Source organism: Pangasianodon hypophthalmus, chromosome 29, assembly GCF_027358585.1.
Source record: "Pangasianodon hypophthalmus isolate fPanHyp1 chromosome 29, fPanHyp1.pri, whole genome shotgun sequence".
NCBI lineage: Eukaryota > Metazoa > Chordata > Actinopteri > Siluriformes > Pangasiidae > Pangasianodon > Pangasianodon hypophthalmus.
Window position 1 is genome coordinate 11,479,706 of NC_069738.1, and position 144,179 is coordinate 11,623,884.

The window sequence follows — 144,179 nt, forward strand, 5'->3', positions numbered from 1 at the left end:
CTGAGCAGCTTCTGCCATCTTGGAAGTACCACCCAAGATGGCAGCAGCATCTGTACTATACCACTACAGTATGACTAAGGACTACAACGGCATACTGAACATCTGTTCATGTCAAATAAATAAAAAAACAGTCTTCAGACTCACAACCCAGTGCTGTGTGACTCAGATGGCATGGCATGCTGAAACCTTCTGATGTTTTATGCCATTTCATCCAAAGCTACAAAAATGGAAGCTTGCCTATGTCTCTTGCCTATATCAAGTCACTCAGGGGAATTTTACTGTCAATTCTCATATACACTGAATATACTGAAATGAAATGTGCTTTCTTCAGGACCGTGGTGCAACACGCAACACACAACAATACAACAGCACAGTAAATAGACCTACAGTGCTTGCTAACTAGACAAGACAACAGAACAGTGTTGGATAAATGATACAGCATCTGAAAAAGTTTACCATAGATGCACCTTTTTATATTGATATAATTTTTATATTGATTATGTTGCATATGAGTAGAAACCAGTGCACACGATTGTATGTAACATGTACACTATCGAGCAGTTTAACTGGAAAAGCTGTCACATTTCACATGACAAATAAAGAACCTTGAACATGTATGTAACATAAAGCATATGGTAAATTGGCAAATGGAAGTTGTATTACGAAAACAGTGGCACGCTTTCTACTAGCCCGTAAGGAAATAATGCCCATGGCAAAAGATACACAGAGCACTTTGTGCTATGGGAGTTATGGTAAAAGAGTGTGGAAGATCACTGGGGATGTGAAATTCACATGAGGAGACAAGTTTGTTTGGCTCAAACGCCATTGTCGGAGCCTGGTAAAAACATGCCAAAAATATTGGCGCACAGGCCCAGGAGGCATTAACGGATCGCATCCTTCTGTCTGAGATCAGAGCAAAACGTGATGTAACAGATGACTATTAAAAAAAAAAGTCATCCCATTTGGGATATTTCTTAAAATTGTTAACATTGTTAAGAATGCTAATTAAACAGAAATTCTTGTATTGATTGTACAGTCCAAAAGTGATGCTTCTTGTGATCACCGTGAGAGTTTGTGACAGCACTGTGTGTAGTTAGAGGAGGGCCACAGGGCTTAAGGTACCATTTTGGACTGGATCCATATTGAATTAGGGGTCACTTTGAGACAATCAATGTCTTTAGAGCTCAAAGGGGCCTTGCTACCACTAGAGGGAGACAAATATCATTAAACAAGCTATTTCTTTCGGGGTCCACTTTATTAGGAACACCTTTATGCCCACTCATTCGTGCGGTTATCCTCATCAGCCAGCAGAGCAGTGCATAAAATCATGCCGATACAGGTCAAAAGCTTAAGTTAATACTCACGTCAAACATCAGAATGCTTGTGGAATGTGATGTGGTTCACCACTTTGATGTGTTGTGTGTTCTGAGATGCTTTCCTGCTCACCACGGCTGTAAAGAGTGGTTATTTGAGTTACCGTAGCCTTCCTGTCAGCTCGAATCAGTCTGGCCATTCTCCTCTGACCTCTCTCATCAAGAAGTCATGTCCAGCCACACAACCGTCCATCATAGGATGTTTTTCTTACCATTCTGTGCAAACTCTTCAGAAACTCCCAGATCAGCAGTTTCTGAAATACTCAAATCAGCACATCGGGCACCAACATCCACACCACAGTCAGTCACCAAGATCACATTGTTCCCATTCTGATATTTTATTTGAACATTAACTGAAGCTCTTGAGTTATATATGCATGGTTTTATGCCACTTTTATGCTTCTATCACATGAATGGCTGATTGGATAATTGCATGAATGAGGATTTGGACATGTTCCTAATAAAGAGGTTGGTGTGTATATGGAGGGGGAAAGGAAAAAAAGAGGAAAAAAAAAAAAAAAAAAAAAAGATTTGAATATTAAAAGCCGTTGAATTCCTAATAATGAAATTTAAACACCATGGAAATTCTAGCATTGAAATATTACTTTGAATTAACCTCTTTGAAATTCAAAGTAGTTTTATTTCAGTGTTCAGAGACTTAAAATTTTATTATAGTTAAATAAATTATTTCATATATTAGCATGAAAGAGTGCTAGTTTTAGATGATTGTCACAGTTGTGGTAATTACACAGTATTCCTGCAGCATTGCATTACTGCAAATGTGAATTTCATTTCTTTATTAATTCTATTTTCATTTTTACAACCCAGGCACCCAAGTAGCCAACCTGAAGCATTGACAAAATGACTGGCAATGTGTCCATTGTGGATCATCAAGACTTGTAATTACTTTGTCAAAATCCTCTACAATGAACACTGCAGCCTATAAATTAACATAAATTAACACAGGCTGTTTCAGTCCCTTTAGAAATCACACATCTAACTTTTAAAGGAGACAGAAAATATCAGCAATGTCAGTAAGTAAAATAATGCATTGAACCTAAATCCAAGTAATCAATTTGTACCATCCTAACACTGTTTAGGTCAGACCACAGGGTGTCAAAACTTCCATTCATTTCAGAGCAGTTAAGGGTTTGAAAGAATGAGTTACCATCACTACTTTAAACATCAATAAGCCCAGTACAAATGGTTTGGTCTTGGAATATTTTTTTTTATTTTTTCCACTAGAGTCAACATTGCCAAAAGGTATTGCTCTTTTGCATTCTACACATACAGAAGAGTCTTATCCCTCCAAGCCAAAATGGCTACCCTAGTGAAAATACAACAGTCCTGTGCATCAAAACTAACCCTTGGTCATCATTGCAGAAGGAAAGCAAAACTGGCTGCAAGACAGATGAAGTATTTATATATTTTTAAAAAAAAAAAAAGTTTAGGGTGGGGTTGCATTTACACAGCAATACTAACAGTTTCTCGAATAAAGCAAACCGTGCCAAACAGCAGTAACTGAGAACCCATAGATGCCCCTTAAAAAACACTCAAAAAAAAAGTTTTCCCCTTCCAATAAGTGCAAAAACAGATCGAACATACAAGCACAGAGATTTCAGGCTGCATTAACAGAAACTTTGAGGATCTTAATGTGTAACAGCAACATGCTTCCTTCAAAACGCTAAGACTACTGCCAATATCAAAAAGCGCATTAGAGAACAGCTAACAAAGCTCAGAGCCAACGACTGAAAGTCACATGTAAAAAAAAAAACCCACAGCAATGCACTCTAAAAGCTAAACACCGGCGAGTACAGGTGGAATGATTCACTGTTCCTATTTTTACACACACACAAAAAAAAAGCTGTGAACAAATACAGTAAAGGAGTGAAAAATCTTTGGATATGTTTTTTTTTTTTTTTTTTAAAAATTTCTTTAAATCCCCCTGGTTGAGCAGGTCAAATCACTGCCTCTTTGTTCTCCTTGTTTTTCCGGACCTCTTCCAGCTTCTTATCCTAGAACAGAAATAAAATAATTAGCCGAATAAAACAATCACGACTAATGCGAAAATAGAGAAACCACACGCTACCTTCTCTTTGAACTTCTCGTTCATGGCTGCCATTATTGCTGTACGGTTCTCTTTAGTGGCTTCCATTTTCTGATTAAGTTTCTCCTCCGCCATCTTGCTGAAATTGTTGTTCTCCTCCAGAGCTTTCTGCTGTACCTCCTTTTCATGCTCACGCTTCTCAGCCAAGTGCTTCAGAACTTCAGCTTCATGGGACTGCCAAGGAAGTAATCCAGTAATTAGGGATTAACTTCAGGATTCATACATACACTAGTGCCATTAGGAGGCAAGAACAGACCTAGAGGTGTTGTTAAGACATGTTCAGATGGGCAGTGTTCAGTTTTCTTCAAAGGAAGAGTCCAATAATAATAGGCTGGAAGTCAAAATGATTCAATAGGTCAGTGCTGCATCACAACTTGTGACATTTCTTGATATGGTGGAATCTATGGAAGTATATATATTGCCATTGGAGTCATGCTAGCAATGTACTTAAAAAAATAATAAAAATTTAATTAATTAATAGGCTTTCAGGTACAGTAGAAAGTCTGCCAAGTTGCATAATTGTATAGAATTCAATATATGTATCTTCTGGATACGTTTCCACCCAAAACATGCATCTGCCAGAAAATCCAACACAAACAGAGGTGCCAGCAAAAAGTCCTAGCAGAACTAGCATAACATTATCATACACAACATGGCCAAAAGTATGTGGACACCAGAGTACTGAACAGCCCATTCCAAAACCATGGCCATGAACGTGTCTGGGAAAGACCCTCATATGGGTGTTATGGTCAGGTGTCCATACTTTTAGCCATATAGTGTACATCAGCAGACAGGATGGCTCCAGGTTAGAAGCATGATAAATTGGATTAACTGTTAGGCAACTGCAAACTGCAGAAATGTTTGGGTTTAGAATTCATAAGCAACCACCCGAGTATGAGCTTGTTATACAACTGTGACAAAATTCATGGGCGTAGTCCAGTACATACCATGTTCCATAAGAAATCATAACTGTCATGAAGGATATCTTTACATATTACATTTACTTCTGAATACATCAATACAACCCAAACATGTCAGCCCAAATAGGAACACAATACTTAATATTAAAAAAATATATATTAGTCTACATAATGAAAGAAAATTAATGCACAGCACATCCTCCCTTGCAGTGATATTACTGATTCCCCTGTCCATACGGTTATATTTAAAAAAAAAAAAAAAAAAAAAAAAAAAAAAAAAAAAAAAAAAAAAAAAACTCAGATTTCTAAAATCAAAAGCACATTTCAAAAATTTTTTGCATACTGTTAACCCAATTTCTCCCACTTGGATACAACCAGACTTTTGGTAGTATGTAGACTAATTGATCAATAAATGTGATACCTTTGAGCTGTGTGAATCAAGAGACTGTTGGTTCTGGCAGGTGTGAACTAAAACAAGAGGAGTGCCAAGCAACAACATTAACTAACAGTAAGGAGCAGTAACTGGCCTTTTGCCTGAATATTTTTGTTCCTTTTTTTTTTTTTTTTTTTTTTTTTTTAAATAAACAGACCAGAGACTCCAGGCCCATCTTCTTGTTTTCTACTGGCTCACAAGCCTGGAGTTCATAAATTCACAGGTCAAAGTTGACAAAGATGGATCAAGTCAATGCAAAGTGCAAGTAACTGCTACAAGAAACAAATGCATCTTTGAGTCCCACGTCCTTTCCCCTTCAGTGAATTGGCCTTTGGCATGGAGAATGTGTGTTTAGTCTGATCACTGGCTTTAGCAGAGTAAGCAGAACAGCAGAGGAGTCTCGCATATCGCTGTAATCCCTCGATGCTGGTACCTCTAAACAAGCCTAACGGATGTGGGTGTTTGAGGCGTACCTTGCGCCTTTCCTCAGCTGCTTCCAGTTTCTTCTGGATTTCCTCCAGTGACCAATCCTTTTTCTTTTGAGGAGAGAGGGGGAAGTCTCCTTTCGCATCTGGGGCAGGAGTGCCCAGAATAACCTCAAAGGCCTGGCCTGAGGCCCGCTTGTCCAGCTCCTTCACTTTAATATCTAAAAGAATAGAATAAAATGAATGAAAAATGCTAAAACATCTTAAACAGTACAGAATGATAGTGTAAAGGTAAGTAAAGCACAGCCAAGATGGAAGGAAATTCATATGCTTACCACTAGAGGCCATTGTATCAGAAGATCTCTGAGATGAGTGGTACACCTGAAGGGAAAGGGGAAGGAGACAGCGACATCTCAGCAGGATCGCTTTTAGGTGTACAGCACTCACTGACTACGTTTACATGCACATCAAATTGCGTTTAAGGTCTATATTCGGATTGCAGCCATAGTCCGAATATGATGTTTATATGCGTACAGAATATTCCTGTATACATGGTTGCTGTAAGTTTGCAGATCTACACATGCTTTTCCTTTCCAGCTGTTATTTCCCAGGAGAGGAAAGATGCTGTCTTTGGTTATAGAGTGTGCTCAGTTTATAGTTTTCCACACTAATTTAATTACAACTCTAACACTTCTCACCATCAAAAATGCCCAACAACACCGCCTCACAAGGGTCAGGTAAGCATCTGTTAAGCTAAGCACCTGTTAGCACCCACAATTCCTTGCAGACTGAGCATGCGCATCTCTCCCCTTTCAGTGGATTTTCTGAATAAGGTGTAACAAATTGCAACAAACCTCCAATTAAAACAGGTATATTCCAGGGATGGGAATCAGAATCAGGCAACCAGATTGCGGTGTTTACGTGACTCAATACTAATTTGAATATTGCCAAATTCTGATTAATATCGGAACATTGATGTGCATGTAAATGTAGTCCGAGTGCCCTCCTGTGGCAACTTGAGAAAGGGATATAGACACTTTCTGAACAAATAAAACACAACCCATGTATTTGTTTGTGGGATACCTGCAAGTGCTAAGTTAATTCTAGCTTTTAACTTTTCCAAACTGAGGGCTTACAGGGGAAAAACTGAAACTGGTGGAAGATTAGCTTTAAACACCACACAGCAGTGTCCCAGAAAGAGAGAGAGAATAACAAAGAAAGAGAGACAGAAAGATGGTGAGAGAGAGAGACTTGACTTTGACTTTTACAGTCTTTTATTTTAACCACGTGATGTGTCAACCATTTTTACATCAAATAAATGGCAGGTTTAAATACCTACTTGAACAAATGAATAAACAGATTTTAACATAGTTGCTTGCATTAAATTAAAAAGATACATAAATACACAACATGTCATAATTAGACCACAATAATAATTTGGTTTAAAAAGTTAATTATAACATTATTTAAACCTTTTCATCCGAACTGCAATGCAAAGATGAGAGAGAGAGAGAGAGAGAGAGAGAAAGTGTAAGACAGAAACAGGGAGAGAGAGAGACATCGAGTGAGAGGGAGGGAGAGAGAAAGTGACAGAGATAAAGACAGACAGATTGAGTGGGAGGGAGAGAGAGAGAAAGAAAGACAGAAAGATGGAGGGAGGGAGAGAGAGAGTGTAAGACAGAAAGAGGGAGAGACAGATTTTGATAGAGAGGGAGAGAGAGAGAGAGAGACAGAAAGAGGGGGAAAGAGACAGACAGAGAGAAAGCAACAGAGAGAGAGAGAGAGAGAGAGAGAGAGAGAGAGACCGCCCTGACTGGAACTGCACTGAAATTTGGCGCGCATCGTGAGGTAAAGGAAAAAAAAAAAAAAAAAAAAAAGGTCGCACAGTCCTGGAGAGTGAAAAGGCGCGCTCGCGCACGCTTTCTTCCGCCCGAAAACGTCACACACATCAAAACAAAGTGAAGAAAATGAGAACACGCGCGCGCGCCATGCAGTGGAGGGGAAAAAACTAATCTTACACGCGCGCAAATTGTAAGCACCAAAATTCTCCTTCACTGGCGTGTTTTTTTTTTTTCTTTTCTTTTCTTTTTTAAAATCTAAAAGTCTGCAGTGCATTTAGTTGACAGTGCACAGTGTGAAGCACACAAACACCACCAGGAGAGAGCCACATGGAGAGCAGCTGCAAACAAACAAAAGAGAGACAGACAGACAGACAGACAGACAGACCGGCGGTGGCGCGTGCTCCAACTCCGCCTCACACACCCAAGCTCTCCTTATCAATCCCTGAGTGGGTCAAGTTCATCCTCAAAATAGCTTGTTGCATGGCCATGAATCCGAGTCTACACAAAGGAACAGCATCTGAACTGCAGGTCCAAGCAGGTGGCTTTGATATTTTGCATCGAAATGCATGAACGCGCGGAAGCAACCAAGCAAATGAGCACAGTAAAGCACTATTATGCACACTACAATGCATGAAAATTTATCAGCTAGACCAAGACCTGAAAGATGAAAGACTATTTCAATAAGACGGTTTGTGTGATCACAAATTGTCGGCTGAAGTTCCAGGCACGCAGAAACACACACACACACACACACACACACACACACACACACAGGTTTGATGAAAATAGAGCAACGTGCTGATGCTAAACAAGCAGATGGAAACAAGTGTTTCATGCATGGTGAGAAAGAGTCGGAGCTAGAACTCTCAGCATGACCTTTTCCTCTCCAAAACAGACCAACTTAAGCAGCACGAGCGCTAAACATTACTTTGTTTATTGATATATATGCCATCTACACAATCATGTAATAATCCACTGCATGCATCCTCCTATCAGCTTCTATTGCATAAAAACAAGCCTGGATGAGAGCTGGTGTTTTTAAAATGAAAACTGCACAACCTTTTGTTTGTTTTCCTAAACTTCCGCGTGAGCACCCACCTTCTCTGTCTCTCACACCGTCCCTTTCGCGCCGACTTCTTTCTCCACTTGAGGTTAGTTCGCGCATAAGAAGACCAAATCGAATGTCGTCATACCCACTCTCTTCTCCTATTGGCTAGTTCTGTTGACGCCCCGGGCTTTTGGGAAGTGTAGTTCTTTACAAGTCCAAACATGACCAAAGCAGCCACCAAAGACTTGACTTTGCAAGTGTTGCTGGCTCTGTTCAGGGGAAAGTAGCTAAATGCATGCTCAAAAATTCACTAGAAAGTCCTCAGGTGACGTCATGGACATATTTGTATATTCAGTGATTCGTCCTGCTCATTTGCACATGTGTGTGTGTGTGTGTGTGTGTGTATAGAAAGATTTTCTGAAGACACAGAATAGATTTTTTTTTTTTTTACAGTTTTAATAGTTTTTATAAGAATAGTTAAAGGCAACACACACTAACGATCCTTTCTACATACCAGGGGCCTATTTTGTGATTTGGGGGCCCTAGGCAAAATATAGGAATGGGGCCCTCATTTCAGTGTTTTAACATCAATATTTTACATTTCAGCATATGTTATTTAGCATTAATAATTACAAATATATATATATAAGTTGCATATATATATAAGGGGCCCTTGGCTTCTGAGGGCCCAAGGCGGTTGTCTATCTTTGCCTAGTGCTGCTATAGTCCACCCCTGCTATATACTGTATATTGTTAAAATGGAGATGGTGTTCGCTTCAGCATAGCTCACATGGTTAATTAACACAATTGTTCAAAAATGTCTTTCTCAGATATAGAAGATTTTCGGATTAATTGTGTCGATTGTAGCCATGTATTAAAAAAAAAAAAAAAAATAGTAATTTGTAAATTCAAGTAGTTTATAAACTCAAGAGTAATTAAGATTGTGTGCATGTGAAAAAAAAATCTTTAAATTATTGTTCAACTTTGAGTACAGTCGTGTTCTGGATAACACAGTGTGATAGGAGATAGACCCACACACACACACACACACACACACACACACACACACACACACACACACACACGCACACACAGTCCAGAGATAATGGCTCAGCCTTAGAGAATCTCACTAACAAGTTCCAACAGAGGAGACTTTCTGAGATCTTATATTTCAAGAATAGATGAATAGAAGAAGAGGTCAGTGAAGGCCCAGCAGGGTGTTATTCCTGTCTGTCACAGAAAAAAGAAGTGAAGTTAAAAGATTAACATCAGCTTTATGCTGGCTTATGAGTGTATAACGCAAATGTGCTTAAATCGGCGGTCTTGCTTTTATACTTTTCCCTGTTACGATTCTCAGAAGTGATGATACAGAGGCATTTGAAGGCATATTATTATATTTTTGATAAGATTTAACATGAAAAATTCCTTAAATATGATCATTATCTTGAAAACTTTGCATGGGTTTGTTCATAATAATCAACCTAAACCATAGATATGCATTTTTTTTATGTCTTCGCACATCATTATCTAGCCGTGCAGTTATTATACTTGTTTTAGTGACAGTAACACACACGGGCGGGTTTCTTTCAGTCCCATGGGGTACTATAGACAATGTAAACCCTATGCTTACTGAGAATGCACTGGTATTGATGTGACCTCTAGCTTCCTGATCTAATATCATTCTTGCCATGTCTCTCTTAACCGTCGCGAAGTCTTGACATCTTTGAGGTTTAAATAACAGCTAATTTGATTGTTCCTGATGTACTCTCAGGCTGTGAGAGCAAGCAGAACAATATAGGGTGGGATAGATGTGGGGGGATGGTTCGTCTACCACATGCTGAATCAGACTACGTTACCATCACATCATACCTCTGAGACCATGATGTCATCAGCAAGACGGTGGGGCGTTAAGAGGAAAACAAAAGGATGAATAAGAGGAGACTGCAGAAGAATGGATGGAGGAAATACAGTGCTCTAAATGCCTCAAATCAAGCTCCAGCAGTCCTGTTGACATAGAATTACAATAAAACTGATAAATATACCAGATATACAGCTTTGTACTGGCAAGAATCTAACTATATGACAGTTTAGAAATAAGAAATCATTTTTTTTTTTTGCAGTTAAAGGAGAGTTCCAGATGATGGGGTTTCTTTTTTATATGCTTGCCTGGAAATTTCACTTTCAATTTCAACACCTCTGAGCGTTAAAAGTGATGAATCATTACAAATAATCGATAAAGCATGAAAAGCATGAAATTGTGTGTTACATGGTCTGTGTGATGTCTCATTGAGACAGACAGTTAGATCACATTAAAATGCTGCTCCTTTTCTCCATCTGTCTAATGATATCTCTTATAGAAATAAATCACAGACTTCACATGTGATTATGTGAGTAATATGTCAAAACATGTGAAGGTGCATTTCAAATTACAGTAGACTGAAAATGTAAACATATGGGATATCATCTGAAAAAAAAGTGATCATATGGGGAAAAGAATTGGTTACACGAGAACATCATATCTGAAAAAATAAAACAAAAAATACATGTAAAAAAAAGTGAAAAAAAAAACTGGGAAAAAAGTGATCATATGTGAAAAAGAACTGATCACATGAGAACATCTCTTAACATATCTTAAAAAATAAAACAAAATAAAATAAATGAAAAAATGTAAATATGTAAATATAAAAAAATGTAAATATATATATATATATATATATATGTGTGTGTGTGTGTGTGTGTAAAAATAATGTAAAAATAAATGAATACATTACCATGATAAAATAAATGATCATGTGTAAAATCAAAGAATCCTGTAAAATCATGTGAACAAAAAATGAATCACATGTAACATCACATGAAAATAAATGAATCATGCAAAATCACATTAAAATAAATGAATCATGTAAAAAACATATGAAAATAAATTAATGCTGAAAAATTACATGTGAAAATAAATGACTCATGTGTAAATAATAACGTGAAAAAATGAATTGTGTAAAAATCATGTGGAAATATATTAATCGTGTAAATATCATAAACAATAAATGAATTGTGTAAAAATTACATGACAATAAATGAACCATGAAATGACATGCAGGGATGATCTCATGGGTAAAGTCTAAATGCCTCTTTGTATGTGGACGCTGTTTAGTAACTTCTTGTTTTGTTTTTTTTGCTCCAACTCTTTCACTCTTTCTCCTTTTCCCCTTCCATTCACTCTCCTTCTCCTGGGATAGTGTCTCACACTGAACTCCATGTGAATGCTCCAGGTTATCAGAACAGTAAAACAGTGTGCACAGATATATACATATACATTATATTCCCTCTTTGACTGTTTCAGCTGACAGGATCATTTCTAAGGAGTGTGTATTACCATGTTTGCAGCTTATCTCTTATTATTTACACTCTGTTGACCTCTCTGTCATCCCAACTTTCAGGATTTTTACTAGGGATATTCGTTTACTTAATACAAAGAAGTGTTGATGATTTTCCTGAATGGAGTCCAGATTGGAGCAGAAGAGTGTTTTGATAATCTGACATGTTACCTTGCGTCACACTACCTGTAACTGCTCTGTCTCTTGAGCATACTACACCACTTCTTCCCTCTTTGGCTTGCTTTTTTCTGCTTTCCTGCTTCATATGCCATGCTACATCACTGCTGGACTTCATATTTAATGGGATGAATTAAGTAATGGTTTCCATTATAAAGTCCAAGGAAGGGCTATAAACCTTGAACCACACATGTTAATGGAAAAATCCACCCTGAACAACTCGTGTATTAATCTTTATCATTAACACAGTCATTCACAACCAAAAAAACGTAAGCAACACTAACTTTGTTGCATTAAAAAGCATGACAAACCTTTTTTCCTGACATAACAGACAGTATAATTATTATCATACAGTAGTGTAACAGGGTTCATCTAAATGCCTGCAGCAAGAAAGTACAAAAGTACTTTCTTTTGTAGTTACTACATTCACCAAAATATCCTCCTTGAGCTTTAATGACAGCTTTGACATATATGACGCATCTCTTCGTGAAATTGCAGGAGGTGTGTTTGAGATTCCATGGGTTTATAAGTTATTATATAAGTCTTTACAAGTTCTTTTGACTAGTAGAATATGACTTTCTCACAAGTTCCTGCACTGCAATGACATCTTAGCAAGTAAAAATATATAATTATTCAACCTATTTCTAGACAAGATTGAAATAGTCGTGTTCCATTAGCAGATACATAATTTTGCTAATTGTAAACATTTGTCTAGAAAGAAGTGACAGTATTTGTCAATAGAATAAGAAAACCAAGAGCTTTAAATTACTAAAGATGTCTAGAAATAGGTTTAATAATCTTATATTTGGATTATAGTAATCTTGTAATAGGAAATACTAGATACATTTGACCATACTGAAGATATTTTAACTTAAGAGACACACTCACTGCTAGGGACAGACCATTCAGCTTTCATTAGATGTTGGTAGTTGGCAACTTTACTGTACAAATTCAAAGCACATACTATATTCCATCCTCAAAAAGATCATTTCCTCATAAATTTGAGTTATGTTGTTATGGTTACAATATAGCACACTGAAAATAATCCAAAACACAAGTCATTAGGGGGATTTTCTTCAAAAATAGTTCAGGTGTCTCTCTCTCTCTCTCTCTCTTACCGACATTAGCCAATCATGGGCGTCTGTATGCGGAAGAGGGCAGATAGCACTTTCCTGTGACGGTGTTACACTGAGGGGGTTTGAAAAGGTGTGGTTGGCTGGCTTCATATATTGGAGAAAGCACGTACTAGCTTTCAACCTCCCAGGCTGGTATTTGTTGTGTGATAGAAGAGAGCTGGCTAGTGGGTGGGACTTGGCAGGTGGCCAAATTGCAGGGCAAAATGGCAAAGAAAATGAAAAGGAATAAAAAATTGTACAATCGCACACATAATCTCTTTCCTTTTTTTTTTTGACGTAAACTATACTACTGTAGAAAGTCAAAGGTATGGAGGAACCTGCGCTTCATGATGACTATAAATGATAACAGTAGAACATATGACCTTTTTTTCTGCACATGTTCTTCAGAGTCTTTGTCTCTGCTTTTATCAAATGGTTTCTTCCAGTAAATATGTATGCTGAAAGGACAGGCCTCCATCTAGTGTTCAGAAAGGGGATATTCCTTGCAAACCATATTGTTTTTGCAAAACTATAATCAAAATGGTTATTTTAAAATAATGTCCCAGCACCCCTTCCCTGTAAACACTGGAATTAAATTCTTTATTCTAACACATGAATGTGCAGTTACAGTCATTTGCAGAGGTTCTTGCATTTCTACAATCACTTTGTGTCTTAAATATTAAATATTGAGCTATAAAGTGGATTATCAGCTGTAATGTGAGCTGTAGGGATGGGATTGTGCATCATTATAACAGTGCACTATTCATTTTGAAGACAGAATTAAGAAGACAAATTATTCAATCATAAAATTAATTTTACTATACAAATGTTCCGAAGGATTAAAATACCCTCTATTAAGCGATTCCAGTGCAGCTGCTTTTTGCTCCTTGCTTTTTTGTGCGGTTTGTCAGTGTTCTTTTGAGTATTTAACTCATTCTCATTCTGATGCAATGTTTAAGTCGTCTTTTGGTTCCCTTCAGGCCAATTCACACAGGGAATCTTTCTAAATATGTTTTTTTTTTCAATATACATCACATCACTTCATTTGAATAAACTTCAATCCACACCTTTTTTCACTCACATGCACAAGTAAACTCCATCCATCAAAATCACCTACTATATGGTTTGAGCTTTGGCTGTATAGCCAAAAAATTAATACAATCTAGATCAGGAATGGTCAAACGTTGTGTAGCCAGGGACATCTCAGACAGTAAAATACCCCCAGAGTACAGGTTTATTTCATGAACATCATTTGATTATTTGTGTAGAATAGTATTTAGTCTATTTATTAAAGTCATAGAGCTTTTTATTACTTAACATTCCACTGAGACTCAATGAAAACCTTTTTCATACAGTCATTTTAACAGCAATTAAACAAGAAGAGGCTAAGTTTACACAAGCCACGTTTGATTCAGGAGGCTCGTCTGTGATCGGAAGCACAGAAATTACAAGAAAAGAAGTGACACCATTTAAGGCACCTGAAGGGGCAAAGGACTTTCTGAGTAAGGTGTATTTTTGTATGATTAACTGATGAACCCATTTTTAAAATACTCAGATTATTTACATTCGTACGTTGGAAATTCAAGACTCTCTCTCTCTCTCTCTCTCTCTCTATATATATATATATATAGAGAGAGAGAGAGAGAGAAAGAGAGAAAGGTGAACGTACAACAACCAACACAATTTATAATATCCTGGCAAATCTTGTTTTCATACTCCTTTTCCAATTTAGTCAATACAATTTTCTATCCACTAGATGGTTCTCTCCAAGAGCTTCCAGATGAGGAAGGCTTTCTCTGAGGCATCCTCCTGCTCATAAGCATCTGAACACGCATGGAGGAGAGCACTATCTACCCTTTCCTTATAGACAAACTGGCAAACACCCATGATTGCCTACTTTCACACTGATCTACAGGGGAGTAAAGAAGGAATTGCACAAGGGTAAAATCAACACATTTAGCCATAATAATGCAAGGAACTATTTGACAGGCAAACAATTAGTTTGTAACAATTATTTTATTAACAGCACCAGTTTTCATTTGTATAAACAGTCCTGGTAACTGATTTGATTACAAAAGGATCATTTGTGATGAATATGAAGGAAACAAAATCAATTATACATTCTGTGCATTAATTATGGCTTCAGGCTACCAAATAGGCAGAATCAGATTCACCTACAGCAATAAAACACACACACACACACACACAGGCCTGTTCTTCATATGTGGATTACTCAGTTATCTATATCGGATTGTTCATTATTTGACACAATCCTGAATTCGTCAGTTCTGCAAAGCTGTTGTCGGACTTGTTACCAAGACAAGCAAGAAGTCCATAACTCAAACACAGAATACAGGAAATTGCATGATGCATTTCTAAATATATTTCAAAATTCAGTTTCACAGGTGAATTTAAAGATCAGAACTAGCCCGTTCGGAATTATCACAATTGGTAGATCTGGCATACTTCATTTTGTTAAACGATATATGAAGTACGGGGCCCAGAATACAGAAAACAGTCACTGGCACTCTAATCTAATTAGATTTAACTCTATATGAACTCGTTTAGTGAGGAATCACAATAAATAATTAAATTAAAAGTAAAATACATGAAGTCAGTGCTTTTGTGAAATTCAGACACATTACAGTATAATCCCAAATTTGGTAGATGCATTTTAACTGTTCATATATACGTTAATGTAAGTTAAAACATTTTGTGTCTGTATACAGCAATATACTTTACACATGGTGTCTGAAAACGCAGGAACCAATGAGAGTAAAACTACATATACGTACTTAATTCTGTATTTATTATTATAACATATGCTCTATATTTTCATCCTTATGTTCTACAGATTTTCTCAGCCACGTGTTTTTGTGGATTTTGCTCAACATATTTAGGGGGCCAAGCACCGAAGGTACATAGGCACCCTTTAGTGATTGTATGTTTTCTTCTTCTTCTTCTTTTTATTATTAATATTAATATTATTATTATTATACTTCCTATGGGTGTCTATGGTACGCTTTGTATTTATTACCTTAATATTACCTTCACAGCAGTTTTGGTGTACACCACTCAAGCCCTCTAGCGCCACCAATTGGGCAAAGTTGGACATATGTTTGCAGTAATAACTTCACAACGGAATGTCGTAGAAATTCCACTTTCCTCTGATTCTTTGATTTAAGCTGAGTTCAACGGGCACCATGATGTTAATTTCTGCCATTTTGAATATTTTTTAAAAAAGATTTTCATTCTACAAACTTTGTTCCATCATCACCAAATTTGAATCACAGCATCATGAGACTATTCTGGAAAAAGCTGCTTCTCAAAGTTTTGATATGATGGACAGTTATTCCATAACACTCTAACCGAATTTGACAGTGAAGTCGCCAAACAGGAAGTGAGAGCATATCTCATCAACAGTGTAAAGTATATTGACCAAACTTTGTAGATGAGTAAATGACCTTGTCCTAAGAGACTCTAAGAAGTTTTGTCTGGGGTCGCTATAAGTCACAAGTTAGTAAAACTGCTCATTAATTTTGACTTCCTCCATTGCTAAGGGGTGGGGATAGAATGTGCTTGGCCCCCTTAATTGCTGCTTGCAGTTATATTCGTTATTGTTTCCTGACTTTTCGGACTCTGTATGAAAGGTTTCTGTATAACATCACTATCATTTGAAGTCTGCTCTCATGTGTACTGAGGTGAGAATGACATGTTTGTGAAAGTGACACAATTTGCCCATCAGCCATACTATATACTTGTTATTATATGAGCTCAAACATGAATGCCAAGTTGGCTGAGAACTTTGCCCAAAAGTAAACTATTGTCACCAGATGGAAAGATAAATACTGCAGAGCAACATAAGAATAGGCTGCAAAATCAGGGAATGATCACATGCCTCATTAGCTCTTATCCATCTTTACACTGGGTAATATTCCATTTTTTAACATATTGAGGCAAATCTCCAAACAGCGGTGTCATAATCACAAAATTTAAGTGTTCAGATTAATGAGTTATTTTTAAATGATGTTAAAGTTAACATCTTCAGTGGGTAGTTTGTGTGAACAAGGCAACACTGGTGAGATTAGGAGTGTTCCTGCTTCAGATCCACTATTCTTAGGATTAGCTCTGGATTCATTGCAACCCTAACCAGGATAAACCATTTTAAAGAAGAATGAATACATGAAATACTACCATACAAAGAAAGAAATATAAATATACCACAAATATACAGGATTCACCATTATGACGTGTAGATTATGATTTGAAATAAAATTAACAGTGCATAGAAAGTGTGATGTAATTGCAAGTGAAACAAGTGCAGCGTGGTGCAACGTGAGTTTGACTTCCACTAATGTTGGGGGCGTTGGGGGAAAAAAACACTTTTTTGAGGCACATCAAAGTCAAGTCCATGTCACGTTGTTTTACGCATCATCTATGCTTTTTTTTTTTAACTGGCATAGCTAGCTCTTGCACTAGGCTAATTCCATTAATTATTAAACATTTTTAGTTATTAAAATTATTGAAAAGTTATTTTCTCTCTGAAAACAAAAGATATTATGTGTACTCATAAGTGATATTTGAATGCTGGAGTTCTTTAAATGCTGGAGAAAAGAGATCTTTCTCCTAGCAGTAACACATATGGAAATGAGGCTGAGACACATGACTGAGGACTGAGCTCATTACGCAACACATTCGGTATGAATATGGGAAAAGAGTGAGAGTAATATTACACAAGTGCTTCCAAATGACATTATGTGCTGTCCATGATGTGCTCGACCAAACAGTTACTTTAATGCTGTTCTTGTGGCCAGAGCCAAAACATTATAATGGCAACTCAAATATGAAAAATAACAAAGAAATATATTACAATGTACTTCGTTTAAATGCTCAACTGGAATCTAAAATTACTATGATGCCTTTCTTTCACATAATACACTAGACTCTTATAGAAACCATGTCTACATCATCCCCTCTAAAACAAATCATTCTGATTTGGCAGAGATAAAGGGACATAACTTTTACCAGTGTATTAGGGATACTGATCAGTATTCAAAAGATTTACAAGAAAACAGTCTCCAGTCACCATCTATTCATCTCATCTTAAAAGTCAATCTTATTACCTCATCATTTTTCCACCGAATGTCATATACACATATAAGACAACCCCATTCTCATACTGTCCTATAGATACCTCTGCTTTGGAACATCTTGAACTTTCTCAAATATTCTTCTTGCAGATACATGATGACACCCAGGCCCAATCCCAGTAGCACAGCTACTGATAAATCATATTGCACCTTCTCTATGTCTCCCATTTTCTGCCTGCCTCATTGTTCTTCTGTCTTTTCTTCTCCTAATCCTGTTACTCCTGTTACTGCAGGGCTTCTCATAGTGGAGACTGGGAGGTTTTTAGGATTCGTCCTTTCCCTCAGAGCTCTCAGCAGGCAGACAGGCCTCCTCTGACGTTGGGGACTGAACTCCACCTGGCCCATCTGCTGAAAGAGAGAGAGAGACAGAGAGAGAGAGACAGAGAGAACATTACATTATTATACATTACATTACATCATTGTTAGGGTTAGAGTTTACCATAAGTGGCAAAAATCCCTTAATTTTTCTCACCTGCAAATTACCACCAACCAGCCAGCTCTCCCCTATCATATGACAGCTAAACCTGTGGAGAGTGAAGATTACATAATGTGCTTCCTTCAAGGCATGTGATGCCTTGCGTTACCTACAAGTGAAAGTGGTATCTACCATCTATTGTATACATTAGCTCGCAGATGTCCACAATTGGCTAGTGTTGCTGTGATTGACAGGGGAGAGAGAGTATGCCATCCCTCCCATCCAGAGACCACAACCAATTTTTCTCCCTTGGCTCACGGCCACAGATGACTTCCTCGGGATTCAACCGCATGGTATTCCGATAATAGGGCAAATGCCCTACCCCCAGTATTTGAAATAGTCCAGACCATCTTAATGTTTATTGGATTAATGCCAGAAGAACTAACACTTAAATAACACACCAATCCGGTCATTTTTTTTATTCTGATTATCCAAAATCCATACTGGATCTAGTTTTAAAATGTCTAAAAGTGCAATAATATTCTCCAGAGGTAGGATGCCTAATTCCTTGAGCTAAGCCCTCAATAAAACCTACATACATTGTACAATCCTAAAGGAGAGAATATAAAAGAGGCTTTAGGTAGGAGTTGTTACATAGTAGGTAGGAGATGGGGATGTGGTGGGTGCAGAAACTCTCTCACAATTAATGAATAACATAGATTATAGGTGGAGGCAGGTCATTCTCCCAAATGTCGGTTGGTTCATAATTCATAATTCACTATTATATTTCACAATCCATACATCCATAGAAAGCACTTTGCATATGTCTGATGCACTGCAGGGACCATGATGCTAGTTCTTGGGTCCATGTGTCCCCTTTGAGGGAAGGGTCACTGCAAATCAATACAAATTCTTTAGACTGATCACACATCATGAGGGGTCACTCAATGGTCAGATGAATATGAAAATGTTGTAAATCATATTCTATGGCCTTTGTACTCACAAGAGCTCAACCCAGCTGAGCCCCTATGGAAGATTTTGAACTGATGTCTTAGGCAGCGCTCTACACCACCATCATCTGAACACCAATTAAGGGAATATCAGTACCAGTGATATTCCAGAGACTTGTAGTTGTTTATGCTATGGCACGCTGAAGCTGTTCTGGTTCCTGATGGTGGCCCAACACCCTACTACGACACTATGCTGGTGTTTTCCTTTAACTTGTTACCCATCTATATATGGCCTCTCTCATTCCAGTCAGTGATACACCCAGTACCATTGACAGACAACAAAGGCATATGTGCCTGGATGAAATCAGCCCAAGCACCCAACACTTTATGGTAGTGAATGCATCAAGCCTCTATCGACATCAAGTGGAAGGTAGCCTCAGCATAAAACACTACTTAAAGAAGACAATGCTGGTGAATGTTGAGGGAACCAGAGTGATCTTCTGTGCCTTAAAGGCTCACACTCTTAGTAATTTACAGAATGGCCAAGGATCTCTGCCTTCAAGCCCAGCACTGAGCCTCCAGCTGCTCCACACACTCCAGCTTCACTGCAATCAACATGCCGGCTTGGATCATGATTTGCACCTCTTCCTTCTTGGACCTACTTCCCTCTTTCCCTTCTCTACAACCATATGCTACTGTGCAGCGTGCTAATAAAGATGGAAGTCCATCTGCAAGTGCAGACCACACTGTTAACTAAATGTCCTAAGAGAGATTGTGGAACTGTAAAAAGTCGAGAGAACTCTGAAAACCTAGACTGGGCAGCTACTGCTTAATGCTAGATAGCCAGGCTCCCACTAAAGACTCTTAAGTAGGAGTCAGTGTATAGTATGGAAAAGGTAGGGAAGTGGTGGGTCCATTTTCAGAGTGAAGACCACAACCTCAACTAAATGACATGAAGAGCAAGGAGAGGAAAGGAGAGGGAAAAAAAACAGATTTCTGCAAGAGGTCCATCTGTTAGGTCCATGTGGGGAGCAAAAAGGACTGATGAAGTGGTTTTGAGGACAGGTGGGTCGACATGGCCACAGGAGCTGGAAAATGTACTTCTGTAATGGATTTGTGTCTGAGGGGGCCTAGAGGCAAGGACAAACTCCTCTGGACTGAGCTAGGAGGAAATAACCTTGGTAATAACCAAGGCTCAGCTGGGGGGAACCCATCCTACTTTGGCAAGCACTGGAAACTGTCTTAATAATTATTTTATGAGGAGTAAGTGTTTAGCAAGGATAACAGTATAGATTTATCTGCCAGTATGGCTCCTTTTGAGTGTGGGTAAAGAGGAAGGCTGGTCATGCTGGGTGGCTGATTGATGAAGATGAAACAGGAGCTTGATATCAAACTGAGAAATTGGTGAGTGATGATGGCTGGAAAGCTCTTCCTCTGAGGAGTTGATTTTTAGTACATACAAAAGTGTTTGCATTTGGGCCTGTCAGCACAAAGCCGCATCCCATCGCTGAGAGAATTAATTATGAATTAAGAAGAAGATGGAGCTTCAGGAGGGCTCTTTGGGGGAATAAAGTCTGCCAAATCATTGCAAATGTTAATTTGACAAACTGTACATCAGCCAAACACACACACACACACACTTCTCTTCAGACTCACCTGTGAGAGACAGCTCAGTCAATTTCAGGGGGAGGTCAGATGGGTTAACCCCTGCTGGTGAGCCTAAAATGTCAGGCAGAGCATTGCGTCGTCCAGACCTTCCTGACGAGGCAAAGTCCAACACCGGCTGCACCTCTGTCATCTCACGTCTGCCTGGACACAGAGAGAGAGAGAGAGAGAGAGAGAGAGAGAGAGAGAAAACAACAGCTCTTGAGTTATTTTTAGTATTAATGGATGTATTTACGTGTACATACGGTAATGATCTTGCTCTGTACAGACACATCAATATTACAGTTCAATCACTTTTATTGCCATAGACTAAACAGATGTTTTTAATCTCTGTCCAGTTAATATTAACATTAACATTATTTGTAAAGTGTTAGCTTTAACACTTTGTTTTTGGCCTATTTACAGTAATCTTTTTATGGGTCACAACTGATCAAAAAGTGCCATTTTTGGTGAACTCAAAACATTCTTTATTGACCTTTGCAGAAAGTGAGGATGCCGCGTCAGTACATCTTTCAAGCACCAAGAGCACGGGCAAAAACATTGTCAGTTAATATCAGAGAGTTCACAACACCTGTGCCAATGTTGATTAATTCATCTGCTTTTCTTATGAAAAGACATCTCTTATTTTAAAGTATTTTGGAGTATGTTCCAGTGTACGCCAGTGTTAAATGTGGAGCTCCTACACAAAACATGTAAAAGTTGGCAGGTCAGATTCAGGCTTTTGCATATTATTTTTTCGTATTTCCCATCTCACACCTCACGTGCACCCTCTATGTTAAGCTGATAGATGAAAGTCTCATAGGCTACGTTTATATGGACATCAATATTCTGATATTAATCAGAATTTGGCAATATTCTAGTTAGTATTGATGCACGTAAATGCTGCAATCTGATTGCCTAATTCAGATTAAGACAATATTCTGATTCAACAAATTCCGATTCCCACCTCTGGAATATGCCTGTTTTAATCGGAAATTTGTTGCATGTGAACACCTTATTCAGAAAATCCACTTAAAGGAGATATATGTGCAGGCTCAGTCCACAAGGAATTGTGGGCGCTAACAGATGCTCAGCTGTAGGCTAGGTATTGGCAACTCAGGCATGCTTACCACAACCATGTGTACAGCAATATTCCTATGCCTGTACGCATATAAACATCGTATTCGGAATATGATTGCAGCCCGAATATAGACCTTAAACGGAATTTGATGTGCACGTAAACGTAGCCATAGACAGTGCTAGTATATGGTGTGTTACAAATGCCTAAAGATTTCGACCTTTTCTGATTTGCTTAGATCTGGATTAATCCAAGGAAATAATTTCTAAATTTACTAAACATTTAATCTTAAAATGTCATGATTCACTTATAGCCTATTCCTTTGTTTGAGTTCAGAGTTTTATAGTATTGAAAGTGAGGTCATTTAAACAAAAATGCTAAAATAAGGTGCTTAAAAACAGTTCATGTTGTAAAGATAGATAGATAGACAGACAGATAGATAGATAGATAGATAGATAGATATAGATATGTATATATAATACACTGTATGTTATACAGCACTTGTGAAAACATGGACATGCCTGTATGAATTGTTTTTTCATCAGACATTTTGAATTAAATTTCATGCTTGTTTTTAGAACAAATAAAATACAGAAATTATAAACTTTAAACCTAAATAATTTGCTTTACATAATTTCATGACATCATATGGAAGCAATAGTTCATTACTGGATAAATAGCTAAATGTACTGTATATACAGTGTAATATAGTGGAAAAGTTTCCAAAGAGTTTTTTTTTTTACTTGTGTTTTCCATCCACCAGAGGGAGAGTGTGTGTGTGTGTGTGTGTGTGTGTGTGTGTGTGTGTGTGATAAAGCCAGAACACAGGTTCTCTTTAGGATTGTTTCATTCTTGTAAAGAATAGTGCGATGTGAAATTTCTTGCTCTTAAACACACATGCATTACGTCATCTGCTCCTGCCTGTTCTTATCAGTAGCACTTACTCCATCTCTAGTGTTCAGTTTATTGACTCTTTCTTTGTCTTTTAAATTAAATTTCTTTGTTTAGTTGAGAGTTTTTGTTTAGAGGCATGCTTTGTCATGTACTTGCGCAGGATATATTTCACTGTATGCTCATGTATAGCTTTGAGTCTGGATTGTTTTTCTGCTTTTTTACTAGTTTGGGATAAAAGTGCCAGATGAATCGTTGTAAATGGAAATGAGACATACTGTACATTACCTAAAGACACACACACACACACACACACACACACACACTACATGTTTAAACAAAGCATGGAATGACAGCTATTGTGAAAACAGTGTCTGTAGTCATGGAGACAGTGGATGCTGGGTATTAAGGCTTCAAATGGAATGACATGGAATGGAAGCATCAATATTCAAGCATCAATATTCATGAAAATAATAATATAAGATTACTGTGCCTAGTCATTATTATAATGATTTTGTGTATTTCAACTTTATTTACAAATCGTACTAACTACAGGTATTTGAAAACACTTTCACACATGAACAGAGACAAGAGAAAGTGAGATAAAGTCAGGGAGAACTGCTGTTTCTATGGTAACAGATAAAAAATAACTTATGGCACCACCCTATTCTTTCTCAGAATTCTCCCATGTGTAACAACAAATCCTTGTTTGAAGAAAAAAAAAGCACTTTAAAAACATAACTGACACATATCCTGAAAAACATTCACACCTATGTGAGACATTAGGAATTCATCCCTTTTTTTTTTAACTAAGCGCAACTCTGAATTTTTTTTTTCAGGTAAGATATTAATAGGGTTTTTTTTTTTTTCTTTTTTTTTTTTTTGCTCTACACTCTAAAAAATGGGGCTGATGTTTATAAAATGAAGCTCCTATCAATAAATAAGTTCGATCCTGGGCTTGGGTTATTGTCTGTGTATCTGTTCTACCTGTTCATCCTTTTTGCAACTAAAAACCTCCTTTTTTCTTTTTATCCCAGTCAATAAATATCGCAAGAGTTCAAGCCAAACTGCTCACTTGCAGACAGAAGAGCTGGCGTATGTGTTCGGTCTATTTTTAGGCAATTGCTTGGGGCGTTTCAGGAAGCACAGCTCAGCTCCGCATGTCAGATCTTCTCTTTGTCTCGCTGTCCAAGACAACAGACTGCAATTAGCATGCTGTTATTAGTCTAGCGCTGTTTGGGTGACAGATCAGGGCCAAGGCGAGCATTACACTGTATCTGATTGGGCTGTTTGTCTGTTCTGAACTGATCTGTCTATCTTCTACTTACAACATTTCAGTCTGTTGATAAGTCAGGCATTCAAGACAACTTTACATGATTTCTGGAACACAGACTCATTCAATTGTTATTTTGGAAAATGACTTTAAACTTTAAGCTACATTTTTGGGGCAATTTTTTTTATAAATTGGCTGAATGCTTAATTCTTTGTTACATGTACTTTATACAGTATATTTGAATTCCTTTTTTTTTAAACTTTAAGCAACATTTTTGGGGCAATTTTTTTATAAATTGCCTGAATGCTTAATTCTTTGTTACATGTACTTTATACAGTATATTTGAATTCCTTGAATTCTGATTGATCAGAAGGTGTTGATTAATTTTCTATAACAGCAGCTCTGACACTTTATTTTATAGTTTATATTAATGCAATTGTTCTAATACATTATTGTTCCTATAGTAACAGACAATTCACAGGAAATTGCATGGTAGACGCTCCACATAATTCAAGACTAATAATAAATGGATTTAAACTGTGCTGTTATTTAAGAAAGAAAACCATACAGTAGTTGATATGATGAAGCATTCTGTAAGGAGACGTTTATTTAACATTTATGGAAGGAGTCTCCAGTGTCAAAGCTTTGTAATGGTCAGGAGAGTCTTTAGAACAGCACTTTGCACTTTTCTGGTTTCTCTGTAATGTCTTATTAACAACAGTTTGCACAGAAATTGTATTGAAAAGTAAGAAATTAAAATGATATAAATGTTTGGAAACTGTTATTTTATTTTTTATTGTTATTTTAGCTGCCTACCACAGGATATTGGAGTGGAAATTAAATAATGAATGCATGTTCTTGTGGTGTTTTGTGCTCAGTTTTGTCTTCAGCAAGTGAAATGAAGCTTAGTTGGATTCAGGTCAGGTGACTGACTTAGCCGTTGCAGAACATTCCACTTTTTTGCCTTAAAAAAGTCTTGGGTTGCTTTCAAAGTGTGCTTTGGGTCATTGTCCATCTGCAGTGTGAAGCGCCATTCAATGAGTTCTGAAGCATTTGACTGAATCTGAGCAGATAATATAACCCTATACACTCCAGAATTCATTCTGCTGCTTTTGTCAGCAGTCACATCATCAATAAATACAAGGGAACCAGTTCCACTGGCAGCCATACACTCCCACGCCATAAGATAAAGTAGATTATGAGCAGTTCCTTTCTTCTTCATACTCTTCTCTTCCCATCATCCTGCTATAAGTTGATCTTTGTCTCATCTGTCTAAAAGATGCTGTTCCAGGATAAATACATATATAAATAATATGAATATATATATTTATATTATATATAATATAAATACTGTACAGGATTTTTTTTTTAGATATTTTCGGCAAATTGGGCTTTCTACTTTTGAGGCTTACCAATGGTTTATATCTTGTGGTAAACCCTCTTCATTAACTCTAGTGAAGTCTTCTTTTGATTGTTGACTTTGACACAGCTACACATACCTCCTGGAGGGTGTTCTTCCAACTGTTGTGAAGGGGTTTTTCTTCACCACATATAAAAAGTGCTGTAAGTCCTACACTGTTTACACAATTTGGATGTAAATACCCTCAAATTTAAGCTAATATACAATATACAATGGTAGACAGCTTAAAAAATCGTTATGTGAATGTCCAAACTATTCAGAAGTGAAGCACACTATATGCAGTAGAGTTTCTTAACCGGAGAGACAGTTTCAAGGTTACACTACTCCAATGAGTAACTGATTTGGCTCACTGAGGAACTGATCATTCGATGCAGAGCTGAAATCAGCGGGAGTAAGAAAACCTTGAAATTATTCAGAGTAGTAGGTGCTAAGAACTGGAGAGTTAAAACAAGGTCGTGATAATTGAGTAAAGATTTGAACTCCCCCCCCCCCCCCCCCCCCCAAAAAAAATTACATATAAGTAGACTCACTAATACAAACCTCAATTGATTGGCTTCAAATCGATATAATTGGTATCAGTTACTGTAAATTTATATACGGATTAAGTTGATCAGGTTTAAATAGTTTATTTATTTCAACTGCACACACGAATTTAGTCAATATTTCATGAAACTCGTCATTTCATATGAATGACTTGAAAGAAAGCAATCCAATACAAATCTATAAATAAAGACAAATAAGACATTTAATTAGGACAAAAGAAATGGCACCCTATAAAAGAGGCGCTCCTTTGTCATTTTCAGCTTTGTGAGCGTTGCCTTTTTTGAAGTTTTGTGGGCATTGTAAACCACTTGTGCTGTGAACACACTTGGTAATTTACGTGTTCAAGTGAGAGTAAAGGAAATCAGCACTACCGAAACATCTGTACATCTGGCAGGACAAACAAAATGCAAACATTTACACCCAACTTTACTAAAAGATTGACAAATCAAGCCCATTGCTTGCAAATCATTTCCAATAACCTTCTGTACTGACATTTGTAAAAACAATGAGACATTGGGTATATATATATATATACACACTCACATTCACACACATATACAAACAACACACATTACTGGGAGTCAAGTGCTTTCAATGTTACTATATAACTAAGTAAGTGTCAGGTAATAAAAAAGGTTATACACATTTAGACGTGTCCTTGAATGCAACCCTTAGCAGATTAGCATATTTACAGCAAGCAACAAAGGCCATCTGGTTCGGATTGCTGGCACGTCTCTTGGCATGACAGGGGCACAGAAAGCAGGGCAGCAGGCTTTACTTGCCCTGTGGCATGAACCACTTTCTTGTTACTGAATGAGAGCCGGAGAAGAGGGAACAGCAGGAATAAAAGAAAATGTGAGAGAGCCATAGAGTATTGGAGCACCCTGCAATCAGACAAAGGGCTCAAATCATTTCAAAACTCACGACACTGACATATAGAGGCACGCAATCCATGCAGTCATAATATTTTGACATCTGCATATGTCAGCGTAGGAAAGAAAGATTGCTCCATTGTCTCTCACATGCGCCTTGATCAGGGGTCATCAAATGGTGGACCACAGTCTGCAGAATATTTTCACTGAACAGCACTCTGAGCCCTCAAAAAGTTTAAAGATCTTATTTTTTTATTTATTACTGTCCTTCAGAAGCTACATATTACATTTACATGTTTCCCAGAAGACAAAATAATAACAAGCTATACTGATCATCCTGTTTACACCCCCTGGCTCTTAATGTAGTGTGTTGCCTTCTTGAGCATCAGTGAATGTTTGCACCTTTCGTAATAGTTGTGTTTGAGTCCCTCAATTGTCCTAACTGTGAAAAGATGGGTCTCACAATTATATAGCCGCCTTTGGAAAGGAGTCAAATATACAGAAGATACTGGAAAAGCAGAGAATGTGCAGGAGCTGGAGGATTTTTCTGAAGAACAGTAAGCAGTTTAACTGCTCTGGACAAACAAGGGCCTCATGAACAACTATCACAAAACATAAAAACAGTCGTTGATCATCCAGGTAACACACACAGTATTAAGAATCAAGCGTATGTAAACTTTTGAACTGGTTCATTTGTGTAAATTCAGTTATTATTTTCTCTTGTGGACTATATGTATATATCTGCTATGTGAAATAGCTTATTCAGGGCAGAACTAAATAAAAAACAATTTTTATGATCCTTCTTTTTTTATTATTAAAATTTTGCAGATTCTGCAAGGCATATGCAAACTTATGACCCCATCTGTAAACCATTGCAACTTCCTCTGGTGCAGCTTATTGCAACCAATCACTTTAACAATTTATATAAATTATTTAGCTAAAAGCAGCTCATCAAGAAAGGAACGTGTTCTTACAGTCTTTCATGGATTTTTTTATGTCATTTATCCACTCTGGTCTGATTACTGAAGTGAAGTGATGGGTGTCAACACACATCTCTCAGTCTAATATGGAAGAAAATAATTTGTTAGACCAGAGTCTTAAGAACAAAAGTGCCATTAGCACTATTTGGACAGGACTGATTAAATTCACACGAGGACCTCTTTGGTTATCAGATAATTGTAGTCCTGTCCAGATAGATATATCTGCGATTTTACAAGCTGATGTTGTCTCTTACATTGGAAAAAAAAGTGTCTGACTACTGCTACTTGTCTTATTTAGTCACTTAAATAAATATACGTGTGTATCCACTTTCCTAATCGAAAAAAAAGAAAGAACGAGAAAGAAAAAATCAGTCAGAAGAGCAAAATCCCAAAGGCTAATTAATGGGCTTGTTATAATGTCAGCTACAGGCATGAAGTTACTTTCTATTCACATAAGCCATACTATCATGCAATGTTTCGTTTTCTAGAAATAAATGAATGAGCGGCTGTATCACTGTAAGTTCCTTAACTGAGATGCTGCCAAATAAAGTACCATGATCACACAAAACAATGTGACAGAAACTCGCCGCCCCGCGTTAATTTGATTGCTGTCAGGACGTGAGGTTTTTTTTTTTTTTTTAATCACTGAGAAGACGTGTAAAATGTTATTACAGAAATCACTCAGTGAAACTAATCCCGTCTGGCTACTGACAGCACCAACAGACAAAGGACATCTACATCGAGAGACCTTAAGAGGCATGAACTAAAAAGTCATACCATGACATTATTTAGAAAACAGACTTGTGTAACAGTAAAGAGTGAAGGATAGTAGTGTGTACTACAGGAGGACACAAAATCAGTAATACAGTGGTTGTATTAGGTAGTAAGATGTTGAAAATACAGCCTTCCTGTGGCCCATAAGTTACAAAAACTACCCACTTCAAGAATAGACTATTTTTTTTCCAGGTTCTCTCTTTATGTGCGATGTTCATCCTCAGGTATAACAGTTTTTCACACAGTTTTCCAGTATTCTGGCAATTGTTAATTGCACACTTTTTGAATATACATCATACTCAGCCATCTGAAGTAATTCTAAGCTTGGAGATATTGGTTTATTTCCCCATTGTCGTGGCTTCAGCTGGGAAATTAGGAAAAGTAGGATGTACATATTAGTTGTGATGGATTAGACCAGTGAATAAGTACAGGGGGTCTGTGGGATTGTTTCTAAAAATACTTAAATTATATATAAGTGGTATTTTTGTTAAATATTTAATTCATTTTTAGGCCCATTAAATTTAAAGCCACAAACTCACTCACACTCACAACTCTCTCACTAACATGGCTTGGCTTGCTCATTCTGGAGCACCGTCGATCTATATTCACCTTGTCGTTATTAGCGCAAGGTTTGCATTGTGCCCAACATTGATAGGTTAAATAATCAAACGATAATTCAGAGTTATAATCAAATTAAATGTAACGTTAGCAATAAAATGTGCAAACATTTTACTGTTTACCCCCGGCTGCAAAAACATTAATTCCAAGTTTAATACTGATGGGTAAAATGAAATGTGTTTGTCAATGTGTAATGTGAATGTACAAAAATATCACTGTCGATGTTAAAGCAGTGTGAATAATTACAGTAATTTTGTCCATTTTATAGTGGTTCTACAGTCCTACTCTAACAGTTTCAGTAATTTTGCCCATTTATTAGTGGTTTTACAATTCTACTCCAACAATTACTATTATATTGCTAATATATATATAATATAACCCCTATTTGATAAGGGTTTTACAGTCCTACATCAACAATAATGGTCATTTTGCCAGTGGTTTTACAGTTACAGGTTTTACAGCTCGATTGGATTGAGATCTGGGGACTTTGGAGGCCAAGTCAACACCTTGAACTCTTTGTCTTGTCCTTCAAACCATTCCTGAGCAATTTTAGCAGTGTGACAGGGTGCATTATCCTGCTGAAAGAGGCCACTGCCATTAGGGAATACCGTTGCCATGAAGGGGTGTATTTGGTCTGCAGCAATGTTTAGGTAGGTGGTACGTGTCAAAGTAACATCCACATGAATGCCAAGACCCAAAGTTTCCCAGCAGAACGTTGCCCAGAGCATCACACTGCGTCCGCCGGCTTGCCTTCTTCCCATAGTGCATGCTGGTGCCATCTCTTCCCCAGGTAAGTGACACACACACACACACACACACACACACACACGGCCATCCACATGAAGTAAAAGAAAATGTGATACATCAGACTAGGCCACCTTCTTCCATTGCTCCATGGTCCAGTTCTGATGCTCGCGTGCCCATTGCAGGCCCTTTCAGCGGTGGACAGACGTCAGCATGGGCACTCTGATTGGTCTGCAGCTACACAGCCACATATGCAGCAAGCTGCGATGCAGTGTCTGTCCTGATACCTTTCTATTATAGCCAGCATTAACTTTTTCAGAAATTTGTGCTACAATAGCTCTTCTGTGGGATCGGAAAGACGGGCTAGCCTTCACTCCCCACGCACATCAATGACCCTTGGGCGCCCATGACCCTGTTGCCGGTTCACTAGTTGTCCTTCCTTGGACCACTTTTGGTAGGTACTAACCACTGCATACCGGGAACACCCCACAAGACCAGCTGTATTGGAGATGCTCTGACCCAGTCATCTAACCATCACAATTTGTCCCTTGTCAGAGTCACTCAGATCTTTACCCTTGCCCATTTTTCCTGCTTCCAACACATCAACTTCAAGAGCTGACTGTTCAGTTGCTGCCTAATATATCCCACCCCTTGACAGGTGACATACACACATACACACACATGTACACACACAGTGGGTCCACATTGAAAATCTATATATATATTTTTTTTTTTCATTTAAAATTGGAAATAAACAGAAGGTTTTAGAATTTTTAAATAATTAAAACAAAAAATTTATATACATACATACATACATACATATATATAAGATTCTGCACTATTTTTGGGTCACTATTTAAATGTAAGCAAGTTTGTGATATTGAGCATGTTAAAAGCTTTGTACAAAAGGTCAGATGTTCCTCGTGTCTAATCTCTTCTATTGAAGCGTGTGTTCAGACGACACTCCGTCAGAATATGCTAGGGGTCCAAGGCTGAAAAAAACTATTGAGAACCAGTGGTTTAGACAATAACTCTTACACTATACTCCAAATCAAGGAAACTAAGTTCATTTGAGTTGCATAAAAACCTAAATGAGCAATAAGGCTATAACCACTCATTCACAGCAATCAGATATACACTCCTGGGCAAAAAAAAAAAAGGGCCAATCCCAAAATGGCAAATATTAAGCTTTTAATGGTTTTAACAACAAATCATTGGTCAGGAAATTAGCAAGAATTAAATAGATGCACTCCTGAGAGCTCCTGTGCCACCATTTGGTGGTTTACTTTTGCTGCAGGGAACAAAATTTTCCAAAAATGTCTTCTGGGATGTTTTTATTATTATTATTATTATTTTCTTTAAAGTCATTACTTGGTTATGTGCCACACCTGATGCAGCCCATCAAGGGTCACAAGGCTTAAACATTTAAAGAAATCAAAGGGAAAAGCTATCCTACACCAAGTATCTTTATTTATTTGTTTAATTCTTGCTAATTTCCTGACCAATGATTGACAATTAAAATCAAGCCATTTTGGGTGGTTTTTTTTTTTTTTTTTTTTGCTCAGGAGTGTACCTCTGAGTAAAGGAAGTCCATTGCATTCAGCAGATTGATAGAAAATATATTAAACATATTTTTTTAATATATTAAAATTGATCAAAACTGCACGTGAAACACATGAGTCAGGGTTGTAATGTGTAACACTCATACACAAACACAGGCTAATTGAACTACACACTATTTAAATGCCCTGTGCGCGTGACAGCGCGCGTGACAGTGCGTGAATTACAGGTGATGGATAGTGTGCATGGTGTGTGATGTGTCAGATTTGCACTTACCCAAGCGGTGAGCTTTCAGTCCTCGTGCAAAGGAAAACGTCTCTGTTTGGCTTTTAATCAGTGATCATGTTCAGTGAGAAGCAAGAGCACAGTTCTGTGTGAAATGCCTGACTCTGACTCAAGCACAAGTGAATGCAGGGTTCAAAATCCAGTCCTCTTTTCACGCAATATGGCATATCACGCACAATTCGTAGGCATTCTCAGCCATCCCGGACTGCCATTTCTTCAGAAATGAAATGCTATAAAAATAAAATCCGAGCCAGGAATTTGCACACGCTGGACTAAAGTGAGAAAAAGCATGCAGTGTGTAATCCATGCTCAGTCTGTCAGGGTTCTGTGGCGAAATCATGACGCACGAGCCAAAAAAAAAAAAAAAAAGTGCACATCTTTCTATAACATTAAACCTTGGAAAACTGTGCAAGCTTACATGTCATATTTGGCACTCCATACTGTGCATCTGAGATTGAAATTTACATGCACTTATTAAAGATGTTAGCAAGTTCTTGGAAAGGAAAAGAAATTAATACTCACTTCTGAGTGATCAGAGTTTCAGGAGAAAGTACTTCATATTGAAACAGTCACTAGAAGTCCTCAGGTGACATCACAACCTAATTTGCATATTCATTGCATGGTTATAATCAGAAAAGAGTTCCATCCGAATAGAAAATAATAGATTATAACTATTTTTTATTACAAAGAAGTTGTGGCACCACGAACTATTTTCGTATTTATAACATAGAGTCAAACTAACTATTTACATATTTACAAAATCCTGTAGTGATTAGTCAGGAACTAGACATGAAGGAAATGGTTAGGGACGGAATAACTCGCTATTATTACTTATCCAAGAAGAGAGTTTAATATGAAGAACATATGCGTGGGTGCAAGCAATGGTGATCAGATCTAGGAACTTGGAACCTGGAAGTATGACATGTTTGACCCCCATGTTTTCGAGCTACAAAGTGGTAAAAAAAAACCCAAAACAAAACAAAAAAAAACATGACACCTCCATGCTTGTCTTTTGTTGAGACAAACTAGCCAGCTAACTGTGATGTTGTTGTTTCATCTGCTCCCATTAGGGGTCGTCACAGCAGATCTTTGGTCCACATATTTGATTTAGCACAATTTTTATGCCAGATGCACTTCCTGACACAACCCTCCCCAGTTTTATCCAGGCTTGGGACCAACACCTAGATTGCACTATCTTGTGGGGCTGGCTGGGAATCGAACCCCAGGCCATGGCAGTGAGAGCACTGAGGCCTAACCACTAGTCCTTCAGGGACCCCAGCCAGCTAACCGTGATGAGTGATGTATATTTATCTCTGTATAGTTAATATCCTAGATTTTACAAGCTAATATGTATGTATGTTGATTGATCTAAAGCAAATATGAATATATACTGTACAGTATAACTCATTTAAAGGTAAGAAGAGTTACTTTGTGTACTGTTTATGCTGTGAGCAGCCGAGTTGAGGTTTCTTTTCTTTCTTTTTTTTTTTTTTTTATTTTCAAGTTGAATGCAGCAATATACAGTCATGGTGAGTCGACCGAACCTGCTGTCTGAACTCTTATAACCAGCAGCTGTGATATGAACTCAAAAATTTGCTAGATTCTTTTTTAAAATAAAGTCACTAAAGGGGTTTTAAAAGGCAATAAATCTGCTAAATTGGCAACTCCGCCTTGCAGCAGGAGAACAACAAGGACCCAAATGACAACCCTTGTCAAACCCACTAGGACAACCTACACTCATCCTAAATTGCTAAAAACAAGGAACTTATTTTTCAGGAAGATTTCTACGCAGTCAACTACATACTATTGTATATAGCAGATGTACAAAAAAGTAAGAGAAGTAAAAATTCTGAAAAAAAAAAACAGGGTGGACAAGAAGTCCTTTATCAAATGTACAAGCAAAGAGCTTCTAAATCTGAAGGAGGAAACCAGGAGATATTTCAAATGGCTGATGATGCAGTAATGGTTGTCCAAATGAGACAAACAAGGGGTTCCAAAGATCAGAGATTGCAGCAAATTATAAAAAATATAATTATAGATATAAAATATACTGTATACATTTTCAATGTTGAGATGTTGTCTTATCACGACTGTTTCCCTTTCTTCTTCTTGCTTGATTTACATGTTGGGTCTCATGCATCAAGACTTTTCTCTGTTCCAGCACCAAGATGGTGGAATGAACTTCCCCTAGATGTCCGAACAGTTGAGTCACTGGCAGTCCTCAAACGACGTCTAAAGACTTACCTCTTCCTAAAGTACTTAAGTTAGCACATACAAAACCAAAAAAAAAAAATAATTGTCTGAGCGCTTGTCTATTACCTCCCCAACAGAGGTTTGGACTGATGGTATTCCTAGTTTGTGACCTAGTGAGCCAATATCAGAAAGTATTTTTGATAGACTTCAAAGCACTTTTGGAAGTCGCTCTGGATAAGATCGTCTGCCAAATGCCATAAATGTAAATGTACATCGTGGCGCTCCAGAATCTGCATGTTGGTTGGATACTGATGGTTTACCCATAAAGTTAGCTAGTTCAGTTAATAACAAGCTTTGGCACTGAGTGACTAACACACCATGCTGCGAGCCACCTTCTTGTGTAGCCACTTTGTGTTCGGTGTCTGGGCAGTGAGCAGGAACCATCTCAGGAAGCAGTATCTGGTTTGGTCATCCCAAACTGGCAGACCAAGACAGCTCGTAGCTGGTCAGACCAAGCTGGATTTTTTTTTTTAGTAGGGAAGAATTTTCGTGCATGTGTTTGTATTTTGAGGGATGGCGGGTCAAATTGAGCCACACTACACGCTCGATGGGAATGTGGTGCAGAGCAGGTGAATGGAGTTATGGAATACAGTGTAGGCCACATGATCCTGTCGCACACACCCAGAACACTATAATGGTTTGTGCCAGATCAGGGAGCGACCGTGCTTCCAGAAAGAGCACACTTCTCTGAGAGGGGCCGAAGAATCTCAGCATTGTACCTGAAAGCTCTGAAAAAAAGTCATAAGAGTAATTAAACTGTATGCAAACATTTTCAGACCATTTAGAAACAAAGTTTTCATAACCCACAATCCCATTCTGTAGGGAAAGATTCTTGAAATAAATTGTGTCAAATTGTGGCCCTGGCTAGGGATTGAGTTTATTCACTTATATTGAATTCAATTAGAGTTAGCATGTTAACTTGAGTTAACATTAGCTAGGACTGTATGACATCACTTTTGAGCACAGTCGGACATTCAGCTGCTTGAAAGCCAAGTTACAACTCTATAAAACTCTTCGCCTACTTATGCTATGCACTAAAAGTATGTACTCTTTTTGTGAAGAAAAAGTACATACTTTTACTTGTGTAGCAAAAGAGTACGCAAGTACTGGGACATACGAACTAACACGTCATGTGACGGAGGAGAACGTTGTTGCCTAGTTACGCACGCTGTCACCATAAACAAACTCCTCGCTGCATTTCAGCTTTTCTTCATTCATTATTCCTTATATCATTTATACTATATCATTTAATTTACCATTCCCTTGATTTATTTTTCTACATTTCATTTACACCTCTCTCTAAAATGCCTCCTTGAATTCGGCGAAGCAAACCATCACAACACTCCTCTTCCTTCGTGCAAGGAACTGTGGGTAATATTAGCTGGAAAATTGTCCACTGTCCCACACTTCGAAAATAATAGACCATCCGGGTACCTTTAGGATCCTCATTTCAACATACTACAATTTGGGACACACTCATTCTAATCTCGGACACTATTTAGGATGGATAGTAGGCGAATTGAGACGCAGCAATAATGATTTATGAGGCTGTGACGATGCATTGGGGGCGTGTCTATAAAATGATTGACAAGTGGCCAATCAAAATACAAACAAACCTTCCGAACCGGAAGTAAGATTTTTCTAAACTGTGTTTTTTTTTCCAGCTATGTGATAAACTTGTTCTGAGTCAATGGCCTAAACTATATATATAGATTATCATTTCTACATAATTTGTACTAGTAAGAAGTGAAAAATACTGACTAATGCACCTTATGAACCTTTCTGTATGCTTCAGTGTAAGCGCGTTAAGCTCTGATTGGTCCATTTTAAAGCGCTGAGTAATTCTGACCAATCACTGCCGCGCTGTTGAGTTTTACTTCATCTGTTGTTGAAACGAGAAAACTTCCGTACTTTATAGCTTTCCTGCTGTTTGACGCATTAAAAAAATGGGCGCTTGTATGGCTTTATGCTCTCTGGCGAGCTGCGTAAGTAGCTTTTAAAACACGTTTTTACCACTTTTGCTCGGTATACATACCCAGTGTCAGGTATTGTACCGTGTGAATAGTTATATTACTTTTAAGAAACTTTTCTGCGTTTGTTTTCTGTCACTAGCTCACTGTTTTTCCTTTAGCTTTAGTTACATGAACGAATTTACAGAGGCATTTTATATATATATATATATATATATATATATATATATATATATATATATAAATATATTTATAATAAAAATATAATATAGTCTAGGCCTGGGTCAAGTCAGAAAAGGTGAAAATGTTCAATGTTTGGATAATGCTACATCTGAATGTGGCTAAGTGATTAGCTTTCCTTGATTTATAGCTTGGCATATGACCATGACGTAGTTTCTCTGTAACTAACTTGTTTTTGTTCAACTCGAAATATCTTTATTTGCGACAGCAGAAATCTCAGTGAACCTCACATGGCATTTCACTTTTATAGGTTCCTGTAAACTTTTTTCATGTCACATGAGCTCTGTGTGTGAGAGATACTGACTTTAGAGCGAGACCATTTCCCATAGTACACTTAGGCTGGATGATAATAAACATATTGAGGCAAATGAATGAATAATCTGGTGATCTGGATCACTGTTGCTCCATTTCTCCTGTAGGCATCCTGTCTGTGTGGCTCTGCTCCATGCCTGTTAGCAGGATGTTGCCCCTCCGCTTTCAGCTCCACCATCACACGCCTGGCTTTCTCCTTCTTCCTGCTGCTCGGCACCCTCGTGTCCATCATCATGATCCTGCCGGGAATGGAGACTCACCTGGAACAGGTACACATCCCTGTTTCTTCCTAAGTAGACAGGGAGTTAAAGGGATTACCTGTTAAATGACTGAGGTGGATGGTGGGGGCTACTGGTGGGGGCTAGTAGATACTACTACTACTACTACTAATAATAATAATAATAATACACATTACTGACTAATTACTACATGCACCTTTTATATTTGCACTGAGCTGGTCTCTACTTTCTCTACCTCGTACCTTGCACATGTATATACGTTAATATATATATATATTTATAGACATATTGCTATTTGCACTTCTGGTTAGATGCTACACTGCATTTCGTTGGCTCTGTACTCGTACTCTGCACAATGACAATACAGTTGAATCTAATATAATCTAATAATAATAATAATAGTCATAATATTATTAACTCATTCATCTTCAGTAACCGCTCCATACTGGTCAGGACCAGAGTAGACCCCGACCCTATCCCAGGATCACTGGGTGTGATTGGATTGGATGCTAGTCCATCACAGGGCACCATGCACACGGGCATTCACACACTCATTAATGCCTAGGTGGGAGGAAACCTGAGAACCTGGAGGAAACCCACGGGGAGAACATGTACAGAAACTCAGTACAGACAGTAACAAACCAGAGTTTCAAGGATTGAGGATCAAACCAGGGACCATTGAGCTGTTGTTATTATTATTATTAAATAGTTAGCCGAGAGGTGTATGCTTATTGTTAAGTCTATAACAATTTTTTATTTATTTTTTATTGTTGAGAGGCTTTTAAAAGGAAACAAGTAGAACTCCAGTAGTCCAGTCTACTCCTACTTGTTACTAATTCGTATGCCTGAAATTCCTTAAAATATGTTTCAAACAAAAAGGAAACTATTGAAGAAAAAGCATTTCTGACATTTGACCTTGCTGGAACCTTAACATTGTTTGGATCAATTCCAAAACCTAATCAGTTCATCTGCTGTTCATCTACAGCAGACACATCAAACTGTCAAACACATCCGGCCCGTGATACAATTATATCCGGCCCCCGAGATAATTTCATATGTCTATTATTAATGGCCCGCTGGTAAATCGCACTCACACTACAAATCCCACAATGCACTGCAACATCTGCCACGCATCGAAGAGCTGTGAGCGTCAGCCGCTCCTCTCTGCTGCTTTAATGACACACTCATCAGTGGTCAGCGGTGAATGCATGGGTCAGCGCCTATACAGTGACATTTAAGCTAGCCACCGCCCCAAAAATGGCCAAATGAAAAGTGGACTTTGAAAACAGGGGCTTGCAAAACAAATGGGAGGCCTTGGAGTACCTGTTTGTTGACATTGAAGGTAAACCTGTGTGCCTTGTTTGCGGAGCTAATGTGGCTGTAATTAAAGAATATAACATAAGACGGCACTATGAGGCGAAACATCAGGACAAGTACAAAAACCTGGACACACAGCAGAAGCTACAGAAGGTAGAAGAGATTAAAAAGAGTCTGATGTCATGGCAGAATATGTTCACAAAAGCAAAATCACAAAGTGAAGCTGCTGTGAAAGCTAGTTTTATAGTGGCAGAAGAGATAGCCAAATCAGCCCGGCAATAATTATAGTGTGCGACGTCTTTATCATAGTCAGTTTTAAACTGTTGAATAAATGTTAATCCTGTTTGGCCTGAAGCTTAGGCCATGTTTTAAATTTTGGCCCCTTCTGTGATTGAGTTTGTCACCCTTGATCTACAGTGATAATTCCATATAAATCTTACAAGCACTCAACCATTCATTTTTGAGATGTCACACTAACTAATAATCTCGGATGGACAGACTGACACACGCATACATCGTGTGTATCGAAAACCTGAAAACATAAAACCATAATGCCTCTATAAAAAGCCTTCTGCTGTGTGCCTTTGTTTAATCCCGATCACCATTCATGCTCCACAGATACCTGGATTTTGTGAAAAAGGCATGTCCATACCTGGCTTTGAAGGAAAGGTAAATTGCGAGGTTATTGTTGGCTATAAGTCCGTGTACAGGATGTGTTTCGCTTTGGCCTGCTTTTTCCTCCTCTTCTCCATCATCATGATCCGAGTGCGCACCAGCAAGGACCCACGTGCCTCCATTCAGAACGGGTATGTTGCTCAATCTTAGTCTGGGTTCCACAATTACACAAATATTTCAACACTAATTCATAATCGGTGTTCATTTTGAGAAAACTAATACCAGGACTTGCAGTATAACTGGCACAGTAGTACAATATTTAAGTATTCCAATATATTATAGCGTGAATAATCTGCTGGACTCTAATGACTGCCCTCTAATCATTTTTATTTTTATTTATTTATTTTTTTTTAAGAAAAATCTATTTAGAAATGTATTTACATGCATTATTCCACTCCAGCTCACGTGTGTTTGTGTGTTGTGTGTCCTTCAGATTCTGGTTCTTTAAGTTTCTAATCCTGGTCGGAATAACTGTAGGAGCTTTCTACATCCCAGATGGCACATTTAACACAGGTGCAACTTTTTCAATTTTACAATTCAGATTTTTAACCAGTGCGTAAAAATGCATTCACACACGTAAGCAGCAGATTTTAACACAGTTGAGTGTGTTCTTTCAGTGTGGTACTATTTTGGTGCGGTTGGCTCCTTTATCTTCATCCTGATGCAGCTGATTTTGCTGGTGGATTTTGCTCACACATGGAACCAGAGTTGGTTGGAAAATGCCGAGAATGGCAACAGCAAGTGCTGGTATGCAGGTAAGATCACCCAGTGTACTGCCATGTCAGTCTGAAGTTGCTCTCAGGTCCTACTTACAAACAGTAGGCTGCTGTTGATGTCATACAGATGTGGATAATCGCATTTTACGTACTTGTTCTGTCCATTCTCGATCACCTCACTTATGCAGCTGATGCTCACCCAAGCTCCCATTGCCACACTGCTGTCCTAGAAAGAACAGCTTTCACTTTGTGCCAGGTCAAGGATCTCAGGAAAGCTCTTAGATGCCTGCATGTGCCACTGCCAGCCATTACCACAGATAATTGTCATCAAGATAGGCAGAGGAAAATGGCCATGAGGCCAGAGAGTTTTGTGAATGAGCTGTTGAAACATTATAAATTGGCGGAACATAACAGCAATTGTGCTGTCGTCAGGAGATCACGAGTTTGAACCCCGACCATGCCTCAGCCATCCATGGCTGGGACTCTAGAGAGCAGAATTGCTCTCTGGTTGAGAGGGATGACATTACTCTCTCACCCTCGTCAATCAAAGTGACATTAGCCAATCGTGGAATCTGCGAGCACATGTTTGCAGAAGAGGGCAAATAGCACTTTTCCTCCAAGTGCCCTGTGACAGAGCATGAGCAGCAGTTCACAAAGATGTGTTTGCTTCACGTGTCTTGGAGGAAGCTGTCGTGATTGCGGAGAGTTAGTGAGTGGGCGTGAATTGGGAAATTAAATTAGGGTGAAGTAAAACTTACTTCAGAAGTAAAGTAATATCTCCAAGCTTTTCAAATATTAGGGAAATAGTAAATAGATAAGAGTTATTTTAACTAAAATGTCTTAAACCTGGCTAATTAATACTGACTATGTTTAAGTAATCAAGTAATTTTAAACCATCTTGTTCATGATGGTTAGATACATTATTTTTTAAGTAAAAATCAAATATGATTAGTTTGTAACAAGCTTTTGTACAACTGATGCCTGAGAAATTGTTCCTCCTGATCTAACCATGCACTGAAAAGGCATAGGAGTACTCTGATGTGGACTCTGTCGCCCCCTTGCGTGCAGAGGTGTATAGCCACCGGAGTAACACTGTGACTGCAAGCTTGCAGAGATTGTCCTTTTCGTTTGTGTGGTTGTGTGAAGTATGCTTCCAGCCTTGGTCTCTACAGGGGACCAGAGTGAGTTTCCTGATCATATTTGACTTACCTCCAGTCCCAGCTCCTTCTTCGTTCTTCCTCCACAACAGCGACCACCTCTCTCCAGGATTTTAAGAGATTGAGGTGGTATATACAGAGTGCTTTGCCTATACCTGTTTGTCTTACCTCATATTCAACCTTAGAAGGCCTTTGTCACTAGAGCTTGATATGGGGCTTAAATAACTGCATTATGTGACCCAATGTGTGGAGTTTCGCTCTCACATTCAGAGCATATGACAATTTGTTTTGCTGTGTGTAGGTCCCTCTTGACACTGTTTTCAGAGGACATCCAAGATGCCCCAGGGCTTCCACCCCTACAGTAACTGAAACAGGGAAAACCCCATGGAGGCTCTGTACAACAAGAGCCGTATATAGTTATCCAAATTTCTTGTGTGCTTGCAAATAAACTTATAACTTACTGAATCCTATTTTTGAGGGCTTGACTAAATGGCTCGTCCCCACCTTCCATCTTTTGTGGATCAACCTAAAGCTCCATAATTTATTACAGTTTGTACAGTTTCCGTGACATGAATGCAGTGCCTTCTCAGTCAGAATCTGGCATTACGCCTTGCTTCCACAACACCGCGTGCTGACATTGCGTAGGTTGCGTAGCCCACTAGGACGCCTACAAAGGTGGGCTCTTGCATGCACCTTCCAGTTGTCCTGTGAGGTCCATACGAGGTCTTTCAAAGAGACTACTGTTATGGGAAGTGATGATTTTGGGTTGATCGAAGGGTTCACAAGTTGACGTTCACGGCATAACGCACACTTCCTGTGTACATCACTGTGAATGGCCTGCCAATAGAAACAGGCCATTAGATGATTCATTGACTTATCCTTCCCTAAATGTTCAGCCATGGGCTTATGATGAGTCACATGGTAAAGCATTTCTCAACTTGAACCAACAGTTGAGTGATTTCCTTTATTAAAACCTTCATCACACTGAGTAACAGAGTTCTTGTATTGTCAGATCTTATTGTTGTGCCACAGAGTTATAAAACGATGATGTTCCTGTGTTTTCTCTGCAGCTCTGTTGTCCTTTACTTTCATTCACTACGCATGTGCCTTTGCTGCGATGGTGCTGTTTTACGTGTACTACACACAGCCTGATGACTGCACTGAACACAAAGTTTTCATCAGCCTGAACTTTATCTTCTGCGTCATAGTGTCTGTCGTCTCGATTCTCCCTAAAGTACAGGTAGTACCCTCGCTCCTAACCTCTCTCATGAAAGGATTAAGAGCATTAGCATACTGTATAAATAAGTAAGTGATGAAACACAACGGGTCATGCTGCTGTAGGAAAATAAACAGTGATGGGGTGGTGTGATGTGGTCAGACATGAAGCAGAGTTCTCTCACCACCTCAAAGAGGATTATTTTCCAATAACAGCATAATAAAGCCTGTCCATAACAAAGCTTTTTAGATAGCAGTAGGTTAGTTCTCTCTAACTGTTGTGTTGGTTTTGAGGTACTAGCCATATATTTGAAATATTATTCATAATTCATCTGTTTTTCTGCTTGTGTGAACAGGAAGCTCAGCCTGCCTCAGGTCTGCTGCAGTCCTCTCTCATCTCTCTGTATACCATGTATCTCACCTGGTCTGCTATGAGCAACAACCCCAGTAAGTCACACTTGCATCCACTTGTAACTCCTTTGCTAGATATTGTATGGTATCTGCCTGAGGTATAAATACTGGACACTTTGACAATAAGATCACTTTAAGCCCTGGAGGGATTTTATTTACAAAGACGAATGGGATTGTAAAAAAGGGATAGCCTTGGGGTAGGGACGCAGGGGTTGGTGAAGAAGCTGGTATGGAGAGCGTGATTGTTTCGGAGCGTGGGTTGTTGGCACAGCGCTGGCTTTTATGTTAGGCAAGATGAATTTTAAGGTTCATAAATGAGCGTGCAGGTCAGTAATACGGGCTGCCATTCAGGAGTGCCTAAAGGTCATTAAGATCCTCAGATGCTCATGTATTTTATGTACTTGTTTTTTTGTGTTTAGAGCATTGGCTGTAACTCCCAAACCAAACTTTGTTAGACAGTTTTTGTTTTACAAAGTTTGTAAGTCACCACCAAGAGGATGGTGTCTAGATTTCCAATATGGTTTTGGGCGCTTTAAGTCGCTAGCCGTGGTGCTGAACCCACAGTCATGGCACTCCGTGTGTGATGGTACCCCTGCAGGAACCTACAGCATGTACTTCAAAGTTGTAGGACAAACCAATTTGTTTGTATTGAACTGACATCAGTAGAAATCCCTATTAACATTTGTCTAAGGGTTCTAATCAGCTGGTATGTAGAATGTTGTTTTGTGTTGAATACAAAATGCAATTTGTACCTTTATTACAAAGAAGCAAAGAAAATTAAATAACCATATTTGCCCGACAAATATAAGCAAGAATTCTCTTGGTACACATACTAATATCCGTTACTAAGCAGACAGTAATGGTTGCTGGGTTTAGAGCTATTTTGGATGTGCTGTAACTGGGCAGAGTAAATAAGAAGCTTCTTATTTGGGAATTGTTTAAACTTGGAGGCAGGTGCTGATATACAGGCATGCAGTTATTACATGAAAAAACAAAAACCAGGCATATGGAGAGACAGTGGGTTGCAAATGAAAATTGGTTTACTGATTTAATTATGGATGATTGTTTCAATTTCTCACAAAGCAATGTCCTGTGTTGCCTTGATTTAGACCGGAAATGTAACCCCAGCCTGCTACAGCTGGTTACCAACAACCCCACCACCACCGCTGCCCCGGCCCCCACCATCCCCCCTGGGCAAGTCCAGTGGTGGGATGCGCAAGGAATTGTGGGATTGGTCATCTTCCTGTTTTGCACACTCTATGCCAGGTGAGCATGTTTTACAAGCTCTAAATTTAAAGCAATAAAATTTGTGGGTAGTTAATATAAGTGTGTAATTGAGTGTAATTTCTGGCCATAAACCATTCATGATCCACTGCAAGCACAAAATGGCTGTGAGCAGGAAGCTGGTTTACAAATGTAAGATTTAAATGACTGTTTATTAAAATACAGCTAGTAACATAATAGATAGAGTGTTTTTTTAAATGTTATGTCTTCATGTTATTTGTTGTTTAACCATATGTTAGCAAGAACTCTTCTTTTAAACACTTGAGCTGGAGTTCTAGGTGCCTGTGTAGAGGTGTTACAGTCATTTAAATGTAGGGAGAAAACGGCTAGGTGGCGTGTGCAAAAACTTTGTCACAGGGAACAAAAGGGGGGATATATAAGTTAGCTAGAGGGAAGGTGGTCTTTTCTTTGCAGAATTCAGTTATTCTATGCAAGTACTTCATGGAAGGAAATAACGGTTAAAACAAAAGGTCAGTTTGGACCTGTTAAGAAAAAAACCCAGGAATGCATACCCAAGTGGTCTCATACATGAAGAGACTATGGTTTTAATTCGTAATGTTGTAATTACATCCTAATAGGTTGCATTACATTGTACACCTCCAGCTGGCAGCACTTTGTTAGAAACATTGTCAAAACTTTGTACAGACTTCAAAATAAAATCATTAGACCCGTGTCATGGTCCCCATGGTGACAATGTGCAGTGTGCTTGTGTTTATTTTGGTTTTTGATCTAGTCCCTATTTTGTTTTTTTTCACCTCTGCCCTGTCCTGTCATTGGTTTGTTTTCCTATGGTGTGCACCTGTTTTTTGTTAGTTCTAGATTAATTTGTCCTGCTGTTTCTTGGGAAGTTTGTTGGGAAGTCTTCTGTAATGTGCAGGTGAATGATGCGGGACACAAGTTTTAGTACTCTTGTGGGAAATCCAGGAATCGTAGTAAGTTTCTATAATGGGGTAAAAACACTGGTTAGACAGAGTTAAAACAGGGCAATCTATAATCAATATATGAGGTAAACAGGCGAAGGTCAAAACCCAGACGTACACAGAAGCAGGACTAGGAAGCCTAAAAGATACATATATATGCATGATAAAACTTCTGATGAACACCAGGAGAACAGCAGGGTATACATAGACAAACTAATCAAGATCTAACCCAAAACAGGTGCACACCATAACATAACAAACTAGTGACAGAAGAGGCACAGGACTAGAACAAAAACCAAATCAAACATGAGCACATGGTGAAAGGGGAATCTGTGACAACCATAAAACAAATACCTTTTAAAATCAGTCATCAGAAAATTAAAACTGGAGGTTAGTCAGTTAAGTGGGTTAGGACATTTCCACTTAAAATTAAATTCACATATTTATTATTTTACCCTTCAACATGTTTCCCGCAGCATCCGATCATCCAATAACTCTCAGGTGAATAAGTTGATGCAGACGGAGGAGAGGCAGGAGTTGGCGCTGGACAAGGACGCAGAAGTGGGGGAAGATGGAGTGAGACGTGCTGTGGATAATGAAGAGGATGGAGTGAGCTACAGTTACTCTTTCTTCCACTTCTGCCTCATCCTGGCTTCTCTTTACATCATGATGACCCTCACCAACTGGTATCAGTGAGTATCAAATCCAGAGCTGGTTTAAAGATGTTACTCTAGGTATGTAGCTAAGCATACAAAGCAACATACAGTATAGTAAAAAGGAAGAAATCTTTTCTATGAGCAGATGTACATAAACACTACAAGCCTTTGTATATAAACACTACAAAATGCATTAACACGATTGGAGCCATAACCGGGACAGCTGGAAATCTGTCCAGAATTGGACCCATAAACATATTACCACTCTGCACAGTAATAGTGAGGGAAGTGAAGAAGACCCCAGGGATGTAGTTAATTCTGTTTCTCAGAGCATATCACATAATGCTGCTTATAAGGCTAAGCATAACTGAAACTAGAACTAGAGTCCACAATCTTTTTTGTTTATTAACACCATCAGCAAGTTTAGAATATGTAATGTAGGTTACAGTGGTGAATCAGTGATATCCAGGGGGAAGAATGATGGGATTTTGCATTCCACTGTACAGTAGGTTATTTTAAGCTAAAACCTGCTTGCCTCTGCCAGGAAGTTAAGACTTGGGCATAAATAGAGGTTTCAACAAGACAGCTACATTCAGTTCTCTGGAAGCTTCACCAGTTAATAACTGTAGACAAAGCAATGATTTTGAAATCAGTGTTTTTTATGAAAATATGCCTTACTTTAAAAATATTTTCTTAGGGTTTAGTACTCTAGAAGTTAGTGGAAGAGTATGGGACAGGGCAGTACTGTTAGTCTGGAGTAAAAATCCTGTATTTACATGATCAGAAATGAACATTATCATAGCTTAGACAAGCAGACCAGCAAGTGCTTTTATAAACTGAATGACATGTAATTACTTCTTCATAAGGATGTACTTACAAGCATATATTTTTAAGGCCTGAGAGAGAGGTTACGCTAAAGATTTTAGCTTAGAAAAACTGTACAGCACAGAAACACTAATAAATCAAACAAAAAAATTGACCACACCACTTCAGGCTTCAACTACAACTCATAACTTGAAAGTTCTGACCCCTCAACCTGGAATTCCTACTCTGAAAGTTGGGAAGGTATCTTCAACCCCGAGTTCAGCCTATGACAGCATGTCAGCATGGCCGCTCACACCATCAACAATAAATAAAATAGCTTCACTTCTTCTTTAAATGAGTTTATGGTAGTCTTTAATTTAGATCAATCAACATGGCCACATTTGATGGTTAAATCTATAGCATTGACCATATTTACAATTTACTGTCTTGAGAAAATAAACTCATGAGCAATAATGTTAGTTGGCTAGCTGGTTGCTAAAAAAAGTCATGCTTTCATGAAGGTGTCCGTGTTTTTTTCTCCATGTGTTGAGCTTGACGATTATGTAATTCCGAGTTCAGACTTCCCAATTCCAAGTTGATGCAGCATAATTTGACTTGTACAACAAAGCAATGACACGCAAACACAGAACTAAGTAAGGAATGCTTACAAATAGATTGAAAATAGAAACTAAATTAAACTATTTAAAAAACAAAAAAAATTGCAACAAAGTTATGTAAAGGTATGATTTTAGCTATTTTTCTCATTTTCTCCTCTTTTTTTTGTCTCTCTTGTATTTCGCTTTCATTTTTTGTTTGTGAAAGGCCTGACACAGACTACAAGTCCATGAAGAGCACTATGCCTGCAGTGTGGGTGAAGATCAGCTCGAGCTGGCTGGCCTTGGCGCTATACCTCTGGACTCTTGTGGCTCCTCTGATCCTCACCAACCGAGACTTCAACTAGACAGCAAAGAAATCATTCCACCACCAGTTCTTGTCCGTTTGACCTCATCCATGTGGTATACTAAAACTTACACCTAGCATCTTTCTTTCTTTTGAAAAACATGTTTCCAGGAAGGAAATTCATAACTATACTATACCTGAATCAAACATGTAATCGGATCGAAACAACCCAGATTGTACACTACAGGCCTGCTTTTTGATGAGGAGAATCAGCTGGCAGGATAATTTGGCTCAATATCAGCCGTAATGTATGATAATCTAAGAGATTTTGTCTAGGACTGTGAGAAAATACATCCAAAGTAGAATCCAAAGAAGTCAAAATCAATAACCTGATTTTTCCATTGCCTCAAATGTGCTGTCTAATATTCACTTAACTCTAAGAGTCTTTTATTATTAAAAAGTGTATGAAGCTCTGAGAAGGACACTATGCTTGTTAATATACAAAAAAAAAAAAAAAATCACATGTAAGAGCTAAAACAATCATGCTGTACACAGGTTAAGTTTTCATTGTTTTCACTCTGATCAGTAATGTCAAATCACACCTGCTCTGTGGTGTTAGTAAAATGTTCCTTAAGAGATGTTTTTGTAGTACACTTTGACCAAAGAGAAAGCAAGTGCTTTTTATACTGAATTTTTTACTTTGAAGGAACAAAATTGTGGGTTTTACACTGATTTTACTTGTATTTTATTCTGCAGAAAATATTATTAAAGCTTTTCACTGTATATTTTTCTTGATTATTCATGTTAAGCTGCGTTGTTGTGTCTTTTTTTTTTTAGGGAAATACACTGGGTTTCCTATAGGTGGAGCTTTCTGTAGGTTCAATCCTACATATTAGGTCACCTGAACTCTGTGTGTGTGTGTGTCCGAGAGAGAGAGATGGTGAAACATTATATTGGCCCGAATCCTCATGAAGTCGTAGCCGAGTATGATTACGCTACAATAAGCTACACTATAGTAGCAGGGTGTTTCCTTTCCTCCCCCTTTCTTTGTCACATGACCATCGCAGCCCAGTCCATAATCACAGAAAATCCCTACTTACTCTCACTTACACGAAAACATGAACACCTTCTTGGCAAGAGCTGCTTTGGGGAATGTGATTTTCCCCCTCGTAAGATTGGCATGGGCTGGGGCGAACACAAGACCCACATTCATACCACTGTACTGCTGAGGAGAGAGATTAAGAGAGAGCAGGAAGACTGCTGATCCACAATCAGCCCTTCTGGTACATTTTTTTTTTTTAGTTCTGATTGTAGTAAAGACTTTTCAAACAGCTATTTTATAGGGTCATATGCAATACCATATTTCCGTGATTAAATTCAAACTGATTTGATACATACAGCCCTGTGTATGTCTGACTGAATGATAGAGTGACCATTCAGTATGTAGCTCAGATATGATTGAATGTTTTTTAGAGCTTGAATGATTAGTAAACATGATTGATTATGAAAATGTCAATTGTGAAAAATTATCAATGTGGATTGTTACATTTGACGCATTATTTACTGAAGATCCTAGACCTACGATTAAAGAAAATTACTACCATACTGGGTCCACAGCATTGCAGCACAGGTTTGTAGCTCTATGACTGCAAAACATGAAATTGTCATAAGAGTAAACAAATTCGATAAAAAGAAAGACACATTTAAATCCACAAATTTCACGTTTCTTATGGTTTTGTTTAAAGCAAATTTCTTATCGGTAATTTAAATTGGTTGTTTGTGTAACGGAATAATCATTAGATCAGCACTAGAGGAGAAAGTCAGTAGAGTAACAAGATGAAAATGTTAAGTTGTTCCTCATTTTTGAAAAAATAAATAAATAAATAAAAAACGGCATATGATTTTGTTATAGCTGTTCCTCATTTCTAAGCCAATTAACTGATTATTAATTCTCATGAATAATTGACTGTTAAAATATTAGGGATTTATTTCAGTGCTTTTTTTTTTTTAAAACAAAAAAACTGAGACTGTTACTGACTACATTAAGTATTTAAAAAAAATCCTATTTCATTACATGAGTAGTTTCAGGATCTCAAATGCTAAAATTCTGACTGATTGCTTCTCATCAGCAGTGAAAAACATGTGAGCGTGTCACCTTTATCAGCCAAGCATAACAGGGATTGTCTTTTCCTGTCTGCAGATTAAATATGATTGTCTTAGTAGTGGCTGGTAGCTCCACCTCCCAAGATTTCACCATCTGTGCAATTCCCTTTCCCTTACATGTCATCTTGTATAGCCCTTATCACTTCCTTTGTCTAGCTCAGTCTCTCTGTTCATCCCTCACTCTTTGGTGACCTAGTATTCACCACTCTTCCGAGTGTCCATGGTGGTGTCCCCCTCACACCCAGCAGGAAACAGCAGGCAACTGTAATTCTGTTATGTAACCATTGACTTCACTACAACATGGACCACAGTGGGGGGTGTTTGCCGCTTGCATAAGGGATCCTGCCTGTGCAGGGACAGAGGACACTGCAGGGTATTGTGGAACAGGTTGTACTAAGTCTATTTGTGGTTTTTTGAAAGCATCTCCACGGGGAAAGGCTCAAAAAGGGAAACCCAGGCAGGACAGCTCCTATAACTGCCTTCACACACAGCATAAGGCCATCATCGTGCTTAACTCACTGGTTCCTATGACACTGAGGAATGGAATCATGGGAATTCAGGTGGAAAAACAGGACCCACGCACCACGGTGATGACAGAAATAATGCGTCTCAGTGGTGTTCATTATGTGTTTTAGTGCTTGCTGGCAATCAACAAAACGGCTGGCACATGAGGGAGAGACTCTAAAGGGATCTTGCCATAGACCTAGACAGTGCAAGTGCATAAAAATAGCTGACCATTTTTAGTTTGGGTGTCAACAAATGTAGCCCACTGAAAAGATGACATTGCATTAGAGTAAAGTTATGAATTTGGGAGACACCTTTCTCCAAACTGAGGTAAGTACAGTCCATGCATACATCAGTGACAACACCAACTTTAATACAAAGTGCTTTATGAGTGTTTTACATTTCAGGAAGAATGCAAGCATCCCCAACAATTCAACAATATACATGAAGAAGCAAAGAATCACAATATTTTGCAGTGTAATGTACTAAGGCAAAGACCAGGGGGGGTATTCAAGTAAAATTTCTAAAGGTCCAGCTACAAAAAATTCCTTGCTCACAAAGGTCGGGATAAACTAACTGACTGATGAATGCCAATCACTTAATCAAACAATTAATCATGTTTCGTTTCATAGTGGTGCTCTGTGTTAACATGTCTGATTAGTGCCATGGACATTGTTTTTGTCTTTGACTGCTTTTAAACACAATGTGTCATTAATTCACTAATCAGACCAGAAAGTGTAAATAAGAGAAAAATCGATCGAGGTCTGAAAACTCTCAACTTTCTGAACTAATGTCTCTGGCCCAGTAGCTAGTCTCTGGACTGATTAATTAGGTATATAATTTAAATACATGCATGTGATTGGATAAGCTGCAACAGAGGATCTGGTAGAGAATCCCAAGTTCATGTTAAGGAAACAGGTCACTGAACTACAGCCAGGTTTTATTTTTTTTCATACCTTTATCAGCTCTGCTACGGTGCTTGCTTCGGTCCGCTGAAATACATTGTTGGGTCCATATCCAGCCCTCAGTCCATCCTTTACCGACCCACGGAATAGAGGAAGCTTCAGTGCGTCCCCAGGAGCTAAAAGATACAGTGGCCCTTGTTCATCAAAGTTGCATAGAAACAAGTGCACGTAACAGCGTATGAACAAATCAGAGTTCGATTCACGAAACCCAGAACGAGTGTGCTGGGCCCACTAGGGTTCCCCTCTGTATATGGAAAGATTATGAAGTGCTCTACTGGGTGTCGTTTCAGTGAAGAAAACGAGATGTAGTGCCCTATGGAGTGGGGGTCCTAGTGGGCACATTTTCTGGCATGTAGGAGCACATAGAGGGCACTTCATCTCATTTCATGCAAGAAAAAAATGCCCACTGCATATAGGATGTGCCCTTTATATTTTTATTTTTTTACCCCTGCCCCTCATACATCCTGTTTCCGCCCCGTTCCAAAACGATGGCTCTGCTTTGTTTGGATGGAATATTATGTCTTATGACACAAAACTGAGTGTAACTCAGAGGGAACAGATTTCATAAGAGCTGACTGTATGTGCGTGGGCGCAATTAGGTGCGTATACACATTAGTGTGAAGTGATTATTAAAGAACGAGTCCACGCTGCAACTGTATGTTTATATTGAACTATTTGTCATGTGCTTAGTGATTTTGATGCTAATTTGTTGGTTGATACTTTATTTTTGCTGTTCCTGTTAGAAGTTAGCAGCTGTCTGCCTCACTGATGTCACAGGGCTACATTGCTAAGACAGGTACAATGATGTTGATAGGAAAAAAAAATTGATAATGGTAAGATTTTGTTGTTAGCTACTAAAAACAAAAGAAAAAGAGCTTCCTTTCTTACCACTTTTCAGTGACATTCAATGTCCTATCAATGAGAAATCCAATGTAGAAATAGTGGAGACTTCTACAACAGCTACACGATGCAGTTATGCTATGTTACAGCAGAGACTCGGCTCGGCTAGTTAGCGATCTGCAAGCTGACGAGCACGGTGGCCTTGATGGTGGTATTAACGTGAAAGATGAAGTTTTGGAAGCTGATCAGTTTGTACAGATGAGGAGGTGAAAGAGCTGGATTAAAGTGCTGCCACATCGCTTTCTTTAAGTAGAGATGAAGCAAGGGCTAATCCCATTGTCGCCACCATCAGCGAGTAGTCAAATGGCATTAACCAAATTAAATAAAAAATAGACCAATGTTGAGGAATATTGTTTAAACCAAAAAAGTCAACTTATAAGTTAATCGTAAAATAAATATCATGTATTGTAAATCAACGAGAAGATGAACAATGAAATCAAGTCGATTAGGCTTTTAGATAGTTACTATCTATTTGATATTAGCTGTAGAATGAACTTTTGCGTAAGCAGTTCTCAGAACAATTATTTTAGCTGATAATAAACTCAAGCCCATTGTGAATGAAAATCAACTGCATGAAGATTTCACCAGTTTTCCTTTCTACTCTACTGATTTTTCCCATAGTCCCTACTTTTATAAGCCAAACTTAATCACTTTATAACCAGGAATGTTAAAGGTCTTGATGTACTTTCAGCTTAACAAAGTTGGCAAGGGTTAGAGGCTCACACACTCTCTGTGGTTTTGTTTTGGCTGTCGCATAATGAATGCTCCAATCACAGTCTTCGTCACGTAGCGTGTTTTTCCATAGAGTTCACCCAGCTGCCATGTGCGCAACATGCCGATTGAAGCCTCCGCACAATGGCTGTGGTTGTTTGTTGTCTCTGCAATTATATCATATTGTTCGCCCAAGCCACACAAATGTTTCCGCAAGAGGTAAGGCCTTTAGAAACTCACATCTTTGGCACTGCGAGAGAGAGGTAAAGTGCTAGATGTAATTGAAAATCGCTGATTGATGGATACATTTGAATATAAAGTTAACATATCTGATGACTTTATATAATTGATATAAACTATTAGCTATTGGGCATTTTGTGTTTTAGCAGCCTCATATGAGCTTTTCAATAAATCTTCAATAAATTGTATTTTTCTGAACGTATTCTGTGGGAAAAAAAGGTCTAAAATGTGAATTCACTTTTTAAAATCTGAAGTTTTTTGATATTTTTACCTTGAAATTTCATTGTAAAACAATTCATTCATTCGGCTTTAGTAGCTGCTTTTTCCTGTTCAGGGACACTGTGTATCTGGAGTCTATTACAGTAACACTGGGTGCAAGGCAGGAGAATTCACTTTGGATGGGACGCCAGTCCCACGTGCACACACCCATTCAGACACTCATTCACAACTAGAGACAATTTATCTTAGCCAGTCCTCCTACCTGCAGGTTTTTGTTCAGTGGGAGGAAACTGGAGAAACCACATGAACATGGAGAGAACAAGCGAAACTCTGCACAGACTGTAAACTGAGCTCAGGATCAAATCCAGGACCCTGGAGGTGTGAGGCAGCAAAGCTACCCACTCCACAATCATGTCACCACATTTAACAACCTTCCTTCTACCTTCTGTCTACCTTCTGCCTACCTTCTGCCCCTGGTTACAACACTGCATGTAGTTAATGTCTGAAATATTAACTGCTAATGTTATCTGATGTTAGTCACAATATCAGCTTTCCGCTGAACTGAAGACTTTCTAATGTGCCAGAATGTTTATATGCTGTAAAACAGTGAGTACAGTAGACATATATTGTACCTGTATTGTACACTTTTCATTACTATCATGGAGCATATATAGATCACTCACAAGTAAGAACCTTCCCCTTTCCCCCCATGATCACCATTGTTCCCAAAAACCAATCCATTATTCCCAAACCATTTACTGATCACCATTATTTTCAACAACCAATCACCGATCACCATTGTTCCAAAAACCAATCACTGGCCACCACTGTTCCCAAAACCAATCACTGGCCACCACTGTTCCCAAAACCAATCACTGATCACCATTGTTTCCCAACGACCAATCACTGATCACCATTGTTCCAAAAACCAATCACCGATCACTATTGTTCCCAAAACCAATTACTGATCAACATTGTTCCCAAAACCAATCACTGGCCACCACTGTTCCCAAAACCAATCACTGATCACCATTGTTCCCAAAACCAATCACTGGCCACCACTGTTCCCAAAACCAATCACTGATCACCATTGTTTCCCAACGACCAATCACTGATCACCATTGTTCCAAAAACCAATCACCGATCACTACTGTTCCCAAAACCAATCACTGATCACCATTGTTCCCTAACAGCCAATCACTGATCGCCATTGTTCCCAAAACCAATCACTGATCACCATTGTTCCAAAAACCAATCACTGATCACCATTGTTCCCCAACAACCAATCACTAGTCACCGCTGTTCCCAAAACCAATCACTGGTCAGCATTGTTCCCTAACGGCCAATCACTGAACGACATTGTTCCCCAATGACCAATCACTGATCACCATTGTTCCTCAACGACCTCCACTGGTCACAACAACAACACATTTTTTGTTCTTGAGTTTAAACTGTATTCTTGTTTACATTTCCAAGTAATAAAAAGCAAGTTACTCCGTCCAAAATGTTTTTCCATCATGTCTACTTCCCGACTTCTCGCTACCGCTGCTTCTTTTTGCCTGCAATGTAAATAGTGTGTTTGTGGTGCCATGTCCATAGACTTCTTTCTGTAAGAAATGTTTATAGAATTATTTTCTATGCTGGTAAAACTCTAGTCTATTCCTTCCTTGTTCCTGTAACAGGGTTTGATATGCAAATGATCATGACGTTACAATAAATATGCTGATGTAGTCTATGACGTCACCTGGTGACTTGTAGCGACTCTTTCAGCATGCATTAGCTACACTCTCCTGAAAAGAGCAATGGCAACACTGAGCCCATAGTACATATTCCAGCTCATGTGGCTCAGAGTCACACTAGTCCTACACTAACAGTACAGCACTGACGAGATCATACAGCAAAACAGTACACACAGTGAGAACTGAAATGACCTTACACACACACACACACACACACACACATTGCACTGAAAGCACTGACAGCCAGTGCACAGAGGGGGCGTGGTTTCCCCATGCTCGAGCAGGCCAGCAGAGCTGAGTGAGATTGCAGCTCTGCTTACTGTGCCAATAAAGAAGACAGGAGGTGGGAGGCATGGCCGACCATCCGCTACAACTGCTTCTCCGGACTCTGGCTTTGACCTAAATGCAATAATGCACAAGCATTGCGAGGCAACCAGGACATCTCCAGGGAGCACAGCTGCGCTTTCAGGTACTGCTTTTGAATTCCTGCTTCATGATTACTCAGTGTAAGGTGGCTGACAGTGTACTGCGGATAGTTCAGATCGGACAGTCCCGCATGGTAGGTAGGTAGGTACCAAAGATACTCCTTTCCTTTGCCCTGAATGCATGCTGCCTTGTTCACACCACTTCACTTCACACCACTTCACTCACTCACTCACTCACTCAGATTGCAGGGTTTGCTTTCAGGCGATTATTAAAGCACAACACCAGCACGCGCCTTTTTGGAGTAATGGGGTTAAAAACAGATGATTGGATTCATTGTGCAGTCCAGAACTTCCTGAATGAAGCTGAGAGCAATCCTTAGCCAGTTGGATGAAGCTGCTGATTTCAGAGCATCAGCATTTGTGGGAACAGTATCATGCTGGTTAGAAGCGCGTGAAAGCATTGTTTGAAAACAAAGGACATTACAGTCATTTAATATAAATAAACAGTGCACGAGGGTGTGCATGAGAGTGAGATGTGGAAGATGATGCTGATGATGGTGGCTGGGTTCTTTTTTTTTTTTTTTTTTTTTTTTTTTTTTTGCAGGTAGGTGTTGCGGGATCCAGCCGCGGGGCACCATGGGGCTCCTCTCCGCATTGTTCGCGCGAGCCGAAATTATCAATAGCGTTACATAAGCGCGAGCGCAACTGAGGTTCGGCTTAAAACGCACGGATTGATATATCGATATGGAAATATGGTTATGTCACAGCGTGCATGAGTCTACTACACGCATGCATGCTTGTGCATCACTGTTTATTTTGCAGTGTCTTTGTTAGACTAGTCACACTTGGTCAAATTTGGCTGAGAACAGAAATTAGAGCTGCTTTCTTTCATGCAATCTATAATTTGTGTCTGTCAATGCTGTGGATGTGTATGCTGGTCAGTACAGATGCTTCAGTTGAACTAATACTCATTAGTCATGTGTCCTTACAAGAAACAGCACACAGGCAATACTGATCCCTTGTAAAGGTACACACTGAAAAATTCCAGCTTGGTCTGACCAGCAACCAGCTGGCAAAGTTGCGTTTAAGGGATTTTCCAGGTTTCCTGACTGCACTAAATTGATCAACAAATGTTTGAGATTTTCTAATGACCTCACTGCACTAGTAGCGGTTATCCAGAAACGGTTTCCAGCTACCCTCACTTAAAGATGGCTACCAGTTTGTCCAGCTCTGGCAACTGGCGGATCAGACTAAGCTGGGAGGATGTTTGCGAAGTATAATATTGATGCTATGGTCATGCTGCTTCGTTGCCCGTGGTGTCCTTTATACCTAGGCTAGCACACAGCTGATACTTTTGGTCAAACAATCCCTTGTAAAGGTACACTCTCAGAAGTCCTTGTCGCTGGGGTTGACTCTTCTGTACCTTCAGTGTGTAACATTCACCTGGAAGCATGGCTATAGTGTACCTTTAAAAATGATTTAAGGCACATTTTTAATTGGACCATAATTAGCATAATTAGGCCTGTTTTTAGAATTAAGGCTTTAAATGTACGCTACATGCCCCTTTCTAGGTAAAAGATACACACTTATGGTACAAAAGGTGCACGCTTGAGGGTGCTGCCTCAGTGACAAGGAAAGGTAAAGTTTTCTGAGAGTGTAGAAAAGACACGAGTGCATAGACAGGTCCAAGAGTTTCTTCGTTTTTCAGGATGAGTGTAAGCTGTCATCCAGAAGGAAAGCGAGACGGAGGGTAAGTCAGGACAAATAAGGCACTAGTTCCGAAATCTTAGCAGAGGCTAACAGCAAGCTGGATGTGGTTGACATTTCTGGTTTCCCGACTGAGATGATTAGCACGGTGTCAGATTAAGATGCGTGATTTTCTGTTCTACAGTATGGTGCTTTTGTAATACGACATACTGACGCTGATTATTACTGGATTACAAGAAACCAGTTGTTATAGGAACATAAAGATTTGCTACCTTTATTAACAATCACTGGTAGAGTTTGTGTACAATATCTGGGAATAAATGAAGAGTACAATATAAATCAAACTTCTAATTTGTCAGATTTGTGTCTGATATATTTTTACTGACTTTTTAATTTTACACTGACCTCATTTAGCTGACACTTTCATCCAAAGTGACTTACAACTGAACAGTTGAGGGGTTAAGAGTCTTGCTGAAGGATCCAACAGATGCAGCTTGGCGATGCTGGGATTTGAACTCATGACCCTCTGATCAGAAGCTCACTGAGCCACCACTGCCCTTTTGTAGAAAAAGATGGACAACACATATTTATTTTCTTTATATAGGTACCTTTGAAACCCCCTTTATTAAGCTCTGAGTACTGTGGTCTCTTTGGTTAGTAAAAAAAAAAAAATTACAGGAGCTGCTAATTATTAAGTCGTGATCACCCCAAATGTCTGCTTTGCTATTTTCTTACTGTTGTAAAAATAAAAAATTGCTAACTAACATTATCTTTACATCCACTGCCAAAATCATAGTCACAAGAAACATACACCGTGGTTTGTATCAGGCAATCAATGAATCTACACGCTACCAAAAAAGTAAACGTCTGGCTGATATTTTACTTTCATATCAGTCCTACATGCGTAAAGACTATTTTTATACTGTACTTTTGCTCAGATAAACCACTGTTTCATGGTTTATCTGGTTTATATTTACTCTGTTATCATGTAGCCTTTCAATCCACCGACATATGCCAAGGTTTTTGTGGTAACATTCTATTTTTTCTCTCTGGCTGCTAGCAATGGGCCTCATTTATTATTCCTTTAGTAAACTTGTCTGTAAAAGTTTGCGTAAGCCAAACAGAAGTAAAAATTTCCCCCAGATTTACAAAAGTTTCAGAAATGCTTAGTACTCGTGTGCATGTGTTGAAGAATGCCAGTCATCTGTAAATAACCAGGCCGGCACAGCTGATTTGCATTTGGTGACGCCCACAAAACCCCATAAAAGGCAAAGCTCACAGTGCTGAAATGACGAGTAAACAGCAAAAACGTCTTTCTCAGAGGAAGAAGTGAAAGTTATTTTGACTCACGTCTAACTTGATGAAAATATATTATTTAACAGCATAATAAATCATTGAAAAGGCCAAAATCTGGAGCCAAACTACAGAAAAGGTGAATTAGATGTAAATTAAATAATGCGAAATGAAATGTTGCGACTACACACCAGTCTTTTGCGCACCAGTGCAGCCCTTCCCAGTGCCGCGTTGGCAGGGTGTCATGGCAAGTCATGCAGCCTATGTGTATCATATGTGTCATAGGACGTCACGCAGCACACTAGGGAGTATATGGCACATTGCAACTTGAGACATACAGGATTGGTCACTCATCAGTCACTTAGTGCTGGCTATAATAGAGTGTTACACAGCATTAAAAGATGATGATGATGATGATGGTGATGATGATGGTGATGATGATGATGGTGATGATGATGTGGTAAACAGAACCAACTGAGTCATTGCAGCCCATCCTCCTTTTATACAGCAACACTCTTAATTGAATAACTGATCTTATTTGTCTTAATTTATGAATTTATGTTTGCCTGCTTTCGTTATGCTTTTCGTATTTAATATTTCTTTAGTTAATGTCATTAGTATGAAATGACTGGGTATAAACATGCAGTAAACTATTGCAAAGGGTAAGCTCTGAAGCTGATGAATATATTAGTTAGTCTTCTTATGCGTAAATTTACACACGCTCAGGAGGACGAGTAGGATACGAATGTTTATCCTGAAATTACAGGATTTTCATGAATACCAAATTTCTTGTGTAAATAATGGCACAAATGATTTCTGAATAAATCTGTTCATATCCAGCTTGATACTGTGTATGAGACCCAATGTTAGCACATCTGATAAGAATTTTGCCCTGTAATGTTGAGCTGCCCTCCAATTTGTATTAGAAGGCTGCAGCTTCTTGTGCCACTCACATGGGAGATTAGTGTTTCAGATGTTCTCAGACCCACCCATTTAATAGCATTATCTAATGCACATGCTGTCTAATAATGCGTGCTATACATACACACTAGAAGCCTCTTTTTGCAAGTCACTACAAGACATTCCAGATTTGCTTAACATCTAATATGGCAGACCAACATGGTTATGAATTTGTTTTAGGCCTGCCGTGTCCCGAGTATGCCCACATCCTCCCCCCCCTCAATGTAAAGGTGCAGTTAAAGTTTTCAGTTTGAGAGAGACTGTGTCTGTATTGGGAATTACCCAGTGGCCATATTTGTCTTGTGTTGTTTCGTCAGAGATCTCCCTATTGCACTTCAGCTTTGTAAACATGACTCAGTTTTCCGTGCCAGTCCTCAAATACAAGACTTGTTATTGCATCCATCAAGCAAGAAAATGTGCAATGTGAAGGTGATGTGGTGTACTTTCCATTTACAGGAACTGTGTGATTTTACAAGCTAGTTGAATGTTCTCCTCAATGAGGCGTTGCAAAAAAGCAAATGCCACACCTCACCTGAATAAACACTTCCACTCCCTGACTTAAGCTCTTTCAGGTATTTTCCTCAATCAATCCCTCTTTACTCACACCGAGGCTTTTAAAGATGATGTCTGCATAACTGTTCTGTGTAAGGTGGCCCATAAGTGCAAAACACATTAACAAACCGAAACCACAACAGTAAATGCAGAAGCACAGCAACATTAACTCTAAGCTGAAAGGGTAGGCCCTTATTAAATGTCACATGCTTGTTGGTGATTGGCTACAGCATGCGCCAGTCTGAGAGACCGCAGAAAATGAAGAGAGGATGTTTACTGTAAGAGGAAATACGAGCCTAAATGAATCCTACTGGTGCTTTAATTCGTGCTTATTTTTATCAAAGGCATTGAGTTGGTGTTATTTTTGATATGCTGCTAACCTTACAAGGCATTAATATGAGTATGTGAACAATTAAAACCCCTCAAAAAGGAAGTTAGGTTATTATAATTACTCTGCACTTCAATAACATAACGAGCATGTGATGTTCACTAAGGATCTACCCTTTCCATTTTTGAGTTAATGTTCACGTGTGTCCAGATTTTTGTTGTTGTGTTTTTGGTTTTATTGTTGTGTTTTCTGATTTGCTGTTGTACATCACCTCTATATTGGGTAGTAGTGGCTGAATGGTTAAATCTCTGGGCTACTGATTAAAAGGTTGAGGGTTCAAGCCCCAGTACTGTCAAGCTGCTGCTGTTGGGCACTTGAGCAAGACCCTTAACCACATCTGCTCCAGGGGTGCTGTATCATGGCTAACCCTGTGCTCTGACCCCAGCTTCCTAGAAAGCTGGAATATGTGAAAGCTGCATTTTATTGGCTCTGCACAATGACAGTAAAGTTGAATCTTAATTTGCTGTTGTGTTTTTGACTTTGCTGTACTGTTTCTTAATTTGCTGTTATGTTTTCTGATTTGCTGTTGTGTTTTTGGTTTCTTTACATGTTTTGCACTTATGGGCCACCATATCTGTGCCTTGCAAAATATTTATTGCACATACTGTAAATGCAAAATTCTAGAGATAAACTGGTGGGTAGTGTCTTGAAAATCAATATAAGTGGGTCTGCAATATATAGATGTCTCTATAAAGGTACATACAGAAGATGATTCAGAATACATTCAGCCCCCTTTTGCTTGTTATTTATTTTATGTTATTTTATGTTAAGGGCTCAAAGATGATGTATGGAAATTTTAATTTTTACATTTATTTTTTATTATTATGTTCAGTTTCTTTTTTTGCAGATCGATGAGGATATAATGGATTTAATCCATTATAAATAACGTCTGTTATGTAACAAAATAAGAGCATTGGGGTTTGGAGTAAGGGTTTGAATAATTCCTGAATGTATTATATGTATGATTCTATAGTAAATTATGTTTTTAGAAACTGGCTAAAACAGCAAGATTGCCACTGCACCCATATACACACACAAGGTGAATATATAGGACTACGTACCTAACTTTGAAAAATGAAATCCTTATCATTTTGAGACATTCTGCTGCACTCTGGACTGTTGGACCCCTACAGATACCTTCCCCTCTTTTATGGCCTAACATGTATGACCTCACTGTATTATCTAATGTTGTGGCCATAGTTTCTTCAAATACAACAGCTCTCGATGACTGTTCATTGCCTAGTGAAGTGCAAGTGGAAGTGTTTATTAGCAAATAAAATCAAAATTCACAGTGAGACAAAATGATACATGTGTTAACAGTGCAAAAAACTGAATTAAAGTATTTTTTTTCTTCGACGAGGTCTCTAGAGAGCACAGGGAACTGTGTTAAAATTTGAGAAAGAGCAAAAACATTTTTCCTTTTAAAACAGAGGTTTATACTCGGCTTTGGCTTTTGGCCAGCACTGTAGTTGTCATCGCTGAAAATGTAACATTGATGGACATAAATTTTCAAATATCCAATGACTGAAGTGTGTTTTTGTAGAACTATTTTTAGTTATGTAACCTACAATTGCTAGTCTGTAACATTATTAGAAACACTGCCTAATAATCCTAAATATCTCAAACCCGACACTGATCCTTAACCATCATTCCCGTAACTCTGTGAAACCCAATACCCCTCTTTGTTAAGAGTGTTCTGCCAGAATACGATTTAACTTACAGTGCCTTTTTGCTCTGAGGTACTTAAGACAATCCTTCTGTAATCACCCTTAAAGTCTTTGCCGTTAGCCCAGGGGAATAAAGCCTTGATTGTAAAACTGATAGGCCCTGAGCCCAAACGGCACTCTGATTGAGTGTCATCAGAGCCAGAATGGAGTTTGATTTCTGCACACTTAATATGAGTAATACGAGTACAACTCTGTGGGAATTAAATCCGTTCCATGCCAATAAATAAGAGTGTTTTAACTTTCAGGTCCAAATTTGCTGGTTTCTTTGGCATTTTAGAATGGTACTGGAGCTCTGAGATCATGACGCATCATGAAAGCTCCGCGATGAATTACAGACTGTGACTTTGCACAAGCTTAGAACTCTTTCCAGATTTTACAGCTGGTCCGTTTTAGGTTTCCAGTTCAGGTATAATGCAGCTGAGTAAGCTGACTGATTTCTCAGATGATGGCTGTAATCAAGTGGTAGTAATAAAAAAATAATACATTCATTCAACAACACCAACAGCAACAACGCCGCCAACAACAACACTTTCTTTCAAGTCTCTGCTCTCATCCTTCTTTGCCTACCAACATTCATGAAACAGACAACACAAACGATAGATTCATTCATTTATTTACCTTCAGTAAATGCTTCGTCCTGGGCAGGGTCATGCTGGATCCAGAGTCTATGCAGGGAACACGGGACATGAGGCGGGAATACACTTTAGATTGTTTTACACCGGATTTTTTTCATCACCTTAGCAAAAATATTTGTTACTTACATATTTATGAGCTAATAACCTTGCATGTTTATTGTATGAGTGATAAGTGATAAATGACAAAACTTGAGGATAAACGATAAATGATGCTCATATTTGTAACAGAAAATACCAGAGAGTGAGCTAGCTTGATTTAATTTACTTGCATTTAACTTAAGCCAAGGCTTTCTAGTGGACCGGGCCAGAATTAAGAAACTTATTCAGATTGTGCCTGGTGTTAAAACTATAACACACAGTGTGAAAACAGCAATGCATACATCATTCATTTGGGACTGCTTCAGTCATATGAGCAGATTGCCTCCAACAATATGGTTAAACATTAGTTACAGATGTAACTGGGGTTACCCTGGATAACAGCCAGGGGCAGTGAGAATCACTTTCTTCAATGCGTGCAAGCAAAGTGATGTATGATTGCAATATTTGCAATAAATACCACTATCATAAGGCCATCTTTCCCTGAACCTTCTCAGGTTAGCGCTGGTAATCAATGTCAAGGAAACTTAGCAGTTATCCAGGTTTCGTAGAACCACATACATAATTAGCATTCTGTTTCACCTTTCCTAACTCCCATACGTGGTAAAAATTAGCTGGATGACATATGCCAACAATGTCATGAGGAGTAAGACTCACCTTAGGACTAATCAGAAAGGAGATCAGAGAAGGCCACTGGACTCACTCCTAGGAGGGACAGTGTTAACCTTGTAGGACCTCACACACCTCTAAATAATACCCAAGAGGAGAAGATGCTCCTGGTAGAGTGGCATATCATGATAGGAACTCAGTGTGCAGCCTGTCTGTAGGCCATGGTGATGATGTCCCAGTGGGCCAGCCTCTGCTACGACAAGGGAGCCCCTTGAGACTTTTTCAATCGTGACAGAAGAAGAGTTGGTTGGAGGAATCAGATGGCCACTGTCCGATGTAAACATCACTATAGGGTGTTGACCTGGCACAGCAAGGAATGACGGTTCACTTTCATGGAACACTGTCATCGACTGATTTACCAAACTTGTTTGCTGAAAAAGACAACCACAGGGATATCTCAGAATGACCTGGCCACATAACCATGCCAGGGGATTATCCCCAGAGCAAGCAGTTCTCTGAAATGGAGGGACCTTGAGGGACTTCAGAACAGGGAAGATACCACACCAAGCTCTTAGGGAAACAAGGCAAACGAAAGTACCTCAATTCTATCAGAAAGTTTGTCATAAGCTTATCAGACTCCATAGAGATACCATCCATGGTGTTCTGGTGCACTGATATGGCAGCCATATGTATCTTTAGTGCAGATAGGGACTTGCAGCTGGCTAGCAGTCACTGAATAAAAGTATTTTGGGACTTGGGCAATGCACTAGATCCAGCCTGTGGGTGCACACCCTTCTGGGAACAGCTTCCACCAGCTTCCGTTGGCATGCAATACCTATGTGCTATGGGCTATTGCATTCCAGAGTATTTTGTAGACTACTAGGTCACAGTCCTCAGTTGTTCATTTATACTTTTATACTGAAGCATGGGTGACCTGGCTATGGGTGCCAAATCTCTCTGTCCATTTGAGACAGCAGATCTGTTCAGAGAGTAAGAAGTGGTGGTAACGTGCCAGCCACCCATCCTAGAGCCACTAAGATTTTGCTAGAGGAGGAAAAGTGGATAGTAGATGGTGCGATCAGTCATGGGCCAGTGCATGCTGTCTCAATAGGCTACTGTGGTACAGTCCTTGCAGATTAGTTACCCTCAGTGAGGCTAACCATGGATAGGCCCACCTAAGGTGATTCCATACAAGGCGGAAAAGAGCTGCTCAGAATTGTGCTACCCTGATGGTTGATGTAGCTGACTGCCGCAACGTGGTCTGAGTGAACCAACATGTGATGATGTTTCAGAACCGGTAAAAAGAACTCAAGGTCCAAATGGATTGCCTTTAATTCTAGCTGGCTGATATGTTCTGATCTTACACCAGCTTTTAAAAGCTATTTGTCTACTTCATCAGGGCCAGCTGGTTACTTCTGGAAAAAAATGTGCAATTTTCAGGGTTTTTTTTACATTTTAATGACAATTCCTTTAGCTCTGACACTTATTTCCTTTGCTCCCATACGGAAATGTGCCCACTCAAAATTGTCTTACACACACATGGATCTGCTTTGCTCATGTTTGGAGCATGTGCATGCAAACTTAAATTTATCCCACATCCTTGCAAACCTTGCTCTTAGGTTTACAGTTTAATAGGACTGATAAATGTTGTCAATCAAGGTTATAAGATTAATGTGCTAATTAAAAAAAATGTCTGGTTTTGACAGACGGTTAACGCACCCAGTCGGAAATACTGTTTTTCTGTTTTAAATGCTCATTAATTTCTATCAAAAACATAAGCCACTGGAAACTAGCCATTACACACAAACACACTTTCTAAGAGTTGTGAGTGCTATTGATTGCAGGCAGGAGGTTTTTGGTAGAGTTTCTCATCATCTCTGTTGATTCACTGTTCATGAAATTAGAGAACATATGCCTGGTGCCCCTCTGCATTACGTCACCTTGCTATCAAGCAGCATGATCTGCCATTACAGTTGTACTGCTAGAAAAACAGAAAATCATTTGATTTCAGAAACTCAACACTCTTTTTTTCCCCAAACATTTTACTTTTAGGTATACACAGTGAACTTTAGACTTACATTTCATAGGACTAGCTGGTTGTAGAATTATATACTGTATGTCAAATTAAACCTGGAACATAAAGTTGTATTAAAAACGCTGGGTACTGTATACCTGTTTAACAGCCAGCAAAGAACAGCAGGCCTTACTGTGGTTGGAAATGATGACTTAAGTTCTGTTACTGGATGAACTGCACTGAACAATAGATCAGTGTTTCTTAACCCAGGAACTACACACACTTTTTCAGTCCTCAAAACACCTTAAAAAAAAAGTATTTCGTTTTATAGTTTTCATGACTGCTTGCTTCATTTGTATTGGAAAAAGCAACACTAGGTCATGTGTAATGTTAGCCTCGAACTGATGTTTAACATAGTGAGCATTAGGCCATTTAAAAAGTCAGTTAATTAAATCTGCTCCGCTTAATGTACTCAATGCCACTCGATGTACTCAATGCCTTTCATGCATCATAGCTACTAATGTACTGTTACATGCTGTTCTACTTAGGATTTAAGTGTAAGATTTCTTTTAAAATACCAAATGTAGTAAATATTTTTCTCAGTTAATACTGTAAAAAATAAGATTTTATATTTACATATTGTCTAACTGTATAACATGTTGTTTGTATAGTTACAGTACAGGGACTTGTACAGAGAAAACTCCATGTTAGCCTAATAATAAACAGATAAAAAAAAAAAACGTTAGTTACCAAAGACAATTTATTGATATGGTAAAGCTTTCTGTAAGGAAACATTTATGTAACATCTATAGAAGGAGTCTCCAGTGTCCGGGCTTTTTGTAACAATCTGAGGTAAAGCTGCTCCTATGAGCTTCTGTAGGAAAGTCTTCAGGACAGAGGACTGTGTTTTGAGGTTTCTTTGTAATATGACAAGCTGTGTGTGTTTTTTTTTTTTGCCTTATTAACTTCAAGAGATAGAAAAAGTCAGGCTGGTGAGGAAACAAGCATTTATAGCTGCTATAATGCAAATGATAATGGGAGTGTCATGGATATGTAGAGGTGGCGGATGCAAGTGCAGATAGTGTTTATTAAGCAAGGTGCTAGCAAAACCAGCGGCATGACAACAAGGATAATAAAAATGAACATAGCATAAAAAGCAAAGAACATACAACACGCGACAACATGCGGCAACACACTAACAGCACACTAACACTACGACAATGACAAAAGCTTGACAGTGAAACACAAAGAAACTAGAACTTAAATAGTGGTGCTTATTAGGAGTACCACAGAACAAGTGTGAGTGATCAGTGGACATGTGACATGCTGGGGATGATGGGAAATGTAGTTCAGCACTACCATAAAAGGAAGCTTATTTCCCAGACATTCCACCAGAAAAAAAGGTAAATAAACAGTGTGTAATTGTTGGCAAATTGAATAAAACAGGTAAAAATAAATCAACTTCCAGGTGGTAATACTGACAACCCTAACCCTCATCATGCTGCTCGGTCATTGATTATATTCCTGTAACAGTACACCCTACCTTGCATACAGTACATGTATCTAATAATATAACAAAATGTAATTCTGTTTAAGAGTTATATTTATGTTAATATTCACATTAATACTCCTCCATGTCACAGCTATATGTGTGCACTTGTGTAAGTGCAAAAGAAGACTAAAATCAGCTTTTTGTGTATAGCAAAAATCAGGCATTATTTAAAAACAGTTTTACAACATCTTACTTAATGTATGATTTTATTTGCGTGTAATACACTGTAAAGGTGTAAAGGTCTTCTTCTTCTTCTTCTTCTTCTTATTATTATTATTATTATAAGTGCATTACTACAAATGTGGAGTGGAGACAATTGGAGTGTTAGATAATCCACAGGAGTGACACTGACTCTATATAATGAGCTTTGACTCAGCACCTGTTTATCTCTTTTGGATAGCGTGTGTAGAGATGAAGTTGCTTGAAATGATCTTTTTTGCATATATTTGTGGAGTAAAATGTATCAGAGGAATTAGAATATTTTATTAACATAGCGTAGTGTCTTATGTGCGTTTCTATGCCGTAACTGAGAGTTTCCTTTCATTATAAACAACAAGAAGAAAGAAGAACATCAACAGCTATTTTGTCAGCTATTTCTTACTTTTGCCAGGGCTCATTAAAGCTTTTAGAGGGACATTGTCATATTTTCCCCAGTATTTTCTGAGATATAAGAGTACAGAGCATGGCATGAAATCTTCTTCCAAAAAAATGCAAAAGATTTGTGCACCAATGAGGAAATGTCTAAACAAGTTCATTTTAAATTTAATTCTCACAGAATAAAAATTCTCAGATCTCAGTGTTCATTTCTCACCTGTATTCTCATCACATTCCCTCATCATTTGTTCAAATCCTGGGTTCAAATAATGGGTAATTATTTTTAAAAGTTATATTTGGTTCATAGAGATTCTCCAGCATGAGACAGTAGAATCTGTTTCTATTTTAAAAAAAATAATAAATAATAGTCCATATTTCCTGTTAACTGTTGTGCAAAACTCCTCCTTTTCCCAGTTTTACTTGTTTTAGCACCAAGAACCTTCTGGTAAGAAGATCATATGTTTTCCCCGAAGTTCGCTGAGTGACAGTAAGGCTGTTTTTGGTCATCAAAAAGAGGAACGAGATGGTCGGCCTTCTGTATGAGTTTTACTGGAAGTAAAATGACTCATGAATTATGAAAGTTTGTTAACGGGGTTAAGGGGTAGGGTTGAGTTTACTTTAACTACAGCTTCCATGTGCCGCTTTGTTAGGGATGGAATTTTGATTTGAGCCAGACCTGTGGTCTTCTTGTGGTCACCCCCTACAAGAACTGTCACAATAACACACTAGACCCAAGGATAGAAACAAACATAATGTTCAGTGATGACTCAACAAACGCTGGCTGTGTTGTTTACTATCTTAAGACAATGTTGTTTGAGCAGTTAATAACAGGTTTACCAGAAAACCCTTGCCACAAGGGGCAACACGCCAACATGTGTGTATAACTCAAGTTCTGTATGTGCGCTGTGCCCGAGTTTGTGTGTGTGTTTTTATATCTTTGTAGGGACCAAATGTCAGAGCACAAATAGGAATATCTGACAATTTCGACTTTGTGGGGACATTTGGTTGGTCCCCATGAGGAAAGCTGCTTTGTTTTATACAAACCTGCTGCTTTTATTTTAAAAACTAAAAGAGTTTTAAAAAAATCCTTTTGGTTACTAAAGTTAGGGATATATTTAGGTGTAGCATTAATTAGCTGATTAGCTAATTAATAATTATGTTAGTGGAAGGTTAGTAAGAGAAATAGTAAGAGAAACGTATGTATGTGTGTGTGTGTGTGTGTGTGTGTGTGTGTGTTTGGTGTTGCTGTGTGTTTGCATTGTCGGGGTCCCTTCAGTTACCTCAGTTCACATCTTTTCCTATGACCGCATGGGTGTTTCTCAGAATGCTGTTTTATTTAGAGGCATAGCCAAGCCCATGTTGCAATAGTTAGGGTTCTAGGCAGTTTTGTGTGTGTGTGTATATGTGTGTGTGTCTGTGAGCTAATGTTTTTGAGGTCATGTGTACAGTATGTGCAATTTTGATAGATTTGGGTGTAGAATAGCTCCCCACTAGACAGCAGGTGGTTATTTTTACCCACTTCAGCGGCGTGTCTGGATGCTCACAGCAAAATGAAAGACCCTCTTTGACTGAACCTGTGCAGCATGTACATACACACATTCTCTCTCTCTCTCTCTCTCTGTCTCTCACACACATACATCAGCTGCCATGCAATCACACCATCACAGAGTCCAGTGTCACCATGCTTGATGCGTGTCTATATGGATTCACCTCTTTCTTTGTTCACTGGAAGCAAATGTCTCCTTTCAGTCCTAAAACCAGCAGGACATCCAGAACAGCTTAGACAACAAGACTAAGAACCTTGCAGCTAATTGTCTGAGATTGTCTAGGTTGTGTGACCTAGCATGAAAGATATGGATGGTTTAAGTATTATGTTCTGGATGAGTTGCAATGACCCACTTGAATTTTATTCATTCATTTATTTATATATTTAACAAAAAATAGAACAGTGAAATGTTTTTTTTCTGCAGTAATCCTGTGTTAAACATATTTAAAAAAAAAAAAAAAAAAAGACTGGTTTGCAAATATCAGGAAAATTGGCCATGCTCCTTGAGTGGGACGGATGGGATCCTCTGTCTTCCATGTCAATCACAGAGACACGAGCTTATGCATGCAGAAGAGGGCTGATAGAGCTTTCCTGTTAGTGTGTTACATAGTTACGTGAGTGTAAGTAGTCTTTAGTCCCTGTTATATACATAGTTACCTGTGCATACACACCTGCCCAAGCACTATCTGCCCTCTTCTGCACACATGAGCTCATGGATGCTCACGATCGACTAGTGTCACTGCAACTGACGGGGTAGGGAGAGCGTACCATTCTTCTGAACCAGACAGCATGGTCAGTTTTACTCTATTGACTTCTTGTAATGGATGGCTAATAACAGGGCGAATGCTTCATGTAATGTTTTTCTGTACACTAACCTGATATGAGGTTAAAAATGAGCAACTTGGGCCAAATTTTGCCATAATTTCTGTCCTGTATTTACCTTACTGGTTTATTCACACCTTTCACACATCTTATCTGCAATAAGGAGATCCCCAGGCTTGGGAAGAGGTTGTGTGTCAGTTGGCATTTCTACATAATCTAGGCCTGACTTAAGGCCTAGATTGGGTCATTTGGACATCAATTGCATCAGTCTACAGTAAGTAGTGAAGGAACATGCGTGTTGATTGTATCATCTGAATGGTAGTTTCTGATGTCTCTTTGTGTATTTATTGTGCACATACTGACTTTAATAATGATTGCTTCTCTGCTAAATTTTACTTGTTGCCCTTCGTCTAGCCACAGACTCTATAAATCTGCACCTAAAAGAGTGGTCCTAGTTTAGATGAATCAAATATAAGATTTGTTAATCAAAAAACTGGCCAGACCAGGTAGTTAACACGCCTGAGCCTTCTCACTTTGTTGTAGTGATTCAGATATTCCCCCATCTGGAGGAAGAGACTGTGTGAAAGCGAGGCAGTCCTCACTAAGCCGCTAGTTCAGTTCACCCTCCTTGCACACATACACAGCCTCTTCAAAAAGTTGTGGATGGAAAAAAACCCGATGAGTGATGTCAGAGTGTTTGGGCTTCTTGCAGCTGGAGCATGGCACGTCTGGGAAGCCGGGCAGTGAAATGTGGACGTTCTCCAGAGCCACTCTAACCAGAGCTCCCTCCCTTTTTTTCCACCTGCGACCTGATTCTTTCCATCCTGCCTCTTACCGAGCACTGATGAAAGCAAGAGCTGCATAGAGAAACGGCATTCAGAATATGTCATCACTATGGAAAAAAGTACTGCAGCTTTCCTCTTTTTTTGTGAATGAACCTGCTGTGTGGTTGAGAGTAACATCATGCACACTAATGAGTTGTGAAATATCAAATCTAAAGCAACACTGTAGGAATTTGATATCATTAACATAATATCTGTGACTTAAATAGATCAAGAATGAGCAGAGAACCTCCTCATGAACAGCAGGATATCATGTCACCTGTGAGCTCGGTGTATGCAGACTGAAATCTCACCTTCTCTCTGCCTCGTAGCCGCACTGGCTCATTCATACATTTTCTCTCGATCTCATTCTCCCCCTCTCGCTTTCTCTCTCTCTCTCTCTCGGTCAGTCTCTCTCTCTCTCTTTCTTACTCTTGTTCTCTCTCCTGCTCATTCAAAGCCTCACCTCTCCGAGACTTTAACCAGGCTGGAAAGAAGAAAACCTGCTGTTTTTCTGGTAATAATACTGATAAATGTTGATAATTTTAGAGTTTCATTTTAGAGTGCGGCTGTCTGCAGCTCACCTTCCTCTGTGGCTGATCTCATTGAGGCTGGTGCTGCATCATTCTTTGTTAGGCTACTAGCACTTGAAGGATATTATGTTGATCTGTAGAGCTCATGATTGTCCATTCTACTGAGTCACGGTATGTTTTGTGCTTGTGGTGGTACAGTGTGCATCCAAAGTGTGCGATTTTGTCATGTGAGGTGCGAGTGGTGTGTGTCGTAGAGACGGAACAGGCAGCGAAAAAGATGAATGGACTGACTGTCTGGTTCACTCAGTCTCTCCCTCTTTCCTGCTTTCCTCACACTCCCGTTTGCTGAATGAGTCCTGGGGCGACTTGAGGTTTGTCCGCTGCGCATGTGTGCGTGTGTGTGTGTGTTTGTGTGTGTGTGTGTGTGTGTGTGTGTGCGCGTGTGCGTTCAGATACTGTTTAATGTCAGCACAGGGGTTTTGTCTCCAGAGGAATCGACACTGGCATGGTGCTGATGAAGCTCTTACTGTCAAGTCAATGCCTTGTTAATGTTGCATCTGTGATAAGCTACCAGAGCAGCAGAAAGAGAGGATGGCATTCTGCAATGCAGGAGGCAGAATTTGTTCTGTTTCTTTGGGAATGACATCAGTAAAAGCAACGCGGCCTCAGAGCTGCACTGTTTGTTAATAGCGAGGCGTTTTCACATTGTGTAACTGTTGTAGCTCACTTTTGTTTGGTCCTCATTTGCATTGCTTGAGGTTAAGAAGATGATTCTTTACAGAACACTACACCAAAATATCATGTCCACAAATGTATTATGTATTATGAAAGTACTGTTATAGCCGAAAGGATAGATTAACAATATGAGGAATATAGTTTGTCTTCTGTTTTTCAACCGATTATTTCTTCTTAAATTGCTAAAACCACTCCAGCGTTTTTGGTCAGATTTGGAAAGGAACATTTCTAATGGTTGTTGTATGTTGGTCATTTTATGGTTGAGGAAGATGAGGGAGTGAGAGAAGTGAAAGAGGGGTGGTGGTGGTGGTGGTGGTGATGAAGGGTGCTACATTCTCTCTGTGTAGTCAGCGAGGATGCTGTGAGATAAATTTAGCCCTCCAGCTCTGCTTCCATCTGCCGCCGCATGGTTTAGGGCCGTTGCCATAGGAACAACCATTGGGTGCCCATTAGTGAAAGAGAGAGAGAGAGATTGATGAGATTTCCAAAAAACATTTAAGCACCATATTTTGTTTTTTTTATTGATTAACCATATTGAACGACATATGTGGTTTTGTTAAACGCGATCATTTGACATGTATAGCTATGTTTATTTCTGCTTTGCAAAACTTATCATTTGTCTTTTGGGATTTTGTAACATTTAGCCTTGACCTTGGTAGAAAGTGCACACAGGTCCTTTGCTTTGTGATTATTGAACTCGTGTGGTTCTAGTTTTGTGTTGCATTCAGACTCAGAACACTTCACAGTGTGTCCAAAATAACTTTTATACCATGAAACCTGAAAAATTGTGATCCAAACCTGTGATCTCTGTCTGCTGCCGGTACAATATGTACAGTATCCCATGAAGACTAAAGGCTGTGCTGAGCAGGCTACCTATGAGGATTTTCATCTATTTCCACTGTGAGGCTTCATAACACATTTTGAGTCAGGTGATATTTCTGCCTCCTAATCAAGAACATGTGTGAAGAACAGTCATGCCTTCTGTTTTGCTTCCAAGTTTCCACCTGCACAAACAGACCATCTCTTAAATATCCATCCATTTCTCTTTAGTGGTGCAATTCAAATAGTCTGCAGACATTAAGCTGTGACTTTTCCCGCAACTGGTGGTGATTGGGCTACCAACAAATTTTGAACTTCAACATTTGGTATCAAATGAAAATGGTTTTTGTGGGGGATTTGAGTGTCATTTGATTTTATAGTGGAAATGTCTTATAAAGAGAGTGCTTTTTAACTAACATTATGAGAAAACGTTTTTATTTCTTTAACTTCAAAACCATATAAAAATAATATTGAATGTCAAATTAATTTCATCACACATGTATTTGGAAGGTGTAAAGGTAAAAATTGCAATTATAGTCAGATGCTATAAAACCCTCCAAATTCCACCTGCTCAGGACTGGGTGTTTCAGGTCACATAATAATTGGCAGTGGCATCTCGCTGGCAATGTAAACAACTCAATGACAGCGGAAGTTATAGTAAAAGAGGATAGGAATGAGAAAGCATAACATTTTGACCACATTTGTCACGATTTCAAAAGGTTCTAGGTTCATCACAATCACAGCAAGCAACAGAACTAAGGTGAAAGTGCAGTTTTGTGCACTACTGAATGCTGCCAGTTTTACCTATTGCAAAAAGATATACTGATTATAATCAGATTGTATTATAAGCAGAACCACAAAGGTGCAAAATTGACGTGCTTTGGGTTTGAAATTAGCTTCGCTGTCCTCACATTCATCTGCCTACGATCAAGAAACTGAATGAGCAGAAAAGAAGTTTCTCTGGTTGTGGTAAATCAAGTAGCTGATGTAAGCAAATCCCTAATTCCGATTTGTATACTGAATGTTTTTATGTCACGTACCAGCAGTATAGTCCTGCAAAAATCAAACCTGGCTGGACGCAAACGACAGAAAAAAAACCCTCATCCTAGTCAATAGTGAGTTCACCACAGAAGCTAGAGATAATAGTACTCAAGATTAGTAAGGAATAACACACACAGAGATTGTGCGGTTGTAAGAAAACAATCCACGTCAGGATGGTGTGATACAGCATGTTCTGGAGTGTGTTATTCCGCTTATACTACAGTGATTTGCCAATGATTACAATGTTTAATTTATTAATGACTGACATGTGCATTTTAATGCTTTATATTTAGATTTAATGTTGTGGAATGTCCACGAATCAAATTAGTTCCTGTGATCACTTAGGTTATAGACGTTATAAACAGTCGTTCCCTCACCAGCCTCTCCTTCTCGAAAAAACATCACAGCAAAGATTGTACTATTTGTTTTTCTTTATTAAACAACTGTTTTTTTTAATCCATTTAATAATAAAAATAGTGGAGTGTCCATCATACCAAGTCCCTGTGTATGATAGTACTAGTATAGAAATAATAACATAAAAGAGCAAGCGAATTAATATAATGCTATCGTTCATGTTACAGCTGGAACTACCGTCTGAGCCTTGCGGCCTCCTGACCAATCAGATTCGAGAATTCAGCTCCATTGTGGCATAAGATAAAATAATTGACAAGGGGTTTAACCATACCTACTACCTGGAGTTGACACAATGAGGTACAGGTTTAACTCCTGTGAATCAGCCCTGCTATTTTAGCTAGCATTAGCTCTCCAAATTATGTTGCTAACTAAATTGAAAGCTGTTTAACATGTTTTTTTATTATTATTATTATTAACTGCTAGGCTGGAAATGAGAGACAAACTCTGTCACCCCCAAAAGGCTCAGCCAGACTTCTGTTGTCACCCAGTTTATGGCCAAGACATCTTACTCTGGTAAGTCTTTAGAGTATAGTGATATATATTTAGTTTAGTTGTTTTCTTTAAAAACATCATCAGACATACATGTAAACAGTTCAGATTATTCTAATTCCATGAAAAACTGTCTGATATACATCTGTCAATAGTATTGTAGTTATTGGCTTGCTGCTTAAACAGCTAAGAGTTCTGTATTATTAATGGTTTTCTTAATATGTTGCCTTCTACTGTATCTCCATAGGGGGTTACTGTTATTCTTTACATACTAATTTACTGTACTAAAATATTTGATAAGAAATACAGGCTATAACTGGTCCTTGGTTCAATTTGAAACAGATAAAAATAGTTACATCTGTAAATATGGTTCTCTGAGCCCCAGATAACTGCCAGCAGTGGTGAGAATCATCAGGATGCTTTAATGTATGCTGGAACATGCATACTGAGAGTTTCCAGCAAAGTAGTAACTTTCCACCAAAGCTGTAACATAAGACACAGTATTTGCAATAAATATAAGCCATCTTTCTCTAGAACCTTCTGGGCAAGTTCTGGCAGAGGATGACAAGGATGTAACATAGAACCACAGTTCCATATGTAAATAGCATTATATTTTACCCCTGAATCACCTGGATAACATACACCAACAATGTCATGACGAACAGGACTCACCTTAGGACTAACCAGGTACTGCCCATTCAGCCACAAGAGCATTAGTGAGGTTGGGCACTGATGTCGGGCAAGGAGGCTTGGCATGCAGTTGGCATTCCAATTCATCCCAAAAGTGTTCAGTGGGGTGCAGTCCATGTGTGCTTCCAACACAACCTTGGCAAACCATGTCTTCATGGACATTGCTTTGTGCTGAGGGGTATTGTCCTGCTGGAACAGGTTTAGGACTCTTAGTTCCAGTGAAGAGAAATGGTAATGCTACAGCTTACAGAGACATTCTAGACAATCCTCCAAATTTGTGCCAAAAGTTTGGGGAAGGCCCACATATGGGGGTCATGGTTAGGCATCCACATACATTTGGCCAAATAGTGTATTTATATGATCTAATTTTAGCACTCATTGTCTTTCTTTAGTAACAGTAACGAAAAATTTAAATGCAACTAAATCAAAAAAAGCCTGCTAGCAGACAAAAGCTTTGGATACCAAGAATAATTTTTTCAGCTCCAGATACACTCACAGCACAACAAGTCTGGAATGCACTACTGGCACAGATTTGCATTACCAGCAGGATCCCATATGGTTCCACACCTTTCCACCCCTGCAGCAAAGCGTGGGCACCAGTGCCAGCTGGTTAGTGAGGGAAGATGCTTGAATCCTGTGTATATTAAAATGAAAATAGTGAGAAAACGTTTATTTGCTCACATCTGAATTTCTTCTCTGCTAGATAGGAATGCCTGTACAATTGCTTTAGGAAATGTGCCTCTTGATGGGAAAAATGGTTTATAAATATAAACAGTCAGTTGCAAAAGTTAGGATGCCACAATAGTTTTTGCGAAATTTCAACGTTAAAAACAGAAGTAAATAAACAGTCTTTCGGTGAGTATTTTAGTTTGATATATAGTCAAACTAAAATTTAATAATTTTTTAAATTAACTTTTCCTCAAAGACTGAACGAAAGGGATACTGACATTTTCATTAAGATTTTGTTAGAAAAATGAATGGGTATCCATCTACTGAATATAGCCCATCAACTGTTGCTGGGCACAATTTTGTCAGCAACTATCTGCTCCATCACTGAAAAAAGACCACCAAAGGACATAGGATGGTAGCCACTTTCAGAACAGCAGTGACACTGACATGATCGTGGCATGAATGATGTGAGTGCATCAGATGCAACTCCACTGCTGGAATTTTGAAACACAGTTTACAGTAGTCTGCCAAACATAAAGGGCTAGAGGATGAGAGAGAATGACACAAATTGTGCCTGGAAAAAAAAACAGCTCTAGTCCTCACTAGTGGACATTATAGAGGATGGTTCACAAATTGTACTTAGTGACAGATGGGGTAGAATCAGTAAATGTTTGACCTACAAAATGTCCCTATAGAGGTGTACCTGATAACAACAGTGTAACTACAAGGTTAGAGTACCTAAAAAATGGGAATTGTGTGTATGCATTGTAGGTTTATTTATTAGCATTCCTAATGCTCATAGAGCATCTCATTTAATTTCTATGTTTGTGGTATCTTACAGAACTTCTGAGGTGACACCATTTGCACGAAGAAGAGCTTTTGATGTTTACTCAATCCAAGGACACCAATACCAAGAAAAAAAAACGTCTATGAAGGAGTTACGCTGATATTCCACCTTCAATACAAGTTACAAAAGGCAGAATAGGATCATAACTTTTACAAGCATGATTGAAAACCTCAAGTAGTTTATCACAGCATCACTTTCATCATGAATTAAAGTTTATCAGTTTTTCAGGATCACTCAAATTCTGTAGCTAGTGCTTAGAGGTCCCAGAAAACTATGTTCTTCTTTGGCCATATTATGTCTGTAATGATTCTACTTTATCTAAGGTTTGTGAGGTAGTCTCCAGGTGTGGCATTCTACCAGAGGCCCTTTCCACATTTTATGGAGGTCTCACATAGACAACTGAGCACTGGGGAGCAGTCAGGAGGTCAAGAACACCTTCATGAACCTCAAAATGAGTCTTGTCTCAACAACCCAAAACCAACCACAGCTCGCTCCCAGCAGCAGCAGCAGCATGGACCATCTCATCCCAGACAGACAAAAAGACTTCGTCATGAGAGAAAGCGTCTCCGGCTTCAGAAAAGAAATGTTCAGGAAGCAGATACTCTTGAGGGGGGGAAGTCAGAATGGGCTACTAGAAGTTCTGAAGATATGGATGTTTCTGATAAATGCCCTGAGACTTCAACTTCATCAGTGTCAAAGCAACCTTCCATGGAGGCACAAGAAAGCACACCAAAACAAAAACGTGAGCGTAAACCTCAGAAGCCAGGAAAGTATGTTTGCACCTACTGTGGCCGTGCATGTGCCAAGCCCAGTGTACTACAGAAACACATACGTTCCCACACTGGAGAAAGGCCTTACCCTTGTGCACCATGTGGTTTTTCCTTTAAGACTAAGAGTAACCTTTACAAGCACCGTAAGTCACACACACATAAGATAAAAGCTGGTATGGCTTCAGGTAGACAGGGGCCTGACAACCTGAGTTGTCATGAAGAGCCAGTTACAGAATCAGATGAAGACACTGGTCAGCTATCTTCATCTCTTACTATTAAAAATCAAGAGATGATATCCTCTCAAAGAAATTCTTGCACAGAAATATCCCCCGAAGGGCAGTCACAGGGACTAGAATACTCTCATGCTGTCAAAAAGAGGCTAGCTATGAGGCTTAGCAAAGGAAGACGAGCTCCTGTGGGCTCATCTGATGAGACCTCCTCATCATTTGGGCTAGGCAGCAAAGGCAGCACAGAATCAGGCTATTTTTCTCGTTCTGAGAGCACTGAAGTTTCTCAAGACAGTCTGCCAAACACAAGTGCCAAAAGTTATGCAGAGGTAATTCTTGGAAAATTTGGCCGTCTTGGCCATTTACAGAGAACAGTTCGTCAACAGGATGAACACTCTGCAGAACCAGAAGGGAGGAGCATCCCTTTCTCAGTGCCTAAAAAGCAAGTAATTGATCACATCACCAAACTCATCACCATCAATGAAGCAGTTGTGGACACAAGCAAGCTTGATAGTGTCAAACCCAGAAGGTTTTCTCTTTCTAGGAGGAGCAGCATTGAGTCATCTCTTTCTAAAGATACAATTCTTCGTAGAGCAAAAGAGATAGAAATTAGTTCCAAAAGCAGTGGTTCCATCACTCTTGGTGTCCCTTGTGAGAAATTTCAACAGCACTCAATCAGTGTCAATCAACCAGCTAATCCTTTGTCCGCTGGTCCTCTTTTAAGAAGTCACTCATTACCATCAGATGCAAGCATTGAATCCTCTGCTGCCTCACAAAGCTTTCGTCACAGCCAATCATTTGATGAACAACCAGCTCAGAACAGGCGGCATGGTATGCTAAGGCGCCAGCCTGCAATTGAGTTACCCATTGGTGCTGAAATTACTACTGAGGAGCAGCCCTCTTCCAGCTCACCATTTCATTCCTCAGTTTCCATGGTGTCTGACTGCAAGCAAAAACAACTAGAACCATTTGAGTGTGAAGCATGTGGACTTGCTTGCAGCAACTGGGAAAAATATAAAACACATAAGAACCACCACTGCCCTGCCCTGCCATCTCACCAACTTGAAATTCCTGCATGTCAAGCTGAAGAACATGGGACAATTCATAAAACTCGAGTTGGTGGCTTAGCGGTGCGGAAAAGGAGAAAGGAAGAGAGTCTAGAACTTGATGATCCTGCCTTACCATCAGCTGCCTTGTCATCTACCTTTATAACATCACAAGGATATATTGCAACATGTGTAAAGCCCACCATAGAATCTGTGGTGTCAGTGCAGGCACAGGAGAAGGAGAACACTCTAAAAGGAGTATCAGTGATACAGCATACTAGTTTATTTAACAAACAAGAACCTTCGACTCACACTTACTTAAAGGAACAGACAACAAAGCCAAACTTCCGTAAGCTTGTTCGCCAACACAATGTTCAAATACCAGAAATTCGAGTAACAGAAGAAACAAATATCAACACGACAGTGCCACTCCATCCAGATGTGTCTGAAGCTAAAGAGCCAAAAAAAGTTGAAGACTTCCAGTGGCCCCAGAGAAGTCCATCACTGGCCCAGCTTCCCATTGAGAAGTTGCCACCAAAAAAGAAAAGACTTCGTCTTGCGGAGGCAACCCAGTCCTCTGGAGACTCAAGTTTTGAATCACTATCTGTACCTCATAGTCCAAGTCAAGATACTCACCGATATAGTCATTCCACATCATTTGAGGAATCTGTCAAAAGTGATGTTGACACAGTGTCTAGAAGGTCAAGAGCTCCTCATACATTAACAATCTCAAGTACTCACCACCCTCACAGAGAAATGCAACGGTCTGCATCCGAGCAAGCACCACATATACCTCAACAGACAAACCCCATTGTTGAGACCAGAAGTAAGTCCTTTGATTACAGCTGTTTATCCCCTGATCGAACACCTGCAGGTTGGAGGGAAAGGCGCAAATGCCTCTTGATTAAACATTCCGCTGTAAGAGAGCCAGAGGAAGAGGATCCACCTCCAAAGCCAATTCTTACTGTTAATCCCCCGTCTCCAAGTGCAAGCATTTCACCTAGACACAGCCCTGACACATCTCATTCCTCTGTGCCTTCTTCATTCCGTAATGTGTCTTTAAGCAATACAGTGTGCCCCTCATTCTCTCATAAACTTGTTACTCCTTTAACTGCAGTGACTCATACAGATGATCATACAGTCATGGAAAGTCTACACTGCCTGTCAGGTGCTGCAAGAGCTCATTACTACTCAATGTCCTCAGGTCTTAAGCTTGAGATCCCCATAGAGGATGATGTTGGCCAGTCAACTGCCAATTATCATCATTACCATCCCCATCTTGATATTACTCCAAGCCAAGAGCTTTTGAGGCCTCCTGGGATGCAGAGAGTGCCTGTTCGCCTTTATTCAGGCTTACCTGCCCATGCCAATTCTGTTTACACTACTCTGTCACAGACAATTGTTGCAACATCTCAGGATCCTAGCTGCTCTGGTTTAAGATTAGAATCCATAGGATCTAGGTTTGATTTCAAAGATCAAACACCAGTAGCTGAGGGATCCAAATCCTCCAGTGTAGGGGGAAATAAACGGGTACTGTCCCCAACAAGCAGTGTGGAACTCACCCCTGATAGTCAACAACAGAAACGAGTGAAGGAAGAGGAGGAGGACACAGACAATGCAAAGAGCAATACAAGTAGTTTAATTTCCAGCAAAAAAGAAGACTCTCAGTTGTGCACTGAAAGTATTGTAGTCCCCATAAACAAAAAAGAGACTTCATATACTTCTCTTGACACAAATCTTGCAATTAGCTGGTGCTATCTAAATTACGTCAAACCCAATCCGTCTGCCCAAGATGACAACCAGAACTCAGTCTATTCTACTTGGTGCATAAGTACTCGAAATCCAAACCCTCCAGGGCTAACCAGCAAAGATGTACTCTCCCTAGTGTACTGCAAGCAAAGACATACTCCTTTTACCTACACTACAGCAGCAATGCCTCCCTCCACAGTGGGAAAACCTGCAGCACCTGACACCAGGGATCGCAAGGAGGCTGAGGTAAATGTAGAAACTCCTGGATGAGTACTATGTATGAGAAGTATGAGAAAATATGCAAAGTATTTATATACACTATATGGTCAAATGATTGTGGACTCATGACCTTAATACTCATATGTGCCTGCTGAACATCCCATCCAAGAGTTAGTTCCCCCTTTGCTGTTATAATAACCTCCACTCTTCCAGGAAGGCTTTCCACTAGATTTTGGAGCGTGGCTGTGGTGATTTGCCTATTCAGCTACAAGAGTATTAGTGAGGTCAGGTAGTGATGTTGAATGAGGAGGCCTTGGGCACAAAGGTGGTCAATGGGTTTGAGATCAGGCCTCTGTGCAGGCAAATTTGATGCTTCCAACTCTGTGGCAACATTTTGAGGAAGGCCCACATATAGGTGTGATGGTCAGGTGCCCACAACCATTTGGCCGTATATTGTATTATATGACCTTGATGGCTTATTAAAAAATAATAATGAAATGTTGTGTAGGAATATAGATCAGTATATGCTTTTTTTTTTAAAGTAGACCCAACAACCTTTCCATGTTGATAGAGTGGTACCCTCAAGGGTATGTTTTTTGTACCCTTAGTGTGTATCTTTCATCTGGATACATGAATATAGGGTACATTTAAAATGATTTAAATGCACCTTTGAGGGTACATCTTTCTCAGTGACAAGGAAAGGTAGAGTTTAGTATGTTTTTAGGAGTGACTTACCTGACTCTTTAGAGTCAAAATCACTTATAATACTTTCTGCAAAATGTTGAAAGTGAATTCCCTCATCTCTGTCTCCCTGGGCACCCGGAGCAGGGTTGGTGAACTTGCCCGTGTCTCTCTCGAGTATAGGTACATGCCATACAGCCCATAGACCCCACAGAGATCCAGAAAGCTGAGCTGAGAAAGGCAGAAAAGACACCAAAGGAAGAGGGAGAAGAGGAAGCACAGTCTACCTCCAAATACAACGAGATCCTCCGGGTACAAATTTGTGAAGGAGGGTAAGACGCACTTCCATTTTGAGGTAGTTCAACAATTACAATGTTTGTGAATCTCTACTATGCCTAGTATGCAAAATTTTAACATGGTTTCTAGGTCAGTCAGACAAACAGGGAGACAAAAATATGAACAGACATTCTAAATAACCTGTAACACAAGTGTAAAAAATTGATTTGCAGTTGTTTTTATGCTTCCGTCACTCTCATAATCATGATTTCTCAAGCAAGAGTGGTTGACTGTTTGTCTTGAGGATTTGTATTGAATGTTCATTGTAACCAGCTGTTAAACTGATTAGATTTTGGAATTGATCCAAAGAGGATCAAGGTCACAGCAAGGACTAATGTCTGAAAGGACTAGACTTGTTGGTAGTGGAGGTCCCGTCGAGTTCTACTAGTATTTTTTAAAACAGAAATGCTGCAAATGGTCTACATGGTGTTTATTATATATTAACTCACTGATTCTGATTTTGATATCAGTGAGTCTGAATATCAGGATGTCTTGGAATTACATAGTGTATATTGCTAAAATCAAGTGTTTTGTTATAATATTGCTCGAGTAGTATGGCATGATTTCACAGTACAGTAATTTTCAGAAGCCTTATGTCCTTTGTTAGTGTTTTTCCATATTTTATAGTGCCTGCGCTGTGTACCTTGGTCATGTTTGTACTTTTGTCACCGGTATTTCAGTGCGCTGTGCTGTGTTGTTCTTGCCCCCTCTGCTCCAGGAGATTGCTTTGCTGTCAGAGCCAACACAGACCTTCTGTTACGTGGCTTGAGCCAGGAAACTACCTAGCCTGGCGTTTACTTCCTCTCTCATGCAAATCCCGCAGAGCCCTGCTGATGCCAAACTGCATAAATGATTTTGGTCATTCAGCTCCGGATAGGCAGAGAGAGGCAGAAGGGCACAGCTGTATTTTTAGATAACATAGTTTTAGTTTTTAAAGAACTGATATACAGTGTTATGTAGAAATAACAGCGTTGATGGAAGAAGTATCAAAGTAGATGAAGAATGGTGGTGAATCTACTGATCACTCCTGCTATTGCTTTTATTTAAATAATGTGCAAACATGGTCATTTATGCTGCTCCCCATTTTGTTGCTGAAAGCTGTCCCATGATGTAGTTGTTTGTGACTGCACCCTTGAGGTTTATGAGTTTCACAGACAAATTGTCATGTCTGTGTATGAAAGCAGCCATCTGTGTCTTTCCCTCACAGTGAGTGCTTGCACAAAATATTCTCCACAGTGACTTGATCTCACAATTAATGCAGACGCTGTGAGGTTGACTCATCAATCAGCCAAGCAGCAGACTGCTCATTGTTTTCTTGAGGTCATAAGAGCTGATAAGATGCTCAGACATTTTTAATGTTCCAATTTTTTTTTTTTTGCTGACTGTGATGAGGAAGTGTCAGAACATGGTTCTTGTGCTGTTTTAGACTTAAGCACAAAATAGTTGATGCACGAAATAAGATAATGAAGGTACTTGTTTCTCATGGGATGCGCAACTGTGTGCCTTGTAGGGATGTAATGAAATACATCGTACATTATTCAGAATGAACAGATAATGGTTTTTAAACAGCTATGTGTAGGAGGTGGACTATTCATTTTAGGTCTATTGTCAGTGGTTTACTCCAGTAGTCTAACCTAAACACTCCCTTATTTAGCTCCAAAATAAAACCACGTTTCTAACATAGAGCCACCACAGGACAGATATACTGTACTGTATATGCTATTTGTCATTATTCAACTTCACTTATTGATAATCTTCTTGGAAAATCATAGGGGCATTATAATGAGTGCTGCTTAACGGACTCCATTTAGACTAGCAGCAGCACTGTGTCCCGACTTTGTAGTAGATTCCGATAGCGTTTCCAGTGAACTTTTCTGATCTTCCTGTAATGTAACAAACTGAAGTAAATCTGATAAAATATTATTAGGTGGCTATTGTTGTCAACTATACACAATATTTTCCTGATTTTGGAAAGGTTTTGTAGTTTTGAAAGACAATTGAAAATTAGTAGTTTTTCCAGCAGGCCTTGTTTTTTTTTTTAGTGTTTCTGATTCAGATCTGTTCAAATCCGAGTACAGACACAGATACATATATTTGGAGCACTAAACAGATACAGATACAGACAGTGGCATTGCATTACCACCCTAATGTCTTAGGTTCAGCACAGAATTACATTAAATCAGATGGGCCTTAATTTTTCCAGGCCCTTTCACAACCCCCCACATGAATGATTTAACAACTTGGAATATTGAAACTGAAACTGTAGCTCGTTTGTATAGCAGTGACTTTGCCTAGTCTTTTCAGCTTTACTACATGGTAAACATTGATGTTCTTTTCAGGGCTTAAACCACTAAGTAAATAACAGAATGACATAAAGCTAAAAGTTTTTTAGTTTGCACACTGTTATCATTGTTATTAATAAGAAAGGTGGTGTAGTGGTCTTGTCCAGCAATTGGTAATATTTTCAGAGCAGCTGGATTGAGGCAGGGTTTCCCTCCCTCTTACTTGTTTGTGTTGGCATACATACACTATGTAGACTCTGGGCAACAGTCCTGGCACCCCATGTTTAAGCTGGGAGGTGTGGGTGGTGAAGGGCTTGGAATGAGGGGGGCCTAGATTCTTGACATTATAAATGGTTCTCTGTTTGAGGTAAAGTGGAGGCCCCATTTTGGGACTCTCTGAACACACCCACGGGTGGACACCCAGTCAGAGTTTGTGTCCATGTGTCTGCATGTCTCTGTGTATGCATTTAGAAGGAAGGTCTTGGCCAAATATACTGGTTTCCTTTTTTAAAAACTGATTTTAAAAGCTGTCTGTGCAGGTGCTATAGATCTGGAGTCAAATCAACCTTGAAACTGTACAAGACAGTGTACACAGTATGTCCTGCAGTCTATAATCCCCTACTTTCTAGGTGTCTACACTGGTAGCGTTTGTAACAATATTATGTTCCATTTTGTGAGGCCTTACTCACTAAAATCTAATGTTTTAAAAGTTTAATACTATAAAAAGGAATGCCGTTATGAAGTACCGCCAGCTCTAATAACCTCCATTTTGAGTTAAATGGTTTGTGCAGGCATGCACAGTCATGATATGTTATACATTTTCATTATTCAGATCCAATTATCAAAATTACTGGATGAAAATGAAAGTAAAAAAAAGAACATCATTTATTTAAAAAGTATATTTTCCCCATGAATGTCCAGTAAGTCTATTATTTTTCACCAAAATATTTGTAATAATGAATAATCCCCTATTAAGATTTGCTGTTGTTCTTGGCTATAATATGCATCAATTCAGGCGCATACCACAAAAATCATTTCAGTAGTAGCCAGTAGTACTGTACAGCTATCAGTACAAAACAACTTTCTGACTTACCGTATGTTCGTGGAATGGTGTAATATTATTTAAAATATATAATTTGATTTATTTGTTTCTATTAATCTTTCCTAACTGATAAGTGGGCTAGACCTTATTTCTTGTCCAGTGTTTTAAATGACTGAAAATGTTCTTTTAGCTACAGGTCGAGTGAGGAGTACGTGTACGTGCGGGGACGTGGGAGAGGCCGTTATGTGTGTGAAGAGTGTGGGATCCGCTGTAAAAAGCCCAGCATGCTGCGGAAACACATCAGACTACACACTGATGCTCGGCCCTATGTCTGCCAGCACTGCAACTTCGCTTTCAAAACCAAAGGCAATCTGTTGAAGTCCACACCATTAGATTATAGTAACATCTCTTCTGCTGCCCTGCACTGCATGTATTATTAGTTGTATTAGTTGTGCCTGGGGCAGTAATCTGGTTGCTAATACTTCTGTACTTCTCCTCTTATGCATTGTAGCCAAGCACCTGGAGGACGAGAAAGTCTAACTTGCACAAAATTTATTGGATAAACATTTACATGCGTATATACACTATTTAATCGTAAATCAAAGGGTTTTTTGAGTAAGAAAATACTGATTATGGTATGATTATGATTATGGTTGTATTAAGCATTTTACTTATTTTACAGTTTAGAAACTCTAAATATAATTAAATAAATACAAATTGCAAAATACAAGCAAAAAATACATTTATTCACATTTATTCAACACATTTATTCAACATTTGTCTTTGTTTATGTAATTGTTTGTTATAACTGTATTTATAACGTCTTATTAAATATTAAATACAATGCAAAACACTGGATCACAGTAGACACTAGCCCTAGGTGTTCTTCCCTGCAGCACTAACCCTCTTTATTTTTGCTGTGTACTCTACAGGGAATCTAACCAAACATATGAAGTCAAAGGCTCATGGGAAGCGTTGTCCTGAGGGGACCACTCCTGGTCCTGTGCTGAGTGAGCCAGACACAGAAGAAGGAGGTGCTCGCAAAACCACTATCTTTCACAATACCAGAGCAAAATGTACAAAACCAATTAAAGAAAGAAAAAAAAGGAAATTCTGGTGTGCTTTTTCCTGTAGGTGGTGCTGAGGAAAGTTTCATTGTGCCAGAAGTCACTGAGGAGCACCAGTTCTCTGATGCTGAGGACACGGATGAGGAAGAGGATGACAATGAGGAAGCTGATGAGGAGACATCACAATCCTCTGCCTCATCTGTGAGGATATCTGTCTGTAGTGAAGGTCCAGGATGTCAGTCCGCATCAAATCCTGCAGTTTTGGTGAAGACAAATGAGTCCAGACAGCTGCGTCCAAACACATCTTCATATGTAGAGACCACCACTGCAGCAATGTCTTCTTCCCCCATATGCAGTCTTTCTCCTGGCCTTCATTTATCCCCTGGTCGTCCATGCTCCCCACGACGGGACGTGTCCCCTTTACGCTGTCTCTCTCCCCGGCTTAGCCTCTCTCCTTCTCCCTGCCAGTCCTCTCTTTCCCCATCTACCCGACCTGTCTCACCTTTCTCACTAAGACACCTGTCCCCAGTTCGTGCCATTTCTCCCATATGTCCCAAGTCTCCAAGCAGTCCACAAAGCTCCAGTTTTGGGGCCAGCGTGACCGTTCAACAGAGGGCCAGCAGACACAGAGATTTAACAAAGTTTTCAACCAATACAGTCAATTCCAAGGGCAAGCTGGTGAGTTTTATTCCTGCTTGCTTATTTTGGCTTCTTGCCATTCCTACTGTTTAACTGGGACAGCATGTGACATTCATCCAGGGAGCACAGTTGGACTTTAACAGTCATGTTGAGTTCACTAATTAGCAATGGATGTTCCTTTGAAACAGATTATAATAAAATTTATTCTCAAAGCAGATTACAACCTTATAACACTAAGATCATGATTTCCTAATGTTTGCAGCTTGTTACTCTCAGGTTAAAATGATCAAGACTTGCAGACGGGTGGCAAATTAAAGGAAAAGTGGTGCTTCTGTTATGCTGTGTGAGCCATTTTGCTATCATGGTTTGAGTGCTCTTGTTCCCTTAAAGAGAAGAGTCACTGCATCCTGTGATGAAACATTTCTATCCTGATGGGAGTGATCTCTTCCAGGATGATATACCCCCAATCACTGGGAATTGATTAATAAGTGATGTAAATGAAAATTAAAATTATGTACAGTATGTCATGCAGTATGCAATGGCCTGCACAGTCATCAGTGCTCAACCTAATTGAACACCTATGGGAGATTTGGGACTGATCTGTTAGACAGCACTCTCCAGTAGCACCAACTGAGGGAATTTCTTGGCATAGAATCTATGCCAAGGTTCACTGAAGCTGTTCTAGTGGCTTGTCATCACTGAACACCTTACTAAGACACTTTATGGCGTTTTTATCCCTTTAATTTGTCATCTGTCTTTTGTCATTTGTCACTTGTGTCCTGTCAACACTTAATGTCATACATGAAACGTTATTTCATCTCACTGTGCACTGCACACTGTATATGGCTGTGATGATAATAAAGATCTACTTGACTTGATCTGTCAGTAATACCTGTAATACAAATAAAATATGTTTGTTTTCAGTATACATTTAGATATGCACCTTGATCCTTTTTTCAATACTCCTATTGTTTTGTTCAACTTGTAGTCATTAAAATGGGTAAATTTGACCCAGACAGGACATTGTTAGTGTTTTATTTAGGTTATCTTACTTTGCACAGTATTGGCTTTAGACAGCAAGGGTACATGGATAAAGAGATGTCCATGTTTAGTTCTTTGGCCAAGTTTATTTTACTCCCCATATAGTACGGCAGTTTTTATTTGTGCACACAGCAATTTCTGGGCTACATAGCCAAATCTATCCAAACCAAACACTCCAAAACAAATATACTGATACCAAAAGTACACAGCCTGTTATTTTGGACTCATGCCTTTATTAAGAAAGCAGGCCATTGCTCTTTACTTATAATTAATGCCAAACCCAAACAGAGTATACACCTGCATGTTTAGCCTCTGTTAGTATGACAAAGTGGGTTCGGACTAGGGCAGCGCTTGTGTTTCTAAGATTAAACCCATGGCATTACTTAATGTATCTTTCCGGTTATAACTAATGTTCCCCTTACCTGAAATAAAGATGACAGCTGTTTTCAGTTCTATCAAAATAGCAGCGGTGAAGCAATACCAGCCTGATTTAGTGATTTGACTCACAAATGTCCTTCTGTTTGCCTTCCAGGAGAAGACGAGTAGAGCTCAGAGAAGAGAACATCAGGCCGAGTTGCTCTTCTTCAGGCATGGGCAGGCCAGGGAAGGCCAACGAGTGCTCAGCCACCTGCCTCTGCATTCCCAACCTCAGACTCCAAGCTCCAGCCTCAGCCTCATGATCCCCATAGGGGGGATCCAGATGGTTCAGATTCCTACAATCAGCTCTGGTCTGCATGTGCACCGGTCAAAACTGAACCCCAGCATGACCCAGACAGCCTTAGCTGAGCTGGGCAAGGAGGAAAAAACAAGTTCTTCAAACAACGTAATACAATACGGGTCTGCCCCTGGAGGACAAAACCAGGAAACTGAAGAATCTGATGATAAAAAAAGTGATGCTCTGAGTGCACCCTTGACAACCTGGAAGTCTATATCTCAAAGAAAAGAAAGAAAGCGTTTGGAAAAAAATCCCACACACATCCACAAACGCGCTACAATCAAGCATACCACGCAGACGTCTACAGATAGTGATGCGACACCCAAGAGCACTTGGAAAGAAAAGGCTTCTAGAGTATCAGAGAGAACTCTATCAGAGAAAAGACTCTAGTTCCAGTGTCTAGGCCGGACCAAACACAACCAAGATGGACACAGTCGTCTAACATCTCTAAAACATAAGATACATAGGAAAGCTGAGCATTTAGAAAACGAGATTCAGTGTAATTGTGTAGATATGTAGATGCAACATATATCTGTATGTATATTGTTCTCTATCTGTATTCTAGACTCATTTCTATCTATAATTTATATACACTGTAAAAAAAATGTATGGTTTATATTGATTTATATATGACCTTGTATGGCTTTGGAGTTTGTATTTTATGTGTTTGTATCATTTCTATATGCAATTTCTCACTAGAATATATGAAACTCAGCTAAATGGTTGTGTCCATCCAACATTTTTGATATACATTGTAAGCACGGTAGACTCCATACACACGGTAATTCTCAAATAACCAAAACCACTCATTTGTCAGTATGCTTTATTTTTATTTTAATTTATGTACTTAGTAGTGTTGCTGGGTTACATATGAGAAGAGGTCTGTATAGTATTTTCTTATTGTGCTGTATTTGGATATGGAAAGTTATTTCCCATGTATTCTGTTAATCAATCAATGGCAGAAAAGCTTTTAGTAACATGAAATGAGGTAATAAGATTATATGCATATACTATAAATATTTAAAGCTTATAGCATGGGTTTATTGTCCGCTGTGTTATCTTTCTTTTTTTCCTATTTGATTAGAGAAAATATGCAGATAATGTATCCTCTGACATGTTTACCTGGTTCTCATTGTCAGCAGAGCTATGATTGTATTTAAGCAGAGATTACTTTAACTTTAACTGGGCTACTCCTTTTTTTTGGCTGATGGTGTTGTGTGAACTTTATAGCACCACTGAGTGCCTCTTTGATGAACTGTACAAAATACCTGCAGTTTAAAGTAGCTCATGTTACATATACACACACTGGCACCAGACTGACAGCTAGCTATGCTTTTTTTTTTCTTTTTTCTTTTTTCTTTTTTAATCAATAGCCTCTTGAGAATTATTTCTCGCTCACATGGTTTGGCAAAAGACAACTTATGGTTGTTTAAATCACAAGAAACAGTCTGACTGATAACTTCTTTTCAATTTAACACCTCATCATGTAGCTAGCCTGGATGAAATATTGGGTGCCTATAAACAGCAGCATTACTGGAAAAATTGGTAAGCAATAAAACCATTTCAAAAATATGTATTAAATTGGGTACTGTCTGAAATGTTCAATATTCCATTATTACTCAAAATGAAATAAAAAAAAATGAGAATGAACAATTTCTGGGTGTTTTTCCTTCTTCATGCTCTAGATGACAGCATTGAGCCATGCAGGTGGTTGCTTTTTAGGGAGACTGTCAGAGCAATATACACACACACACACACACACACACACACATACACATACACATACACATAAATACAGTCAGGTCCGGAAGTATTTGGACAGTGATGGAGTTTTTGTGATTTTGCCTTTATACACCACCACAATGGATTTGAAATAAAACAGTCAAGATGTGATTGAAGTGTAGATTTAAAGCTTTATTTTAAGAGGTTCCACAAAAATATGGCATTTACCATTTAGGAATTACAGCCATTTTCAACTAAGTACCTCCATTTTCAGGGGCTCAAAGGTATTTGGACAATTGACTGACAAGAAGTTAATTGACCAGGCGTGGTCCATTCCCTCGTTACTTCAAGACAAATGAAGCAGATAAAAGGTCTGGAGTTGATATCAGGTATTGAGTTGGCATTTGGCAGCTGTTCAACTGGAGCTACTGTCCACCTGACCAACGTGGACTGTACTGTCCACCTGACCAACGTGGACTGTACTGTCCACCTGACCAACGTGGACTGTACCGTCTAACATCTCCAAAATGATACATAAGAGATACAACATACACTCACAGGCTACTTTATTAGGAACACCATATCACATAGGACCCTCGCTGCTCTCAGAACGGCCTCAATTCTTCATGGCATGGATTCCACAAGGTGTTGGAAACATTCCTTTGAGATTCTGGTCCATGTTGATATGATTGCATCACATAATTGTTGCAGATTTGTCAGCTGCGCATTCGTGTTGCAAACCTCCCGTTTTGCAGATCTGCTGACTGGGGAGGCCACCGAAGTACACTAAACTTAATATGATGTTTGTGGAACCAGTTTGAGATGACTTTGTGACATGGCACATTATCATGCTGGAAGTAGTCATTATAAGAAGGATAAATTGTGGCCATAAAGGAATGTATGTGGTCAGCAACAATATTCAGATAGACTGTGACATGCAAATGGCGATTGATTGGTGGTATTAACAGGCCCAAAGTGTGCCAAAAACATTCCTCACACCATTACACCATCACCACCAGCTTGAACTGTTGACTCAAAGCAGGCTGGGTCTCGGATTCCTGACTCTTGGCTGACAGAAGTGTGATCTTTTGCCGTTGTAGCCCATCCTCCTCAAGGTTTGACATATTGTGCTTTCTGAGATGCTTTTCAGCTCACCACAGACTGGTTATTTGAATTACCGTAACCTTCCTGTCAGCTTGAACCAGTCTAGCTAATATTCTCCAACCTCTTTCAACTATGCCTACAGAACTGCAACTCATGGATTATTTTTGTTTTTCTTACCATTCTGTTTAAAGTCTAAAGACTGTTGTGTGTGAAATTTCCAGGAGATCAGCACTTTCTGAAATACACAAAACATACCAACTGGCACTAACAACCACGCCATGGTCAAAGTCATGAATATCACATTTTTTTTCCATTCTGATGTTTAAAGTTCTCGACCTGTATCTGCATGGTTTAATGCTTTACACTGCTGCCACTTGACTGGCTGAATGGATAATTGCATGAATGAGCAGGAGTACAGTTGTTCCTATTAAAGTGGCTAGTGAGTGTATATATGTTTGTATATTGTTTTCTATCTGTATTTTAGACTCATTTCTATCTATAACTTATATACAGTGTATATAAAATGTATGGTTTATATTGATTTATATATGACATAGTATGGCTTTGCTGTTTGTATTCCGAATGTTTGTTCTATATCATTTCAAGATGCAATTTATGAATATGAATATGAAACTCGGCTAAATGGTTATGCCCATCCAAAATCTTTTATATATGTAGCAAGCATGGGAGACTCAGTAAACAGTAATTCTCAAATAACCCTAACCACTCAACTTGTCAGTATTCTTTGGCATTATCACCTGAAATTAAATAAAAAATATAAAGAATGAACAAATTCATTATTTGTGCTCTAGATGTCAGTATTAAACCATGTATATAAAAGAGTAATTGCTCATCACTTTAGAGGCAGAATGTCAGAGCAGATTATGTTTTATTTTTTTTTTCTTCTTAAAGTATTTTCCATATATTTTCTAAATTGAATTTCTCTGTAAAATTCTATTTATAAAAGTTATTGTTATCCATCCATCCTCTGTACCGCTTATTCTACACAGGGTTGAGGGGAGTTTTCACACACATTCACAAACTACAGACAATTTGGAACAACATGCCTACAATGCATGTCTATGGACTGGGGGAGGAAACTGGAGTACCTGAAGGAAACCCCCGAAGTACGGGGAGAACTCCACGCACACACGGCAGAGGGGGGATTGAAACCCCCAACCCCAGAGGTGCAAGGCAAACTTGCTAACTACTAAGCAATTTTATTAATATTATTATTATTATTATTATTGTTGTTGTTGTTGTTGTTGTTATTATTATTATTATTATTATTATTATCATTATTATTAATAATAATAATAATAATAATAATAATAATAATATTGTTGTTGTGGTGTTGGTGGTGTTATTTTTCTAAATCACTTTGAGTGGTCCTAGTACAGTACCCTAAGAGATCCAGAGATTATTTATTTAACTGTAAATGTGATATAATTTTATTCATTAGCTTAGTTTACTATTACAACCCTGGCTATTATAACCTTTTTAGGAATCAAATTTGACTTAATTACATCAAGTTGCACATTAGGTTAAGCTCCTTAGTAATAACACATCAGGTTATGTAAACATCATCAGGTTCCTTAGAGTTCCTTGTGACTAATGACTAATAATATTTTAACTATAACTCCTGCTATCAAATATAAGTAAATATTACTATGACATTTCTGCAACTAATCGAGGTCACTGTTCTAAGCGTCTCTTCATGCATGACTTGTTTGTGTTCATCAACAGAAAACTGTACTCAGCTGTCTGAAGAGATCTGAACTTACATCTGTATTTGCCTTTTAGTCTTTTTTTTTCTGTAAATCAACACCCTTCTTAGCAATGCTTGCTTAGTCACCAAAACAGATACCAAATGTTATGTATTATATAATATTATATATGTCCTTTGTAAATGTATATGTAAAAAAAAAAAATAGAAATGTTTTTATTAGATTAGAAACATACTATTTTAATTTTTCTCTAATTTCATTCATCAAATTTATGTAAATTGTAAATGTTCATATCTTCGTCAGCATACTCATATACCTACATACCTATGTAGAATATGACATATTCTTTAGGTATATAGAATATGCCAACCAACATCATATAGCATTATATACCATTTTCGTAAGAGAAGACACTTATATATATATATATATATATATATATATATATATATATATATATATATATATATATATATATATATATATATATATCTTTGACAGTTTAAAAGACTGATCATGTTTTTTTTTTATTATTATTTTTTCTCATGACTTCCACCTTCCCACTACACTGCTTTATCCTATGCAAAGCAGACGTTTCAAAGTGCACACAACGAATACACGCAAACTCCTATGAGGCACAGATGATGTCATTTTTTTCTTTATATAATATAATATTAATATCGTACAGTATTGTTTGTACATGCAGTGTGATGAAATTCAAGGTGAGGCATGGGTGTGTGTGATAGAAATGTCTATTAATTGACTATAGCTCATAAAGTCAGCTTTCTAGCATTTTGTAGAAATTAGTAGATTGCTAGTTACATATGTAACTGCCTGTTGCATACACAGTATTTCCCCCTATATTTCTGTAACATTTTATAGTCTGTCATTTCAAGCTCAAAAAAAGCATTTAGAATTAAGTAAATGAATACAAATACGCTTCACATATAACAAAGCAGCTACTACCTAGATCATTCTTGTTTTTCGTATTGACAACTAATCCTCTACGATGAATAATAACACCAAGTTCTCGTACATGTTCTGACAGAAATGCTATGTTTTGTTGCTGCTTTCTGCTGGCGACAAAAAAATATTTCCCCCTCTGATTAAGATATGCATGCCTCTCTTGCCAGTCATCATAGCCTCTCCCAAACTGAAGCAAACAGGAGTGCACTCATTGTTATTGTATTTGTCTTCTAGCAAAGTGATGTCTGAGTAACACACAATCTTCATTTCACACACAATCTCCAGCCCATATTGTACCCAACCTGCTGCCCCCCCTGCCCCCCCAGAACGCCGCCCTATTTGTCCACCCTTTGAGATGGCAATGTTGTTTAACTCTGCTTCAGGGAGTTTCACTATAACAGTGAATGCATTAAAGGAAGTATGCAATTGAAAGAAAATTTATAACAGTGACATATCCACGCCATCCCAATCTTGTGCAAATTGTTTATAATGTAGCCTAGCCACAATGTATGAAAAGTATGAGGTTCACTCAGTCACCACAAGTATACTGGATAGGACAAGCATCCAACAGAAGCCCTGCAGGAAGAATTCTGAAAAGTGGTATTAAAAATCCAGAGTAATACACCAACCCGTGCACGCAAGGAAGAATTGGGTTACTTTCCACTATCCAGAATTGTACAGAAAAAAGCCCCCAATTTCTGGATGCACTAAAAGATGATCATTTTATGGTACTGCAGATGGAAGAGCTGAACCCTGGAAGAGTTCTTCTATTAAAACAGATCACAGAGCCCAGACTGCTGTACACACCAATATAAATAACAGTTTGGTCATCATACAAAGCCAAACCAAATATCCTCCTGGCAATGTGAAACTCCAAGTGTCTATTTATAGGCCGTAAATAGAGAATATGAATTGGCTAAGCTATCACCTTAGTGTCAGAGATAGAAAGCAGAAACAGATCTAGACTGATCTATAGGCTCAATGCCCATAGTCTCGCCATCCAAAAGTACAAGCAGAGAGCTGCCAGAGAAGACAGACTGTCTACTGATTGCTCAAATGGGAGATTGAGACAACAAATGCACTCTATTGGAAAGATTACAAATCTTCTTTTAGGAAGATGTAAGATGTAATATACAAAATATTACAGCATAACAACCTCTCACTGCTTAAGAGACAAGTGACATACTTCCTCTCCTACCAAACACACCTGACCATCCTGCCCACAGTCCGTTTTGTTATTTTTCATCTTCTTCTTCTTCTGACCCACGCCTCCCCGGGGTAAGGGGCGTGAAACGAGATAGTAGGGGACTGCCTGCTAGGGATATACCATCAGAGATGAAGATGCTCGCATTGAAGTATCACTAAGGGTGCTACGCGAGGTGGACAGGCCTAGCAGGAACTCCGAACAGTCGGCTAACGTGGGCTCCGTCAAAGTATGCTGAGGTGTTCTCGGCAGAGGATCTGCATGTCATGACAAGGGCGAGGATAGCTAAGCAGCACATTAGCCACAAGTCACTTCAGAGGGCGGACTGACTGCCATTCAGCATCATATCCGGCCAACTGGCTGCGCCTTCACTCAACAGTCTGCACATCTCAGTTGCTAAGCCTGCAGGCAATGGTCAGTGAAGGAAGAGAGAGTGGGACTTTTCTTTCTCCTTTCTCACTTAAATCAACTCCTCAGTGATGGTATATCACAGATGTTCAAGTCCTGCGGTAATGGGCGAGTGACGACGAGTGCAGGTGGAGGATACCACTGGTGGCATCTAGCCACGGACCTGCACGTAGATGGACTGGGTGTGATGGTTGCCTGTTGCTGAACTGGAACCACAGCAGCATTCGTTTCCTGCTCAAGGCAGTGGTCCTGGCTACCCTGCTTTATGGCTCCAAAGCGTGGATCCCATATCGATGACACATCAACAAGCTTGAACAGTTTCATATGCATTTCCTAAGACGAATAGGGCACATTAGATGGCAGAACAAAATACCAAATACAGAGGTCCTCAGAATATGTGACATAACCCACACTGAAGCTTTTTTGATAATTGCTCTCTTCTGCTGGACTGGGCATGTAGTTCGGTTGAATGACAACTGCATAACTTAGATGTGTTTCTACAGTCACCTGGAACACGGTGCTTGATCTCTCAGTGGCCAGTGCAAGCGTTACAAAGATGTGCTGAAAGCAGATATGAAGGTGTGTGGTGTGGCTCCAAAGGACCTTGAGAAGCTTGCGACCTGACTGATCTTTATGGCATGCAATGTGCAAAGATTGCATGCATACATTTGAGTCTAAACATGTGCGTACCCTTCAAGACAAACATGTGCATCGTAAGACAACGAACCTGCATGTCAAGGATCATTCTATACTCGCATGGACAAACTCATCTGTGACAAGATCCGAAAAGAAGTCCAAAAGAAGAGATTATTATTATTATTATTATTATTATTAGTAGTAGTAGTAGTAGTAGTAGTAGTAGCAGTGCTATTAATAGTAGTGCTTTTACTGATATTTTATATTTACTGCTGTTAATGTTTTCTGATGCTTTGGAAAAATTGCACTTTATTACTGTAAAATCAAGCCCTGACATTTCCCCTCCTGATGACCAGAGGGCACCCTCCCCTACTCAGCTCTTCAGTCATCTCACCCATTTCCTGTTTGCACGCTTTAAAAAAGCACATGACCTTTTCAATTAGACACAAAGACTTATAATTTGCCTGCAACCTCATAAGTTCTGAGCTGTGATTTCTTGGACAGCTATTTTGTGTATGACCCTTGTGTCTGATTGTTTTTCTTGCCTTTTGCCTAGTCCTTGTTGTTCTGCCGCTACTTTTGATGATCTGTATTTTTTTTTTTAAATCTTTGCTTACCCTTCGCGACTACTCATTGGACTGTGTGTGGACTTTATCAAATTTATCTGCCCTCATCATGTTTGTCTTGTTGGATATGACCTTGGACTGTTATTCTGACTCTGTATTCTGTGCCTGAGACCACTGTGTTACAATTATATTAAAGCCAGTAAAGCCAGATTTGTTTTTGTCCTCACAGAACACGGGGGATACATGGTTTTGACATACAGTGGATACGAAAGTTTGATGAAAAAAATAATTAAACCAAGATAAATCATGTAAGATCTTTTTCCACCTTTAATTTGATATAGCAAACAAATAATTTAAGTGTAAAACAAATAGAAACATTTTAGGAAAGAAAAAGAAAAACTGTACAATAACCTGGCTGCACAAGTGAGCACACCCATCAACTAATACTCTGTTAAAGCAACTTTTGCTTGTAATTCAGCAATCGGTCTTTTTGTTTAAGAGTCTACCAACTTAGCACATTTTGCTTTTTGTGCCTATGTTCCATATATATATATATATATATATATATATATATATAAAAAACAAAGAGTTCAAGGCGTTGACGTGGCCTCTAACTCTCCCAGATCTCAATCCGTTTGAGCATCTGTGGGATGTGCTGGACAAACAGTACCCCACCTCACAAATTACAGGACTAAAAGGATCTGCTGCTAATGTTTTGGTGCCAGATACCCGAGCAGACCTTCGGAGGTCTTGTGGAGTCCATGCCTCGATAGGTCAGAGCTGTTTTGGTGGCACAGTGAATTGGACTTGTTTATCCAGCACATCCCAGATGCTCGATCCAATTGAGGTCTGGGGAATTTGGAGGTCCCACATCTTGAACTCTTTGTCATGTTCCTCAAACCATTCTTGAACTATTTTTGCAGTGTGGCAGGGTGATTTATCCTGCATTATGTGTACATTATCCTGCTGAAAGAGGCCATTGACATTAGCTCTTCTGTGGGATCGGACCAATCAGGCTAGTCTTCGCTCCCCATGTGCATCAATGAGCCTTGGACGCCCATGACCTTGTTGCTAGTTCACACAAGACCTGCTGTTTTGAAGATGCTCTGACCCAGTCATCTAGCCATTACAATTTGGCCATTACAATTTGGAATTACGATCAAAGTCCCTCAGATCCTTACGCTTGCCCATTTTTCCTGCTTCCAACACATCAACTTTGAGAACTGACTGTTCACCCTGAGATCACTATCCCCCAGTGAAACATAGTGGTGGTAGCATCATGCTGTGAGGATACTTTTCCTCAGCAGGCACTGGGAAACTGGTTCAGTGTTCAAGAGACCTGAACTGTCAAAAAACATTATGACCCTAAGTATAATGCCAAAATTATCATTGGAGTGTAGAATGGCCCATACATAGCCCAAACCCCAATTCATTTGAGAATCTGTTGCTGTTCACCAATGGTCTCCATCCAGTCTGACAGAGCTTGAGCAATTTTCCCAAGAAAATGGGCAAACGTATCAGGATCCAGATATGCAAAGCTAGTTGAACCATATTCCAGAAGATGTACAGCTATAATTGCAGCCAAATGTGGTTCTACCAAGTAGTTCTATTTAATTCATCTTTGTGTCACATATAAAAGATTATTTAAATGTTAATTTCACCTCATTTGTCTTTCTCTTTCTGTCTCTGTCTCTTTCTGTCTTGGTCAGCCTTGTCTATTCTTTTCAAAACATGCCAATACTGGTTCTTCATCATCATTGTCATCAACATAAGCAAAGCATCTAAAATGTTAGGGGATTTCCAGATGATCTACATGGTACCTAATATCATTATTTGTCATGTAGCCTTCCAGGTCTGTCTGAAACCTCCCTTTACTCTTGAAACATTCCAGCACTGGCTCCACCCTGGCCCACTCTCCTGATCATCAGTTTCACCTTGTAATGGAAGTTTCCTGTTTGGCTTATCCTGTTCCAGCCCTGCCTTCGCCACTACTCCCTCTCCGTAGCCTTTGTTGTCACTCTCTATGTAGATAACTTGATTTATAATTCTTATTGCTATCAAATTAAATTTAGAATGTCAGTTTATGAGTTTGTGGACCTGAAATAGTGAGTTTATGTGTATATAGCACCAGTGAGTCAAGATATACTCTGAGTAAGACTTTATTATCCATTCGTGTATTGAGTTTCCCTCTGAGGAGAGCTGTTAAGGGGAAGCAAAAAGTCTTTAGGTCATGCTGCATGGAGCGCAACAAGACCAAGACCTCCTTTCTGTCTTGGAAACTGCTTAGTTCAAGGACACCAAAAAGCTGCTCTTTCCTCCGGTTTAAGGATCATCACTTTTGGAGAGAGCTTTCGCTGATCTAATTCCAGAAGAACTGGATCCATTTTGATAAAATTATGACAGTAGTATATACTATATAATGGCTCTGGTATGGTTTGCAGCAGGTTTCTTTTCTGCCTAGCTCTAGTGGATTCCAAATCTCTTCTACCATGATGACGTCTGCTTTGCTATTTCAGCACCTACAGTGGTTCTTTTTTCTTCAGCTGCCATCTCTGCAGTGTCCCCAGTTCTGGGTCCCTGTTCTTGTCCCTGTTTTGCCAGCCCAATTAGCTGCTATATTTATGTTAATTAGTCCATGATCCTGTATAGACTGTCTTGACCTTAGAACCCTGTTCCTTAGAGTATTTGTAAATACTCCTTATACATCATAGCTTGGCCCTTTATAAAATAAGCCATACTACCCACATCTACATACCACAAAGCCCATACAGCCAGCTTCTAAAGCAGTTGTAGTCCATTATCTGCTCCTGGCATTGTTGCTACCCCAACATCTCCTGAATCCAATTCAAGACCAGATCTCTGTCCTTATACCCCTTGACATTAGAGCCCCACCTGTTATTCCTGAGAGCACAACATGGTTCAGAGCCTCTCTCGTTTCCTGTTTGTTTTCATTTCACCCCTGTGTCTAATTTATTATGTCTTTCTGTTTTCACATTGTTAATGTTTACCATGCTAAACCATGTTTCCTATTTCACTGTGTTTTCTATTTTCACTGCTTTTGCTCTTTTGTCAGTGTGTTTCTGTTATTTAACACATGGATACACCGTATATATGTGAGCATGTTCTTTTTGTTCTTTAGTTTGCATGACCTTTTAACTCCTTGTGAATACACAAGCCCAGACACCCAGACAAAGAGAGTCTTTTTAAATAATTTTGTTTGCTTGTGGTAAAACACTGTTTTCACTGTCTCCATTTCAAAGTTTTATTGCTTGTACACTTAGCTATTACATGGGCTTTGTTGATATGTCACCTTTTAACTTTTTTACGTGACAGTCTTTCAGTGGTTCTTGGTTTGTCATAAAAATATTATGTCTAGAACACTACCAAATGAATTCAAATACATCTGAGTTTAAATTTTTCTCATAGTGGGATCGATAAAGCCATTTTTCTACAAAATGTAAGTCCAGAACAGGACCATGTTTAACAAATTTGTATTTTACATTCAACTTCTCAAAATGTTCATCTATGCAGTATAAACCAGCAAAGCAATGATGATGCATGTGATGACATGCAGGTGAGTGTAGGTGCTGCCATTCGTCAGGTGTGGAAGGTGTGGAAAGACAATCCTATGTAGGTGTTTCCTGTACCCAGTGGCCGCAAGCCGAGGAGGTGTGCAGAGACTTGGCCACAGATTCCAGCGTTTCTTAGGGGATCCCCAGATATCCCCATCCATGTAAGATGCCAAAACCACATCATTTGATTTCTTCTCAATTCAGAGGAGCATCCCACTCTTTTCTGGGAGAGAACCATAGGCTTGGATTTAGAGATGCTGATTTTCATCCCAGCTGCTTCACACTCAGAAATGAAGGATTTAACAGTGCATTAGAGGTCCACTTCAGATGGTGCCAAAAGAAGATAATCTGCAAACAACAGAGATGTTATCTCTAGGTCCCCATATGGGGCACCTCTCCAACTTTGGCTGCATCTTGATATTCTGTCCATGCAAACCACAACATACACCCTTGACAGAGTCAGGTGCCCACCTTAAATGGTTTCAGCTTATGACCTAGAATATGGCCACATCACTCTCCATGCTCATACAGATACAGGACTGCATGTAGTAGTTACCCTCATATCCCATACTTCTGCAGTACCTTCCAAAATGTACATGCCAAAAGAGGTACATGATCATAGGCCTTCACCAAATCCACATAACACATGTAGACTGGTTTATCATACTCCAATTTCCCCTCAAAAAGCTGACCACTAGGTTGCCAGTCCATAAGTCTATAAGTCATATTCTATGGCCTCTCCAAGCTCCGTACCTGAACTTTTGTTTCTAGAACAGTTTTTGCTGCAGATTTCCTCACCAGTGGCGTCCGCTTGTGTATTCTAGGGTTACCCCCATGACAAGCACTGATAACCTTCCGACCAGAGCTTCTTGCATTCCTTTGGAAAGTGGGAGTTAAAGTTGTCTCTCAGTGAAGCTTCTAAAAGATGATCCTAAGCAACCCAGAAGGCTCTCCTAGGTTTAAGTGATGATCAGTTGACATACAGTTGACAGATCAGTTGACATTTCCCATCTGTCTGACAGACAGATGTGAAAACATATGGCCTCATGTCTGATGCAACAATTGAAAAAACAATCACTGATTTTTGGCCCAAGGTGCTTTGGCCCAAGGTGCTCTGATACTGGTAGCAGTACATGTACCATGTCCACGTACAGTATGAGAAAACTTGCATTCAAAGAAAGTGTTTGTTAGTGACATTCCATGGCTTGCACAGAAGTCTAATTAGATGCCAGTGCTCAGCTTCAGACCTGGAAGGCCCTTCCTCAAAATCACACCACATCAAGTGTCTGCATACTTACCACACAGAAGCAACCCTCAAGTCCTCTGGGAAAAACTTCAACTCCAAGGCCCTCAGCCTGGAACTACTGCACATCTCCACACCTGCTTATCACCTGTAGGAAATGTGAAGCAGGAGAGGGACCACCCCCCAATCAAGAAGTTTGGCACAGCTGCCCATACTCTATGTGGATGTAAGGCCCACTATATCTAGTCCATACCTTTCCATCTCACACACTAACTCAGGCTCTTTCCCCACCAGCACAGTGATATTCCACATTTCCAAAGCCAGTCCTGGCAATCTGTTCACTACATTTGGACCTACTGCAACCCTTAAGCTCTCAGTGTTATAGCCCTGAGGTTTCAATCTACGAAGGAGTTAAATCACATATCATAGATAATAATATATTTTATATTTAGGAGGAACATGGAAGGCTGATAAAATTATTATGGCTCTGTATTTCATAAACAAATTGATTAATGGATGTATTACAGTTCCAGGAATGACCTGGAATGAAAGTTAATCTTGTGATATGATTGAAGAAGACTTGTGTCAGCTATTGTGTAATGAAACAATGTCTAATTCCTGTTTGTTAATAGGGCAGAAATGCAGGGTCATGCTTGAACTCTTGTAGGGCAGGGCAAAAATAATAATAAATAAATAATTAAAAAGACATCTATTGGTGTCAGTTGTCAATTTCTTGCTAAGTAATTAATTATAATGAATTGAATGGCTGACTAAATGGACTATTTACTGCACTATTTTTATTAATAATTCCTGTATGACAAATTCAGCCACATATTTGTATCTTCATACCAGCAGTTAGTAATGTAATTTAAAGTAAAGTCATTTTTTCATCAATGATATCTTTTAGTTTTTAGCCACGTCACACTCTTCAGTACTAAGTGAGTGCGTATAAACTGTATATTATCTGTTCATGCTAGGTGTTTTAGCAAAGAAATACGTACACACCTGGAGAAAGTAATCTGAGTCAACTGACACTTGAAAAAAAAAATGCAAAAAATACAAAAAGACAAACAGTAGGGCTTACAAATGGGATAAGTGACTCAAGATTCCTGTTGTTGAAATGGGAATTACCTTGAAACTCCCAGTGAGTCAGAATACCCACCATAGTTTCTTTTCATGTAGTAACCGTTGGGTCCACCTGTTTATGATAGAAATGAATGGCTGACATGACAAGAAAGGACATACATCAAATACTGTCAAAAATAACACGGAAAATGCCTCAGTGTCACAGAAGGTGTATCTCATGGGTTTCTGTAAGGTATAGATGATTTTTCAGAGAGAAAAAAAATCAGTTTTAGGTATATATCTTTTATTAACAGACGGAGATAGACCAAATAAACCTATTTCTGATAATGCATATTGCACAGGGTGTCCAAAAAAAAAAAAAAAAAATCAGGAACCAATGAGAGAAAAACTACGTATACTTAATTTTGTATTTATTTTGTAAGATTGTGTTCAACATATTCGGATCGACATATTTGTTCACCATATTTCCATTCGTTCCTGATTCTTCGGACAATGAAATATGTCAACAGAATACAATGACATATTTCAAAATAATTATTGACTGACAATGTTATCAACTATACAATGAGTCTATCACTTGTTATTATGTGTGAGTGAAACAATAAACAAGATGCACTTCTTGTACATAAATCTAAATTAAAACCTTGATATATAAAGGACAGTATAGAATTTTACATTGTCCCAATCACTATTCCTTACTGATTAGCTTTTTTTTTCTAGAGATAATCCTGGAATTTCAGTTAATCTGTCACAGTTTTTCATGAATGCTTACTCACTGTAAAAGATGGCATTGCTAACAAGAAAATTCTACCTAATGAACCCTATCATCATCTGCAGAAATGTTTGCATTTATAAGCAAACTACTAAGTGTGTACAAAATTAATGAGTACCTGTCCAGTTTGCAGTATGGTCCATGTCCAAACAAATAATAAAAAAAAAAGTTAGATTTTTGTCTGCCTAAAGAGCAACACAAATTACTTAATATACTGATATACTGTGTGCATATATATATATATATATATATATATATATATATATATATATATATATATATATATATATATATAAGTATGTATGTATGTATATGTATATATAAATCCTTAATATATAAATGCAAATCTGAATATATAGCTGTAACTCTGAATATATAAATGTAAATTGTGAATATATAAATGCAAATCTGAATATATATTGTCTACATCTCAATATAAATATATTTTTGTACAGATGTTCTTATTGATTTTTTTATGAAAACAGTAGGCCTATACATCCTGTATATATTTATCAATGCAAATATTGTACTATTATATAATTATTTTAAGTGCACATCACTTATCTAAACCAAAGGGAGTATGTTCCTCTACTTTACAAAAGGCTGGCCGTAGTGCCAAAGGGTCCTCACAGTCCATTAACAGTGTTAAAGCTATGTAGCTTTTCTGCAGAATTCAGCACGACGGAGAGGGAAATTGTCAACAATCTGTTGAAGAATAATGATTTTCTTGAGACAAAAAAAACCAAAAACTGTTTACACCAAGCATGTTTATTGGTTTGATCAAAAATGGAAAAAATAAGAGGTTGTATATCAATATGCCTGATAAAATGTATGAATATATAATCAGGGTTTACATTTATATATTCATGATTTATAAATATAAATTCAGAATTATAACTATATATGCAGGATTTACATTTACATATTCAGGATTTATAACTATATATTGAAATTTATAAATATATATAATCTGATGTACATTTATATATTCAGAGTTATAACTATATATTCAGAGTTACATTTATATATTCAGGATTTATAAATATATTCAGATTTCATATAATATTCCCCAGAATACACTGCGGCCTACAGACATGGCCTCAGACTATGCTACCCAGAACCCACCACCATTGACACGTTCGCAATCAACAGACTATTGAAAACACTCACCTGTTCCTAACCACACACACACACACACACACACACACACACACACACACACACACTTTCATTCACAAGTATTTGCAAAGTAAACACGTACTTTGTGCATCCACCTCTGACATTTACCAAGCCTTATTTTCCTGTGTTTGTTATCCCGGTTTTGACTTTGCTAGTTTCTTGGTTCTTGGAGTTTTGTCTTTGCCCACGCCTGTTTATTTACATTGATATTGCCTCGGATTTGTCTGCCTGTTTCAATAAATATACGCTCTACTGCATTTGAATCCATCTCACCTCTGGTTATTGCGACACACACACACACTGTAAAGAAAATTACAATAGCCTACATACTGACGAAAATATAAAATTTTCTACCCTGCAGTCCTATTATTAAATACTTGCTTTGTTGTTTCTCTCTCTTTTTTATAGAAAGTAAAAACAAAAAATGTTATATTTCTTAATTCATTTTTAATTTTCCACACTCAGATCCAGACCTTTTTTTTCTTAACACAAAGACTAACTAACTGGCAAACTATCCCAAGAGATAATAAAAAAAGTCAGATCATGCCAGTCATTACTTTTTCTTCATTTTTATACAAAAATGTATACAAAAGTCACCCTGTCAGTGTACAAAAACACAGCGTGGAGGAAATAGGAGATGATTTCTCTCAGACCAGCATGAAGCCCCATCAAACACTAGGTGGGAGGTAATCAAGACAAAATAGCCAAAACTCTAAGAGGTTGCTTGTAAGGAGCTTCTAAAAATTCCCCTTTGGCCTAGTTTTAATACCCATGGAGAGTCAGAGTTTGCCAGTTTGAAAGAAACAACCCTTGTGGTGTTTTATTTCAGTGGACTGTAACTGGTTCACCTGCTTTCAAAGGAATTTCTATTTTTTTCATTGTTTATAGATCTTCTAATCTCATTGGGGCCTGAGCTTCCCTAGGAATTGAACTGTAGAATCAACCTTGGTGCCAGCAAATTTCCAATGGCAAACCCCTTGTTTCTCTTCTGCCCACGAAAATAGTAACTATGCAATAATTCTGTAATACAAAGCCACTATCTGTATCTGTTTAGTGCTCCAAATATCAGTATCGGAATTTGGATTTAAACCTGAGTTGGCCTAAACTGGAAGGCTTCTTTCTTTCTTTCTCTCTCTCTCTCTCTCTCTCTCTCTCTCTCTCTCTCTTTCTCTCTCTCCCTACCACTATGCCCCACAAACACTGGAAAACAAAAATTCAGAGGTAGCACTGAAAATTCCTCAAACTGATCTACATCACTTGAGATATGACAAAAAAAATTAATCCTGCTATTTAATGCAGTTATTGTGTTTGTTTGTGATATTAGTTATTTTAATTTAAAATCCCCCGGCCCAGACCAGACGGTTAGACTATTTGGCCAAAAGCATGTGCACACCTGATTATCACATCCATATGTGGTTCTTTCCCAAACTGTTGCCACAAAGTTGGAAGCACACAATTGTCTAGAAAGTCTTTGTATGCTGTAGCATTACAGTTTCCCTTCACTGGAACTAAGGGACCCAAACCTGTTCCAGCATGATAATGCTCCTGTGCACAAAGTGAGCTCATGAAGACATGGTGTGTGAAGGTTGGAGTGGAAGAACTCGAGTGTCCTGCACTTCAACCCCACTGAACATCTTTGGGATGAACTGGAACACTGAATGCACCCCAGACCTCAGTGCCTGGTTTTTGAACACAAATCTCCACAACTGTGTTCCAAATTTTAGTGGAAAGCCTTCCCAGAAGAGTGCAGTTTATTATAACAGCAAAGGGGGAATAAATCTGGAATGGGATGTTCAACAAGCACATACGGGTGTGACTGTCAGGTGTCCACAAACTTTTGGCTATATAGTGTACTAAGGATGAATGAATGACTGCTGTAAATGCATGTGAACGTGGTTTTGTTCATCCTACAAACTTCGAATCTGACATCCACATGAAATTAAAAACCCAGAGGAAAATGTATTTCTAATCTCAGGTGATTTAAAGGGAATTTCATTTGCAGTTCATTTAGGTAGAAAAATTCATTACAATTGTTTCCCCTAAAATTTTCTAAGATAAATAAAAAGGAACAAAAAAGAGACGAGATCTTTCTGAGATTAAAGGAGGCAAAACAGAGAAAAAGGCCACACTTAACAAGGAGGAATTTGCCCCCAGAATTTCCTAATCACAAGACAAACACGTCGCCTACACCACCTAGGAAGTGCGTAACGGACATTTTTTGGTCTTTTGTTCACTGGTTAGATTATTGTTGTAAATTATTTTTCAGGTGTTGCCTGAAAAGCTGCACAGCAAGATCAAGTTAAAATGATATTTCAGTAAAATAGAATTACAATCTAAATGATTGAATAAAGACATCCTTAACATAGTATTATGACATTACTGGATTAAACTTGCTCACATAAAAACATTAATAATTCAATATAGACATTACCTAAATAGACCTGATTATTGAGCATACTCAAATTATCTTTATATCTGTATTAATACATTACTTCTAATATCATAGATGCAATATACTGTAGAATACTCGATACCTAGTGTACTTATCTCCAAGTATACTTAAAAACCTAATATATAAAAATACATTTCTACAAGTACTTAATCTAGCATATCAAAAATACACTAGTGAACCTCTCATCATATATAGTGTACTTAGACATGATAATATATTAACAAATGCTACATCTCTCCAATATACATTAGTGTGCTTGTAGTAAACGTGGTTATTTGAATGAATTTGAATGAATCTGGCAGATCTGAGAAGAGTGTGTGTCTTTATTTCAACATCTATGGAAAGGAAAAAGACAGGAAATGCCTCCCTTTTATTTCATTCTGACCTCATTGCTGTCTAGGAGAAACTATAGAGATAATAATCGTTTTACATTTTTCCCCCATATGAACCTCCCACTTGCGACATTTTTTGTCGTGTCCTGTGGGATCCCAGTCCCTCTACTCTCAACCAGATACCCTGTGAAACTTTATGGGAAGCATACTAAATAAAGAAAAGCAAGAAAGAAACAAACAAACAAAAATGACTCATGCACTGCCTATTTGTATCTGTATTTGTTTAGAACACATTGTTCATTCATTATTCACATTGTGAATAATGTCTTCATATTCAGTTACATCCCTACTATGGAATATAACAACAACTTTAGACGTTCAGAGTGAACAGTCTTTTACACATAATGAAAGTATCTGGAATTCTGACTTATGTCTGGAGTTTTTCAGTATGTCATTTTTGTGTGTGGCTTGTATCCAGTATCTTGTACGTTATTCCACAGATCTCTAGAAAGACCTGAAAATACAGAAGATTGTTCAGTCATAATATGAATGGAAATTGTTTTTTTTTTTTAAATGAAGGGCCAGAAATCCCCACAGTTACTGTCCAAAATCTAATAGAACGCTTTCTTCGGAAGAGTGGAGGCTGTTAGAGCAGCAAACGGGAAACGACCCAATATTAATGCTCATGGGTTTGGAATGGGATGTTCAATACTCAGGTGTCCACATACACTATATGGCCTAATGTATGTGGACACCTGACCAATCACACCCAGATGTGATTGTTGAACATTCCTTTCCAGATGTAGTCCGCCTTTGCTTTAATAATAATCTCCGTAGCTCTAGTGAAGGGAGATTTAATGCTACAGCATACAAAGACAATTCTGTGTTTCCAACTTTGTAGCAGCAGTTTGAAGAAGGCCTACACATGGCTGTGATGGTCAGGTGTCCACATACTTTTGGCCATATAGTGTGCAACCAGACCATTAAGCCTCATGCGGCAGGATGTTGAGCTTGTTGACAGACAGGACAGGAAGGTCAACACGGAGGCTGTTTACAGGAAGGGGATGAGCAGACTTTAGTTTCTTAGGAAGTGCAGGTCCTTTACTGTTTGCAGCAAGATGCTGAAGATCTTCTACAAGTCTGTTGTTGCAAGTGCTGTCTTCTTGGTTGCAGTATGCTGGGGAGGCAGAATTAGAGCTAGAGATGCCTAGAAGCTCAATAAACTGATAAAGAAGGCTGGCTCTGTTTTGGGAAGCACCCTGGACAACTTTAAGGTGGTTGTGGAAAGAAGGACACTAAACAAACTATTATCCATTTTGGAAAAAGTATCACATCCCCTCCATGACCTACATCAGAGCACCTTAGGTAACAGACACATTCAGTAGCATGGAATGGTAAAGGAGGTCATTTCTACCAGCAATGATCACCCTGTGCAACGGTTCATCAGTTTGCAGGGACGTTATTGTGCATTAGAGCCTGTTGCTTGAATAAGCTCACCTGTTGCATTTTTTGCAACCATATCTGCTCTAGATTTGCTGAATATCCATTGTTACTTCTGCACTTTTACTTACATTTACTCATATGTATATATATATACACATATGAGTAAATGTAAGTGAATAATGGATATGTATGTATATATATCCATATGTATATATATATATATATATATATATGTATGTATGTATTTATAACCTTTTACTGAATATGTTTATTTTTATTACTCTTGAATATTTCTTGAATATATGTGAATTTTCATCTGGGATTAATGAGGTGATCTATCTATCTATCTATCTATCTATCTATCATACTTATGAACAGAATTGAATCTATATATTAATACCGCAAACGGTTTACACCCTTTAATAGCCTACATTTTTGAATGTAATCTATGTTGCCACGCCTGTGTTTAAATAACACATCAACCACAATACTTATAGAGGTATGTCTTAAATTTTCCTCTGAACACTTATACACTGCTATTGCACACTGGTACACGATTCTAACTGAAGCTCGCTTGTCTTTTAACTGGAACCATGGAGTTCACTTTCATTACGAGCTCCTTACTACTTTTCCACAATAAACAGGCTGCTAGCTTCCCACCAAATTTAAGAAAAAATAAATGCCTTATAGTAAGACAAACGCTAAAACTCCACCACACCTGAATTCTTTTTTTTTTCACTCAGAATCAATTCAATAATCATGTGTTTTGTTTTCATTTTAGACCAAAAAAATAACCTCAAAAGAATCTAGACAGGATTTTCTTTGCTGCAGACTCAGGCTATCTAACCGACATACTGAAAACTTTGGGCAGTATTCAGAATTTATTTTCGCATGTGAGAAGTTAATACTGAAACTGCTACATTGGTATTCAGACATCAGACATAATTATAGACTTAAGCACTACATGGGAAATTCTTCAGGAGACTCATGCATGAGGTGGAGCTTGCTGAAAACAGAGGTGTGTCTCAGTTATGTCCGATTCTGCCCTTGAACTTAAGTCAATTTTTTTTTGTGCAGTGAGGAGCAGTACAAAATCCAGCAGCACTGTCTGAGAATTTGATCTAACCACAACACACTTAAACATGTCTGAAAACTGTTTTGAGCTACAAACACAATCAAAAAACTATAGAATTATCCCTGTCCATTAAAAAGTCCATTAAAAAGGTTGTTTTTATGTAGAGGAGTTTGGAGGAGACAGCATGTTACAATTACTTGTAAGTGTAGCAGATAAATACTTGGGCAGCTTGTCCTTAAAACTGTGGACCCACTTTCTTTACAGATGAGTGCAAAGAATTAAACAAAACTATTTATCACGAATTATTTTATTAATTTGACAACTCAAAATAGTGAATTAAAAGAATAAAAACATAGCCTACACCCCATACATTATGAGTTCATGAAATTCATTTAGTATATCATGGCCACATTAAACAAATATACAGTGTCCAGTCACTACATTTTTTCAAACACAGATCCAGCATTCACACTTTCATTCTTTGTACTATATGACCATGCAAAAAAACAAGATGTGCTTGATCAAGTGCTATTTTATAAGCTGCCAAATAATGATGGTGGAAGCCTTAACGTTCAATTCAACCAATTTTACAGTGATTCATGTGATATTTCCAACTGTAACTATCAACACAGCAATATATTGGCAATATACTGGATTCCTAGGTGGCACGGTGGTGCTCCGGGAAGCCGACTCACAGCTCCAGGTTCCCCAGTTCAATCCTGAGCTCGAGTTATGGTCTGTATGGAGTTTCTGTGCATGTTCTTGATCTCTGCTTGGGTTTTCTTCGGGTTCTCCGGTTTTGACCCACCTCCTAAAGCATGGAGCTAGGTGGATCAGCCATGCTAAACTGGTGTGAATTGGTCTGTACAGTGTCCTGCAAAGGACTGGCATCCCATCCAGTGTGTATTCCCACCTCACTCCCAATGTTACTAGAATAGTCTCTGGATTCACTGTGTCCCTGACCAGGATAAAGCAGTTATTGAAGAAGAACTTCATGCATTTAATGTGAATAATTTGAAGAGGCCACCCAGAAAATCAACCTAAGCACCTGGACAAACCAAACGACAATATGGAGATCTTGCCCTGTCTTTCTTTTGATCTTAAGTCACCAACTCTGGTGTCCATTGTAGTCAGTGCTGGGTGTCACACTGCCTGGCAAAGGTATTCTTCCATATCAGGACTGGAGGCAACAGGAGAGTGAATAACAGAAGGTGTTTAACATTTTTGACATGCATTGCCAGTCGAAAGTTTTTGAACACCTGAAATTTCTAATCTTTTATTACAATTGAATCACAATCTTTGCCAAACTTATCAAACAAAATGATACAGAATACCAATTAAATAATGAAACCAAAGTCACTCTCAAAACCTAATGGAACTTTAAATGAGTGCTTTATTAAAAGAAAGCACACTTAGAGGGTAAACCTCTTAAGGCTATTGAATGGTAGTCTATAGAAGATTCATGGACAATGCTAATATTAACTATAAAACCATAAAAATGTGGTGTGCCAGATGAGCCTAAATAGAGTGATAAAGGTACAGTATTGGTCTTCAGTATGCTCCAGTAAAACAAAACAATTTCTTAAATGAAATTAATGAAAAAAACAGATATATCATCAAATACCTAAGTGTCATCAGAAAATGATGTTAATATCATCAAAAATGGACCTGATTGCATAATTCTTGCCCCAAACCAATTTTATTCAAAATACAATAGCCAGTGCTTTTGCTTTCCTCAATGTATTGTTGAATATTCATATATTTAAATCATCCTGCACGAGTTTATTCATAAGGAGGAAGGGGGCTAGAACATCTACTATACCATCACCAAGCTGAACTGTGTATCAGCTTGAAACCAGGCATAGAAAAATTACAGAAAAATTATACTAACATATGCTTTCAATAAGTGGAAGTCGAAAATTTAAATCATGTCCATTAGTGTATATTTACATAAGTATCATCCACCTCTGCCTCAAACAAAATGTCTTACTCCACATTTAAAAATACGCGATTCTCGATTCACTTGTTACATTTTTATATTCCGGAGAATTAAAGAAAAATAACAGCATTTAAATCATGTTCTCAAACTTTTTGTAGTCAATGACCTCAATAGTTCCTCAAACCTTCTGAATACAGAGTTATTAAATGAACAGTATTTAATATTGTGTCAATTTATTAGAGCCATTGTGCTTTCTATTTCTGAGCTTTCCACTGACAGAACACATTAGTCCAAGTTTACCTTATTTATTGGTTTTGTGTTAATGAGGTTTGAATTAAAACCAGTCAATGAGGCTAATCACTATAAGAACTTTATAATAAATATAATAACTCCACCATTGATTTCCACTCAGACTCCACTTTAAAAACCACTAATTTAAAAATAATGCTAAAATATAGGTTATTAAAAAAATTGGCACTGTTTTCTCAGATGCACATGAATTAATGACTCTAAAATCCATTCACATAATTTGTCCTCGATCCTTATTATCGTTATAATTTATTATTATACTTTGATCCAACATGTGAAGTGTGGTAGCTGCCACAGCTTGTCGTGTCCCAATGATGCCCTTGTCTAGAGAGCCAGAGAGCTGTTTTATTCTCTGCGCTGTGCTTTTTTAAATATCTTGATGCTCTTTAATGTCTTGTTGTACTATTCAATATTGAAACATAATGTCTGAGTGCATCTGAGTGCCAGGTACCGCAGGCGATCAAAACCAAGACAAGACAAAATAAGTATGTCTATACATACAACCAGGACTGCTTATTCAAATAAACATGACTCTGATCTTAATTATTTACAACAAGCAAAGTTCATCAGTAGTGTGTGTCATTTGTCTAATTTCTCAACTGGAACTAAAGAGGGCAGGGCTTGACCAGGCAATCAAGCTGCTGCCACAGCAACATGACAAAACTTACCACAACAACAATCACAAGTCAGCATAGATCTGAGGATTGGTGTGTTGCAATTTGATTTTACTGATAAAAAAAGAGGAAGTCAGATGCATTATCATGTATAAAGGTTTAATCATTTAGGACGTCACACTTTCCTCAACAGATTAAAGCGCGCCGTTTTCTGTTTATCTGCGTGGTCTCTTCATTGTTTTATTACACACTTCTGACAAGTGAACAGGAAAAGCATTGTGTGTGTGCGTCTTTATATTATTCCATTCACTCAATCATACGAGCAGTAACGTGTAGCTGTTTTTGCTGTTTGCCATCCCATACAATGACATCCCAGTGCATTTCGTCAGATGTATTTGTACCCGAAACATTAGAATTTAATAGGTATATTTTATTATGCAGGCTCTCTACTACTAATAAAACCATTTATAGTTGAAAGATGACCAACTTTCTGCTACTTTCTATAATAATATGGTGTCATAACTGTATTATTTCCCAATATACACCAGTTTTCCCAATATGGTGCTATAAGAAACAAATGTCACTTTAAAACAAATCTCTTCACTTCATTCATACATTTTCCCTTTAAATAATTTTACCATTTTTGGTCTATATTCTTATGACCTAATGATAAAGTTCACCACTTAAAATGGTTATTAAATGAATATGGACTATATAAAAATACAGCTTGTTTGAATATCATATAAACTATTTTTTTGAAGAAAGGTAATTAAAGGTAATGTGTTTATTGAATGTAGCCTTAAAGTAAAACAAGAAAGGGCTGAAGGGATGATGGTGGTCTTTGAAGCATTTCTGAAGAAATATAGCAGTCAAGTGCTTTTCTTTTTCCATCAGTCGCTCACGGTGTCACTGGGATGGTCAAGATTTCTAGTGATTAAAAAAAATGAGAGACTCATAATGTATAATGCAATTAAAATGAAAAAGAAATGAAAAAATAAACATATAATACATATAATACTTATTCTGGGGTCCAAAAGTCTGAGAGCACTAGTGAAAATGCTTCCGTTCTGCACTCTTTTCTAATTTAATACACCAATTTTCATTACAAATGATATTATTGACAACAACTTGAGTGAAAAGTAGAACTTCAGAGTTTCTTAATATTTGGTACGTCCCCTTTTTGCTTTAATGACAGTGTGGACGCAAGCTGGCATGGACTCCACAAGTTTGTGCAATACCTTATGATCCATTTTTAGATCAAATCCATCAGTGTGTCATCTGAACACAGGCTTCGATAGAAGAGATTAGTCATGAGGAAAATCTGACCTTTTGTACAAAGCAGTTAACACGGTTAATATCACACATTTGCTTACATTTAAACAGGGACCTAGAAATAATGCTGCAGAATCTTGAAAATTAAATATTCAAGATTTTGAACATTTACTTTCTTTCTTTTAAAAATTCTAAAACCTTCTGTTTATTTCCAATTTTAAATGAAAAAAAACAAAACAAAAACAAAACAGAAACCCAGGTCTAAGACTTGATGTGACTCAGCCTCTTGAAAAATGAATGCGACTCAATAATTCTTGCCTTTATACTCGTAAACAATTTTCAAGAATTCGATATAGAACAGCCAGTGCTTTAGCTGCTGTATGCTGGATGTGGTGTTGTAAGCCTTGATGGGTGCTTTGTTGGATATTCACATATGGAAGTTATCCTACATGAGTTTATTGTGTTAAATTGTGTCCACAGCTAAATGTATTTAAGTAAAAAGTACAATATTTCTTTCTTTTTTTTTTTTGGTCTTTGAGATGTTTAATGAGTATTTAGAAGGATTAAAATGAGGGTCAAAAGATATGTTTATTTATCTCCAGTAACCACTTTATCCTGGTGAGGGTCAAAGTGGATCTTAGGAGAGTGAGGCAGAATTTACATAAGTACTATCCACCTCTGCCTGAAACAAAATGCCTTACGCCACATTTATGCATTTGAATACTTTATGCAGTGGCATTTGTTATCAGATACGCATTCATAAGATTATCTCTGACCCCTCTCACCTGCACTTTTACAACCACTTCCTTCAGGGGTGAGATACCGGACCATGAAAACTGAAACTCCAGGCACAGACAGTTTTTTTCCCCTTAGCTGTAGCCTTGCTCTGGATAAGCCTCATTAACATAAACCAAAGCACTGCTGAAATACAGTATATCCTCACACCTAGTGCAAATTCTCTCAAAACTGTAAGACAAAGAAACACTATGTTCATTAAAATGCTATGCATGTATAGTATTCATTCATTCATTCATTCTTCTTCAGTAAGGTCTTTATCCTAGACAGAGTTGTGGTGGATCCAGCGCCTATCCCAGTAACACTGAGCGCAAGGCAGGAGAATTCACCCAGGGCCAGTCCATGGCACCATGCACGCGCGCACACACACACACACACACACACACATACACACTTAGAGGCGATTTTGCACAGCCATGTTTTTGGACAAACAGAGGGAACCGGAGAACCCAAACGGAACCATATAGACCAAGGGAGAACATGCAAAACTACACATGTAGTAGACATCAACAGGCTCAGAGGCTAATGCAGGATGCAAGGAGTCAATCACACCAATTATAGGGACATGTAGATTCGCAAATTTATTTCTGAACGCGAAATTAGTGCACATTTACGCAGTCAGGCTCTGTCTCCCACTGCTTGTAAAACATGTATACATCTTAATGGCATCATAACCATTATTTAAGGTGATAAGGCTGGCCCAGAAAATCACAGGGACAGATCTCCCCTCACTGCAGGACATATTCAATAAAAGGGCTAGCAACATCATCAAAGACCCCACGCATCCCACCCACAATTTCTTCACCCTCATGAAGTCTGGCAAGCAGTACCAGAGTACCGCAGCCAGAACACCCAGGATCTGGAACAGTTTATATCCCCAGGCCATTAGACTGATCAGTAGTCATCATCCACCACTGCTTCCACTGGGGTCATCAGGATAAGATCAGCCCCCTGCTCAACTGCACCCTGCACCTTACCAAATGGACTATCATACACACACCTCATACTAAATGGATTAATAAGCATTGTCACTTTAAACACTACACTTTGCACTGACACTTTACACTACTGCCACTTTATCGTTACTTGCACTGCTTCATTATACCGTGAAACATTTTTATTGTTAACTGTTCTTATTGCATACAGGTTCTCTTCAGACTGTAAATTGACTATTGCGTATTGTTTATTTTTATTATTCTTCCTGCCTTGTTCCTTATTGTATTTCTTTTTGTATTTTTATTGTCTTTGTAATTTATTGGTTGTTGCCCTTCTACCCCATCTTTCTCATGAGCAAAAAACAAAATAAGAATTTCTTGTACCAAAGTACATATGACAATAAAGATCTTCAATCTTGAATTTTACGAGCAACTGCATGACTTAAAAAATATGTACAGTCTTGGGAGTACACTACAGCAACCACAATGTGTAGCAACAAAATACGGAACCCTATTACACCGTGCTCAGTGAGTATAATATTTCCTAACAATCAGTTTGAAATTTTTATGAAGTTCGTATTATATTTTGTCAAATTTTTTCCTTAATAAAATAATAATGATAAGAATAATGCAGCTAAACACAGACCATAACTCGAGCTCAGGATCAAACTAAGGACCCTGGAGCTGTGAGGTGGTAATTCTAACCACCATGTGCCACCATGCTGATTTCATTTTGAGAAATACAAACAAGTAAATTTGTTACAAAATATTACAGGCAGGTGCAATCAAAAATAATAACTGCATGAGCAGGATTTAAAAAAAAAAAAAAAAAAAAAAAAAAACGTCCTGCACACATCTAGCTGAGACCAATTATGAACTGTAATGATGTAGCTGAGGTTGAGGAACTTTCAGCGCCAGAATTCATGGCCCATTCTGACAGTGCTTTTTTCTAGTGATTTCCATAGAAGTGGCGTTTTAAAAGATTGAAAAAGAAGTTTAGGCCACACCTATTTCCATTTTAAAGCTGAATACAGATACAGATATGGTTATTGAGTACTAAACAGGTACAGATACAAATAGTGTCATTGTGTTCTAAGGATGTACCCTTATTATATACATATCTTCTATTATATTTGCTTTGTTTCAGTTTCGTCTGTATCAGTGAACCTACTGTTAAGTCAAATTTCTTGTAAGTGAAATCCTTTTTGGCTAATAAAATAATTTCCGATTCTGATTCTTTTAAATTTGTTAAAGCATGGCTGAAAGACTCAATGTCTCTACATAAAGAAGGCTAGGTGATTTACGTTGTAAAAATGAAGTGACTTTTTATAACACCATTGCTCTCCAATTAATCACCATTCATAAACTGATGCATGCCAACTTCCTATGTTTCTGTTGACCTGTTTTGGTCAGAGACTATCAGTAGGAAAGGGAAAAGTATCAAAGGCCTGAGCAGCTCTGCATGCCGGAGAGCCACCTAAGGAATTCCTTGGAGTCATTTAACTGTGCAAGCCTGTTGACATACTCTTTGTGGCATGCTGCCGAGCCATCCAGAACAGGAAATGGATAAAGGCGCATTTTTGCAGTGTGACTGCAGGAAGAGACAGGCTGAGAGAGAGAATGAGAGAGAGACAAAACAGAGACAGTCACTAGATAGGAAAGCGCTGTAATGCGGGTCTCCTTTGCAATGATTAACTATTTATGAAGACGACCGAATAGTTTCGATGAAAATTGGCACGTCTGATGACTGAGCTCATACCTCCTAGGTCTTACATGCCTATAGGGCTTACGGAGTTACATATGTACTTTGCGTATGCAACTGTAATGCCATATCTGGAATTCTAGATGTGTCCAGACAAATGAGTGCCAGTGTTTACAGTCTGTCTGTTCTGTGGCACCAGAAAAATATTTGCTTAAGCTTTGGCCGTTTTTGTTTATCCATTTTTAATGTGACAAATAGTTTTGGAGATGCCATTGTTTAATGGATGGTGACGTCACTCTGGCATTTCCTGCCCCTTGCAAAGACTGTACGTTCCTCAGAGACATTTTCTGCCCCCTTTTGTTACAAAAAGGACATTGTTTTTCATCCATCAGCAACTCTTATTCCGGTATGTTATCACGTCAGTAATCCTGACATTCATCAGATGATTATTATATAATATAATAGAAATATATAATTTATTTGATTAATTATGCAAATTCATTTACCGTGTTTTATTTTGTTTTCCCAAACCTGCTTTTTAAGTCATAAAAGGCAAGAGAGTGTACACAGAAAGAGTGTACACAGGAAGAAAGATAACTTGAAGAGGTGTCATTCCAAGAGGGTAATTCCATTATACGTTTCCCAAAATCTGACATGCAAAATATGCATGTCATATGAGATCATTTCCAGTCTGAAAACAAATATCTTTCTTTCACATTTAGATATTTGCATATATTACCCAGTGCCATTTATTATCAGATACCCATTGTTGAATTCCATTCATTATGGCTTGACCTGATAGTGTGAAGACCTACGATAATGGAGGACCCAGACGATTTGCATTAACTGTCGCGGAAGTAAAAACGAAATCAGATGGCATGCACCTCTGGAATAGATTGATGGTTTATTTCAATTCTAACAGTCCATCGTGTAAAGGTATTAAATTAGATTTAGGTTTTGTCACATCACAATTAACACAAGTTAATTGTGATAAAAGATGAGTGAATGTTACAGAGCTCAACAAAGCAGCTAAAATAAATATAGGTAAAAGAAGAATACATATAGGTAAGGGGGAAAATAGAAGGTAAAATACAAAAATCAAAATAATATATACAATGTATAAGGTGGCAAAATTTTATTTCAAGGAAAATATATGTTCTTAAAATATATGGTCTTGTTATTTGTTTGTCAAATTAGACTCATTATTATTCATTATATATTACTGTGTTGATTCACCTATAACTGGAAATACAGTATGTTGTGTGAACATGATTAATAATTGCCTTATTAGTAGTGATCATGTGCAGTAAAAACTTTATTAAATCCTTGTTATACAAACTATTGAGCATGACTCAATAATCTCACTCTTATTAGACTTAATTCTTCCTGTTCCATCATTAGGTTCAAGCATCCATTGGGTGCAGTTTATGACTTTGAAAGCTGAAGAAATTAATAATTTAATATGTGCTCTGTATTATAGAGGAGAATTTTAGTTGTCACTGATTATGGACTAAAAAGTAATACGTTTTAAATAAACTGCACAGACTTTTCCCTAACATAGATATTTAAGTAATATTACTCAACTAATATTTAAGTCTAATAAGATGGGACAAGAAGTTAGTAATTTCTGCTTAGACAGTTAGTATAAAGTGTTTCTTGCACATTTACACAACTAATAATATGATTATTAGTCATTTTTACATAACATTGCTACACCTGTTATGTGGCAAGACCATAAGTAATGCATTATATGTATTCCATAAAATAAAGGTATGCTGTGTGCATAATAAAAAAAAAAATATTAATAGTAGAACTAGTATGCTGTATATTGAACTGTACAATGTGGTATATAAGAATACTGGTAATAGCATTGAGTATATTTATATGTAGATAACAGTAGAAAGATCAACTGCACTGTGTGGCCATAATTGTTTAAGTATTATGTGTGTCGTGAAAAACAGTTAAAATATAGTACATGATTTTCATAGAGAATGATAACTATAGGAACTTCATGAACAGGAAAAAGTAGAGGATTTTTCAAATAGAAGATACTTATATACATATATATATATATATATATATATATATATATATACATAAAACAAAGAAAAAGAGCTCACCTCATTTTTCTACAAGATATTATATATTAAAAATTACATTGTAAAACTGGGCTGTGTGGATGACATTAAACACCACCTTGACTTTTTTTTTTTTAATAATAAAGGAGAGTCCCTGAGGTAAAAAGGCAGGAAAGGTTTCATTTCACACCCTGACAGTGATATCTTGCACGGAATGATAATAGTCAAAAAGGGACCATCTCAGCTTCTCCACTCCTTAATGTTCTTTTTCTTCTCACTATTTTTTTCTATCCAGTTTTCCATGCCCAACTGATGATCCCCTTGAGAATGCGAGGAGGCGACTCATTGTGTAACAACAACGTTCCATGTGTTGTTGGAAAGAGATGACAAAAATGGAGGTGTGGCATCGACTTGCTGGGGCATAAAAGGAAGGCCGGGAGTCTGAGCTGCACATGAGCACCTGTCATTGCCTCTAGCAAGAGCACTAAGAACTCAACACACAGTAAACCTGTGCACGTTGCTTTCTGTGGATATAAAAAAAAAAAGCTTTGTTTTAGTCTTTACAATGGATCTCTCTCTGCACACCATTCTGCTGATCACTGCCACATTCTGTGTGTTTGTGGAAGAAGGTAAGCCAATACTTCTCAGTTCCTGTTATGCTGTGGTGGATAATGCAAATTTGTGTACACTACAATGACAAGGCATGCATTGAATATTTTCACAAAGTATAAATATATTAATATATGATCTTTCAAGATACTAGAACTACTTTTGGATATTGCATGGTATGAAGGCAATATTTGATGGGCAAAAATAGCTTAAGTTTCATTTTTAGGTGTAGTATTACTTAAGCAGTGAGAAACAATACGCATATGGCATTGCACTTTCCTTTCCTTATAACCCACATTGGAGACAATAAGGTTATCATGTAACTGCCTTTCTATCTTAAGTGATAAGCGTTCCATATCTAAATGCATGGCATTGTACTGGGCCTGGCATATTTACACTTGAGTTTGATTGAATGTTTAGAGATATTTGTTTTTAATATGACTAAGACAGAGCAACAATGATGAGCCGTTCATTTCTGTGCGGTTAACAGAGCCCTGGTAAACATCCTACATTTTAAAATGGTGTGCTCTTTATGTGCTCTGTTTCTAGGATTTGGACTACCCCTGTTCCAACCATCAGAAACCCAGAGCTCTTCTTTAACGGCCGCAAGGGTTCGCACCAAACGCTGCTCCTGCAGTAACTGGATGGATAAGGAATGCATCTACTTTTGCCACTTGGACATAATCTGGGTCAACACACCTAGGTAGGTCACTCTGAGGCTAACACACAGCACAAATCCACATATAAATCCACATAATTTCAGCATTATGCTCTGTATCAGTGGGACTTTAAAAGGGAAATATAGATCTATACTATAATCTGAAAGTTGATATCTTTATCTCTGTTATGCTTTTCTCCACAGTAAGATCACCCCGTATGGCCTCGGAAGTCCTCTGTCTCGTCGCCGGCGCTCCACTGGGCGTTGTGAATGCGCCAACCCCAATGATCCTACCTGTTCCACTTTCTGCCACACCAGGTGAGCATAGCATAATCCTTGTCTCTCGTATGAAACAACTGAGAAAAGAATAGACTCCAGATCAAAGGAGATAGACAGCTCACATCTTTTCTGTCGTGCATACCAATGGCAATCATGCAGAACCTGAACAGATCAGGGTAAACCATAGTTAAAGGGTTAATGAGATATGCGCTGATAAGGTGTAGCTGTTTACTTCAGTGGGACTAACCTACACTGGCTGGATTTGTGTAATGAGTCATGCAGGTCCCTGAGTCATTGGGTTATTTTTAGAACATCTGCTTTTTATCAGGCTTCGCTGTTAGGAATTCTTAAAGTTGCTCAGTTATTTAACGCCGAAGCTGTGCCTCCACCCTTTGACACTGACGTCTGCACATATCTTAAATGACATGCTTTAAATTGTTTGCTGTAGGGTAAAGAGGAGGAGATGGAGAATGTTTTTTGCTCAGTAATCCTGAACTAATTATATTGTAATGCTTTGTCATGTGAGTCTGCAATATGTACATTATTTAACCTGGCGCTTATTCTTTTGGTCACAGCTCCATGGATCCAAGCCTAGTGGTTGTGAGTCCACTTGATCCTGAAGTGGGCCAGGTGGATAAAGCTGACAAAGATCTCCTCACATATTTCAGGTAAGAAACAGACAAATTCTTACAAACACACACACACACACACACATATATACAGTATGTATATATATATATATATATATATTTGTTGGGTGTTAACCAGGCCTTCACTTTTTTCCATTTGTAGACAAGTTGCCAAGGCTAATCTCATCGCAGCCAAGCGTACTGCTGTCTCAAGGAAAAAGCTGACCAAGACCAACAAATCGTGAACCAGTCAGAGAAAGATGCAGAGCGATAAGAAACAAAGGATCAAAATCTTCCCAGGAGGAAATGTCATTCCTGGGTAAGAAGCTGATGCCCTTGAGAGGATCTCTTCTGCTCAAAAGTGGGGTATGACTGGAAGGACAGTTGAGAGAAAGTTCTCTCAAAAGACACAGGAAGACCTAAGAATGCTCATGGAAAAAAATACAGCTATTAAAGATACTGACAGTGTTAAGGGAAAAGACTTAAGGTGTTCAGGGCCACAATTAATACACAGAAACGTCACGGATCAGAGAAGCAGTGGAATGTGTGATAGTGCCTATTTGAATACAAGTGTGCCTTGTGTTGTTTTACTAAAGGAAGAATGGAGCACCTTGAACACCTGTGAAATGGAAAGGAAGGAATGTTAAGCCAAAAAAAAAAACATATGGGAGTCATGTTTGATAGTTTAGCACTATCAGATGAAAACTGTAAATTTTAGCCTTACAAATGAGGCACTTATTCTTGCAAAAAAAAAAAAAAAAAGACTCTGTGCAATACTGCTATGTTATGAAAGGTTGAATATAACAGTGATGTGTCTGTATACTAAGGTCTTTTTTATCTTCTCCTTGTAGTACATTCTGTTCTTCTCTGCATTTTAGTTGCACTTCTCTGTATCAGAGTTTCATATGATTTCATTTCTCTTGAAAATGTTAAATACCTCTATGCAGGCCCTTGCTGTAATTTCTTAGGAAGCCGTCATAAACACTGAGTTTATACTTCTGTTACTGCTGTATGATAACAATGACCAAAGGTTGCTATGCTGTCTTATCTAAGTTTGCCAGTGGATTCTTTGGGACACATATTAACTGTTTTATGAAATGGATCAACCACCCAGGGCTCATGAGGGAGTTTTTTTTTTTTTTCTTGGCCTCTTTGTGAACGCGGAAATATTATTAACATGGTTACTGTTGCGTGTTTTCAGTTACATGTGCAAACGAGTTTCAATGGCTCGGAGCTTGCCAACAAACTGCAGTAATTGTTTTTTCCTGCAATAGAACAGGCCAACTAATGTCTTTGTAATTTCCCATTATAAGAAACAAGCACTGGGTTTCAGTGGAATGTGTTTAATTGGGCGGCCTTTTAACTACTGCTTATAGCTTGATGTTTGTCTTCTGCGTGTGTATGGCACGCAGAACGACTCACTGCTATGTCAACAACTACTGTTTCTCCTCTGATATCTAGGGAAAGGCCATTTTCAGCCTTCAGCTTGACCACAGATACTTGAATGTTTAGTTTCACAGCCTGCAGGGCCTATATCATGTTGTAAAGTAGCATGCCTGGAAAAATGTTATTTATTTAATTTATTGAGCTCACTTATTTATATTTTGTACCTCATTTACAGACAGGTTTTATCTCAAATAAATTATTGGAATTGAAATTTGTTGCATCCTTTGTGTTTATTTTGGTTAAGGATATAGGAAACTTAGGTAAAGCATTTTCATTGCAATAAAAATTACAGGATATTTCAAACATACTTACAAAAATATCATTAATTAACCCATAAACAGATTAATAATAATAAGAAGAAATAGGTTTAATTTATATGGCACCTTTCTACCACTCAAGGTTGCTTTATAATGAAATAAAATTTGCAAGAAACATACAAAATTGATGATAAAAAATTGATCTAATTTCAGTGGCGTAGGTGCTCACGATCCCACTGAAGGCCTGTGCTGGTCCATATGGCCACGGCATCACCGCTCTGAATGCTGTACCATGGATCCACAGAGCTGCACAAGCGTGACACAAAGTGGACCCAGACACATGAGAGAACAGAGAGCGGAGCAGCCCTATGACCGCTCAGAATGATGATACCAAACTTTCTGACATCGATGAAAGTATCAGGCACACCGAGACTGATCAGATGCTGCACTCACAGCGGCTAAAAAAACATGCAAACAAGAAAACAGAAAACAAACATACAAATGCAGGAAAAAAGAAAAAAAAGAAAAAGAAAGACAATGAAAAACTCCAGTGAGAAGCACTAAAACATACACAGGGTACTCTCAACCAGTAATGGAAGGAAATGTGAAATATCTTATATGAATAATATTTATAATTCTGTATATTATGTATATATTATATTCTATCCTATATTAATACTGATTAGTATTAATAGATTGCGATAACAGATGACACATTTCAGAGGCTGTCTGGGTTTCAGACAAAGTAGTAGTTGTTATTCTGAGATAAGCTGTTGTAAGAAGTTTTCCAACTTATTACCAAAATGATTAGCTCCATTAATAACACAATAATGTTTGTGCACTTGGTTACTTTTTAAAAGCAGAGATAAAAATCAATATTTGCCCCTTAAGCCAGTGATTAAAGCTTTCTAACTCATGTGTCAGTTGCAGACAGATGATATTATGACAGAACCAGCCAGACTAGGTTTCTCCTAACAGTCGAAAAATACCACAGCCAATAACAAACAGCTATAATTCTCACGCTTCTAAATAAGACCCTCTGATGACTGTAGTGTGGCCTACAAGAACCAAAGGTTTCAGAAACATAAATCATCTGTTTTCTGTTTTTTTTGTCTGATGACAGACAAAATCTAATCTATTTATCATATGGCAGTGCAAAGACTGACTGTATGGTTTTTGTGTGGCAGATTGTTGACAGAAAGAACGGCCCAGACTGACATTAAATATTTCGCCAGCGATGCTCTAGTCTCAGCCTCAGAGATTTCCAGTGTAAGATACAGTCACACAACTAAAAAATGAATGGAATCCCATCCTTAAAATTATTCATGAATTTTACTGAAAGCAGTTAGCTGTGATTAAAGAAAGCAGTCTAGTTCCTGGTGTGTCGCCTGCCCTGTCAGTCAAATTTCTGTGAAAGTAGGCAGGTGTAGGACACAAAATATGCAAAAACTAGTTGTCTGTCAGTTATAAAGCTGTGTCATTAAGGAATAAAAGGCCTAATAAAGGCCTAATAATCAATATAATTAGAGTTGTTAAAATATTATCACAGTGACACAGTAGTGCAGTGAGTAGCATTGTCAGCTCTCAGCTCCAGGGTCTCCGGCTTAATGTCTGTGTGAATTTCACGTGTTCTCCAAGTTTGTTTGAGTTTCCACCAGGTTCTCTAGTTTCCTCCTACCTCCCAAAAACCTTCCTGTAGAATCTGTGAGCTGCTCCACCACCTCCCGGAACACTGACTCATCATTGTTGCTGTTGAGACCCACAACTGTAGTATCTTTTCAAACATGATGATGTGATTGGAGCTGTACTTTGCAGCACAGTTTTGAGTCAGCAAGGTGTGAATGAGCATGCGAATGTGTGTATGCACTGTGCCTTGGACCGACATCCATATCCAGTGTGTATTCCTGCTTTGCTCCAAGTGTTCACAGAATAGGCTCCAGATCCACTGCGACCCTGACCGGGATAAAACATTTTACTGAATTTGAATGAACGAATGAAGAATATTATCTGTGATTAAAACACAATGCCGATATATATACATATATTAGGCTTTACAGTTACAAGTACAATACAATAATTCTTCTCATTACGAAGTTGGCATCAGAGATGATGCAGCACTTCTAGAGGAATTAAGGGCTAAGGGCCCAACAGATGCAGATTGGCAGATCTGAGATTCAAATTCACCACCTTCTGATTGGTAGCTGAGAATCTTAATCACTGAGCCACTGCCCTTGGAGCAAGCAGAAGCAACAGCGTTTGTACAGATATGTGTTGGAGATGTTTTACATATTGAGAGGTTAAATTGGGGAAACTCATGGAAGCTGGTTTTATGGAAATATACAGTATGTCATATGATGGTCAAATCATAGCATGCTGTAATAGTGATAATAATAATGATGTTACACAGTTTCACAATGCTTTACAGATACATGCCTTCCTTTTTCATGTATTTTATGTATTCCTTATGGATACATAAATGTCCTTCAGTCAGGCAATTTGATCATCAATGCCATATCTGTTCATTTTGCTAGCTTAAAGATTTTTACCGTATGTGTATTTTTTTCTAATTTAACCCCTGAACCGAATATAGCACCAAGGACTGATGATGTCATGCAGGGTGTTTGCTGTTCCAAAAAAAAAAAAAACCACCCAGATTTAATACAGCTTTTTCTAGTTCTGTTTAAGATTATGAGATTATGCTGGAATGCATTGTAGGTGCACCTGCATCAGTCTCTTCCCTTCCATCTGCTCTCTGATGTCACTCAGGCCTGGAAAGCTCCTTCTGCCTCTGTTCTTCTTCAGAGTGTTAATAGCTGACAAGTGTAAAAAATAAAAACAGGATGCTCTTTGCACATTCCCCTCACATTCCTGCAGAGTCTCGCTTAACAGTAGGAAAGGGAAAACATTGGAAAAATACAGCCGTGTCTCCGCTGGTTAAGAGGAAGTGATATGGAGAGCATGGAAACTGATTAAGGCTTGCTTAATCACTGGGGCTGTCAAAACACTGCTTGCTTTGTTATATTCGTTGTTTTTTTGTTCCCTGCATACATTCCTGCATTCTTTGATCTAACTATGCCAATGCAATGCCAAATGCGAAAATAGGCGTGTTCACAGCTACAGGTGAACATGCACTTCTTTGTATTTTTCTTTGGACAAGTGTGTGCGTGTGGTTGTGTGTACTTTGCAGTGGTCTCTTTGTGCAGAGAAATTGCTAAATATTAATAGAGAATAAAGATTAATAGATTCTTGTGAAGAAATTTTCGTAACCCTTTACTATAAGGTCCACACATAAGCATATATTTAATGTTTAATTAATGCATGGACTAATCCTTAGCACAACAGGAAATATTAAAAGCCGCCTTAGTCATATATAAATAGCCATTAATAATGTTAATCTTAAGGCGTTAATGTCTTGTTAACCCCTTCTGTTAATATCCTGACTTGCAGTATTACGGTGTTGTAATGTCCTCTCAATCCACAGCTCTCAGTTAATGCTTAATGGCAACTACCATGCCACAGGGCCAGAGCTTCAATACGATGAGCCAACTATAAGATATGAAAGTGTTACCATTATATTCGGCATGCTAGTAGCAATGCTATAAAAAGCTTCCCAATTAGATCAAATTAAATCAGTTAAACCATTACATTGTGTAGGCTACAACACTATATGGCCAAAAGTATGTGGACACCAAACCATCCCAATCCAGAGTTCCCGTTTGCTGCTGTAGCAGCCTCCATTCTTCTGGTAAGGCTTTACACTATATTTTAGAAAATGGTTGTGGGGATTTGTGCTCATTCAGCCACAAGAGCATCAGTGATGTCAGGTAGTGATTTTGGGTGTGGTGCACAGTCACTGTTACGATTTATCCTAAAGATGTTTAGCTCCAACTCCAAGCTAGCTCCTTGCTTGATAAAATGATATTGTGCTAGTGTTACATTACTTTATGGCTTAGTCTACAGTTGTCATATTTAGCTGTTTTGCTATTAGTTCATCTCCACGACTTACCACAGTTTTACGTCCTGTTTTCCTCTTTTTCTTGTTCTTTCTTCCTTTCCTGGCTTCCAGACAGGTAGATTTTCTTCATTTTAAAAAGCATGACAATTCAAAATAAACTTAAAAGTCCCACAAGTCTCCCTTTAGTGGGGCTTCCTCGTGTAGCATTGTACATTACCCATCAGAGGTTTTCGGGGAGTTCAGCACTTTGAGATTTGACATGTTCATGGAGTTCACGTACTTGGGATCAGCCTTCCTGGGTCCTTCAAAACTCAGGGTGCCAAGAAATTGCCTGCCTTGACTATTCTGTAGCTAGATGTCTGCACAGTCCTTACTGTGTGATTCAATGGATGAACCTCACGTGGGATCATAACCACTGTTATAACGTTTGTTGGTGGTGCTGGCTTCGAATAATGAATTGCGAATTTTCCCACGGCACTCACACCAAATCACCAAGTCTTGATTAACGGAATGAAGTAACAAGTTATTAATGACTGTTCACATATGACTCTTTTGGCTGTAAATGCATTTGCATCATTAGTGTATATACACATATATATATATATATATATATATATATATATATATATATATATATAATATGGTTAATGGTTGTAAGCGTGATCTTGGTTCATATGTAAACATTGTAAGTAAGTATTTTCCTACAATTATACACAGCACAATGGAACGCACTCATAGAGGTACCAATACAAAGGTGTGTGTGTGTGTGTGTGCTGTGGAGGGGTGGGGAGAGGTTGAGAGAGAGAGAGAGAGAGAGAGAGAGGTCCTATTTAATGTTGTTTTGCTCCAGTCTGATTCAGTTCAGTCTGCAAGCTCAGTAGCTCAGTAGGCAGATTACAGTAAGAACCCATATCTGAACATTCCTTCCCTTCCTGGTTTTGTTTATTAGGAATGCTGGCTGTGTGTGTGTGTGTGTGTGTGTGGGTGTGTGTGTATGTAAAAGCCAGACAGTATATCTCTTCAAATAGCTGTCTCCTTTAAGGACAAATAAGTTCAGGGATCTCTCATCACAGCTTAAATGTCTTAAATGTCATTCTTCCATTCCTCCCTGTTTAGAGAATGTAATGCATGTTTTGATAGAAGCTGAGTCAGACAGAGTCTGCACAGTGTGTGTTTGTGTATCCACAAATATTTCATCCAAAATACCATACTGTGGAAATAAAGATGAACTACATTTAATGTTTGTTATTTAAAAAAAAGATACTTTTTTACAGACCCTGAGGGCAAAGTTCAATGAATTATTCTACATTCAGTGTCAGTGATAGGGAGTAGCTAGGTACATGTAGCGATGCTACTAGCTTAACTACAGTTTTAATAGCATGGAGGTAGTTGTTCTATTTTCATAATAATGTAGCTTTTCCAGTAGCTATCTATTCTTTTTCACCAAGTAGAAGAATAGCACAACAAAACTAGTTAACCAGGTAGCAAACTGACCTTGGCCCAACATCTCCCTATAGACATTGGGCAAATGTTGGGAAAGGAGCATTTTTAATAACAACCTTATCAACGTTCATCCAATGCTGACCCAACATCACAAAGGAGCACTTTTCATAACAACTTTACCAATGTGAAGTGGGCCAATGTTGAGCCTACATTGGCAAAGAAGGACACTTCATAACAATCATGCCAACATTGTGCCAATGGCAAGGTGGATTTAAAGGTGGATGAAAGTCTGTCGTTCCTGGTGGCCAAACATTGGGCCGCTGGACAAAATGACGTTGGGTGAAAGTTTGGTGCCCAACGTTGGGCCAAAGGAATGGCTGATGTTGGCCCAATGTCAGTTTGCTACCTGAGCAGCTAGAACAAAACTAGATAACTAGAACTGAACAAAGAGTAGTGAAGTGAGTTGCTTTTTTGATGATTTTTCTTTCTAAGTCATTGTAACTGCATCTTACTAAAAGTAATTTACAAAAAGAAAAGAAAAATCTCTTTGTTATGACATACCATACACAATAAAATTAAAATGTCCTAATTGATTTTCCTTAGTTTAGTTCCTTCAGTGTAGTTAGCTACTTTTCTAAGTAGCTTGTAGAGTAGCTAGCTATTTCTTCAAAAGAGTAGTTTGTCTATAGCTTAGCAATTTTATATCATGGTTAGCTTTTGCAATTGCAGTGCAGCCACCACATCCGTATGTAGGGCTTTAGCAAAGCAGCCTTGAGTCATGGGGACATATTTGAGAATGCATTGAGATATGGATCTCAGTTGCTTATGTGTTACTGCACACGTACATGTGATAAAAACCCACAGCCCGATTCCTTTTTCTCTAGAAGACCACAGGCACAGAATAAACCATCCTCAGATTGCTCTGTAAACAGTCAGTGCTTTATTCTGATATGCATCTCAATCTTAATTTTGTATTCAAACCTGGGGGAGATGCTGATCTCTTGCCAAAGAAGAACACTGTATGTGAATGTGGGCTGGCACGTCTGCCCTAAATCAATGGAAGGACTGAGAATTTTGTCCGAACAAGCTGTAACCAGCCACAGGCCTGAACTGTGAGCCAAAGCATTCAAGCTTTCGAGGGTAGTCAACATTTGACACAATGCTGCACCAGGGAGTGGATTCAGTTTTCTGTGATGCCTTTGGCTTATGAGCTTTTTGACAGTGAATGACTTGGGAGATTTTGGAATTAATTACGGGCAGAGCGGTGCTCAAACGTGAATAATGGGTGTGTGAGTAATTTTTGGAACAAACTTGGAATTCTCTGTGCATTCAGAGTCACGGAAAGCCACGGAAATAGTGAAATGGCATGTAAATAGAAACGTAAATAGATTCTCCTGTACTGAAGATGTACAAAACACCACCACAGTCACATGATGACAGAACGCCAGGCTATAAATAATGTACTTCAAGTATGTTGGAGAATGTAAAAAGTCTATTTCACATACTCTCTGGAAATACAAACATATACTTTTCTGTACTTTTTAAAATGTATATTTTTATAGTAATACATTTTAAACTATACTTCTCAAGAGTACATACTGTAGTATGTATTTTTTTAAAGTAGACTTACATTTTTTTAGATTTAATTAAATTTTATTCAGCTATATTTAGTGATATTGAAATATAATTTAAAATGTACCTAAGTTTGGTTAAGTTGCAGTATACTAACAACTGTACTGAGTGCAAGTTGTTTAAAAAAAGTACTCAAAGTACTCTTTGTTGACAGGAATAGAACCCAGTGTGGTCTTCTTGCTAATGTAGCCCAGTCATCTTAAGGTTCGCTGTGCTGTGCATGCTGAGTTGCTTTTCTGCTCACCATGGCTGTAAAGAGTGGTTATTTGAGTTACCGCAGCCTTCCTGTCAGCTCAAACCAGTCTGGCCATTGTACTCTCACCTCTCTCATCAATGTCTGCCTGCAGAACTGCTGCTCACTGGATGTTGTTTTTTGTTGTTCTTGTAGTTGTTGTTGTTGTTTTTCCACACCATTCTGTGTAAACTCCAGAGTCCAGCTCTAGAGATCAACAGTTTCTGAAATACTCCAACCAGCCCATCTGCCACCAACAACCATGCAATGGTCAAAGTCACAGAGATCAAATTTTTTCCCCATTGTGATGTTTGATGTGAACATTAACTGAAGCTCTTGACCTGTATCTGCATGATTTTATGCATTGCGCTGCTGCCACATGATTGGCTTATGCTAATTGCATGAACAAGCAGGTGTTCCTATTAAAGTGACTGGCAAGTGTATATAGATATGCTTAAGATATATGAACAAATTAAAAACACTTTATTGTCATAAGTTGTTCCAAATAATACATTTAGTATGTAATAAAGTACGTATAAAGTGGCAACATTAAAAGCATGTACTTATGTTAATTATACTTACATACACTTTTCTTTCACAAGGTTAATAAACAGAAAGTGCAGCATTATCGGTCACAGTGCTCCACTGCATTAAGCCTACAGGGGCATGTGTCTCACATACACACACACACACACACACACACACACACACACACACACACACACACACACACACACACACACACACACACACACACGCATCCACACATCGGTTGGGAGTGTAGGAGTCAGCTTTGTTTGTGTTGTGTCTGTAAGACGTAGCGCCACCGCAGAGCAGGAAGCAGAGGGGAGAGGGACGTTCCACTGGCCCAGATGTTTTCAGAGAACTGGAGATAGAGGCAACCACAGCAAGTCAGGAATAGAAAATTCCTTTCAGTGAATGAAGGAAATTAGCACTTCTGTGTAAGCTGAACTGCGATCAACCCTCAGAGGTCTATGCCCATGTTTGCCCAATATTGATGGCCTCATTTTAAATAGATGTCATGTTTTATATCATTTGTTTCTGCTCAGATAGGTTGATGAATGACCAGATTTATGATTACTGTAGGCACTGAATAACAAACCTTATGATTGTTAAAAGGTCATGTTTGGAAGGTGTGGGCCTGCTGTGTATAGTACAGATAACCACTGTCTTGATAATTAAACAATGAATAGATAAAAATGCAAACCATTTGTGAAGTGCTGGTTTATAATCCAAATAAAATAACAAATAAGCATGTTTTATCACTCATAAAACTGTGAAGATATGGTTTTTCTGCTCTGTTAGGCCACAGGTGCCAAACGATGTCTCTTCACCAAACAATTCCTAAATTATTAAATCAAATGTAAGACATGAGCTCATATTAAAACTGATCATTAAAACTGAAATGTAAATCTCCACACGGAAACATACCCAAGCCATGAGGCACCAACACTACCTGCTGCACCACCATGCTAAGCCATAACCATAACCATTTAAAAAAAAAAAAAAAGAACTGAAATGATTATTTTAACTGTGAACAACGAAGAAATGATAATGATTGCTAAGTTACAAAATACATTTTTGGTCAAACTGCAGTTCCAGTAAAGCGAAGCAGTGCAGCACAACATAGTAAATACGCAGCACAGTACATACCGAAAATGCTTTAGTGTTTTTTTTTTCTTTAACATATCTCTAATTATAGTCACATTCTTCCCTTCCCTTCTAACTGGTCTCATTACAGCATTACACAGTTATTTCTTTGCAGCTTCAATGCACAACATTCTTAGAAGCCACACCAAGGTTCACTATGTGAGAATTATTATGAAGGGTTGCATGAAAATGATTTCAGGTCTCTATATTGCAAAACGTTCTGCCTAATGTCTGAGACAGGGTGAGAAACAGGTTAAGGCTTTCCCTTGTTGCAGTCAGTCAAGCACAAACTGAAAGAAATTGAAAGCTTTTCCTGTAAAGTTCCTCAGCACCTGAACCTGATGTAACAAGTTTCCAAAATGGTCACCAGTATACATGCTGATCTACAGATTACATTTTTCCTGTATCTTTGCCGGGAAGGGGTTTTCCCTGCTTGGCAAAAATGAACTTTAAATGACCCAGGAGAACATTTAACTGTAAATAAAGTCGCATTTAACATTTATATTTAATATTTACATTTACAGCATTATAGTCTCCACTGAAAAACAGTTGCTTGTGTGACAAGTCCAGGTTTTACAAATCCTATTATACCTAAACCCTGATGTGTAGATCTAGTGGTTGCTTAAGTGTTTGGTGAAGATGTGGGTCTTCACTTTTTGTTTGAAGACAACCAGTGACTTAACTTGATCGGACAGCCGGGGGAAATTCATTCCACCTGCTGAGTGCCAGTACAAAGAAATGTATTGATGCTTCAATTGTCTTTATCGATGACAGGTCAAGTGGAACCATGAGGAAACAAGCTGTGCTTTACTATTATAGGACAATGAAGATGTTCTGAAATCCCCTCAGAGCAGAATTTCCTTAATTTGTAATGCCATAATGATTTTACGTTTGGATGACTTTGTAAAGAAAACATGCTTACTGGTGTCTCTTTAAAATCATAGGCTATTGTTATTGGTCTCAGATCGTTAAGCACCTATCCAGTTTTTTGTTTTTTTTTTGGAAGGGGGGGTGGGGAGAGCTGTCTCTGTAGGACAGAAGATAAGATTGAGAAAATCAGCGAAAGGGAAACTTTTACATGGTCCTTTTCATTTTACAACAGTGGATGAGGATGTTGTACTGCAGTCTGCAACCTTTGTCTTGGCAAATTTTCAGTATCACAGAAATACTTTTTAACTTAGGTAGCCTTTAAGAATACCTTTGACAAAAGAAGAATGCATTGAAGTCATTCTCATGGCTGGATTAGGAAGCTGTCGCAAGGCTGCGATGGACTTTAACAGGAAACATGGCAAGCACATCACACATGACACTGCTGCCAGACTTATTAACAAATTCAAAAGACTGGAAGTGTTGCAGACCATCTAAAAAGTGGACGTCCACGAACATCCACTCACGAAGGCACAACTGACACGGTGCTGGCATTCATAGTCCTATAGCCTGTAGTTATAGATTATACTCTACCACTGGAAATACCCGTGTGAAGCACTGTTACATTAATATTTATATATGTATTTATTTTTCTCTCTCATGTTGATCTGTGATTAGGAATAAATAAATCCCCTGATTTAGTTAAACATTGATACAGTTTATGGTTTTTCACGAAATCCTATGAAAAAGTGAGTAAATATGTGATCAATCATGCCATTCATTACAGAAAGTGTGTGATTAATCACGATTAAGAAAATGAATCAAAGAAAATAAACCAACTGACAGCCCTACATAAAACACAAACATTGTACAAACTAGTTCAACAGTTGAACAGTGGAAGGTGAAACCCTTTTAAATCAATAATCTTATCTGTGAAATCAAGTAAAATAGAGATGGTACACCGGTACATCATGTCGTCAATCCTTTAGATCTCTAAGCACTGTGTTACTAAACTTACACACACTACGCACATGTGAACTATGAAGGAATGCCAAAAACATTCATTCAGAGGCAATGCTAGCCAGGCACAAGGAATTTACTGTTATGACTAAGTGGTCACAGGGTATTGAAAAAAAAAGGAAATGTGAAACAAGATTAGTAGATTTAACGTAAATATTCTGTTTTCTTGAATAACATTCACATGCATTTACTTTCACATTATGTAATAGCAGAGCTATGAGTACTGTTTCGCTTGAAAAGTAAAGTTAGAATGCTATGCATAATGACTGAATGGTCTGGAAATCTAGATATTTTAACTAAGCTCCATTTCACATCATTGTCGTCATCATCATCAACAACAACAACAAAATCATTATCATCAAAGCCCTCATCTTGGTGTATTGCTGAGCTACAGCCCAGAACACATCACATGCTCAGAAACACCTCTGCCAAGTCAATGATGTCAGTAACCCTGAGGTGGAACTCTCCAAATCTTCCATCTTTCTCACATCATGTTGCTCAGGTTTGGTTCACGCTGATAACGTCGCACTACGCCCAGTGTTATATCAGTCTTACTTATCTTCTATCATCTCGTTACATTTCCCAGTTATTCTTCTAACTTATGAAAAATCTCTTGTTTCTTAAAACTCTTTTCGATAGGGATGGTGTGTACTGAATGGATCCACTGATATCCAGAATACCGTGGATGTTTGCTACAAAATTAATTCAGGACTCATCTCATAAAGCAATTGCAATCCCTGCAATATGGATGCATCGATCTTAAATGATAATAATAAATTGAACCATTCTTTCACTGGTCTTGAATCATTCTGAAATGTTCTGAAGGAAATGACTCATGATTTGATTTGCTGGTATATTTCCACGCCATATCCTTCTGTTGCATGTTGAATTCATACTGCATAGTCACTGCCATTTTGAAGATTGATAAAGTCAGTCCTCTATTCTAAGTTATTGAGTCTGTGCTTCATTAAGAAGAATTATTTTTATTTACACTGATAATCGATTGCCCTAATACACTTCACTACATACATCTTTGACAAGCAGCAGTTCAGCGGATCCTCCTTGTTGTGCTGCTTTGTAGCTATATTAGCTAGCAAATTTATGGGAAACCTGGAAAGTTTATCACCACAGCAAGTATTGCTAACATTAAAAATGAATTAGTTTGCTGATATTGACTTACCCTTCCTATAATGATATATGAGTTTTTTCTCGGATCCCGGACATGAAGTACCGGGAGGGGTTCATGAGGGGAAGTACTAGGCTTCGGTCTTCTTAAAAGCTTTAAGGCACTCTACACAACAAGGGGAGGGGTTGCGTGTGAGAGAAATATACTGTATACATTGATCAGCCACTTTAATAGGACCACATGTACACTTGCTCATTCAGGCAGTAAGCCAATCAGCCAATCATGTGATAGCAGCACAATGCATAAGATCATGATTTCAGTGACTTTGACCATGGCATGGTTGGTGGTGCCAGCTGGTTTGAATACTTCAGAAAGTGCTCATCTCCTGAGATTTTCACACAGAACAGTCTCTAAAGACACAGAATTGTGCATAAACATCCAGTGAGCCACAGTTCTGCAGACAGTAGCACCTTCTTGATGGTCAGAGGATAATTACCAATCTGGTCCCAGCTGATAGAAAGGCTACAGTAACTCAAATAAGCACTCTTTACAAATGTGGTGAGCTGAAAAGCATCTTAGAATGCACTACACCTTGAACCTTGAGTAAGTTTAGCTATCTTTCACCTCTATTTAAGTTTACATTGCCCACCGAAGGCAGAAATTTGGTTTCAAATATGGTGACTGCAACAAAAAAACAAAAAAAAATCACATGACCGAAACACTGGAACATACCACAGCTTTCAACAGCTGAGCTGGCAATAAGATATCTCTTTCATATGGGCAAAGTTGTGCTTTCTAAAGATACCTATTTAGCACCACAGTGTACACAGTGTCTCTGAACAGAGACCTCAAGGGGCTTAAAATGGGTCTACTTAGAGCTAATGCTTCATTGACTTACCTCAGAAGTATGATGTCAGAACTCGGAATTACATTATTTTCATTTGAACTACTAATTGGGAAAAAACAGATGCCTCCATGTTCGTCTTTGATTAGCAACAAGCCTGCCAGCTAACTGTAATAAGTGATGTAAATTTTCCTCCTCAAAACAGCGATTATAGTCAGTGTTATAGATATAGCATAACTTATTAAAAGGTAAGAAGTACTACTTTGTTTACTGTTGATTCTGCGAGCAGCCGTGTTGATTTGACGTCACTTGCTGAACTCAGGGTTGAGGAGACCATCCCGAGTTCCTGAGTAGGAATTCCGAGTTAATGGGGCATTTCTTTGGTTTTTTGGTCCTAGTCACAGGTAGGAATTTGAATTACAGACTCAGACGTACCTCAGAAGTCCTCGTGTGTAGTGTTGCTGGGATAGACTCTGGATCCACCATGACCCTGACCAAAAAGATGAAAGAATGGACAGATTGATGGATGAAGTATACCAGAGGCTAAAAATTAAAAATATTTTAAAAATCACCAGCCACCAATGATGTACTCCTTCCTTGTGTCCAGTGTTCCCAAGGATAAAGTTTTATAGCAACATATTGCTTTAAAATATAAAAAGTTGTATCTGTTGTTGAAGTCTCAATTCATGAAAATCACTTTTTTTTTTTATAAGTCAGAACCTTATAAATCTAAGATCTTGAAATATGGCCATCAGATTAGGACAGAATGTAATATTTAGTATGTAATAGAAAACTGTTACCCTCTTTGTCACATTCAATAGCTCCAGCCCAGCCTGGTCTGCCGCTGCTAGTTACAATTTGTATAAGTACACAATTTATACAGGTTACTGACTTGTATGACTGAAGGAATTATGAAATACTACAGATCTTGTAGATGCTTTGGTTTCTCATGAAATATGCAGTTTTACTGCATAGCTGAACTACAGCCAGAACGCTTACTAGTCAGTAGCACCTGTGTGATTATGTGACACTCTCCAGACTTCTAAATTTGGACCTGTTTTCCACTGTTCAGAACAGAATTCCTCACAGACAACATTTTTCCATGACGGACTGAGGATACATCATCCTCTTCATGCGGAAAAACAAACAATGTAAGGATAAAAATGCAAATTGGTCACTATGGCGTACAGCAGTGGGCTAAGATGCCACTGTTCTGTTTAAAGTAGTTGACTCAGGAGGTCATGTTAACCCTTTCTCACACACACACACACACATACACACACATATATATATATACACACACGTCATTTGAAATTTGCTTTTTTTTATAAATCACATTAAAAAGTTAATGGACTGTTCATGTGTAGGAATACCATGAGTAAATAAAAGGATAAAATATTAAAAAACAATTTGTTTATAAAAACCATGCTGCACATTAAAAAACATTCAGTCCTAAACTATTTAATGCTGATGACAAAAATGATAGAAAATACTTTTTTTTTAAAACACAATATAGCAATATTTATAAATAAAAATATTTTATATTGTGTATATATATATATATATATATATATATATATATATATATATATATATATATATAGCTAAAGCGTTAATTGGAGCATGACACAAAAATATTTTTATATTTAAGATTTTGTGTAAAAGGTTTGTGAAGATATACCAGAGACATTCTGAATTGAAAATGGCAAAAGAGCAAAAGAAAGGTTTTGACTGTACATAACAGAAGACACGATGCATATAAGGGTTAAATTAAATAGAGGCAAAACAGTCTTTCAGTTTGAAACCTACTGTTTAATCAAGATTCACAGAGACTGTTAATTAAAAAAAAAAAAAAAAAGTGTGTGTATGTGTGTGTGTTTGGGTTGGGGGGGGGTGTTGTGTTCTATATGGGGGACTATAATCATGGTCTTTGTCCTATTCGGTACCTTTTCCTTTTATATTCTGTAGTATGCAACTTTAGTTATGAGTCATTGCAAAACATCTCATTAGGCAGGCCTAGATTGCCTAAGAGCCTAATATAGTTTAATTACACTGGAATTCATGCTATTGTGAGGCCATGACCCAGCTGTTTGTCATCTCCCAAGCACTGAGAAGGACCCAGTCTGGCATGAACACATGCACGTATCATGCTTTCAGCTGCCGTAATGCTTTATTCACGTGTCTGTCAGTAAGAGTGCAGAGTGCCTTTGCTTGCATGTCACAACAACGTTGGTCTGTCACACAAGCTCTGCCAGTCAAATCTGTCTGTGCTGTGAAAGGTTGTGTGCAAGGCTACAATGGTGCAAATGGGTTTGTTGAATCATTGCAAACCAGAGAATGTCTGTCCCTGACTTGATTGGAGTGTTTATGACATCATGCTGTTGAAATGTCTCAAAGTTATGAAGCAATGACAGGTGAAGAGAAAATAGGGAATATTCATGACCTAACAATGGATGCATTCATAGTAGCCTAGACAAGTGCATATAATTCGCAAGATCAGGAACAAAATGATTGGCTGATCTTTGGAATGACTTCTGTGTTATTCAGAGAACTGGTTACAGTTTATTGATACAAGAGACAAAACGAAAGTGACTAAAGCAGACAACAATGAACCAATAAACGGTAAGAATGAGACATGTTAAGACAATTTCATGGGGGTATCTGGGCGTGTGCTGTACTATAGTATTTTTCAGCTTTGAAAGAATTGTGTGAAACCTGTTCTGATTTCCAATGACAGCATTATTTTATTTTATAATGCTGTAAACATCATATAGTAGTGTTTGTAAGCATGTGAATTTATAAAGAAGATCTGTAGAGTCATTATAAAGTCAGCCAGTGAAAATGGTAAAAGTAAATGAAATAGTTTGTTTGCTAACACCTAATATATATTACTAGGTTTCTGCATGTGTAGGACTTTTTAGCGCTCTTTTCTAATTTAAAAACAACAATTTTCATTACAAATTATATTACTGACAACAACTTGAGTGAAAAGTAGAATCTTTGAAATATTTACATGAATTTCAGAGTTTCTTAGTATTTGATTTTTCCTTTTTTTGCTTTAATGACAGTGTGCACTCGAGCTGGGATAGACTGCACTAGTTTGTGCAAAACTTTATGATCCTTCTTAGATCAAATACATCAGAGTGTTGTTTGAACAAGTGCTTCACTAGAAGAGATTAGGCATGAGGAAAATCTTTTGTACACAGCAGATAATGTAACATGGCCAATATCAAACATTCTCTTACATTTAATTAGGGACCTAGAAATAGTGCCGAATCTTGAATATTAAAAATTCAAGATATTGGACATTTATTTTCGTTTTAAATATTTCAAAGCTTTGTGTTTAGTTCCTATTTTAAATGAAAAAAAAAAAAAAATCCAATTTTTAACCCCACTTTATGGGCCTCTTATTCATGATGCCATCAGTGAACCACCATGATTCCGTCAACCACCAGCAAGACATCCCCAAAACATCAATGATGCACCACCATACATGCATTTTCACTGGTTTCAGGTGTTTTTCCATGTAACCAGTCTCTCAGTGAAAACCAAACATTTTACCACCACCAGCAATTGGTTCTTGGTGAAGTTCAGACTTTTTCAGATTTTATGGGTTTCTCTAAGGAAGAGCTTCTCCTTATTAGTACCCTCCTTTCAAACAGCCTGTTGTTCTTCTTTTTATCCCTTCAATTGTCCTCATTGTGCATGGAGGTGGTACGCCCATGGGTCCAAGTCCTGGCAACAAAAGACTTCTTTTGGTATTTTTAACTGTGTATGTTTTTTTTTTTTTTTTTTTTTTTTTTATCCATTCACTGACAGTTTGCAGGTCAACATGAATCTGTTTTTTTTTTTTTTGTGATCAAAATAAATCCAAAACAGGATTTTCCATGTGTGCAATCAATAATCAAAGGCAACTGCAAACAATTAAATTTTTCATCTTCAATCCACACAGACATGGGGAGAACACACACACACACACACAGTAACCAGAGTTCATGATCCAAGCCCGAACCTGTGAGACACCACTACCTGTTGCACCTCTGTGCCGCACATAAATGTTCTTGCGTGATTTTTTTTTAAATTTGAGGAAAGGTTAGTTGACATTGAAATAAGTGCAGCCTATAGTGCCCGGAAAGTCCAGACAGGCTCAATGTCTCACACAATAGTCTTTCATTTTTTCCTTTCCTTTATGTTTCTACAGTCATTTTCAGGCTACATGAGGCCCTGTGCAGTGCTTTATCTCATAGTTCTATCGCAGTCTGGGACAGTGGTGTAATCCAGAGGACAGTCCTGCAGGCACGTCCTCATTGTACCACCACAGGTATGCATGTGCTGCATTAATCATGTTCATCTACATTCTTTGAAATGCCACACAGGTAGAGTAAGGACAATCCTGTCTCAAAGATCAGTATAATGTGTGAGATGATGGGCAGGGCACAAAAAAGTCACAGGATTAACACGTTTAAAAGGTGTACTCCAAAATTTGTCAGTGTTAAATCAGTTTGGGGTTAAAAAAAAGAGAGAAAAACACAGTGTCCATAAGATAAAAGATAAGAGAACATCAGATCATTCTTCATACCACAATTAAAAAAAAAAAAAAAAAAAATGACTTAAGATAATGCTTGCCAGTTGTTCTAATCATGATCATTTCAAATGGGCTAATTCAGATCTCCGAAAGCACCTAGGAACTTTGCTTAGTATTGCCAGATTAAATTGTTTTAAATAACTGCATTCTCCTATTTTAGCCTGAAAGAGCAGATACTGCATATGAGACTTGAAATCATAATCAGCAAGTCAATGATTGACTACTAATAATTGTACAAAGCTTGGAGATGCCATTACAAACTAACAACCAGGGGTGGTGAGAATCAACTGGATGTTTTCTTGTTGCATGTGCATGCATACTGAGACCTTCCAACAAAGTCATCGAAGTGGTCAAAGAGGTGTAATGCGCCTCTTTGTTATAGATACTGTGTTCAGCTGTGAGTCTTACCTGTGTTCAGTGATGGTGTGAGAGAGGCAAGTTGGCAGGTAGGCGAGCAAGCAAGCAAACAAGCAGGCAGACAAAGGGGTAGGCAGTCAAGCAGGCAAAGAGTAGGCAGGCAGGTATGCAGGCAGGTATGCAGGCAGGCGATACACACAAAATCAAAATCAAATTGCTCAAAATCAAAATTCGGATCAAAATTCCAAAAAAAATAAAAAAAGGGATTCCCAATGTAAAGATTGTTAGAAGCGGTACAAAACTATTTGGTCACCAGCATGTTCCAATTTCTAACTAAAAAAGTTTATCCGAGCATATGGAAGACACCATATTAACTCATCAGGTGACCTGGGGCAAATGTCAAAATAAAAGTCTCAAGCCAAAGGCCAATGAATCCAAACTATGTGTTGCTAGCATGGTTAAGTGGTTTCCCTTGCCACACCACAAGCTTATAGTTAGCTCATGGTTGCTGGCTAAGTTAGCTGGTTTCCGCTAACACACAGCTGGTTTCCCTCCAGTCACAAACTGGTTTGGGTTCTCACTTGGTGATATTTGCTTAGAGTATTCCACATCCCCTGCTATTCTATTGATACTGCTAGCATGGTTAAGTGTTTTTTCCTTGCAATACCACAAATTGTTCTTGATTTGGTCTTGTAGTTAGCTGGATCCCTACTAATATAACTAATATCCATACCTTCCATATAACTGACCCCTCATTTTTTCATGATACACAAAGTGGGTAACCAGACCATGGTGCAAGATTAACAATTATGCACCAGTGTCTGAATCATCTAGAACAGGGGTCTTTAATCTTATTTGCAAAGGGCCAGTGTGGATGCAGGCTTTCATTCCAGCCAAAGAGGAGGCACACTTGATAGTTGATTGGAGACCAAGATGAACTGATTAAACAAGTGGAATCAGGTGTGACTCCTACTTGGATGGAATGAAATGCCTGCAGTCACACTGGATCTTTGTGGATAGGATTGAAGACCTCTGCTCTAGAAGCTGAAGATGGGCATCAGCTATGTGCTCACTGCCTTGGCATTGACTATCTTAAGAGCGCAGTGTTTGGCCCGGACATCCCTTCCTGGTCCGCTTGGCTGGCAGATTCAAACCCTGACTTAGAGTCAAATCTGATCCAAACTCTGCAGCGTAGACAACTTGCTAATCACAAATGCCCTCATCCAGCAATGACTGATAAACCTGACAAGAAAACCAGAGTTACTTTCTAGGTGAATTGATGGCCTGGTGGCAAACAATAGCTCAGCTGAAATTGATGATTCAGGAGTTTAGACCGTGGCACTCAGAGGCCTATGTCTTTCAACAGAGGCATCCAATGACTGGTCATTGTCCCTGTTACTTATCAGAGGAATTCGAGAATACTAGGTCTACATCTGCATCTGAGAGATTCTTCCAAGCTGATAATGACCTAGCAGCTGAATTGCCATGTTCAGCTGTGGTCTCCTCAACACCCAAAAATGGGTCTGGGTTGGCCTCTGCCTGTTTGCAGGTGCTACTGTGGCAGCCATTCTTAAAATGGTGGTGGCCCAATTGGGACTGGATAGTGCTATACAACCTACAGCACCAAATGTGGCACCATTCAAAATTGAATTAGCTATGCCACAGTGTAAGAAGAACTTTACAGAAGCATTGGTACAGACAGGCAACCATGTTCAAGCTCTGTGGCATGTACTTTAGCTAATATAACAAGTCCAGGCTGGGCCACATACCTGCTGTTGAAGCCTGGATTGCATCACTGGTGGGATCACCAGATAAAGCACTACATCCAGATGCAGCATTGGAAAAATCTACAGAAGTCGATCCTTCTGAGTGGGAGATGATCGATACCTTGGTAGTAGTGGTGGGACACTTAGGCAACAGTATGGGGCTCCTCTCCACCAACCTGGTTTAAGATTAGCACCAATCCACACTGCCAGACATGTGCAAACCTCACCACCCCTGGTGGTTGGTAAGGATGAAATAGAATTGTAGTTAAGTAGTGGTTCTATAAACCCTGGCTAAGAATGTTCCAAGGAAGGATAGCTGTAATGCAATGGTGTTTACTGAAAATACTACTTAATGCGTTATTTTGTGACTTTGTTATTAGGACCTGGCGTGCATGCACAGGCACACAATAAGGTATCCAGGTGATTCTCACTTTAATTAAAAATACATATACATAGACATGACTCAATAGCAGAGACTTGTGAACTCCACCTAGGCTGTTTGTTCAAACATGGGAACTTTTTAGACAAGAACATGAAACTAAAACACGATTGCACAATTACTAAATCTAGGTCATGAGATTTCTATTAACTGTCCTGCTTTTTTATTTATTGCTTATAATTATTATGGTTCTCGCTCAGGTCTGAAATTGTAACTTTTTTTTCACAAACTAAATTAGCATCAATTTCTAGTCTTTCAAGCAACTAGCTTTGTATCATTGCACCTTTGCACCGACTAAATGTAAATATAAATCTGTCTCTTTTGTGCTGCAAGAATGTAAAATTCTAATTTATTTTTCATTCATCTTTTGTCACCACTTTACCTTGGTCAGGGTTGCAGTTTCCCTTTGGTCTGTAGTCAGTGTAGTCTGTTAACAGTAAGCTTTGGTTTCTAATCAAGATCTAATCAAGTAGCATGTATACCACTGAGAAACAGCCAATGAGAGTCCAAGAGGAAATCAAACTCATCTGCTGACATGTGCAGCAGATCACTGAATCCGGTTCTATCATCCATTTGTTTGTGTGGGAGGATGAAGGCAAAATGTAAGCACAATAATATTGGTTCTATAAAAAAAAATGAATTGGCATGTCGTACCCAAATAGGCATTAAAAACAAATATGACATGATCCCTGGTGGAGCACAGTATAAAAATAACTATGTCTCTAATCACTATACCTCCACTTCTCTTTGCAGAATAGACAAACCTCATGGCCGAAGTCTTCCCTCTGGAAATTTCTATCTTCTTACTGTATCTGCAAAAAAAAAAGTGCAGATAGCTCTCGAGTTTATTTTCTTGAGAAAGCAGGATTTGGAGATCAAGCATGCTTTGCTTGGGATCCCACAAAGTGAAAGGCTGTGTAG

General features: G+C 38.4%; 4 protein-coding genes and 1 long non-coding RNA gene across 10 annotated transcripts; 3 read left to right on the forward strand and 2 right to left on the reverse strand.

The window, feature by feature from the left end:
• Positions 1 to 2,580: 2,580 nt before the first annotated feature.
• stmn1a (stathmin 1a) lies at positions 2,581 to 8,296 on the reverse strand. The gene is made up of 5 exons (XM_026942428.3): positions 8,198 to 8,296; positions 5,594 to 5,639; positions 5,307 to 5,479; positions 3,463 to 3,654; positions 2,581 to 3,388 (listed from the first exon to the last, which is right to left on the reverse strand). Exons 2-5 carry the CDS (start codon positions 5,604 to 5,606, stop codon positions 3,332 to 3,334), a joined length of 435 nt encoding a protein of 144 aa, XP_026798229.1. The 5' UTR covers positions 5,607 to 5,639; positions 8,198 to 8,296; the 3' UTR covers positions 2,581 to 3,331.
• Positions 8,297 to 18,195: 9,899 nt separating this feature from the next.
• Positions 18,196 to 32,323, reverse strand: LOC117596414 (uncharacterized). Its single transcript, XR_004577535.2, has 3 exons — positions 32,002 to 32,323; positions 20,985 to 21,133; positions 18,196 to 18,311 (listed from the first exon to the last, which is right to left on the reverse strand). It is a non-coding gene; the product is annotated as an uncharacterized LOC117596414 (long non-coding RNA).
• Positions 32,324 to 36,109: 3,786 nt separating this feature from the next.
• serinc2 (serine incorporator 2) lies at positions 36,110 to 47,887 on the forward strand. The gene is made up of 10 exons (XM_026942295.3): positions 36,110 to 36,248; positions 36,893 to 37,054; positions 38,960 to 39,147; positions 39,450 to 39,529; positions 39,634 to 39,771; positions 41,960 to 42,129; positions 42,461 to 42,551; positions 43,625 to 43,781; positions 45,196 to 45,411; positions 47,002 to 47,887. The coding sequence occupies exons 1-10, from the start codon at positions 36,210 to 36,212 to the stop codon at positions 47,138 to 47,140; spliced, it is 1,380 nt and encodes a 459-aa protein (XP_026798096.1). The 5' UTR covers positions 36,110 to 36,209; the 3' UTR covers positions 47,141 to 47,887.
• Positions 47,888 to 54,716: 6,829 nt separating this feature from the next.
• hivep3a (HIVEP zinc finger 3a) lies at positions 54,717 to 90,186 on the forward strand. Of its 6 annotated transcripts, none has more exons than XM_026942206.3 (9): positions 54,720 to 54,989; positions 73,971 to 74,100; positions 74,227 to 74,316; positions 76,493 to 80,536; positions 81,374 to 81,522; positions 85,041 to 85,216; positions 85,783 to 85,884; positions 85,985 to 86,595; positions 88,130 to 90,184. In XM_026942206.3, exons 4-9 carry the CDS (start codon positions 76,877 to 76,879, stop codon positions 88,700 to 88,702), a joined length of 5,271 nt encoding a protein of 1,756 aa, XP_026798007.2. In that variant the 5' UTR covers positions 54,720 to 54,989; positions 73,971 to 74,100; positions 74,227 to 74,316; positions 76,493 to 76,876; the 3' UTR covers positions 88,703 to 90,184. The 6 variants fall into 6 exon arrangements, with proteins under 6 accessions (XP_034157532.1, XP_026798007.2, XP_026798009.2 ...); XM_026942207.3 differs by lacking the exon at positions 54,720 to 54,989 and adding an exon at positions 70,001 to 70,778; XM_034301641.2 differs by lacking the exon at positions 73,971 to 74,100 and having other exon boundaries at positions 54,717 to 54,989; positions 85,047 to 85,216; positions 88,130 to 90,186.
• A 29,693-nt stretch (positions 90,187 to 119,879) lies between these two features.
• On the forward strand, positions 119,880 to 123,275 carry edn2 (endothelin 2). Its single transcript, XM_026942111.3, has 5 exons — positions 119,880 to 120,072; positions 120,602 to 120,755; positions 120,915 to 121,028; positions 121,565 to 121,657; positions 121,782 to 123,275. The coding sequence occupies exons 1-5, from the start codon at positions 120,009 to 120,011 to the stop codon at positions 121,861 to 121,863; spliced, it is 507 nt and encodes a 168-aa protein (XP_026797912.1). The 5' UTR covers positions 119,880 to 120,008; the 3' UTR covers positions 121,864 to 123,275.
• The last annotated feature ends 20,904 nt before the right edge of the window (positions 123,276 to 144,179 follow it).

What these genes read in the sequence shown, in the direction of transcription:
- stmn1a (XM_026942428.3), bottom strand. An exon ending in CAGCTGAGGAAAGGCGCAAG is followed by an intron (nt 3,655 to 5,306) that starts GTACGCCTCAAA and finishes CTTCCTTGGCAG; the next exon opens with TCCCATGAAGCTGAAGTTCT. An exon ending in ACGAGAAGTTCAAAGAGAAG is followed by an intron (nt 3,389 to 3,462) that starts GTAGCGTGTGGT and finishes TTTCTGTTCTAG; the next exon opens with GATAAGAAGCTGGAAGAGGT.
- serinc2 (XM_026942295.3), top strand. Translation starts at nt 36,210, where the DNA reads ATGGGCGCTTGTATGGCTTTATGCTCTCTGGCGAGCTGC. An exon ending in AGATGGCACATTTAACACAG is followed by an intron (nt 39,530 to 39,633) that starts GTGCAACTTTTT and finishes GTGTTCTTTCAG; the next exon opens with TGTGGTACTATTTTGGTGCG. An exon ending in TTTTGCACACTCTATGCCAG is followed by an intron (nt 43,782 to 45,195) that starts GTGAGCATGTTT and finishes TGTTTCCCGCAG; the next exon opens with CATCCGATCATCCAATAACT.
- hivep3a (XM_026942206.3), top strand. Translation starts at nt 76,877, where the DNA reads ATGGAGGTCTCACATAGACAACTGAGCACTGGGGAGCAGTCAGGAGGT. An exon ending in GCCAGACACAGAAGAAGGAG is followed by an intron (nt 85,885 to 85,984) that starts GTGCTCGCAAAA and finishes TTTTTCCTGTAG; the next exon opens with GTGGTGCTGAGGAAAGTTTC. An exon ending in TCAATTCCAAGGGCAAGCTG is followed by an intron (nt 86,596 to 88,129) that starts GTGAGTTTTATT and finishes TTTGCCTTCCAG; the next exon opens with GAGAAGACGAGTAGAGCTCA.
- edn2 (XM_026942111.3), top strand. Translation starts at nt 120,009, where the DNA reads ATGGATCTCTCTCTGCACACCATTCTGCTGATCACTGCCACATTCTGT. An exon ending in ATCTGGGTCAACACACCTAG is followed by an intron (nt 120,756 to 120,914) that starts GTAGGTCACTCT and finishes TTTTCTCCACAG; the next exon opens with TAAGATCACCCCGTATGGCC. An exon ending in GATCTCCTCACATATTTCAG is followed by an intron (nt 121,658 to 121,781) that starts GTAAGAAACAGA and finishes TTCCATTTGTAG; the next exon opens with ACAAGTTGCCAAGGCTAATC.